General features: G+C 37.5%; 2 protein-coding genes across 2 annotated transcripts; one reads left to right on the forward strand and one right to left on the reverse strand.

Moving 5' to 3' along the window:
• Positions 1-1,800: 1,800 nt before the first annotated feature.
• Positions 1,801-13,112, forward strand: HSPA13 (heat shock protein family A (Hsp70) member 13). Its single transcript, XM_080801457.1, has 5 exons — positions 1,801-1,866; positions 3,456-3,796; positions 5,692-5,905; positions 7,696-7,863; positions 9,943-13,112. Exons 1-5 carry the CDS (start codon positions 1,842-1,844, stop codon positions 10,608-10,610), a joined length of 1,416 nt encoding a protein of 471 aa, XP_080657583.1. The 5' UTR covers positions 1,801-1,841; the 3' UTR covers positions 10,611-13,112.
• A 7,667-nt stretch (positions 13,113-20,779) lies between these two features.
• On the reverse strand, positions 20,780-112,792 carry LOC308351509 (multidrug resistance-associated protein 1-like; the record flags this gene model as incomplete). The annotated part of the gene is made up of 28 exons (XM_080817228.1): positions 20,780-21,901; positions 22,281-22,475; positions 23,402-23,568; positions 25,044-25,202; positions 27,689-27,832; positions 30,434-30,535; positions 32,084-32,210; positions 33,626-33,825; positions 36,912-37,067; positions 39,006-39,160; positions 48,038-48,257; positions 48,716-48,776; positions 56,192-56,267; positions 61,788-61,950; positions 63,489-63,656; positions 66,661-66,837; positions 70,848-70,974; positions 71,570-71,636; positions 71,730-71,814; positions 73,821-73,967; positions 75,578-75,715; positions 77,782-77,847; positions 80,296-80,550; positions 91,506-91,683; positions 99,208-99,350; positions 100,090-100,237; positions 107,333-107,394; positions 112,721-112,792. 28 exons carry the CDS (start codon positions 112,790-112,792, stop codon positions 21,775-21,777), a joined length of 3,885 nt encoding a protein of 1,294 aa, XP_080673354.1. The 3' UTR covers positions 20,780-21,774.
• Positions 112,793-143,726: the final 30,934 nt, after the last annotated feature.

Genomic DNA, 143,726 nt, shown 5'->3' on the forward strand with positions numbered 1-143,726 from the left:
AGAGGTAGAGGGAGAAGCAGAGGGAGAGGCAGAAGCAGACTCCCCACTGCAGACCAGGGAGCCCAAGGTGGGGAGAGGGGGTTCCATCCTACGACTCCAGGATCATGATTGGAGCCTGAACCAAGGGCAGATCTCAACTGACTGAACCACCCAGGCATCCCTAAAGAGTTTGAACTTCTCATTGGCTACTCCTATTGCTGGGCAAGGAGAAAAGTTTACTGGGGCAGTAAATTAAGCTTCTTCCTGCTGAGGATGCAAGGTATGGCTCTCCCCCCCCACCCCCCCACACCCCACACCCCCCCACCCCGCATGCAATTGACAACCCATGGTAGTCCTAGAGAGTTCCCCCTTCAAGGCTTCTCCTGCTCCATTTGAGATGATATTTCCTTTATTTTCACAGTATACACCATAATAAATTATGTTTGTGTTTACCTTCTGTCTCTCCTTCTGACTGTTACCAGTGGCTACCGCTATGTTCAAATGTTTGTTAATATGATCATTATACCTAATAATATTCATGACTTGAGTGTTTGAATTATGTGTTCTTCATAAATTATATTGAACGGTACTCACTATAGACCTACACACACTTTTCATAATTTACATTATGAAAGTTTTTTTTAAATGAACAAAAGCGGAGAGGTTATAATTAATCCCCATTAACTATACTTCAACTTCAATAACCATCAATATTTTCATACACATTTTAAAATCAGAAAGCCAGTAGTATGTATCCCAGCAGCATGACCTATTGTCAACAGGGATTGTTTGACTTACATCTAAAATGAGGAAACATATTTCAATTCTCCAGGATTATAGTTCTGGGGAACTTTAACAGCAATGACAGACAAAACACTCTCAAAAAGAACCATGAAGTACTACCAGTGACCAAGAAGAAAAAAAAGAAGGGTCTCTTACAGACTAGAATCTGAAAAACAAGTGTCCTGGATGGCCATCACATGCTGCAGGACTTGTCCATGAAAGCCATTCCTGCCAATTATGACTTAATTCCAGAGAAACTCAAGTATTTTGTTTTCGTTTCCGTTTACAACAGCCGACTTCAGTATTAGCAATTGAGAAAACGCGTCCCTGCTCTCTTGGATAAATGACATTCGCTGAAGATTGCTTGAACTCATTTATCCCAACACAAAATCAGCGGGCTGAGGATCATACTAGAAGTTAACAGGGCTGTCCCTCTGGCCTTCCTCTGCGCCCGCACTGCGGTAGGGGCTCTTGCAGGAAGGCTGGAGGCGTGTGGGGTGTTTAGAGGAACCCCATCCAGAATCTAGATCCCAGGCAAAGGAGCATTCTTTAAAAGGCAGGAGGAACGAAAGACAAAGGCTCGAACCTAGGCCTGGGATAGGAACACGGCTTAACAAAGCGAGCACCTAAGGCTCCTCACTCTCCCTACCTCGAACGGGGTGGGGGGGGCGGGGGTGGAGGGGGAGGAGGGGAAGGCCCGAACTACACTTCCCAGAATGCAAAGCAGTGGGGCGGTGCTAAAGAAATGGTGTGTTTTTACCTTAACGTGGCTCCAGGAGCTTCGGGTTTGATTATAAACTGCAGTCTCTCTTCTTGGCTCTCCTCAACCTCAGCCTAATTGGTTCCGTAGTAGTGGCGTGGGAGGGCGCTGAGACGTCACTGGCAGCGGTTGAATGGAGGCTCTCAGCCTCGCGTCCTGACGGTAAATGAAGTCCCATCTCTGGTCAGAGCTGTAGCTTCTCTAACTATGTTGGAGCAAGAGAACTACATTACCCAGTAAGCCTCGGGGCTGGGAGACGGCGTGGGGGCGGCACCTCACGTCTGGTACAGTCATCCCAAGCCTCTTCGGCGGGACTGTGATGGCTGGAGAGATGACGATCTTAGGTCAGTGACCAGGGTTTCCCTGTGGTTGTTGTGGTCACCGGGGCAGTTTGGGGAGGCCGGGATGGGCGTGGGTGGTTGTCACCTCCTGGATCCACTTGGCGCAGTGGGAAGGACTCCGGAAAGGTGACTTAAAGGCTGTTTTTGGTTCTTCGGGGCGCCGGATTGAGGGTCGCGTCCAGAAACGGTCTGGGCCAGAGTAGGCCATATAGGGCAGACGGCGACCCTCTGCGTACATCCCAGGGACATCGGGCCTGGGGAAGGGTTCTTTTTCGAAAGAACGTTGATTTTTGAATCGTTGGTTGAATTTGGGCCTTTGGGAGGCTGCAAGAACGTGCGTCTCCAGGACCCCTTTGTAGAGGAAGGGGGAGGAGCAGCACCGGCGGACTGAGCGGTAGACGCAGGGGATGCTGCATTTTGAGAGAGCCAGGCAGGCCTCTTGGAGGTATAGTCTGATGCACTCTCCGCCAATCTGGGTTAGTAATCAACCCTCCCCGAGCGACAAGATAATGAAATGTTTCTGACGTTTTCCACGTAGAAGCTAGAGGAAAGTGGGGTTGGCACTTGATTTCTTTCTTTTTTTTTTTTTTTTTTCTTTTGAGTTATGTGTTGATGAGGATGAGCTCACAATTAGTAAAACAGACTCCTGCCAATTGACGTTTTGGGTCGTATGTAACACGTATGGACATAGTCTCCTGAAACCAAATAACAGATTAGTTGTAAATTCGAAGTGGCATCTTCCTTCATCCCTAATGTTTACAATCTGCATGGCGTTTGTTCATATTTGTGTGTGTTTCTTTAAATCATTATTTGTTGAGCATCTGCTATGTCCTAGGAGCCATTCCTAGTGCAAGGGATACAACAGAGAATAAAACCTACCTTCAGGGAGCTTTATGTTGCATTTAGGTTTAGACATTTATGGTTCTCCTTCCCTAAATGTTAACTTCTGCGAGAAGTATTTACTTAATTCATATTTAAATACAGAAAAAGTTAATTGTGTTCTGTTGTAAAGTAGCAGTTTCATATTTAAACAACTTTCAAAATAATTTTCCCAATTTATCCAGTTCATCCTTTTGAAAGGAAAAAGAACTTTTGAGAGGATAAAAAGTTTTAGCCCTTCAATAACAGAGTTTTTGCTGTCGAAATTCTAACAATGGAGTTTCTTTTTAATAATGATAAAGCTGTCTATAAAGCTATGAGATCTAAATATTAATTGATCAAGAAATTGAATTATATCTATATTACATTTATTTAGTTTTTCGTAGAGATAAATGGCTTTTTCTGTCAGCATCAGCACAATTATTTATGTTTTTACTTTATCTTCACCCATAGGTGAAGTACACAGACAGACAATTACAGGGTTTTTTGTTTTTGTTTTGTTGGTTGTTCCTTCATTTTAACTGTATTATAGTCGTTTTGCATTATGAAAAACTTGATGTCTCAGAGAAGTGTTATCTATAGTACTATAAAAGAAAATTTTGAGAGTGCATTAGTCTTGTTTCAAAGAGTGATATTAAAGGGACTTTGCTATAGTAATTTAGCATATTGTACTAGTTTAATAAAACATATCTTTTAATTTGCCTGTATTTCAGGATCAGCTGTTTTGACTCTCCTGTTGGCTGGCTATTTGGCACAACAGTATTTACCGTTGCCTACTCCTAAAGTGATTGGCATTGACCTTGGTACCACCTACTGTTCTGTTGGGGTGTTTTTTCCTGGTACAGGAAAAGTAAAGGTCATTCCAGATGAAAATGGGCATATCAGTATACCCAGCATGGTGTCCTTTACTGACAGTGATGTATATGTGGGTTATGAAAGCTTAGAGCTGGCAGATTCAAATCCTCAGAACACAATATATGATGCCAAGAGATTCATAGGCAAGATTTTTACCCCAGAAGAGCTGGAGGCTGAAGTTGGCAGATACCCATTTAAGGTAAGTGATTAAGCTAAAAATCTATTGTAATTTTAGTTCAGCATACTGTTTCAATTGATGCCTTGGCCTCAAGTTACAAAACATTGTTTCAATTTACTTAATCTGCATGGAAGCTACATTATAACAGGCTGTCCTACAGCAGTTCCAGGATGAGTTAATTCATGGGCTTCACAGAGCTACTATGTTCTTGCTCTGCCATTTTCAGAATATCTTCTCTCAGAATACTGCTTAGCTCTTTCTTCACTATAGCAAGAAAGCCGATGAAACCCCATGAAATATGGTTGGATGGATGGATGATGGATGTCTGCTTGCCTGCCTGCTTAGCTATTCCGTTGTAGCAAGAAGGCTAATGAAGCCCCATGTACTATGGATGGATGGATGGATGGATGGATGGACAGATAGATAGATGGATGGCTAGACAGAGGGATAGATGCTCTCTGTGTTAGGATAATCATATTTATATACTTAAAAAGAGATCATAGAGGCATGCGATTTTATGACTTGTTTGAAACTCAGCAATATGACATGGTTCCTTAGAATGATATTTGGAGTTTTTAAAGTTTCTAAGTGTTGTGATTTCCGTTGTTTATGTTTCATGTGGGATCTGATAGGATAGTGTCTTTGGACCTTATTTTAATAGTATCTGTAGCTTGTTTTTATTTTTCCCTGATAGGTTGGTAGATGGTCAAGTTTTCATCATTGAAACCTAATTATGTAGTCTAGAATGATGGGGGTAAAATTCTTATAATTTCTTAGAAAACTAATTCCCTTTACCCTTGATATGAATAGTCTTCGGTGAAAGTAGGATAATATGTTTTAGAATTAACCTAGTTTTTTATTTTTATTTATTTATTTATTTATTTAAGATTTTATTCATTTATTTGACAGAGATCACAAGTAGACAGAGAGGCAGGCAGAGAGAGAAAAGGGAAGCAGGCTCCGTGCTGAGCAGGGAGCCCGATGCGGGGCTCGATCCCAGGACCCTGGGATCATGACCTGAGCCGAAGGCAGAGGCTTTAACCCACTGAGCCACCCAGGCGCCCCTAACCTAGTTTTTTAAATGCACAACCACATTAGCAGGGATAGTGACCTAATACATGTTTTCATGGAAATATAAATATAAGTGATATTTGATTCTTTTTTTTAATTTTTTAAATTTTTTAAATTTTTTTATTAACATATAATGTATTATTAGTCCCAGGGGTACAGGTCTGTGAATTGCCAGGTTTACACACTTCACAGCACTCACCAAAGCACATACCTTCCCCAATGTCCATAACCCCACCACCCTCTCCCTACCCACCTCCCCCTGACAGCCCTCAGTTTGTTTTGTGAAATTAAGAATCTCTTATGGTTTGTCTCCCTCCTGACCCCATCTTGTTTCATTTATTCTTTTCCTACCCCCCAAATCCCCCACGTTGCATCTCAACTTCCTCAAGTGATATTTGATTTTTGGATAAAAACATAGTGAAGTACTAAAATTATTCTTGTTAATATGCTCCAGAGCATTTTTTCAGGTATCTATTATTTTTGGAAACAAGTTAACTAAATAAAAAAGATCCTAAGTCAAATACATGATCCAGCAACTTTTATTCCTTATATATTTCATCTTTTTTTCTTTCATTCATTTAACATATATATTAAGAATCTTCTGTGTTGCCTTCATATGCTTGGTGGTGGATTATTTTTATTCTGCTGTTATTGTAGATTTCACTTTATGGATTTTTAAAGTATAGCTTTTAGTAACTTCTAAACTTAGTAAATGATAGATTACAAATAAATGACCTTGTAAAGTTTTTCTTGAGTAAGTCCAGTGTGTATGTATGTATTTAAGTATATGTATGATTTTACTTTTCTTTCTTCTTTTTTTTTTTTTTGGCAAATCCTATTCACAGGTTTTAAACAAAAATGGAATGGTTGAGTTTTCTGTGACAAGTAATGAGACCATCACCGTTTCCCCAGAATACGTTGGCTCTAGACTATTGTTGAAGTTAAAGGCAATGGCAGAGGAATATCTTGGAATGCCAGTTGCCAATGCTGTTATTTCTGTTCCAGCAGAATTCGATCTAAAACAGAGAAATTCAACAATTGAAGCTGCTAACCTTGCAGGTAATATCACCCTTGCTTGAGCTGTATTTTTCTCAAAATGTTCTTAGGTTGAAAATCTTCTGTAGTAAGGTGTATCGCTTTGAAAACCACCTAACTAGGCACATAACTAAACCCAAAGTGGGTGAATTAGGTGGACTTTGATATGTTTACAAACAAAAATTAAGAAAATTCTGTAGCGCAATGTAAGTTGCAACATACTATGACAATAGCCAGTCAGGTAGGCCTCTAACAAAGGCTGAGAACATGGGTGCGTGTTAGCAATGAGGAATTTTTTTTCTACAAACTTTCTTTAATGTTAAGATGACTGAAATATTTTTTTGAAAATCTGAGGTAGGAGAGAAGTCATTTGAAACCATTCATTAAATATTGAGTGCCTTGGTAAATGAAACAAATCTCTGTTCTCACGGAACTTATATTGCACTGGAGGGAAACAGAAAGTCTGTATTAAAGATAAGTATATTCTGGGGTTTCCCGGTCTTAGCATTATTGACATTTTGGACTAGATAACTCTGTGTTGTGGGCAACTGTCCTGTACATTATAGGTCAGTTAGTGCACCCCTAACCTCTGCTCATTAGGTGCTAGCAGCCCTCTCCTCTCCAAGTAGGGACAACCTTTTTTCTTCAAATGCTGTCAGATATTCCATGAGGGGCAAAATTGCCCCGGTTGAAAACCCTGATAGAACCTATATCAGAAAGTAACATGCTATGGAAGAAAAAAAGAACAGAACAGGAAGAGGATTGCTGGTGGTAATCAGGAAATGGGGGAACTTGCAGGTTTTAGAGTGGTCGGGTAGGCCTCATTGAGAAAGTGACGTTTAAGCATATTTGAAGGAGATGAGGTTGTTAGCCAAGCTGATGCATAGGGGAAGGATGTTGCAGGGGAGAGAATAGTCAGTGTAGCAGCCGTAAAATGGGAATTTGCTAGTGCTTATGAAGATGGGAAGTCGGTCAGTGTGACCAGAGCGGAGTGAGCGATGAAGTCAGAGAGCTAAGGGAAAAGGTATGAAAGGTTTTTAAATAAATTCTTCAGAATTGGAATAGTTTTTTATGGCTCCTGATACATAAATGCATATTACTTTCCAAACCACTCATGGCATTTGGCAGTTGGTTAAAGTAGGAAGTTTGTGCAAGGAAATCTGATCTTTTCTGCCTAAACTTTCACTGTTTCGCATTACCTTCAAGATCAGATTTGCTGTATATTTCAGATTTACATTTGAGGGTCTTAAATTTTAAGTACTTTTTTAAGAGTCATTGTACCAATTGGAACACTATATGGTCTGTGGTGTGAGTGGGAGGGGTAGAGAGGAATAAATCTACATCTAAAATTTTTTTATAATCTCTTCTGTTTACTTACCTGCTTTTTTTCAAAGTCACTTTAAAAGAAGAGCACAGTAAGCTTATTTCATTTCCACAGCAATTTATTATAGTGCATAATGATTAAAGTTTTATTACTCTTATATTCCCAAGTAAAATAATGAAAATTAAAAGGGGCTAGGATTTTTTAAATTAAATATTAAATAATACAGAACATAATGATATATTCCACTAAATCTGGGCTTTTCTTTTCTTATATTACTAATTTTTAAGATGATTTTAATGATTCCATTTAGAGCAACCAATATTTATCATTCCCATTTCACTATTTTTGATGGGTTTGTGACTGCTCACGTTGTTACTCAGTGGAGTCCATGTTGCATAAAACACACTAACATGGTATGAGGTTGAGTGGGAAGGAATTTTGATAATGCTGTCCTCTGATGACTTGTTCTTCCTTCCAACCAATCTTACAGGACTGAAGATCTTGAGGGTAATAAATGAACCCACAGCGGCCGCTATGGCCTATGGCCTCCACAAGGCTGATGTCTTTCATGTCTTGGTGATAGATTTGGGCGGAGGAACTCTAGATGTGTCATTGCTGAATAAACAAGGAGGAATGTTTCTAACCCGAGCAATGTCTGGTAAGAAAAATACATGGAGACTGAAAGAGGTTCAGACAGTGCTTTCCTTATTAGCACACCTAATGTGTTGTGTTGATTTTAAAACTTTTTTCAGGGGGCAGCTGGTTGGCTCAGTTGGTCAAGCGTCCAACTCTTGGTTTAGACTCAGGACACGATCGCAGGATTGTGAGATCGAGCCCCCGCATGAGGCTCTGCATTTGGTGTGGATTTGCTTTACCCCTCTGTTTTCCCCTTGCTTGCACGTGCGTACACTTGCTCTCTCCAGAACAAATCAATAGAAATAAAAAACAAATTTTTTTTCACTATACTTGGACTTCATTTTGGTAGTCTGTATATGTGATTTTATAACCACCATTTATATATATAATAACAACAAAAAGTGAAGTCTAAAAAAAAAATGACTGAGCACCCTATCAAGCAAGTAAATACATTGCCAGTTGCGGCTCACTGAGCCAGTAGGACTTCATGGCTGTGGTGAAGGGAACAAAGCGAGAAAAATCCTTTAAGTATTTACCCTAAAGATACAAATATAGTGATCTGAGGGGGCACGTGCACCCAAATGTTTATAGCAGCAATGTCCACAATAGCCAAACTATGGAGAGAACCTAGATGTCCATCAACAAATGAATGGATAAAGAAGATGTGGTATATATACACAATGGAATACTATGCAGCCATCAAGAGAAACGAAATCTTGCCATTTGCAGCAATGTGGATGGAACTAGAGGGTATTATGCTGAGTGAAATAAGTCAATCAGAGAAAGACAATTATCATATAATCTCTCCGATATGAGGAATTTGAGTGGCAGGGCAGGGGATCATGGGGGAGTAGGGAAGGAAAAAATGAAACAAAATGGGATCAGGAGGGAGACAAACCATAAGAGACTCTTAATCTCACAAAACAAACTGAGGGTTGTTGTGGGGTGGGGGGAGGGTTAGGTTGGCTGGGTTATGGACATTGGGGAAGGTATGTGCAATGGTGAGTGCTGTGAAATGTGTAAGCCTGATGGTTCACAGACCTGTACTCCTGGGGCAAATAATACATTTTATGTTAATGAAAAAATGAAAAAAGAAAAATCCCTTAAAATGAAGAGTGATCAGTTTATTTCATTTGATAACATGTTTTACAAAATATGTTTAGAAAATCTAATAATAGTGTTCTCTAGGAAATTATAGGATTTTGTATTCTAAATCTTTTAAGGTTTTGTGGTTTTGTTTTTTTTTTTTTTTTTTTAATTTCAAGAATGGAGGCTGTTTGAAAAGTGAAGCTATAAGTTACAGGTTGTCTAACTTTAGCATTTTTCTTTTTCCTACCTGGGCTCTTTAGAACCAAGTTCAATGCCAGGGATTTGTATTAACATTAATCTTTTGCTTTTAAATCTCTCTCTCTCTTTTTTTTTAAATTTTAGCTCTTAAGCAAGCAAAAGGATTGAAAGAAAAAGATAAAATGGCTGCTGTTACTTTTTAATTGTAAAGACTTTTTTTCTCTTGAGAGTAATAACATTCAGTGTTTTTAAATTGCTATTAAAAGCTAATCTTCCAGGGAACCTGGGTGGCTCAGTGGGTTAAAGCCTCTGCTTTCGGCTCAGGTCATGATCCCAGGGTCCTGGGATCGAGCCCCGCATCGGGCTCTCTGCTCAGCAGGGAGCCTGCTTCCTCCTCTCTCTCTCTCTCTCTCTCTCTCTCTCTCTCTCGGCCTGCCTCTCTGCCTACTTGTGATCTGTCTGTCAAATAAATTAAAAAAAAAAAATCTTAAAAAAAAAAAAAGCTAATCTTCCATCAACTTTTATCTTCGGAAAAATTATTTGATATCATTTAGTGATATTTCCTTTTTTATTAAAAATTTTTAACCAGGTATCCACTGTTTTTAAATAATATACATTAGAGTTAAAATTATTTTAATCCAATTATTTTACATCAGTCTTTGTGTGAATAAAATCCAAATAGTTAAGTATGTTAAGCAAGAGATTTGTTATTCCTAGTATATTGTTTTCATACATACTACACAGACATATATATATATACATGTACACATACAAATACGTAAGTATAACATATGCCTTTTTATTTCTAACTTAGGAAACAATAAACTTGGAGGACAGGACTTCAATCAAAGACTTCTTCAGTATTTATATAAACAGATCTATCAAACATATGGCTTTCTACCCTCTAGGAAAGAGGAAATTCACAGATTCAGACAAGCTGTGGAAATGGTCAAATTAAATCTGACTCTTCATCAGTCTGCTCAGTTGTCAGTATTACTAACAGTGGAGGAAAAGGACAAGAAGGAGCCTCAGAGTAGTGACACTGACCTGCCAAAGGACAGATTTTCTCCCATTGATGGCCACCATGTGAACAGTGTGGTTGGAGCTGGACTTTCTGAAAAGAAAAGTGGAGAAAGTCAGGTGTTATTTGAAACAGAAATATCACGGAAGCTCTTTGACACCCTTAATGAAGATCTCTTCCAGAAAATACTTGTACCCATTCAGCAAGTATTAAAAGAAGGCCACCTGGAGAAGACTGAGATCGATGAGGTGGTTTTGGTTGGGGGTTCTACTCGTATTCCTCGAATCCGTCAAGTCATTCAGGAGTTCTTTGGAAAGGATCCCAACACTTCTGTAGACCCTGACCTGGCAGTGGTGACAGGAGTGGCTATCCAAGCAGGGATTGATGGGGGCTCCTGGCCTCTCCAAGTCAGTGCTTTAGAAATTCCCAATAAGCATTTACAAAAGACCAACTTCAACTGAATTCTGGAGGGATGATTATTTGTGATTGTCTGATGAGTGCTTCCTCTTCATCAGACCACCTCCTCCAATAAAGAAAAGTCTCTAAAATACTCACAAATTTACCTGAAAGGTAGCGTTTAGATACACAGAATTTTACATAACATTTGGTTTTAGGATTAAATGTGACCAGATTGAGCCTACGTGATTTTGGAGAGATCTCATTCCAAGAAATACTTTTCACATGATAGAGTTGAAGTAAAACTGTTGCAGGAACATGGGTGGTTTTGTTTTCTGGATTCTATAAGTAGATAACCACATGCACTTAAAATGACATTCCGTAAACATTGCCTAGTGCCAATATTATGATTCCCAGTTCTTACTAAATTGTATTAGCAGGAGCTGGTAATTGATTTACTTGGATATCACATGCAACTATTAGTTTGAACTATACTTGAAGGACAGTATTGGTGTCAGGTTTTTACATTGGCTTACATTAGCAGTATTAGGAATATAAGCTGCATATATAGTGTTCAGTAACTGCCATATTATGTAATAAATTTACTTTCACAAATTCCATTACGTGTCCTATTTACATAACCTGCATTCTTCAGGTTTTTAAATTATTTATTGTATCAACTTTCTTTCTAAAATAGCTACAGATTCATTCAGGTGTTTCAATACCAGACAGTAAATGTAACCAATGTATATTCCAGTTCTTTGGTTGCCATCATCATCATTCTCTGCTTGGATTTCCATGATTCTGCCTGATTAAACACAGTTGGGAATTATTTATTTCATTTTACACATGTCTTAATGTCACAATAAAGCCATCATTACTATCTCTTCTTTGTTACCCAAGACCTTTGCAGACATTGGTAAGTACCAGTAATTAGCCACAGTATTTATGTTTTTGTTTCTTTGTTTATTTTCAGTAAGCCCGGGAGCATGTAGCTTGCATTTGAACTATCCAATCATACTTGATTCAGTTTTTACTGAGATTTTTTTCCGTATATTAGTTTTGAATGAGGAAAACATGCTCACTTGTAAAATATTTATTGTTTCCCACTATCGTTTCACAGTAGTCACAGTTGGACTGTTTTTAGCCTTAAGGTTAGTATGTGATACGAGTAAAAAAAAAAAAATTAAACATTGAAAGTAATGGGGCAATATAATGTGGAGGGCAATGTGGAGAAATTTCTACAAATCAGCATTTGTAGCAGTTTTGTTTTGATTTTGTTTCCTTTTAGAAATGCTACAGGGACCAAGAAAGAAAATGTAGCAAGTAGTTATATTTCTGTGATGCCCAAAGTTGAAGGGTTGTTTTTTTTTTTCTTTTTCCTTAATACATGCATGCTTCATACTAATATTCAAAGATTATACTCTGGTCAACATGTTTGTTAATGTAAAAAGTATGTCTGCTTTATCTGTTGTTGAATTTAAAGGTTATTCAATTTCCAATCACCGAAAAAGAGAACTAAGCAGACATTTCAGCAACATGGAACATTTCAGCTTCTCATAGTAAAAAGCTTAATGTTAATATTTTTTGCAGATCTAAAAAAAAAAATCGTAAGCGATGAGATTGCTGTTAAAACACAATTTCAATCACATAGTTTTGTGTACAGATTGTCTAGTAAGTAGATAGAAAAGTAAAAAATGTTTGTTGACATATTTTATTTTAGAACTAATGGAGAAATGCCAAAGACGAATCCTTCACTGCATTATGAAAATATTCAAGTGTTCTCTTGGACTTGATATGAATCTTTAATAGATTTTAAAATTGGAAAAGATCTTTTTGCTTAGGTCTTAAGAGAAAAGTGTTCAATCTATCAAAATCTCCACATAGATTATCAGCTTTAACCTAAAGCATTTTAACATTTTTTAAAAAAATCTTGACTCTCTCAAATACATGAGATAGTTCAGGAAGATCTGTTACCACTTTTTAGTGGAAACAATTTGCAAAACAGGGCAGCTAATCTCATACTAATGTTAGAATTTAAATAATTTGATCGTGTCCAAAAAAGAGAATGGCAGTGCTGGAATTGGGGGGCAAGAGTTTAGCATATTCTCTAGTATAGTTACGCCTTTAAAAATACAAAGCAATGCCTATCTTCAATCATATTTTAGGGGCCTCTGTATAAATGGTCTTGAAATCAATGTAGTTTATTTATTTAAAAGATCAAAGTGCATCCCAAAAGGGATCATTTATGCCTAATAATCTTGACATTTTTCGTAAAACAGTATGTTTTGGCTGTACATGTAACTAGTGTTTTTTGAAGTGCATTAACTTTTTAAATATTAACTGTTGTATGAGTAGAATATGTGAATGAGTAATTTATTTTGTATCAGGAATGTTTCGGTACTGTGTTTTCACTCCAACCACTGACTTAACAGATGCTACTGTGTATAACATGTACTGAAATTTGTATAGTTATTGTGCATAACAGATTGTGCCTCCTAAATTTGTGTGTGTACAGGTAATTCACATTTGAATGTAAATAAATACCACTTTGCAGTTTGTTTTTTAAACTGTGTACTTTCTTCTCCATGCACTACTAGGCCAGAGTACATTTTTGAGGTTTATAAGTGAAAAGGGAAGCAGGGCCAGCTGATGTGATGCTCATGGCACGTGAGCTCTGTGGCTCTTGCCCTCTCCCCTGCATCCTGATGCTGGGGTTGCTTATGTCCTTTTCCACTTATTTTCCTAATTTAGAGGTGACAGTTCCTGTACCATAGAAGCAGCAGTTCCAGAATTCTGAATACCAATTCATGACCTTTGACTATAATGGAACAAAGACCTAAATTAATCTATAGTTAGAGAATAATCTTACATAATAGACTACTGTAATCCTTTGGTGGATTCAGTAATACTTCATCATTTTCTAATAAAGTTTGTCTTCTTTTTTGGATAAAAACTATATATACATATTTTATCTATTTAAGGAAATTCATTTGATTAATGTAGTCTTTTCAGATGAGCCCTTGAAGATAGCAGACTTGACTTTCCAATTGTTCCTGTGATTCCTTCATGGTTTTTCTATCCACCATTGCTGAGGGACTCAAATGAGGAAATACAGTGACACTCCCGTATTTAGTTTATTTAACCAACAAAAACACAGTACCCCACTGAGATAGGCAGCCTACAGAGTAGCTTCCAATGACCCCTATTTTCTGGTATTCATCTTCTTTTGTGATCTTCCCTTGAATGTGCGCAAGATTGGAGGACTCCCTGCTAATGATGGGAGGTAGGTACATGGAGGTGAATAAGCTCCCCAGCAGACAGCACCAACTTCCGGCTGTGAGAGTCTTCTCAAAAGCGAGCCCTCTCTTCCTTAGATAACGCGGCCACAGTTGAAATTCAGGTATAATCTCATGAGAGATTTAAACCAGAATAGTCCAACTAAGTGGATTCCTGACACAAGAAAATTATATTTTTTTAGTTTTAAGCCATTGAGTTTTGGATTAATTTGTTGTTCCGCAATAGATAATAGAGTACTACGTACCAGTACAGTACAGTACAGTAGTACCAGTACTGCTCTAAATGTTTAATGATAGGGGCACCTGGGTGGCTCAGTGGGTTAAGTGTTTGCCTTTGGCTCAGGTCATAATCCTAGGGTCCTGGGATCAAGTCCTGTGTTGGGCTCCCTGCTCAGTGGGGAGTCTGCTTCTGCCCCTCTCCCTGCCACTCACTCTCTCTCAAATAAGTAAATAAATAAAAATCTTTAAAAAAAATGTTTTAGTGATGACCACTTAAGTTTTGTTCCAGCAAACCAATGAGTAGGTACCATTATCCCCATTTTCAGATAGGGAAATTAAGGCACAGGTGTGTCAAGAAATTTCCCTAGGATTGATGATACAGCTAGTAAGTGGCACAGAGTCAGGATTCAAATCCAATCCATGCTCAAATGCAGTACTGTGCTGCTTTATCCATCACATAGTAAAACCCCATAGTATTGATTTTATTCAGTTACTTAACTACTGGATGGTATCCATGAAAGACTTCTTATTTAGCAGATGATAGTAAAATTAAAGATTTTGATAATGCTATTTAATCCTTTATACTTCTGACTAAATCACTGGTTTTTGAGAGCATCTAGAGCAAAGAAAGTACTTGATACTACAAATAGCTGTGGTAGAAAGATAAAGAAATAAGCAAATAAGTTCAGTGACTCGCCAATTTATGTGGGATTGTAAGAAAACGCCACAATAAAATAGGTTATTATTTTACCTATGACTCTCAAGCCCCTGATTCTATAGTTCTCAAGTTTCTGCAAGTTACTGAAAACTTTCCTGAAGTATGAAAGAAAATAAATTTGCCTTGGTAAAGCATTTATTTACTTTGTAATAGGAATTAATAGACATTAAGTAAAAAAAAAATTTTTAAATTGACATTATTTGGATGTTAAAGCAGGACCAAATGCTGTTTTACACCTTATTGAATTAATTATCATCTGGCTTACCTAAAAAATCTCCTTGTAACTTTATTAATGTATGTATATCACATAAACACACATACATTTCTCCTGTTAAAGAGTTCATCCATTCACCTTAAATCATCTAATGTGGCCTATATAGTATTGGAAATTGGGAATTGGATCTCAGTTAGTACTTGTAATAACTGCTCTTCCTCTGTCTTCCACTTTGCTAAACTAAAGTTATTTTGCTGAGATTAGTTCTGGCTGAAAAAGAATTTGTGGCAGAAAGTAGTTGTGGCAGAACCTGCCAAAGGCTATATTGCAGTATCTTTCTTACCAAAGATAGAAACGTGTTTAAAGCAGCAACACCCACTGCTTTAAAACCTGTTTCCCATCTTCCTTTGCAGCTAGGGGTGGCTAGTGATACGATTCTGACCACTGAGATGTAAGCATAAATCCCTAGGTAGAAACCCCACAGGCTTTTTTTTTTTCTTTTAAGTTTACACATTTGTGCTATTAAATGTTTTGTTCCTCACCATTCCTTTCTTCTTGCAATGCAGACAAAAGCAATGGGTTTTTCCAACTACCAACCAAGATGGGCTATGGATGATGTTTGAGCAAAAGATAGAAGCAGCCTGGTGGTATTATCGAACCACACTGGCCAACTTTGTCCTCTCTACCTTGAGACTTCTTTCTACTTAAGAACAATAAACCCCACAAGGGGTGCCTGGCTGGCTCAGTTGGTAGAGCATACAACTCTTGATCTCAAGGCTGTGAGTTTGAGCCCCACGTTAGGCACAGAAATTACTTTAAAAAATTAAAAATAAAAATAAATAAACCCCTTAGTTGTTTACCCTTCTTTCTTTGTTTTCCTTCTTTTCTTTCTTCAGCTTTTAAACTTATGACCATAACTGCGTGGCTAAACATTTGGTCCAAGTGTCATTTGTTGGACTTCTGGTTTTGGCCAATATGGAATAAGGAGTAACTCATTTGACTAAATAATCAGACAAAATATATGAAACAACAGGACTTTGTGCACATCATGGTCAACATTAATTCATATCCATTACCTCTGTAAATCATTGATATGGTAGTACAGGGAAAACAGATGGCTGTTCTGTAATACCTGGAGATTGTTACACAAAGGTTGAGAACCGAGAGCCAAAAGCAAATGTTCAGAGGGAATTAGTGGCGACTGAAGTGTTATCAATACATATACCTAGTTCCTATTTGTGCTCTACTGTCACTCATACCAAATCATTTATTCCAGCCTTACTCTCCGATCACCACATTACATTTTCTACTACACGTGTTGGCAAGAAACCAAAGATCATTCATAAGTATATTAATGAGTTATATTTTTTAAGCATGAATTCAAAAATCAAACCTATATCACTTCCCTTGGTGCACACAAAACAATGCATATGTGTTATTTTCATTCTAAACATTGTGGAGCAAATATTTTTCAAATCTTTCAGATTTTTAAATAAATATCACAAATATTACTCACTTATGACCTATTTTTACATTTTACTCCTATGTCTGTCCATTTTCATTTTGTTCTTTGTGCCAGGAGATAAAACAAGATGGCTACCTTTGATCACCTATGTGACTAACTCTGTGTTCCGACTGCTCAGTGTATGAATAACAAGTGGGCAACTCTGGGTACCTCATCAGCAACCATCAAGAGAAGCCAGTCAGCCTTTTCCCAGTTCATACCTATTACCTTATTAATTTAGCCACAGAGCAGCCACATGAATTACCTAAATACTCTTCATCTCTGTAAGCACATTTAGAGAAATGTAGCTTACAGTAGAGCGGTAAGTCTTGATTTCCATATTCTACAGATGGCCCACTCGCTTGCAAAATGACAGCTAGCAGAATATGAATCAGGAAAGCTAGAAGGAACTCGATCTGTCCTGATTGCTCCCTTCTCAAGTGACATAATATAATAACCCCACAAAAACAGGATATCATATTGTGTAGCACGGGGGACTGTATCTTATTTTAATCTCCAGTTATCCCAAGTTGCTGTGTATAGAGTAGACTTTCATAAACATTGGTTTGATTTTGCCCTTTTTATTCACTTAACGTGTGTTCCATGATGTGGGTTTGTAAATATGAGACTACAACCCCAAGGAGACTGTTGATATTTAAATAATAGCTAACATGTTACTGAGTGTTTTCTACATGCCAGACACTGTCCTAAGTGTTACATGTTATGTGATTTAATTTTCAAAAACTATAGGAGGTAGATAAAATTGTTACTCCCAAGTAAGCCCAGAGAAGTAAGTTAAATTGCCCCAGGTGACACAACCGGAAAGTGGTGGGAGTGGGATTTAACTCAGGCACTCTGTCCCAAGATCCTGAAATCTTTTTAACTACTCACTATATTTTCTTATTTTATTTTTCTTGGTTATTTTTCCTAAAAGGAGGTCCCTACAGATCAGTTATAACTATTTGTGTGTATTAAAATACAGCATTATGTCTTCTTTTTAAAAAATATTTTATTTTTTAATAAGAGAGAACAAGTAGAGGAAGCAACAGAAGGAGAGAGAGAAGCAGGCTTTCCACTGAGCACAATGCAGAGCTCGATCCCACGACCCTGGGATCATGACCAAAGGCAGATGCTTAACGGACTGAGCCACCCAGATGCCCCAGCATATGTCTTCTTAATACTGTTTGGTATCAAAAAAAGTATATGAAATTTAATTTAAAAGTATATAAAATTGCCATTATTAAACCATTTTGACCTACAAAATGGCTATTTCATATGGTTCAAACTAATGATATATTTGTAAAAGCAGCCTGCCCCCCAAATTTTAATTTCATTTGCTATGCTTACAAAGCTATTGGTTTAAAATCTTTCTCCCCCACTTTCAACCACCAGACTCTTTAACTAGTTCTCCCAAGAATGAGACATTTAATTGGAACTGGAAAAGACATCAATTTTCTCACCATGTAGACCTGGATTCCACATACTATTGGCCAATTTCCCCTTGAAATCTTGTTTTTGACAAAATGGGGTAGATAAAATTACCTTTCTTATATTCTTTTTTTTTTTTAAGACTTTTCTTATATTCTTTAGTGAAGACTGAAGTAATAAAAGGTCCCAATGCCTTGCACATTACTTAGCATATGATATGCTTTCAATAATAAATATCCTCATTATCCTTTAAAGAATTAAACTTAATCCTGCTTAGGATTTTCCTTCTATCAGCTAAGGTAAATATTTCTACATATTGAAATTATAATCATTACTTTCTTAATATATTTTATAGTTAAAATCTTTAAACAAATCAGACAATCATTGGATAAAGGTGTTTTTTTAAAATAAAATTCAAATTACCTCTCTGTAATCCAGTCACATTGAGAACCCTGCTCTTTGCTTGCAGTGTGGTCTTCAGTGACTGAATAAGCTTGGTGAATATAACTGAAATGAAAATGTAATATTAATTTCTTAAAATATGGCAAAATTATCTTTGAGTACTTTGGGCTTAGTCTTTGTTTTTGTTTTTATTTAAATTCCACTTAGTTAACATATAGTGTAATATTGGTTTCAGGAGTAGAATTTAATGATTCATCACTTATATATAACATTTTTTATATTTATTTTATTTTTGCTTTCTTTTTCTCTTAAGTACACTATATATTTTACATATATCTGTACATATGTTATATATATGTTATACATACTTTGTTACACATATATCTGTATATGTGTATATAAAACCGCAAATATCCTAAATATACAGCTTGATGAATTTTCACGAACTGAACCATTACTCAGGCCCTGATCAAGAAACAGAACTTAACCGTTATCCCAGAAGCCCATATTGTGTACCCCTTCAATCTTTACCCCTCTCTCCTTACCAAGAATAGCCAGTATCCTGACTTCTAATAGTACTTAGACTAGTTTTCCTTTTTTAAAAACTTTTGTATAAACAGAATTACAGAATCACATACTAATATTCTTTTGTTGTTGGCCTCTTTAACCCAAAATACTTGTGAGATTCATCCCTGCTGTTTGTTGTCTGTCGCTGTGCACTCATTCTCATAGCCATACAGAGTTCCACTGTGTGACTCCACCGTAATTTATCCAGGCTACTGCTGACTTCCCATTAGATTTTTTTGAATTACAGAGGGTTTAAAAAAATAATAAAAAGTAATAAATTATGGAGGGTCTCTGGTTGATTTACTACGGGTGTAAAGAGATTAAAACAAAATATTTTACAAAGAAATATCTAGATCCCTTTTTTTTTAAAGTATACTTAACATGCAGTGTTGTATTAATTTCAAGTGTACAGTAAAATCATTCAATAATGCGCTATATGACTCAGGGCTCAACAAAGTAAGTGTACTCTTAATTCTCTTCACCTATTTTAGCCATCCCCCCACTCATCTTCCCTCTGGCAACCACCAGTTTGTTTTCTCTATTGGAGTCCGTTTTTTTTTTTTTTTCTTTAAATTTCTCTTCTCATCTTTATTTCTTCACGTCTACATATGAGTGAAATCATATGGTTTTAGTCTTTTCTGACTTCTTTCACTTAGCATTATACTCTCTACATCCAACCATGTTGTTGCACATGGCAGAGTCTCATTTTTTTAAGGCTAGGTGATATTCCATTATATAAATTTTCTTTATTCATTCATCTATCAATGGACACTTGGGTTGCTTCTATATCTAGGCTATTGATAATGAAAACACTGGAAGAATATACGCTACAATAAACATTGGGGTTCATATATCTTTTCAAATTAGCATTTTTCAGTTTTTTGAGTAAATACCTAGTAGCATAATTATTGGATGATATGGTAATTCTATTTTTAATTTTTCAAGGAAACTCCATTCTGTTTTCCACAGTGGCTGTACCAATTTGCATTCCCCCAACAATGCATAAGGTTCCTTTTTCTCCACATGCTTGCCAACACTCATTATTTCCTTTCTTTTTGATGTTAACCATTCTGACAGATGTGAAGTGATATCACACTGCAGTATTGATTTGCATTTCCCTGATGAAGAGTGATGTGGAGCCTCTTTTCATGTATCTGTTGGTCACGTCTATGTCCTTTTCGGGAAAATGTCTATTCAGGTCTTCTGCCCCTTTTTAATTGGATTACTTGATTTGAGTGTTGAGTTGTAAAAGTTCTTTATATATCTTGGGTATTAATTCTTATGAAATATATCATTTGCAAATATCTTCTCCCATTTGGTAGGTTGCTTTGTCTACTCATTTATGGTTTCCTTCACTGTGCAGAGGCTTTTTATTTTGGTACAGTCCCAATAGTTCATTTTTGCTTTTGTTTCCCTGTCTGAGGAGACACATCCAGAAAAATACTGGTAGGCCAGTGTCAAAGAAATGACTCTCTTTTCTTCCAGGAGTTTTATGGTTTCAGGTCTCTCCTTTAGACATTTTTAAAAATCCATTTAGAGTTTATTTTTGTGCATAGTGTAAGAAAGTTTCATTCTTTTGTAGGTAGCTGTCTGATTTTCCCAGCACCATTTGCTGGGAGTCTAGATCTCTTTCTTAATGGAATTCAACAGATATTTATTCATTGTTCACTGAGTACAAAACATGTTGATGGGCACTTCAGAGATTGTAAAGACAGGATAACACTTCTAGTGGCTTACATCCTAATGAGAGGAGGTTTTAGATAATATAGTGTTTTATAACTTAAGGCAACTTTTCATAAATACCTGTGGAGAATGAAGCTAGGTTGTACATGGTTGTGCATAGAAGGAGAAAAGGTAAATAAAAGAAACAGTTGATAGGTCTTCAAGAACACGTTAAAATATTTTATTAAAATCATCTTAGATGGAAAATACCATTAAAATTTGAATACTTCAAATCTGAAGGGCAATTCAAGAAATAATATTGCTTCTATTACAATAAAACTACTAAGTTAAAAAGTCCTTCAAAACATGATTAGTATTACAAGTAAACAATCTTCTTGTGAATGTATACTATCTGATACCGAAGTCACTGAGGTTAAATCCAGCCAAAAAAATAATGCTGCATAGAAAGTACTGTTTTTACTCAAAATCAGTAGTAACAAATATTATAACATATTATTTTAAAATAAAGTACACCGTAAAATACAGTTAATGTATAATTACTATTTCTAAAAAGTGACTGAATAACTCCTAATATTTTTTCTGTGATTCCCCATCATTTTATACACTGTACAGCAGCTCAACACACATCACATCTGTCTATAAACACCTGTATTATGTTACTCGAAAATGCCAAGTCATTAATTCTTCAAACATTGCTTGGGTATCAACTAGATGAAAATGACTATGCTAGAAACCCAACATATAAAGATGACTGACATTGAGTACTTGCCTTCAAGTAGCTTTAGCGGGAAGACAGACTAAAATAATTAAAACAGAGTATGGTCCCTGCCATGACACCAGTAGGCACACGGGGTTGGTGAGACTACAGAACGGGACAGCTAGATCAGATCAGAGAGCAGGGAGGAAATCAAGGAACACTTCACAGAGAAGGTGACTCCTGAATGAAGTCAGAGACTTAAAGGATACGTGGCATGTAGCAGTTTGGGCAATGTGGAGAAGGCAGACAATCTGGAAGGCACGAGTGGAAGAGAGAAGGTTGGGTGCATCCCAGGATAGCTGGAACGCTGATGCTTTTTGGTACTTATGCCAACATGTAGCCAGGGGCCTGCCTTTGTGCAGTTCTCCCCATTGCTATTTTTAAAAATACTAATCTATTTTGTATTCAGTATATTCAATCTATAGCTAAAAGTATTTATTATTTTGTCACTGAGTCCTGTGTTATTCCAGCTTCGGCTAGCATTTCAAAGAAAAGTCCTTTCTGGCGTATCAAATTCTGTGGTGTTTCAAATTCTGTAATCCTTCCAGAGTCTAGAACAAGTACCCTGCAATGCGAAAAGAATCCAGTTAGGAACCCTTAGTCAATTTCCTGGTTTACCCCTTTCTGTTTTCTTGCTAATGTAAAATGTAGTTTACTGTGTGAGTTATGTCACTATCAAATACGGGTACCATTAAACTCAAGAAGTATATCCAGTTTTCGAAATATTTTTTTGGCATGAACGTATTCTTTTTTTTTTTTTTATGGCATGAACGTATTCTTTCAATTGTTTGAAAAATATGTTTCCTACTCTTAAGGAAAATTTTGTATCTCTCAGCATGGACACAATCCTTTATAAGTGGCAATTAGTATGTTTGGTATATTCAGTGGCTAACTCTGTAGAGATATATAGATATGTTTTATTTCTGAGAACAAGTAAAGCGTACCTATCTGAATCAAGGATAGAGTGCAGTCTATGAGCAATCGTCAGGATGGTACAGTCAGAGAACTCTTTCCTGATCGTGGTCTGCACCAAGGTATCAGTTTCAAAATCAATGGAGGCTGTTGCCTCATCCAAAATGAGGATTTTTGTTTTTCGAAGCAAAGCACGAGCAAGACAGACAAGTTGCCTTTGTCCAATGCTGTTAAAAAAAAAAAAAAAAAATTAAATAATTTTGACAGTGGACTTCATGGTTACATACTTTCTGTTCTGAAATTCCAATTATATCACTACTCCCTCTCTTTCTCAGCCACACATTCATTCATTCTTTTATTCAAGAAATACTTGTTTTGTGAAAAGAGACAGAAATCTCTACGCGGAGTTTACATTCTCGTGGGAGGACAGAAACAAAATAAACATGATACATGAGTAAAATGCACAGTGAGAAGAATTCAAGCACACAGAAGGGGAGGCATAGAGTGTGGGCCTGGGGTAGACTTGTTAGATGGGCCTGACAGAGAAACCCTCACTGGACTGAAGGCACCGCCTTTTAATTCAAGACCCTTTGGAAGGGGAGAGTGAGCCATGCAGATTTCCAGTGGAAACTTGTTCTTGGGAAAGGGAACAGCAGATGCCAAATCCCTGAGGCAGGCAAGAGCTGGCCTGGAATATTCATGGAACAGGAAGGAGGTCCATGTGGCAGAAAGAGTGAGGTAGGGAGAGCATCAGAGAGACCGAGGCATGCAGTGCAGCGCTTGAGCTCACTTTCCAGAGGCCTCTGATCATGGGAAAGGGGCTGTCATCAGGTATCAAGCAGATACGCAGGAAAAAGGAGCCCCAAACAACATTTTTAAGGAAGAAAGCTATGCAAATAGGAGTCTTTACAAAAGAAGAGTCTATGAAATAGTAACTTTTCATCCCAGATCGCTCCGCTTATCCCCTTTCTTTCCTTCACCAGTGGTTTCCCAGCCAGTGGTAACCATTATAGTCCTTGAGCAATCGTGTGCTTTGATCAGACCAAAGGCGATCCTTGGTGACTCAGGAGTGACTTTCCTTTGATGCTAACTCAAAGTTTCTAGGGAGCCTTGGAATGTGTAAGTTGGCCAAGCTTTGCTCTTAGCAGCTTACCTGAGGTTTTCACCTCCCTCTGAAATCTCATACAGCAGCTTCTTGGGAAGGGACTGCACAAAGTCCTTTAAGTGACACAGTTCCAGCACCTCCCACAGCTCGCTATCAGAATACTTGTCTAGGGGATCCAGGTTCATTTGAAGGGTACCAGAAAATAAAACAGGATCCTAGAGAATAAAATCGTCACCAGTAATCTTACTTTCACATGAGGCACAAGCACATTAAAAAAAAAAATCAGATTCAGAAAGTAAAGAAAAAACGAAATGATCAAACCTAAATAGTTACAAAATTCATTTTATATTGAACAAAAAAGCAGAAGAGAATCAGGATAAGCTGTAAATGAGATTAAATCATTATAAATTTCATCATCTTTCTCCTCATTAACAATGTCAACATCAGCCACAATAATAATGATGATGATGATAACTGCCATTTAGTCAAAGATACAGAATAAATGCAAACTACAGTATGGATGTAATATTATCAATCAGCATACCAAATCAAAAAGATGGAAGTCATTATCCCCATTTCACAGAGACTAAGCTGGAGGGTCCAAAGAGCTCTTGTTGAAAGCCACACAGATGGTGAGTGGTTGAGCAGAATTTGAACAGGACAAGTCACACTCTTTCCAATATACCAACATGCCTGGTGAAACTGTACCTTACTACCCTGTATTTATTTATAAGAAAGGAATGACTAATATCTCTTTTCTTCATTAAATGTTTTTCTCTGCCTGAATTCCCTTCAAATTTGCTTTTGAAGTAAATTCATGAATACGAGTATATGTCTAAACAATATGAAAAAGAGATTGTACTTTAAGATTTTTATTAGAAGGTAATACAAAGACATCCCATAAATACTCAGCTTAAATCTCTCAAACTCAACTGAATAACTCATCTTTGACTGTAGATGCATGTTCTTTAGCCAATTTGCATATTTGTTAATGATCAAGTTCCTTTGATGCCACAGACAGACAAATCAAAGGACTTAAAAAATGATCTAACTGAAATATTGTTCTTTTCATCTTTTTAAATGTTTTTAAACTTCAAATCAAAGAGACAAAATTTTATACTCACTCTACCAATTAGGCAAAAGCCTCAGTAATTTTTTTTAAGATTTAAAAAAAAATTTTGTTTATTTGACAGAGATCACAAGTAGGCAGAGAGGCAGGCAGAGAGAAAGAGGGGGAAGCAGGCTCCCTGCTGAGCAGAGAACCCAATGCAGGGCCCCATCCCAGGACCCTGGGATCATGACCTGAGCTGAAGGCAGAGGCTTAAACCCACTGAGCCACCCAGGCGCCCCAGTAATTTTTTTTCTTCCAAAAAATAGCAGTGCATTTCAGACTGATCTCTTCATTCAAATTGTATTATTTGCATTTACTATTATGAAGGAAACTTGTAAAGCAACATACCAGTTTTTCAAATGGATAAATGCTTTTAGGAAGAATATTTTAGAGTAAGAGTGTTTAATAAGATTCAGTTATGTAGTGATTTTTCACTTGGAAGGAACACACTTTTAAAAAGAAGAAGAAGAAGAAGAAGTAGGAGAAGGAGAAGGAGAAGAAGAAGAAGAAAAAAAAAGAAGGAGAAGAAGATCACCTAAAGGGAGTTAAAAGAAAATCTACTGACAAAATAGGCTTTACCTGTGGAATAATATTAAGTCTGCCCCGAAGGTCATGAAGTCCAATAGTTGATATGTCAATACCATCGATAATAATTTTGCCTCCTGATCTTTCCACAATTCTAAACAGACAATTTGAAAGTGTTGATTTGCCTGCTCCAGTCCGTCCCACAATTCCAATCTGTAATGAAATGATCATAAACAGTTTGCACTGTGCTTTTGGTAAGGGACTGGGGCCTTTTTGCACCGACAAGTACATTAGGTGTTGGCTCAGCAGGATTTAATTTTGCCTAACAGAGTAACACTGCCTGACATGGAAGATGTAATGTGACTTCTAAGGCACAGTCTTTACCCAAATACTCATTACTCACTGGAAAAGCCCAGGGTAATGTGTAGGTTTTCTCTACCTTTGAGTAATTTAATAACCACCTAACTAGAGCACGCCAGCAGTCGCAGGAAGAGCAGACAACCCCTGAACCATCCTGGGACTAGCTATTCAGAGTGCGGCCAAACATGACTCTGATAACGGGGTAGTTTTCTTGGGACTTTCAAAATGAGGCTTCTCTACCCGCCTTCTGCAGATAAAACAAACTAACAAACAACAAAGGGGACAGAAACACTTAGCCAGAAGGATAGAAAATCCAAAGGAATGCTTGCAGATTTCCTTGGTGTATCAAAACAACTCTGGCGTTAGAACTACTGAGGATGCCTATGGGTAACATCTGAGGATCTTGGATTCCTGGACAAGATAATCAACTTGACATAAACATCAAGTGATTGCACACGGTCCTTTCACCACGAGGACTAAAGCAATCCCTAGAGGGGCCCCTGGGTGTCTCGGTTAGATAAATGTCTGCCTTTGGCTCAGGTCATGATCCCAGGGTCCTGGGATCGAGCCCCATATTGGGCTCCCTGCTCAGCGGGGAGCCTGCCTCTCCTTCTCCCTCTGCCTGCTGCTCTGCCTGCTTGTGCTCTCTTCTCTGTGTCAAATAAATAAATAAAATCTTAAAAAATAAGTAAATAAAGCAATCCCTTTCGGTGTTGATTTGTATCTTGGTTTTAATGGAAACATTAAGCCAAGAAAACATTAAGGAGGTTGGTTTGTCCTGATGAAAGATCATAAATCTTAAACCTGACACACTATACTAGAAATATCAGATTCTGTTGAATTAATTGGGATCATCAAAATTCTACAATGACTTCCTTTGTTCCAAAGACATTTTTTGTTCTTGATGTTCCTGCAGTGGACATGGTTTAGACAGTTAGAAAAAGAGATGTTTGGGGTTATAAAAGTCAGGTGTCTGAGAAAGAAAAAGTGGGACATTACTGTCAATATTTTTCTTCATTTTTTACTTTTTTTCACTTATAAAATCTTTCTAAGGAAATAATTTTTTTCATAAAACATTTCAAAAAATGCAGGAAAAACTATAGTAGTAGAAATTATTTATAATCCTGTCACCTGAAGAGAACCACGATTTATGTTTTACAACTGTTTTCTAGGATTTTTGCTAATGTAGTCTACCCATTTGCTTTTTTAAAAAAGAAAACTGGTATACTATCAACAGTTTTGTATATAGTTTTTATTAACCAAATTACATCTCAAGTATTTTCCCTTTTCACTAATAATCCCGGAAAACATGGTGTCAAGGACTACATACATATTCTCTCCTATGGATTTGCTGTCTTTTGGGTAACTTAATTTTACTGTCTTATTATTGCTCTTTATATAATAGAAGGAAGTAAAAATAAAGTATACTACTGGGTATATGTCCAAAGGGAACGAAATTAGAAATCTGCACTCCCGTGTTCATATTCACAATATGCAGGATATGGAAACAACCAAAGTGTCTGTCCATAGAACATATAATGAAAAAGCGTGTATGTGTATACACACACACACACACACACACACAGGAATAATTCAGCCATAAAAAGGATGGAAATCCTGCCATTTGTGCCAACACAGATGAACCTGGTGGACATTATGCTAAGTGGAATAAGCCAGAGGGAGAAAGACAAATGCTGTACGATCTTCCTTATATTTGGAATCTAAAAAAGCCAAACCCATAGTACCACAGAGTAAACAGTGGTTACCAGGGACTGATGGTAGGGAAAAATGGGAAGATATAGGTCAAAGGGCACGAATTCTCAGATGAATAAGAAGAATGTGTTCTGGGGATCTACAGTGAGGTGACTACAGTTAATAGTTCTGTATTGTACACTTGAAATTTGCTAAGATAGTAGATCTTAGGTGTTCCTACCACATCCAAAAAATCAAAACAAAACAAAAACCTTATAACTATGTGAGGTGATGGATGTGTTAATTGATTGTGATAATCATTACTCTCTCTATATATGTATATATATCCCACCATCACGTTGTATACTTTAAATATATACAATATTTACTTGTTAATTATAACTCAATAAAGCTGAAGAAAGTATGCTTAAATTATGTTTCATAATATAGTATGCACAATTTAAAAACACCTTTTGTTTTTAAAGAGGAAAAACTTGTTCTGTATATACCAACGACATGAGTTTATTACTTTTATATGAAATTTGAACAAAGACCATCTTATATTCAATACCATATCATAGTTAGACCTTAACAATAAATGAATTCAGTCAAAAGGGAAAGTGAAACTTATAAAATATATATGGTACCTTCTCTTCACCATGAGTCTGGAAAGTGATATCTTTTAATGCTAAACCAAGATCATCTCGGTATCGAGCCTGGTAATTAATAAATTCCACTATCCCTTTCTCGGGCCATTGTGATGGAGGCCTTTTAGACATAATCCAGGGTGCCTTAAAACAAAGAAATATTATAATAATCACAAAAAAATACCTTTCCCTCCAAAAAATAATCTTGCATATAAATAAAAGTGATAGAAAACATTTGTGGATATTATGATCTCCTGAAAACAGTTTTAAATATTACCAATACAAAACTTCTCATGTAGTTACAAGAAAAGCTTAGAAATAAGTTTTTGGGGACGTCTGGGTGGCTCAGTTGGTTGGGCGTCTGCCTTCAGCTCAGGTCATGATCCTGGAGTCCCAGGATCAAGTCCCATGTCAGGCTCCCTCCTCAGTGAGGAATCTGCTTCTCCCACTGACCCTTCCCCCTCCTGCACTCTCTGATTCTCTCTCAAATAAGTAAATAAAATCTTTAAAATTAAAAAAAAATTAAAAGAAAGTTTGTGGAGGTAACAAGGCTTCCCATCTCCTATACAGTTATTAAGAAGAATCTTCTAGGGGCATCTGCGTGGCTCAGTTGGTTAAGCAGCTGCCTTCGGCTCAGGTCATGATCCCAGGGTCCTGGGATGGAGCCCTGCATTGGGTTCCCTGCTCAGCGGGGTGTCTGCTTCTCCCTCTCTCACTCCCCCTGCTTATGTTCCCTTTCTCTCTCTGTCAAATAAATAAATAAAATCTCTTAAAAAAAAAAAAAAAAAGGAAGAATTTTCTAACTACGAAGTCGCTGAAGGTAACCTGTTTAAAATTTTAGCTGAGAAGAGGACCGTTTGTCATTCATTCATTGCCCAAATACTATTTCCTATGCTAGTCAGTACTTTAGCTGATGGGATTCATCCATGAGCAGAACAGATACAAATTCTTGTCCTTACAGAGCATACAGGATGCCAGAGAGAGAAAGAACCATACAGCATATGTAGAATGTTAGATAGTGATAAAGCTTCAGAAGATGGCGGTGTAATTTTAAGTAGGGTGGATAGAGAAGTCTTGGTTGGGCAGGATATGGGAACAAGCTCTGTGGATACGGGCTGAAGCGCTTTCCAGGCAGACAACTAACTACACATGCTGAGGGCCTGAGACAGGGGCCTGCCTGAGACACCGGAGGAACAGCTGGAGGCAAACAGTGTGGTGTTTGGGCAGCGAGAGGAAGCATGAGGCGGGGTGATCACTGGTGTCAGAAGATGGATCAGGTCAAGTGATGACTGACAGGAGACGACTGGTGATCTTGACAAAGGCAGGTTCAGTGGAGTGGTGGGATTTAAAGCCTGTTTGGCCAGAGTCCAAAATAAAATGAGAGACATATAGGCAATTCCAGAGAATTCTTCTGTAAAACAGTGCAGAGAAATGGGGTTCCAGAAAGATAAACAGAACTATCTGAACAACTGGCTTCTTCCACATTAAAGCTTTTGTAACAATATTTGTCACACCTGCATCAAATTACATAAAGATGATTTTTTTAAATGTGTGGGTGTATATTTTTTTAATATGAAAAGAATATATATTATAAATTTATACATACATAAACAAGAAGTTTATATACAAAAGTATATATACAAAAAATTAGAAGGTATATAAAATAATAAAGTTATATAGCGGTCATCACATGGCAATAGATTGAGAAAACAATGTTGATAATTGGAGGTGGTGAAGGTAGGTTAATCTTCCATGAAATTTGTGTGAAAAAGGAAGGTAAGACCTGGGGAAGAATCTAGGGAGAGATTCAAAATTTAAGGAAGAGTTGGAAGATGCAGATAATATTTTAGCATGTTTATAGGTTGAGAGAGGCAAGGGGGTCAGGGTGCTGAGATGTAGAAATGAAAGGAAGTGGTTAATGGAGCAACGTCTGACAGAAGACATGAACAGATATTACCAAAAATATAAGAGGAAACTCTGGTTTTTCTTTGAAGGAGGGACACCTCTTCCTGAGAGTCATGAGCAGAAGAGGAACATTTCATGATTTAGATACCTTTATAGGTAGTTTGAAGAAGATACAGAAATTCAAGTCAACTTTAACATCGGCCTTGTTAATTCGTGGAACTGGGAGGCAGAAGTAACCCAGATGAGTAACATGCAAGTAACTCAAATATTATACTCCGTCAATAGTGTAATCCTTCTCCTTTCTAATTATAATTAATTAAAAGGAACAAAACAGACTGATTTATTCTCCTCTTCCTTTCCAACCACAGAGATGTTAATGATGAGTAAATGGAACATAAAGTATAAACAATAAAAATGTAGTTAATTTAAAAATTGCACAGACTTCCATTATGAGATGACTATACTAAGACACTTTTCACAATGTAAAATCCTCACAAAGTTATAATCGTAGGTTGCATATTTTACTCTACTTTGGTAGAGGACAAATCATTGCGCCTTCTAAGAACAGGCACTCATATTTAATCTCTACAATATAACATATCTTACAATTTGTATACTACTGCAATTTAGTTAACTGGTATTTTTTCTATTTTAGTGATATATAAAATAATGGTGTATTTAACAGTAGACTGGGTTTTAATTTCATTGAAATGCTGAGTATTACAACATGAATTTGGAAAAGCAGATTGTGTTTAAAACTTATTTTTTTGAATGTCAATTTAAGGTGCATTAAAATATCTTAATCCTGCATCTACTTATTGGTTATTTGGGACTGCTTACCTCTTTATCCATATTTTCATATTCACAAACTCTTTCAATGGAAACTGCATTGGTTTCAATTTCACAAGCTTTCCTCACCCAAAAATTCAGAGATTGAGTAATCTGGAGGAAAAAAACCCAAGCTTCATGAATGGTTCTTTAGTCTTTTACATAATATGAATAATACTTTATAAAGTTTCACTTTCCATCATTTTCATATATTTTATCTCTTCTGATTATTCAACAACCTTAGAAGTAAGCATATTTACACATAAACACACAAGTGTTTAAGTATATTAAAATCATTCATATCATACATAATGGTTTTTTGGCAGAAGAAATAGTTCAGCATATGTTGAAGGAGTCCCTACTTGGGTGTAAGGAAGGATGAATATTGATGGATCTGTTTCAAGAAATGTACACCCCGGAGTGCCTCAGTGGCTCAGTTGGTTAAGCATCTGCTTTAGGCTCAGGTCACGATCCTGGAGTCCCAGAATCAAGTCCCGCATGGGACTCCCCGCTCAGCATGGAGTCTGCTTCTCTCTCCGATTTTCCCCCCTCTTGTGCTTTCTCTCTTCCATTCTTTCTCTCTCAAATAAATAAATAAAATATATAAAAAAGAAAGAAAGAAAGAAATGTACACTCTGTGAGAAAAAAGTTGTGCACAGTATTACCTTTGGCATTCCTCACTATCTTTCATCGGAAGGAGGATTCTCCTAAGTTTTGACCACTCTTGTCTCCCCCTTTTCTTTCTTTCTTTCTTTTATTAACTCTACTTTCTTCTCAGCATACCTACAAATATAGGTTGTAATCCAAGCCTAACTCTAAAAGTCAAAAAACTCTGCCAATTCAGTGTTTTCTCAAATTTGGTGCCAAATAATCTGATGGCCAACCTGACTTGAAAACTAATATGGGGCTCTTTAAAGTCTTTATTTAACCCACTTAGGGAAAAATACCCACATATTTCACTGCAGAACAAGTAGTCTGATTATGGGGTTCTGCCCTAGACCTTGATTATGGTATATATATCATATTTCCTTTCTACAAGCCCAAGTTCTGAATTCTGAAATGCAACTTGCCTTAAGCATTTTGGATAAGGGATGAAGGGTAAGTACTCAAATCATCTAGACTTATTATTTAAATAATGTATAAGTATCTTTAGTAGTTTAGGGAATATTCTATTTACAAAGAGGGCATGACCACACTGATACAACTAGTGCTTTTCAGTGTAATACAAAAAGGGGTTACCAGGGAAAAACTTATAAGCATAGAAGAAGCAGAGCATATGTTCTCCCCAGAGTCTGTACTATCTCCTTGGTTAGGCTGGGCAAACTGGAAGCACGGGCCACGGCGGAGAGAGGACTACCATGGTCACATTCTATAAATCTATAAGGCTAGGAGAACGGGAAACTTCTAGGTAACTACACCTAGGCGTTTAGGTATAGGAAACGCCACCCCAGGCATTTCCGAGACTTCTAGCACTCTGTCTGTTCTTTTTGTGAGCTAACTTGGAATTGCTGAGCCAGATTCCTGCTACAGAGGAAGAAATGAGCCTCCAGGGCCTCTCACTACTTAGCTAATACGATCTATAATTCAGACAGGCAAGGGAGAAGAGAGTTTAATTAACTGGATTATAAACATATCATATACCACAAAGTCATTATTACTCACATTTAGGGCATAGGATATGGACAAACCAACTATTGCTGAATCTATAGACTTGCCAGCCAGCACAGCGAGCAGGGCTGCAAAGAATACCATTAAGTTGCCAAGGAATTCCAGTCTGACAGACAGCCACCTGTGATAATGGAAAATATTCCTCAGCTGAGATCCAAAGGTTTTAGTACACTTGGTATGAAATCTCTCCTGGGACATGAAAATGTAAACATCAATAGCTGCTTCCTTTTTTCCTCACTTACTTAGAACTCAATCAAAACAGGATCATTGCAGTGATGAAAGACTAAAGGATTCCTCTGCATTAAAACACACTTTACTTTTGCAGAACTTTGCTTTAAAACTTAAACAGAATTAAAAGTCAAAAAAGAACACCAGCTACACTACATCATATTTTAAAATCCTCTCAGAAAATCAATCACCTTTTGGATTACATGCCCTTTTTTACATGATAAAATTAGTCTCCAAGAGTTAAAAATGTGCCTAGGTACCATTTAATATTTCATTTTTCTCCTTTATGTGAAATGATAAATTTAAAATATAAATTATTGTATGCAAATAAAATATATTCTACAAATATAAAATACAACACAGAGTCATATTATTAGTAATTCTAATAGCATCCTATATAACCTTTAAAAACTTGGGACTTGGGGGACGCCTGGGTGGCTCAGTTGGTTAAGCAGCTGCCTTCGGCTCAGGTCATGATCCCAGCGTCCTGGGATCGAGTCCCACATCAGGCTCCTTGCTCGGCAGGGAGCCTGCTTCTCCCTCTGCCTCTGCCTGCCACTCTGTCTACTTGTGCTCACTCTCGCTTCTCTCTCTCTCCGACAAATAAATAAATAAATAAATAAAAACCTTTAAAAAAATAAATTAAAAAAAACAAAAAACAAAAAAAACTTGGGACTTGGGGCGCCTGGGTAGCTCAGTAGGTTAAGCCTCCAACTCTTGGTTTCGGCTCAGGTCATGATCTTGTGGGTCATGGGATCGAGCCATGCTCAGTGGGGAGTCTGCTTGAAGATTTTCACCTTCTGCCCCTTTCTTTGCTTGCTGTCTTTATCTCTCTCTCTCTCTCTTTCTCATATAAATAAATCTTAAAAAACAAACAAACAAACAAAAAGGCGCCTGGGTGGCTAGGTGTGTTGGGCCTCTGCCTTCAGCTCAGGTCATGATCTCAGTGTCTTGGGATCGAGGCCCACATTGGGCTCTCTGTTCAGCAGGGAGTCTGCTTCCCTCTCTCTGCCTGCCTCTCTGCCTACTTGCGATTTCTCTCTCTGTCAAATAAATAAATAAAATCTTAAAAAAAAAAAAAAAAAAAGCTTGGGACCTTATTTTCATGTAAAGTAGTATGTACTTTTCATTTGAGTATAAATAGATTCACTTAAATGTGTATTAAATATTAGAAATATGTAAGGCTTTCTTCTTTTTTAATATAATCTGATGAAATGCCATTACAAAACCCTCTTTCTGTTGAAAAGTTAGTGCATAAGACATCTAAAAAGAGACTGGTCTTGAACTAGGTATACTGATATGACTTACCTGTTTGAAATTACGTTATTGTAGAAGCAGACCAAGTTCTCGTTCACTACCTCTTTATTTTGCTGGATGAACCTCTGTTCATGTCCAAATGCCCGGATAGTGGACACCCCTGATAAGGTCTCACTAAAGTGTGAAATGATGGGAGAGCGAGAAGCTCCTGCCAACCGTCGAATCTGCCGAGAACTCGCCACGTAGTATCTCTAACCCAAAGACAGAAACAGGCAGTTGGAAAGATGTAGCAGAAAGTGCTTCAATGGTTTGCCAATGGCAAGACACTTGAGTGACCCCAAAAAGTGAAGTTCAAGTTTTAACTCCAGTACCTGTGAATGTGGCCTTATGTGGAAATGGAATCTTTGCAGCTGTCATTAAGGACCTCAAGATGAGATTACCCTGGACTTAGGGTGGGCCCTAAATCCAGTGCTGGCTGTCCTTGTAGGAGACAGAAAAAGAAAGACAAAGACACAGGGAGAAAGCCATGTGAAGATGAGATTGGAGGAATGTACACATTAGCCAAGGAAAATACCAAGGACTGCTGCCAGCTGCAGTTAGGAGAGAAGCATGAAACCAATGTTCCCTCAAAGGATCCAGAAAAGAACCAACCCTACCTATACCTTGATTTTGGACTGTTATCTCCCAGAACTGTGAAAGAATAAAATTCCTGTTGTTTGAAGCTACCAAATTTGTTACCAGAGCCTTAAGAAACTACTATACCCTAACAGTAGAAAGCCCCAATTCTGGCCAGCATGGCTAGAACAGCATTGGGCAAATCTCCACTTTGATAATCCTTTCAAACAACCATTACTGAGGACCTACTACAGAAGCAGCTCTGTGTCACAGGTTGGCAATGTGACTAGGGCATTAACCCATTAAACGGAGGAAGTCAACCAACTGTACCAACAACAGTATTTTTGTACCTAAATATCATCATGAGAAAATTTTGTTGTTGTTGTTGATGAGAAAATCCTACCAGTGCAGCCACGCAAGTATTACTGGCTACTTCTCCTCTAACTTGGTTGAGTCTGGTTGAGATGAGTGGAGACTGGAGAGCTGGAGGGAGAATGCCCTAGGTTAAAAGGACCATCATTCACCAGCCCCAGATAATTGCTACAAACTAGAAACGCAAATCAAGAGTTGCCACATCCTGCAATTTTTTTCAAGGAAATCTTTGGATCTGGAGTTTTACATAAAATCCCTGATTAAAACGTCCTCATTCTGGTAAAAACCTTGAGCAAGCTGAGCAAAAACCTCTGAAACTACCTGTCAAGCTGCAGCCTACGAGCTCTACTCTATGCAAGTGTCCTGGAGAACACAGAAGACTGTGGCATTCTGGGACTTCAAGGGGACTTAAGAGATTGTCATAAAGAAATTTTGATTCTGGGCCTCATCCTGATAGATTCTTTATTTCCTCCCAGTTTTATAAAAATATGATTAACAACAACAGTACACACACACAGATACACACATACAGACATTGTAAAATGTGACTTTTCTTAAAGAGATACGGGGTGCCTGGGTGGCTCAGTGGGTTAAACCTCTGCCTTCAGCACAGGTCATGATCTCAGGATCCTGGGATCGAGTTCCGCATTGGGCTCTCTGCTCAGCAGGAAGCCTGCTTCCCCCTCTCTGTCTGCCTGCCTCTCTGCCTACTTGTGATCTCCCTGTCAAATAAATAAATAAAATCTTTAAAAAAAAATAAAGAGGTACAATTAGAGATTCTGATTCAATAGGTCTGGGGTATGGTCCACAGATCCAGGGACCATCCTTTGAGTAGCACTGATATAAAGCAAACCTCCTATTTTATAGGGGGAAGCAAGGAAGCCTGGAAACACAAGTGATGTGCCAAGCATAGGAGTCAGAAAAGGAACTAGAATTTGAGTCTCCTGAATTCATATTCAGGGCTCACTCTATACAGTGTCCCTAATAAGATATGGTTTCCAGACTCATTTCCACTCCTGGTCATCCTATTCTAATTTACCAACCACAAGACCATCACATACATTTTCATTTGTGATACAAGGGTTTTTTTTTTTTTTTTAAGCAGATATAATTGATTCTCAATACCATCCCTCATATTCTAGATTTTTTTCTTTTAGCTCTAAGACATAGTGTCTTCCCTGGAGGACTTATAATCTCATTGGCAAGACAATTTGTGGTCTTAAAAAAAATAGCCTGTAATACTAGTGGTATAATAAATCCATAATATCTGGATGAGTCTGAGCTCTTTGCACTATTTTGGTAAAGAATAGTTCACACAGAAATGAAATATGACCTAGGCCATGAAGGGTAAGTAAGATCCAGTCAGGCAGAGAGAATAGGGAAAACATAGGAAGTAGGAGGAATAATAATAGCATAGGTGTAGAAATGAGAACATGATTAACATTCTGGTTTGGGAAGATTAAACTCCAATATGAATTTTAAAAACTTGAGTTTTGGGAAAGCGTTGAACTACAAGAACCACATCCTTTTCTGTAAAGAGCCTCAAAATACTTTTGTTTTTAAATTAAATATGTGTTAAGAAATTTCCTTTTACACTGTAGCCTCCCGGTGATATAACCTTGGAATGTGGTTGACCGCATTTTGATTGGAATATAAAGATATGTATCACGAGAGATCTATTTAGTCCTTCTAGGAGTCCTCTGCTGATATTGGGGATAACGGGACAAGAAGGCAGTTACCGGTTTCTCTTTTGGATTTACAGGAAAACTTACTTTCTGCTAAAATGTAAATACAAGATAGATTCTGTGGTGGCCCTAAAAAGGCACAATTCCATTCTGCTGCAGCAGGGGCCACAGCTGACTGACAGCCCAGCCGCTGCCCCTCTGGGTCCACTACTCTATGAGCATGGAGGCCATGTTTCCCACAGGTGGCTTCCAGGCGATGACTGAGTATGGCAGGGATGCCATAAAGCACCCTTATGGGTGCATAAAGCAGGCCCATTTCAGGGACACGTGGGACACTCCAAGGCGTGACATTGATTGTAGACTTCCCATTCATGCAATAAATCTTTCATGGAACTGTCCTGTAATCCAAGATTTTTCCTACCCAATCCTTTTCTCTCCCTCACAAGAATCAGACCTGCATCCCTGTCGGAGGACTCACGCAGCCTTCTGCGGCTCACTCTCCTTTATCTTCTACAGGCATTCCCCAGGAACTCTCTGCTATACGGAGTTCTTTCTTGGAATCTGCTTTTTGGAGAACATGAACTAATGGGCCGTCGAAGTGGGTCTGAACCTGTATCTGACTGTGAACTTATGTTATTAATACACATAAAAATCCATGTACTTACCTGTATAGTGAGATAGAGGAACATCAAGGGAATAACCCCAAGAATGAAGAGTGGTAAAGCTCCCCCAATGACCAAAACTGTTCCAATAACATCCAGCGTGCAGTTCACCCAGGTCCGCAAGTAGTAATGGAAACGTATATCAATTATAAACATGTCCTGAAAAAATTGGTATCAGGTCACTATATTTTTAACTTTTCATGATTTAAAATGAGGAAAAGAAGAAATATATCATTCAATGTAAAAATTTAAAAAAAAATTACTCAGATGTGACAATCTGATGATTGAATAAGTCTAACTACATGGTCTTTTTCCTCCCCAACCTACCCTCGTATATTTTTCCCTTGTGGTCAGTTGTAAAGTTAACAAGATGTTAACTATTCTAGCAACAAGATGCCTACGGTCAAGCAATTTGGATTTCCCAATGAAAACTACGCAGCACTTAGTATATATGCCTAATGTCAGACTCTGCTTAAAAAAATTTTAAAAAATGGAGTCCAAACCCCAGTAACTGGGTGTTCAGGAGCACTGGCCTAACCACTATTTACTACTCTGTAAAATACTAGTGAGCCATTCTTAACCACTGAGAACATGTTCAGTGGTCTTTCGGATAGCTGGATCCTGTCAACATTCCAAGAGGCAGAAAAACAAAATAATCTCATCTGCAAAGTTAGAAACTGAAAGATGGAAGTGGAGAATGAGCGAAAGAAAAACATAGGGAGGTCATGCATCAATTCACAAATAACTTAAGCAAATCTATGTTGTCAAATCTATGGCATAAGGTATGACCTAAGAAATTCCAGGGAGTAGGAAGATACCCAACATAGAGGCATGGACAACTACTCAGTTCATGACAAAATGGACACAAAGAGTGGAGATGGAATTTTATTAATCTCAGTCTTGCTTTGGGATTTCTCTGTTTATCTCATATTCCGAATAGTGTAAGAGCATCATAGCCATATGAAGTTTCCTGCCTGTCTTTAGAACACATCTTCCCATATTCTCACCTGTTTAAGACCCAAGCATTTGACATGTTACTGTATAAAAGTGACATATTTTCATTAGGGTCCCAGACAAATGTCCACTGAGAGATAAAAATGCTAGAGATCAAGTTTTTCCATACATTTTCCAAAACAGTGTGTACATTGGTATGACAAGCAAGATTTACTATTCCACCACACATTTATTATGTTAGGTACTTTCATTTAGATCTTCATGTTTTATTCTCACTTCCTCCCATATACACACCAAAAATCGTTTACATGTACACACAATATACTGGCATATTTTATGGTTGTGGGCCTGTATTATCTTATTCAGGAACCACTAGCAATATGTGTCTACTAAGTGAGCACTTGAAATGTGGTGACTGCAAACCGCGATGTGCCATAAATAATACAAATCAGTTTTTGAAGACTGTGTAGAAATAAAGAATGTGAAATATTTAGTTAATAATTTTAAACAACTTTAAGCAAGTTTGAAATGTTTCGGACATTCTCTGTTAAAATATATTATTATAATTATTTCCAGCTCTCTCTTTTTACTTATTTATTGCAACCATCAGAAAGTTTAAAATTACTTATGTGGCTTGCATTCTATTTCTTTTGGAAAGTGTAATTTTAAGTGTTTGATAGAAAACGAGGAGGAAAACCCTGTAGGTAAGCAGAGACACTCTGGGAAGGCCCACCTATGCCCCATTCACCATAAGTGAGTTGACAGTTTTCTTAAAAGCAGAAGGCTTAAAATCCAGTTATCGTCATATAGACTTCTATTTTCTTTACTTTCTCACCCCAAACCAGTGATTCTCAAGCTGAATGTATGTAAGAACTGGAGTTGTAGGCACCAGAGCACATATGCTTTTTGGATACTTTCAGCCATTTTCAGGGGTTATTTTGATTACGTGTATGAGATGTGGTACTGCTGTACATCAATTATAAATGTCCCAAGAATTAGAAATAAAATAACAAGGAAATCTATACTACACATAACCCATCTTTTCAGGATGATATATGTATTTTTTATAAATACTATTACAAGGTCCTAAATACGGGTCATCGTTTTCAGGTATGCTGTTCAATAAGGTGTGGCTTTACTGACCTTGGTGAAGCGGTTGATGATCTGTCCTATGGGATTGGTTTCAAAAAACCTGAGCGGGAGGTGCAGCACATTATCTAGTAGTTGAGTATGCAAAGTTCGAGAGGCAGCCAGGGATCCTCTGGTGAGTATATAGGCTCCAGAGCAGACAAAGAGACCTAAACACAAAATGTTGCCAGGGGTATGTTAACCTCTTAAAGGAATTTTGTACCTTAACTCTGAAAAAGTTGCTTATCATAGTATCTTTTAAATGGAAAACTCAAAGAGCAAACTTAATAATGTATAATTGTGGACCACACCAAGTACAGATATACACAGTGCATTGATAATAAATATACACTCCGATGGGTTGCCATCTCACCAAAGAAAGGCTCTCCTTATTCACGGGCACAGATTCTAGAGAATGCACAAAACATAACAGGACAACCAGGTTCACAGAATACTAGTAACCTATTAATTTTGTGATGTCCTATGGGACAATATGGTATTCACTGGTGCTGCTAGCCAAATAATTATAGCTCTCCTAGCTTCTAGGTCCATGACAGAATTGTTCTTTCTAGCCTCCTTGTGATTTATGGGACCTTATAAAGAGTTCTGAGCAAGTTGAAGGAGAAATAACACATAATAACTGGTTACAGCAATTAATTGCTAATATCAGAACTTCTAAAGTTTACTAACTTTGTACGGTGCCTGCCAATATTTATAATGGTGGATGGATTGCTTCTTCAACTTGGGTCCCAAGAATAAGGATAAACCTTTTATTATTAATTAATTAATTAATTTACTTATTTATTTTGGTCTGTTAAGCTACTAAGATTTGGTTGGTGGAAGGGCTGTTCTTGCAACAACTTGAAAAGGCAGACATATAAATAATAAACATATAGCTGTATTGGAAGAGGTTGGAAATAGTCATCAGCACCTATTGATTCTATAACAACATAACTATTGTTACATGCATTTGACAAGCTATGACAGGAAAAAGACCAGTTCATAAAAGAGCTATCCATGTGTGAGAAGAAATGAAAGGACAAAAAGTTCTCAAATTGGAGAACTTGTAGGGCTGGAAGACACGCTTTGTTACAGTGATTGGTCAAAGATGGATATGTGATTCAAATTGTTTCAAGAAGAGTAACTTCTGGATTTCTATGGAAGGAAGTTCTTTGAGAGAGAACATTTCCAACACCATGCGAAGCCTGATAATTAAGCTAATGCAGAGCTGATAAATAAAGAGTAATGAACACTTCATCTGAGCACAGGGACGGAATGCATATACAGACCCATGCCTGGACTTTTTAGTTTGGGGAGTCAATAAGTTTCCATGGTACTTAAGCTAGTTTGCTCTGAATCATAGGGGATCCACAATTGCTCCATGGCTTCTAATACAGAAAATTGTTAATAAAAGTGTATTTCCAATATGGTTCTCATTTCTTTGTTAAGTATGTGTAAAACAAAACAATGACAGTTGACCCCGACCATCTTAAATTATTTCAGCTAATTGTTTTATATTTTAAATATCACATGCTGCTGTTAAATGATTTCTTAGCTTTAAATATTTTCTATTTTTTTCCTACCTCACTCTCCCCAAACTTCCTTTTTCCCTTTTCAATAACAGGTTGTCACCCTCTTTCTTCAAATAAACATTCAATATTTATATTGCCACTAAGCATACATTATGCATGAAGTTCACCACTCTTTCCCGTATTCTTAGTTTCCTATGCAACAAGCACTAATTTATTCCCAAACACTTCAATAGTCAGCGGATCTCTTCTGAATATATTCAAACTCATCAGATATTCTATTATTTCCTTCATCCTATGTAGCCCCCTTCTCTTAGCAACACACACTACTCTCTTGGATCCCTCTTTCTTTCTCTAAACTGGAATGGTTGCAAGATCAGACACTTGTATTCCTCAGTTATGGGAAATGTTAAATATTATGAATTTGATCATTTTCACTTGCATTTTCTGACTTATGTGAGTGTTGAACTTCCTGGATTATTCCTCTAATTTTCTTATTTATCACTTTTTATCTCTTTTCGACGTTATACATCTGGGATAATTTCTTCTAGTTTATCTTCTCACACGTGTACAATCCTTTTACGTCCTTTAAATGTTTCAAGAATTTTTGGTCTACGATTGAACTTATTTCATCACATTTTTGCATTTGCTTTGTGAATATAATATTTTGAATCTCTGAAGACACCAATTTGACATTTTAAGCTTCTCTTTCAAATAAGATTATTTTATTTCTGGGCTCCATTGCTTTTTTGTTACCTCTTATTTATACTGTTGGTTTGATTAAAATGCAAGACCATCCATCATTGTCAGTGTCAACATATGAGATAAACATATGGTTAATTAACAGAGGGACCTGGTATGGCTTCCTTCTGCTATTGAACACTTTAATTTCCCCCAACATTGTTTCCCTCTGAATGGAAGGGATTGCTTCAAATTCCACAGGAGTGGGCAGATGTGACACAGAGAGTCAGACTACTGGGATCCAGACATGGAGGCTGGAGCTTTTCCGAAAGCCATTTAAGGAGGATTTCTTCTATGCATGCCACACACACTAGGAACCCTAATTTCCTCTTAGATATCAGCTTTCAAGTTTTCACTGTATTGCCACAATGCCAGTTGGTGTGCACATGATGGTGGTGATGATTGCAGGAAGGACTGATGGGCCAGAAGAACAACGGTCTAGTGAATTATTTTGGTTATTTCCATGCAACTTAATCCTACTCTTTACCAGTGACCATGAATTTAGTGTTTCTCTCCTACTCAAATGAACATCTCCCTCTTGTGTTACAGCTTCTCCCCTATACATTTGTGGCTGCAGGTTCTTCTACCCTTGATTGACTATCAGTTTGATTGTTTATGTAGAATTTTATCACCCAGAAATCTTCTCAAGTCTTTCCTTTTATATTTATTCACTGTCATCTCATTGGAATCTTGTGAGGTAAGTAAAGTAGATGATCCAGTCACTCATCTTAAACTAGAAGCAGCCGTGTACTCATTAAACATTGTACTTTGAAAATAAGATGCCTATATTGTATACATTGAATTGGAGAAAGAAGGTTCCTAACAATGAGGCATAAAACATAATAGATTGGGGATGTTTAGAGTGTCCTAAAGATTCCAAGGAGAATAGCTGGGACTTCAGAAAAAAATGTGCAGAACTATTTCTTGTTTAGAAAATGAGGTCAGATTTTTACTACTGTTACAAAGTATAGCTCTAACATTGGGCTTTGAATTCCAGTCTCTTTTAGAATGATGCTTTCCATATTATTCACAGTAGGTCTGTGGTATTAACATGCGACAAACAATGTTGCTTATGCTTTAAAGCACTCCTGCCCTTTTTATTTTGTGAGCTATAATGATGTAAGTGAATATAGCCTGCCCTTCATTGCACAAGATTCTGTAAGATGCAGCTGTGGTCTACTGAAAAAAAAAACAGAAATTACATATTTTCATTTCTTAGGCTTACCCACTTACAGAAAACTTATAATGGGATCTAATAAATAAGTCCTCAGAAAATGTTAAACTTTAATGCAAAAAAAAAAAGAAAGAAAAATTAGGGAGGATTCTTTTTATTAATTAATTAATTAATTTGTTTATTTATTTTTACCAACGCAAGGCTTGAACTCATGACTCTGAGATAAAAAACTGAGCTGAGATCAAGAGTTGGAAGCTTAACTGACTGCCACCCAGGCACCCTGAGAAGATTCATATTTTAATTATTGAAGACCACTCTACACAAAAAGCCAATCAAGAAAAAATCATTTTGATTAGACTGCATAATCTGTTGCCTCATTCCAAAATATTTCCTATATCTACTGATAGCTAATTTTTTCCCCTTCTGATAGTTAATCAAAACAAGAGAATCTCTTCAACAAATGGTGTTGGGAAAACCGGACAGCAACATGAAGAAGAATGAACCCAGACCACTTTTCTTATACCGTACACAAAAATAAATTCTAAATAGATGAAAGACCTAAACTTAAGACTTGAAGCCATAAAAATCCTAGAGGAGAACACAGGCAGTAACCTTTTTGACATCAACCATAGCAACTTCTTGCTATATATGTCTCATGAGGCAAGGGAAACAAAAGCAAAAACAAACTATTGGGATTTCTTCAAAATCAAAAGCCTCTTCACAGTGAAGGAAACAATCAACAAAATGAAAAGGCAACCTATGGAATGGGAAATGGTATTTGCAAGTGACATACCTAATAAAGGGTTAATATCCAAAACATATGAAGAACTTATAAAATTCAACATCCAAAAAACAAATAACCCAATTTAAAAATGGGTGGAAGACACAAATAGATATTTTTCCAAAGAAGACAGATGGCCAAGAGACATATGAAAAGATACTCAACATCACTCATCATCAGGGAAATAAAACTCAAAACTACAATTAAGATATCACCTCATGGGGCGCCTGAGTGGCCCAGTGGGTTAAGCCTCTGCCTTCGGCTCAGGTCATGATCCCAGGGTCCTGGGATTGAGCCCCGCATCTGGCTGTCTGCTTGGTGGGGAGCCTGCTTCCCACCCTCCCCACCTGCCTCTCTGCCTACTTGTGATCTCTGTCAAATAAATAAATTTTTAAAAAAATCTTTAAAAAGATATCACCTCACACCTGCCAGAATGGTTAAAATTAACAATACTAGAAACAACAGGTGTTGGGAAGGATGTGGAGAAAAGGAATCCTCTTTCACTGTTATGGGAATCCAGTGTGGTACGGCCACTCTGGAAAACAACATGGATATTCCTCAAAAAGTTAAAAACAGAACGACCCTATGATGGAGGAATTGCATTAGTAAGTATTTACCCAAAGAATACCAAAATACTAATTTGAAGGGATATAAGCACCCTGCTGTTCATAGCACCATCACCTACAATAGCCAAATGTCCATCCACTGATGAATGGATAAAGAAGCTGTGGTGTACACACACACACACACACACAGAAATAATAGCCATAAAAAAGAATGAAATCTTGCCATTTGCAATGACATGGATGGAGCTAGAGAGTATTATGCTAAGCAAAATAAGCGAGAGAAAGACAAATACCATATGATTTCTCTCATATGTGGAATTTAAGAACAAAACAGATGAATATAGAGAAAAAACAAAGAGAAACAGAAAACAGACTCATAACTGTAGAGAACAAAGTGGGAATTACTAGAAGGGAGCTAGGCGGGGGGAATGGGTTAAATAAGTGATGGGGATTAAGGAGGGCACTTGTGATGAGCACTGCGTGTTGTATATAAGTGATGAATCACTGAATTTTACACCTGAAACTAATGTCACACTTTACATTAACAAACTGGAATTTAAATAAAAAATTGAAAAAGATTAAAAAAAGATATATGGCAAATCAAAAAAAATGTGTACCTTAAACCAATATCACACTGTATGTTAACTAACTGGAATTTAAATAAAAAGTCTAAAAATTCTGATAAAAATATAAGACTTTTTACAGGTAAAACTGTGAACAGTAAACTTACATACCTTGGCTAGTGTAGGAAATGATATTTGCTCACTTAAAATACTCTTCAAAGTATACTGAATTTCCCCTAAAGTTCTTACATGAGCTCTTGAACTGGTATGCGTTTTTACACAGTCTCTTTTGCTGCTCAGAATTCCAGATGGCTGTATCTATTCTTTCCTCAATGAGCTGCAAATTGGAAGCCAATAATCTTGACTCTCACTGATTCAAAACCAAACACATTGTATCTTTCATAGTACAGATATTCCCTACATCTCATTTTAGTCATTAAAAACATCTTTTTCCCCAATGAGTATTGTTAACAGAATGGCAAAATAAACATAACTCTGTCTCATGATATTTGCATACTTTTGATGGAGACACTTCTAAGCAATACAATGGCCACACAATAAAGATGAGAAAAGAGGAGAGAAGCAAAGCCCTAAGTTTCATACTTTTTATTTTATCTTCATTTTTTTTTTTACCAAATTCATGTATCTCTTTGTGTTTTCCCTTATGAATATCCTTAGATAGCATGACTTCCATTTATTTTTTTTCTTTTTTGAATTCTCCCTGAATATCATTCCCCCTCAAGGTACCTTTTTTTCCTCTTATAAACACACACAAAATCTGTACTTAAAAATCTTCTCTATATTTGTATTGTACTTTTGAATATCCTTTTTTTTTTTCCTTTCAAATCACCTAACATCTTTGAAGGACAATACATATCTACTCCTTAATTATCAATTGTTAAACTACCTACAATCTGTATTCTCTTCCTATCTCTTTCTTGATAATGTATCCTTGACTACAATCCTGGGTCTTTTCTCAATTTTCTTTCTTCTTAACATTTCTGCAGCATTTCAGAATCACTAAGAACTTCTTTGAAGCACTCCTTTTCCTCCTTTCCTTTTTTTTTTTTTTTTTTTTGGCTTTTGTTACATCACATTTTTCACTTGGAAGGCACTGTGTCATCATTTAGAGTTTTCCAAAATATACTCTATGGAAAACAAGTTGCTCAAGATATTAACGGACAACACAAGAAAAAACACGTTTTCTATGGTCAAATGATTTGAGAAACATTGGGTTAGATAGAACTAAACAGGTCAGTTTGCTGAAGAATATCTCAAAACTTTTAGTGAAAGGAAAGAAAGATTTCAGATGCACAGAAAAATACAGTTCTCAGTTTTCCAGACCTACTGGAGTACAGACCCTATACTTATAGAGCCTCTCTACTGCTTCATGTAAAACTCTTTGGGAAATGTTAATTTAGTGGTTAAGAATAATTTGGGGACACATGGATTCAAATCCTCGTTCTGAAACCTTTTATTTGCAAGACTTTGTGCATAGTATTCATTTCTTCTAGCGTTAAATAATACCTAACATTTACTGCACTCTTGCTATGTGCTCAGCACTTTTCTGTAAACTCTATACATATTAGTTAATTAATCACTAGAACAATATTTAGGTAGAAATTATCTACATTCTATAAATGGTAAAACTAAAAAAGTTTTAAGTAACATGCCCAAGCTCAAGGAGTCCCTCATTAGAATGTATGTTAAATGAATTGATAAATTAGTCTAAACCATATGAAATTACCATTTTTGTGCATCATAAAATTTCATGTATCTAACCTCTATAACTAAAATGCTTTGGGTTTCCAGGAACAGAGCAAGCCTTCACATTATTGTGTTTTTGTGTCTTTTTGCGTTTTTTGTGTTTGTTTATCTGTTGATCAGGAACTTATCTCTGCTCAAATTCTCTGAAGCCAGTCCTCTAACTGGCTGTACACGCGCATTCCCCAATTCACCCTTGTAGCTCTTAATCCTCATTCATAGTGATCATATCTGCTCTATGGCTCATTTGTTATCTCTGTAAGAATGACTCAACATCTTCGAAGAACCACAGAGCTATAGACAGAGTGTTAGAGGTTGGAGGAAATGTAGAAATTATTTAATCTAAGCCCTCCATTTACAAATAAACGAAATCTGCTTCCCAAACTTCCAGATATGCATTTAAATTTGCCTACTGGGAGAAAAAAAAGTAGAAAAATGTATCTACACTTTCTATTTAATGTGTCCAAAATTGGATTCACTGTTGAACTGAGTTGAAGTCAGTTGAATTCCCTGCCCCACCTATTAAGACTTCCCCCTGGTTTCCTTATTTTTGCATTCATCATTCCCCAGTTACCCAAAATGAACTTCAAAACCATGAGTGAGGCCCTCTTCTTAGCTTCAGATCACCCATTCTTACATATGTTTTCACTACAAGGTGTTTCCTATCCATCCCTTTTCTCCAACTGCATTGCCATTCTCTGACCATTCATTAGTTTGTTCATTTATTTTCCTTCATTCTTTATTCATTCAATCCTATTCCATTCCCTACTCATTGCTGAGCACTGGACTAGATGCCTTGGGTGACATGGTGATAGATCAAAGAAGAGACCTTTCTATATTAGATTATCACCTATCCAAACTTACACCTAGAAGATACCTGATTACTCTTTCCACAGCAATCCCAAATTCTCCCTCATCTCTGATTTAATGCCTCCAATAAAAATCCATCATTCTTCTTCATCACTGCTAATTCATTCTTAGTTTGAAAAATTACTCTAGTTCACCTCTTTTCCCTCAAATCTCAGTTTTCCACTTGCCTTTCCAACTATCATGTCCGACAGGTCTCCAAACTACCTTCCCACCTCTAATTCCCCTACTCCCCTACCAATAACCTGAAGACCACTCAAATTGGCACCCTCACTCATGCTTATAGTCCCCTTTCTCTCTTCTCCCTGTCTTTATTCATACCATTCTCTCTGCATCTGTCACCTCTCCTTTTCTGTGATTTCAGTCTCACAAAATTCAAATCATTCTTTTAGTGATACCTCAGATGATAATGATTCCTTGGAAATTATCTTAACCCCAATATGGCTTTTTCCTGCTTTGTGTCCTTGCACATTTTCTTTTATTACTTTTATAGCACTTATTGCTTGCCATGTGGTTTTAGATTTTATTTACAATGTAAGTTTGTGACTGATTCACTTACTGATCTTCGTATCAATCACAAGTCTCACACATTCAGTGAATAGCCATGTGGTCAGGAAAAACCTTTCCAAATACTTTATGTCAAGAATAGAGTGGGCCGTGGTGCCTGGGTGGCTCAGTTGTTAAGCAGCTGCCTTCAGCTCAGGTCATGATCCTGGGGTCCTGGGATAGAGCCCCACATTGAGCTCCTGCTCCACTCTCCCACTCCCTCCCCCACTCCCCCTACTTGTGTTCCTGCTCTCACTGTCTCTCTCTCTCTGTCAAATAAATAAAATCTTTAAAAAAAGAAAAAAAGAATAAAGAGAGGACCATATAGCAGACACACATAAGTTTTGGTTTACTTTCTCAAATATGATCAATTAAAAACATATGCATTTGAATTATCTCAAAATATTTGAAAATATGGTATAGGTTTTATTTGAAATAAAATTGTGCCATATGCTTGCATTTAAATAAATTAGGTCAGAAAGAGAAAAAAAGAAGCCCCTGGACTTATTTTTTTACCTTGCATCAGTCCCAATAATCCATAGATGTTAAGTTTATTGCTTCTTATTTGCTTCCATTCTGTGAACTCATTCATGTGTTTTGCTTCTTTTACCCAGGCGCTAAGCCATAGGTTCTGTGCAACACCCACCAAATTCTGCCCAAGGTAAGCAGCCACACTCAGCCACACCCAGAGCCAGCCAAAGGCTTGGAGGTACTTCAGAATGATTGAGAACTTCACCTAAAGGCAAAATTAATATAAAATTAGGTTACTGTACTTAAAAGTCACACAAGGTAGATTTAAATCCTACGTGACATTTCTTAAGCTTTGTGATCTTGGTCAAGTTACGAACTCCTCTAACTCCCAGATTACTCATCTGTAAATTGGAATTTTAACAGCAGTCACCTTATAAGTACATGTAAAGTGTCCAGCATAGTCATGAGCACTTAAAAATGAAGCATGTTCAAATAATATTGGTAACTATCATTAGTAAATAAGAATATAGATATCTAAGTAACATGTAATCCTAATTAAACACCACTATAATAAACCAACAGTTCCATTTAATGTAATTTCTTCAAACTATTTTATAGCAACCCTCCTCAAATGAAAAATATATGATATTTATTGATAATGCAATATAATTTTTTATATTTGTGTGGTTAATAACAAATAATACTAGGAATTCTGGTGCTTACCCCACCAATAGGGATCTTTTCTTTTTTCACTGAGAACTGTTTTCCTTGATCCAATGAGGGCCTAATAAAGCAAGACAATGTATATTTTGTAGTTTTCAGAGCAAGCACTTTTTTAAAAGTTATACATTATCAACCATTTTACTGCATATTCTTCTGCCCCGGTAACACTGTACCTTTAATCTTTTCAAATGGAAATTGTTTATTCTCCGATATCCCATATATTTTAAAGTCAGAACATATAGTCTGATTTTTTACTGCTTCTTCTAGATAATTATCTTTGAGTCAATTCCCTAGGTTATTTAAGCTAATGCTACCCGACTGTACCATACTCTACGTCTTCTCATCTACTTGCCTCCTAGTCTATCAAGATTAGCATCAAGGGGCACCTGGCTAGCCCAGTCAGTAGAGCAGGCAACTCTTGATCTCAGAGTTGTGAGTTTGAGCTCCAAAGTGGGCAGGGAGCCTACTGAAAAAATAAATAAATAAAATAAAATAAAATTTTATTTATTTATTTATTTTTAATGGGGCTCCTAGATAGCTCAGTTCGTTGAGCATCTGACTCTTGATTTTGGCTCCGTTCATGATCTCAGGGCCACGGACTCAAGCCCCACAGTGGGCTCTGTGCTCAGTGCAGAGTCTGCTTGTCCCTCTCCCTCTGTTCCTCCCCCAGCTCATGCACTCTTTATTTCTCTCTCTAAAATAAATAAACAAACAAGCAAATAAATAATAAGACTGGCATCGGGCTCATCGTCCCACTTTGTTCTGCCACCCTCCTGGGTGATGTCACAGTCTACACAGACAGCTTATTAAACTCAATGTCTTTTCAATCTAATGACCTTCATACTTCCGGGTCCTTCATCTGCATTGTGCTTTGACCATCAACTGTCAGGACTTCAAGCCATGAATCTTAATACCAGGAGCTAACCCACCTCGGAAAACCCAACTTTAAACGTTTCAATCTCTGGCCATAACCCCTTCTATTTCTAAATTATACATTCAATAACTCTCACTACATTTGGTTTTAGTTCCATCTAGACTTTCAGCTCCTAAATCCTTGTTCTCCTAGGATGATTGATGGTTCTGGTTCCCAGATATTCCTGATTTTAGCACTGACTATCCAATATTCCAGGAAAATCTCAGTCCCAGACAAACCTATTACCTCTTTCTTTTGCCTTCATTATCCAGCCTGTACTCCATAATTATAGTATTATCGAAACTGCGCTAATATTCTGAACTCTCAGGCTCTGCTTTCTTTCCATTAAACCTCCATGTTAGAACATGTCGGTCTTCATCACACTTGCTTCAAAAAATCATGCAGCTCTGTAAATGGGTTCCACCATGAATTAACATCTTCCCTCTACCTGGGCTCTCAACAGTGCCTAGAAATTCTTGCATGAGTCTCAGAAGGGGCCCCACATCCTACTTGATGGAGAAAGTAAGGGCAGACAGGAAAGTCAGCCACCAAATCTCTACATTTATATGCATCTCTACGTAGCCTTTTCTAATTCTCTTCTATAGAAAACAAAGGAAGTTCTTTCCTCATATCTAAGAATAACCATATGAACTGAATATGGACTGAATATGAATATGGACTGAATATGAATATGAATATGGACTGAATATGAACCATATGGACTGAATCCCATTCTGTCCCATTTCCTCAAAACACATTTATTAACTATAGTGTTTCCACACTGTCCTGTGAAGGAGTCACTTGATGGTACTTGTTAGAAATACAGGTTATATGATTTCCCCCACTAGAAACCTGCCTTTCAAACAAATGATCCAAGGGCTTCTCATCTTAAGGCAAATCTAAGAAACCCTGAGTTGTTCCCAATTTTTTCTAACCTTCACCTTCTCCTCCCTACACCTACTCCTTCCCATCACCCCATAGAGAACAACAAATTCTTCTCATCTTAAAACTATTACCATCACCACAAAAATGGTAACTACTCTCAACTCTGTGTCCCTAGTCAGTTGCTATCCTACTTCTTGCCTTCCTTTTATAGCCAAACATTTTTCTGCTAAACAACTCTGTCTCCTTCAACTTTCTGGCTAGAAGTGTTTCCTTCAATGGTGTCCTGATGAAATGAGTAAAACACTTATTGTTATATCCATGGGATACCTTAAAAAGTATTTCAGTTTAATTCTTCATGACATTTAAAATCATTGACCACTCCCTTGTTAAAGGAACGTTCCCTTTAATTCTCCACCGTGCATTTGTATTTTCTTACACCTTTCTAGCCCTTTGTGAGTTTCTCTTTAGGCTCCTTTCTCTGTCTTCTCCTTAACGTTTACATTTCCTCAGGCTCAGTTCTAGTCATTACAGTCAATCCTTGAACAACACAGGCTTGAACTGCGCAGGTCAACTTACATGCAGATTTTTTTCAATAAATATACATACGGTACTGTAAATGTATTTTCTTTCCTTTTTGATTTTCTTTCTTCTTCTTTTTTTTCATTCTTTTTTCAAAGATTTTATTTATTTATTTGACAGACAGATCACAAGTAGACAGAGCAGCAGGAAGAGAGAGAGGGGGAAGCAGGCTCCCTGCTGAGCAGAGAGCCCAATGTGGGGCTCCATCCCAGGACCCTGGGATCATAACCTGAGTCGAAGGCAGAGGCTTAACCCACTGAGCCACCCAGGCGCCCCTCCTCTTTGATTTTCTTAATAAGATTCTCTTTTCTCTAGCTCACTTAACTATAAGCATCCAGTATATAATACACGTAACATGTAAAATACACGTTAATTGACTGTTTGCTATCAATAAGGCTTCGGGTCAACTACGGCTATTAGTAGCTAAGCTTTTGCAAAGTCAAAAGTTATACTCAGATTTCCAGCTACGTGGGGAATTGATGCCCTAAACCCTCACACTGTTGAAGCGCCAACTCTATTTCCTTTATATGCGCCACACTCTTCTGAGTAATCTCATTCACTCAGTTTCAGTGACCTTCTTCTTCATGGGTGACTCCCAGATTGATTGCTCTAGTCCATACCTCTCCCTTGAGTTCCAGATCTATACAGTAAAATGCTTACCTCATTTCTTTGCTGTTTATCTCTATACCACCCTAAACTGAACTAGATATTTCCCTACCTCCTTTAAAGCTTTCCCTGGCTTTGTAAAGGGCCACAAACACTTCCTCTGTCTCAATCTTGGCACCTTTCTAACCAATCACCAGGTATGTGTCAATTCCTCTAGAACTGTACTATTGGAAAAACATTTGGAAAATACCTAACAGGATGAAGAAAAGTAATGCCAAAGGAGATGGGAAAAAAAGATACTTGGGAGTACTGCCGTAGTCTTTTCTCTACATGTGTGTAGTATCATAATACACATGTTCTAAAACCATTCTTTAACTTTTAAACAATTTTGTATATGGTCTTTGTAACCCAGCATGCAATGAACTTAAAATATTATTCTATAACTGCATTATATTTTTCATTTTACTATATTAAGATTTATTTAACAAACTCAGTAGTTATACTGGCTATAGATTTTCCCCACTTTTTTGCTATAAGTGTCATTCTTTTTACACATCTCTCATCGTCCCTTGAAGGGACACAGAAGCATGTGGTACGTTAAGTTTTAAGTCATTTGATATACCTAGATCAAAGTGACCTCTGGAAATACTGAACTGAGTTTAATTTCCTCCATTTCTCCATGTTTTCCATTTTATTTACCAGAATAGGAAAGGCTTTATTTGATCACTCCAGTGGCTCTTCCCTTTCTATCTCTGGCACTAGTGTCAAGAAACATTCTGTGGGAGGTTGCAATACATGGCCTTTGTAGAATCAGCTTCACCATCAGGAAAAGATACACTATTTAACAGACACTTTCATTGGAACAGCTCCTGGTATATGATTTGGGTTAATTACTGTCATCATCCTTCAAGCCCTTGGCATGGCTTCTGTTTGGATAAGCAAATTCAGCATTGGTGTCAAGCCAAAAAATTAATTCTTAATGTAGTTGGATATAAAACGCTATGAAACCCAACTGTTAAAAGGGAATTAAAGCATCCTAATTAGACACAACTAACAAAGACAAAGAATTTATTGGACACTATACAGGAGGGCATTGCTTTTGCAAACTATAATGTTATTTATTCTTTTTCCACAAAAACACTGCATTTGGTTCTGGAAACTTTGTAGTGAATAACAGGTTCCATCTGAATTTTAAAAGAGCAAATTATTTTATGCTAGTAGAGAAGTTTTAAAAATGAGTCTTGTGTTGTCCTTCAGAAACCCTCAGGAAAGTTGGCACAATACCCGTCTGCATATTTTTGTATAAAAGATATAAAATTAACATACTGAAACCATTATCCCTGAACTGAGCATGCAGTTGCAAAGTATGGAATATGTATGGGAGGATTAAAGTGATTAAAAGAGTCTGACATGAAAGACAGAAGGGGGCAGTCTAGATACTGAAATCACAATCCTGATTCACTTTATTCAAGGAAGATATTAATAAAAATGTTAAAAAATAAAATAATTAATGTGTACCATATAAATTTAAACCAGGAAGTGAGAAGTAAAATGTAGAAACAGTTCATATTATTGTAGTCCCTATTATAGAACTGAACGAATGTGTCATAAAGTAATTCTAAGTCTTATTTCAGACATTTATTTAGTCCAACTGCCTTGTCACCCTTTTCCTGATAGGCAGTTAGCCACTTTCCCCATGAACTACCTAACTCTTCCATGAAGAAGACTCACTGCATTCTATCTTTCAGTACATCCCATTGTAGAACGTCTCTAACATCCCATTGTAGAGAGTCTCTAACTGCCGTAAAATTCCTGCCTGTGTGTATCTTCCTGTCCCTTGTCTATCTTAAGGCTGCGCGAGGTGGAAACTGGACAATTCCAAAAAATAGAAAGTTAGGTTAAAAAGTCAGGAAAGTTTTCTAGATGTAATATTATCTTACCAAACAGTGAAGCAGATAAAAAAATGACAGCTAGGGGCGCCTGGGTGGCTCAGTGGGTTAAGCCTCTGCCTTCGGCTCGGGTCATGGTCTCAGGGTCCTGGGATCGAGCCCCACATCGGGCTCTCTGCTCAGCAGAGAGCCTGCTTCCCCCTCTCTCTCTGCCTGCCTCTCCGCCTACTTGTGATTTCTGTCTGTCAAATAAATAAAAAATATTTAAAAAAAAATGAAAGCTAGAATGAGAAGTAGCACAGAAAATAATAAACCAGGAAATACATAGGAAGTAGCCAAACATGCACATATTTTGGAAAAAATAGGTCTCTGGTCTCTCAAACACAAGATAAAAAATGATTTAAATACTCTGATGACAAATAAGAAAAGATGAGCATGGGGGAATTCATGGACCTCCAATCAACATTTTTATAGCAGTTATTAAAGAGTAAGCTTGAAGCTTGTTGTGTTGACAAGAATGTAACATATTGGAATGGAGGCGATCTCCCCAGCGTACTCCTCATTGGAGAAGGAAGTTTCAGAATGCTGGCTTCAGTCTAAGCCTCCACAACTTAAGAAATGTTTAGAAATCAATTCTGTAAATAAATTTTTATAGGGATTGGGATTCCTGTTTCAAGAAGAAACTTCCCAAAAGTGATTCACAAAAACTTCAAGGGGTTCAATTTAGGTATTATGACTGACAATGATTTTATAAATAAGGACAACTGATTTATTATAGAGAGAAGGGTATGATTAAGTTAACAACAATACTTACTGATTTTTTAAGTTTTAAGATTTTTAACAACTTACATATTGACGGCATGGTGAAACTATACATAAGTGAAAATTCTCCTAATGATCAGAGATGTGTAGATCCTATAGCGCACAAATTTCAAAGTCTGTTTCAATGCTTCTAGATACACTTCTCTGGGGAATCCTTAAAAACTGATACTCATTTAAATGAAAGGCATTGTCATAATGGTAAAAAAAAAAAAAAAGTAGAATAAATAATGGATCAAAAGACCCTTGAGTGTTCTTTCAGAATTCAGTTACTTATTCATCCATTCAACAATTATTTGCTGAACATCAGCTTATATGTTATAATAACATATAACACAGCTTTTTATCTAGTGTTTAGTTGAAACTTGTTATTTAGGTAGCAATAAAGCAACGAACAAATGGACAAAAATTTAGGCTGCTATAAAGCTTAAAACCGGAAGTAAAAGATAAAATAAAAGGAAATAATTTTTGCAGTATACTGAAAATTAGTAAGAATTATAGGGAAAAAAAATAAACCTGGAAGGAGTTGGGAAGTATTGTGATAAAATAGAGTGGCTAAAATAAGGAATTTTGAAACACTGAAAAGAAATAAAATAAAATAAAATGAAAAAGAAAAGAATAAAATAAATAATAATAAAAAACTTAAAAAAAAAAAAAAACCAGAGTGGCTAAACCCAAAGTCTTCATTGATAAGGTAATATTTGAGCAAAGACCTGCAAAAGGTGGGTGAGCAAGTCCTATGGGTCTCTGGGAGAATGATTTAGTTGATCTGTTGACTCAACTGAATCTGATGTAGAGGCAAAACTCAAACCAGCAGCATCCACATCATCCACACATCCTTAGGAATATCCACTCTTTTCAAAATAAATAAATAAATTCAAGGTCCATTTTTTAATTCAAGGTCCAATCTACAAAATTCTGAGCCAATGGATCTCTAAGTGCCTGCTTCATTATAATCCACCCCAATTCTCCATTTTAGCAATTCTGATGGTGGCTGCTCCCTGTAATTCTGGCACCAACTTCTTAATTAGTTTATTCCTACTATTTTTCTTTCCTTCAGTCTCCTATTTGCAATGACTGGTGGGAATATTGAGGCAAGTAACAGATTAGGGTAATTTGTTTTAATTACTGTTCACTGTAATCACTTTTGAAAAAAAGAAGTATAATATAACAAAATACAATCAGGGTCCATGTTTTATTCTTTTTATTTCTCTCACTTTCTTCCATCTTCCTTTTACTTCCTCCCTCCCTCCTTCCCTTCATACCTTCTCCCCCACTTCCTCCTTCACTTCCTCCCTTCCTCACTTCTTTCTTTCCTTTCTCTTGCTTCATTTAACAGATTCTTCGATTCCTACACCTAGTCCCTATTTCTAGGTCACATATCCTGGCCTGATAACTATACCAGTCCATTGTAGAATTCTCATGTCTAAAGCTTAGTTTCACATTCACATCAGCAGTGGGTACAAATGTTATGAGTTGGGGATAGTGTGCACATGCAAACACAGGCGCACGCACGCACACACACACACAATTCTGCTGCTACAATTTGTCTAGAAGTTAATGAGAGTCTAATGAGCATGTATTTCCCAAAATAAATCACATCCATCTCTCTTAAAACCTTAGGGGCATCCATCTAACTGAGAGTTTAAAATTTGGAGACCACTAAGTACATTTTGTAGCCATTGTAATGTGTAGATCCTTTATAAAGGGAGCATTTTAAACACTAAAAGGATTGTAATTAATTATTTGTAATCCCATTGAGCCTCGTATTATCCTAATACTCACCTATCATTTTGCTCCAAGATTTGGTCTTTCAGTATAGTTCTGGAGTTGATTACACTGACTCGCTTTAAAGCATGAGCTGGAGAGGAAGATGGTGAGTGCTTTTATATACATATAGGCAAACAATGCATAAAATAGATGATGAATGATTAAATCAGTTGGGGAAATTTTGGGGTTCTGGATCCACAGGTATACAGGGAGCCCTCTCATTTTTCCCATTATTTTCCCTTCACCTGAAGTATCTTCTAACAGCTTCTAAAACTAAGATTTCATAATGAAAAAGCCTACAGAAATTCTTTTTTTGGACATTAGAGAGGAGTGCTAACTTGTTTTGGACTTCCACAAAAGGGCTAGGTATTTGCCCAAGAGAAACATGACTCTAGTCTTTAAAAGAAAAATACAATTTAATGAAGCCTTATAGACAATTGTGATTATTATGAAGATTACTACTGAAACACAATGGTAAATTCCCCAAATCTCTGTCATTTTCTTTCTAATGTCACTGATACTAATAACAGATTCCTATGTGGAAGATACTATATTCCAGAGATAAAAAGACTGAGACACAGAGAAGTTAAGCAGGTCACCCAAACCAAGGTCTCACATCTAGAACTACAAGACTGAGGTTCAAGTTACTGCTTGTGAATCTGATGGGAAACATCTTAGAGCTTGGCTGAGTTTTGTCTTTTTTTACAGTAGAATACTTAAACTCCTTGAATTTTAGACTTCTCATCTTTAAAAACAAAGGAACTGTTCTTGGGAACTTCTACAATCTCATATATGAATTCTGTTTTTTCTTATTTCTAGAAAACGTGGTATTCCATGTCTCACAGAATGAAAATTTGATCTGGAGCTATTTCAGCCCCTCCTGCCTAAGGCATGTTTTCATTTCTATAGTTTATAATAATAATTTTAAAATTTATATATTTACAATTTATAGAGTGCTTTTATATACATTACATAATTTGAGTACCAAATGAGCTTATAAAATAAAGAAAATAGTTAAGCTTCTCCATATTTTGCAAGGGAAAAATAAAACTCAGGGTAAGTGACTTGCCTGAAACCAACAGTCATTAAAGAGACAGTGAAAGGGAGAGAGACAAAGACAGAACAAACAAGAGTGAGCTAAGACACACACTCCTTCCTGTCTCTTCACGCCAAGTCAATGTACTTGTTCTACATGCTTGATACAAAGTTTAAGAATTTGGCTGGCCTCTGGCATGAAACAGAGGTAGTATTGGATTCAAAGTCTGCCACTTACAATCTGTCTTAACTTGTGCAAGATATCTGATCTCTGTAAAATCAGGACCATGTGGTCTCAGGAGGTTTCTGGGAGGATTAAGTAAAGGCAAAAGTTGTGAATATATTGACTTACTATCCATGACATCCTAGCTATCACCAGGATTATTAGTGTGGGTAAGAAGTAGCCTAGACTAAATCTATTGATACGTAAATTTATTATCAGCCCTCATATCTTTTTCATTGACCTTTCTTCTCACCTCTGATTGATTCTCTAATATAATATTCCCTTAAGTTGAGATTTGTAGACTTTCCAAGCTGGATGGAGTCTTTGAGACCTGATGTATCCAAACCCAAATTATACTATAAAAACTACTTTTTTCTAAGTTATCTGTTACTAGCCCTAATAGTGAAGGTGAGGATGAGAGGAAAAGAAGTAAAAGTGGCTAAGTCATAAGCAGTTTTGAGGGCAAGGGAATGATAAAAATGTGCATTGTGCAATGCCACATCAGCCACCAGGAGAAAAAAAGACTTAGTTCAGTCCCATTTTTCATAAATGGGAAGAACCAGAGTTGTTAAGTCATCCTATGAAGACTCACATAGTTATTCAGAATCAGAACTAGAGCCTGGGGCAACGTAAACTTGGCCCAGAGTTTTTTCCCACAAGATGGTGCTTCCTGTTTCTCCACTCTGGTGTCACCTGAGTTAACACGAATTTTAAAATGGAAGGATTGTGTAACTTTTATAAGTATTCTTGAACAGACTCAAGATCAAAGAAGATAAAATATATCAATGATAGATCACAGGGTGTTTTAGAAGTGGGGATCACACCTCTCAAATTCTACTCCCTGTCCAGGGAATCCTTTTCTTCTAAATCCCAACAAAAATGCTCTCAGATATAATTTGAGTTTTCCCTACTACATACACAATAAGGAAAAGAAATGCTGCATAGAAACAGGCCTGTGTCTCACATAGGTGGGTCACAGGGCAAGAATATAAATGAAGGCCCCACATACCATATTCCTAATTATTTAACAGTAACAGATGGAACCAGCCAATAAGTTCTATTGCTTATCCTGACCAACACAGCTTCCCAACCATCTGAATGCTAAGGTCTACGTAAGAGTGTTTGGAACCCCAAGAGCTCCTTGGAAACATGACAGTCCTAGGCTAGGTGGTCCCGGTTAAGGCCCTTGTCCCCTTCCCTCCCACCCTGACCTCATCCCGCACTATGTCTATGGACACCTCAGCCCATGTGTCCCGGCTTTGTTCCCCTTAACCCACCCCTCCAAGAAAAAAAATTCCTCGGGTCAAAGAGTGGCAAATGCCAGTAGATTAGCCAGCCTTTGGGAAGATAGGACTGAGGAGCAAGTTTATGTCATTTGGGCAGAGAATTCTGGAATCCCAAAATACCTGGAATGCTCAAAAAGTAGAAGTTTGGAAGGGGACCCTGATAGGCACAAATCCCTGGGCTCTTGACTACAGAGCCAGCTAAGAAAGGCCAGAACAGGGACTCTCTAAAGCACACACTAAGTACTGAGTCATGTTGGTCCAGGTCTAAGGGCAGTATTGTAAGAACTTCATCCTGGGGGCGTGTAGGTAGCTCAGTCAGTAAAGCGTCTGACTCTTGATCTCAGCTCACATCAGGATCTCAGGGTTGTGAGATGGAGAGCCCTGTGTAGGTCTCTGGGCTCCAGGCTCTGGGCTCAGTGCAGACTCAACTTGTCCCTCTCTCTCTGCCCCTCCTCCTCCCCCTGCCCGGCTTGTGTTCATGAACATTCTCCCATTCGTAAATAAATAAATAAATAAATAAATGGTTAAAAAAAAAGAAAAAAAAGAACCTGACACTGAATGTAACCTGGTTTGAAGTTATTGTTTAGTGAGGTGCTTTATATCATGAAAATCTCCTTTTGCCTTGCTCTGTGTGGCCCCTTAAGGGATTACACTATACACGGCTGACCTTTTACAAATACCTAACATCTAGTATCGACATGTGTAATTTTATGGTTGCTTTTAAAAGACCTTTACATTTTTTTTATTTAGCATCCAAAAAATCAAAATCCCAGAAATCTTATTTTTCAAAAATATATTATATTTTTAGTATAAAAATTATCTCTACTCATCACCTTCCTGAATTTTAACAGAGAAGACACAATAGTGAAGTCATTAGGAAAAAAACAGTTCAATTTGCATTTTTCTAAATCAGGCAAATTTCTGATAGAGGGAATAACATCTGTTAATGTCAGCCCAACTTCAAGAATAATACTGCTTTCCAGGCAACCTGAGTGGCTCAGTGGGTTAAAGCCTCTGCTTTCGGCTCAGGTCATGATCCCAGGGTCCTGGGATTGAGTCCCGCATCGGGCTCTCTGCTCAGCAGGGAGCCCGCTTTCTCCTCTCTCTCTGCCTGCCTCTCTGCCTGCTTGGGATCTCTGTCTGTCAAATAAATAAATAAATAAATAAAATATTTAAAAAAAGAAAAAAAAATACTGCTTTCCATTCGTTACCATAGAGGACTCATGTACGTAAGCAGGTATATAGAAATAAAAGAATGCATGATACTTGTTTTCAAAACTGGGGTTTTAAACAAGAGCAAATTCCACAACTTTCAAAGACACACTGTTTATATTTTATGGTAAATTAAATATTGAACATAAAACTTACTCATTGCCTGTTTTTTGAGCTACATTCTCCAAAGTAATGCAACTTGTATTTCATGTGACCTTTAAAATAAATGGCTACATGAAAAAGACCCTGGCTCATAGCATTCCAAATCATCCCATTAACTCCTGAGCAGACATACTTCCAGCAGATTCACTTGTTCAACAGCTACTGAGGACCGGTAATGTGCCTAGCATGAGATTACCTAAGTGCTGAGAATACAGAAAAATGACAGACCACATTTTCATCCTAGGAGACGCTCACAGTCATCTCTTTCTTATATATACTGTAAGCACAAATTATTACTTAGTCTGGCCAAGAACGCAAGAGAACATTTCCAAAATTGCTAGCCATTAAGAGAAGAGAAGGTGTTTCTTTTATTAAGAATGACCATAGCAATCTAATGATGCATCAGAAATTTCTGAATGCATCTACAAACAGAATATTTGAATTTGAGAAAGGAATAAAGACAAGATAAAGACAAGAAATATAAAAAATAGTAGTATAAAACTAAAGTGGATTAGTTTATGTCCAAAAGAGAAACATATCAACAAAAGCACTTTGTTTTTTTGATTTCACGATACTCAAATAATGAACTGTACAGATTCCATTATAAACTGGTTTCGTATTTTCATGACTTTTATAACTAGGTACAGTGTAAAGTGATCAGTGGATATGAGTTCATATAGGAAATACTGAGATACAGCTCTATATTTCTTCTGTTATCCTGGAATTATGAAGTAGTTAATTGATTTTATAGTCATTTCTCAATGGTATTCTGGGAAGTTATAGGACAAGGATTATAGAGGTCTATCTGAGAAAGCATCTGCATTTGGAAAAAAAGATGATGCATATAACACTTTCTTTTATTTCATTTCATTTCATTTTTGACAGAGAAAGACAGCAAGAGAGCACCAACAGGAGAAGCAGCAGAGAGAGAGGGAGAAGCAGACTCTCTGCTGAGCAGGGAGCCCAAAGCAATGCAGGGCTTGATCCCAAGACTCTGGGATCATGACCTGAGCCAAAGGCAGACGCTTAACTGACTGAGCCACCCAGGTGCCGTTATGCTTTCAAAGATGGGAAATAACTGACCTTTAGAATATTAAGCTAATACTTGACTTTAAACATCCCTGTGTCTTAATTCGGTAAGGATCAAACTATTTACATAAACATTTATAATCTTAATTTAAAATGGTGGGAGTAGGAGTATAGTAGCAAAAATTAGTAAGTAAACTCAATTGTTATCTCATAAAAGTTAGACAAGTATCATTCCCCTTTGTCTTTCCTCAGATTCCTTTTCTGTTTGTTCATTTCTCCTCCTCAGCATGCAACAATGTTTAAAATATTTATTACTTACTTGACATGGATTTATGCTCCCTGTTCTTAATTTTAAAGAAAGTAGAATATTTAGGACCATTATATTCTAGACCCGCTGTAGAGCTTATAAATCATCTAATCTCTCATTTCATAAATGAACAAACAGATCTTGGGGCATAACGTTTTGCTTAAAAAATCGTAAAGGAGCTTATTTTTTAGCTGATGTGTTTCCACGTATGTTTCTTTTCTAGAGAAAGGAAGGTGCCAGCTCCTGACTTAAGCGGAATGAATGAAGAAAAATGCATTGTAAGAAATCACACAATTAATGGGCTTTCAGAATGGCTAGGCATACTGCGTCATAGGCTTATTTTTCACTGTGTCTTACCTTTTTCTTGTTCACTAAAGGCCTGAAGCAAATTTGTGAGGTTTCTGGTTTTAGACAGCAGCTCGTGGTACGTTCCCATGTGTGCAACTCTGCCACTCTCCATTACAACAATCAGATCCATCTGTGGCAGAAGTGTGAGGTTGTGTGTCACTAAAACACGAGTCTGAAAAACAGAGTGTTTTATTCCTTGGGCTACCAAAAAAAAAAAAACAAAAAAAAAAAGGTAAAAATAATTTATTTTAAAGAAAGAGGTAGGGTTTTTTGTTTGTTTGTTTTTTACTAGTTCAGAGTGTAGAGTAGGTACCAGTTTAAGGCAGCATATGGATATTTTGCAATGAATGATTATATACTGTTAGACAAAAAGCAGACAAACAAACAAACAAAAGATTGCAAAGTGTTTTTACCATCTGGTTCAAGTATTCTTCATTCATTAAAAATGAATCAATTTCATAACAAATTTAAAAATTTCTCATCTGTTATTCGTGCTCACTTTTTAAAGGTCCTATAGCATCACAATAAAGTGTTTGATTCCAGTCATAATTCATGGTATTTCTTTTAAAGCCTTTCCATATTATTGTACACATTCACATAAAATTGAACCAGAAGTTTTTATCTTGGGCTCATTTTAATAAGTAAAGACATTTATCTATTATTTACTTAGATATATACTTTAACATTTTATGCATTTATTTAATGTTTGCCAGAGTGCCTTATATTAACAAATCTATAAATGCATACTATGAAGGAATGAGTATGGCTTTGTGGTCAGACAGACTTTTTAAAATCTCTGCTGTTCTTTTTTTTTTTTTAATTAAAGTACAGTTGCACACAATGGTACATTAGTTTCAGGGGTATAACATAGTGAGTCAACAATTCTACACGTTGTTAAAACCTCTGTTGTTCTTGGGGTGCCTGGGTGGCTCAGTGGGTTAAGCCACTGCCTTCGGCTCAGGTCATGGTCTCAGGGTCCTGGGATCGAGCCCCAGTCGGGCTCTCTGCTCAGCTGGGAGCCTGCTTCCTCCTCTCTCTCTCTGCTTGCCTCTCTGCCTGCTTGTGATCTGTCTGCCAAATAAATGAATGAAATCTTAAAAAACAAACAAACAAACAAAAACCTCTGTTGTTCTTAAGCTAAGCAACCTGTATCAAATCATTTTGAGCCTCAAGTTCCCTCATAGGTAAAACAGGAATAATGACAATACCTACTCAGAGACTTGCTATAAGAACTAAATGAACTAATTTAGTGTCAGACATGATATGCCCTCAGTAAATATTAGTTCCCTTCTTGGCCCTTTCATAAGAGAACTGAATCTTACTGCTATATTAATAATACCATAATTTTAAGTAAAAAAAAATCAGTAAAATAATACTTTTTTATGCAAGTACTATGTATGAAAATACCATTTTAAAAAATCAAGTAAACAAAAACCAATTCATTTTGACATACAAATCCCCCTAGAGTATGATATCAGTCTTTAAGGTAACAATCACATAAGTTATTGTCGGAGTAAACTTGGAAAAAGAAACTTCAAAAAATATTCATTAAAATTTATCTATAAAAAGATCAACATGACATCCCCTTTTTCATATGAAATATCACTACTTTACTTCAACAAATGAACAAAATGTTGGAATTTTAGGCACAATGGCATGCAGATTATGTTCCCCTTTCCCCCCAAAAGCGTTAAGTGACACCATGGCTACCTTGTTTTTCAAAATACCCGAGGACCCAATCACTTTCTCAAAAAGCTGCTTTCCAACATGAACGTCAACTGCAGCAAAGGGATCATCCAGGAGGTAGATGTCAGCCCCACTATACACAGCTCTGGCCAGACTTACTCGGTGCTTCTGGCCCCCACTTATATTCACACCCTAAATGGAGGAGGAAGAAACCAAGACCACAAATGTGTAAATCTGAAAGCACACACAGTGACATCCAATTTCTCTTCTGCATCATGGACAGAAAACAACTCAAGATTAACCCTCAAACCTTTCTTTATTAGAAAATCCAAAGGCCTAGCCCCCAACCACAATTTCCAAGTCCCACTAACTTGTGCAAATTAACAGCTATATACTTTCTCTTAACTGCTTGCTCTCAAAAGTAGATGCTAACAATTACGGAGAAAAGAATTTCCAATCCCCTAACTCTGAAAACTCATGCCTATGAAATATTAAATAAGACTTTTGGCTGCCAACCATATACTGACACCAGTGATCATTTTTAAATTGACACATGGAAAATGGAGAATAATAGCTAAATTGAGAATAATAGCTAAATTACCAAAGCAGTAATCACCATGTCCTTTTTTATTCTGTAAAAGATTAGTACAAGTCTTGTTGGCGAAAGTACAACTCTAAGAAGCAGGAATAAGGAATATACATCATTCCGTGTGAGAATTAAAGTTGACATGTACAGCCACATATAGAGAATTATGGGGCCAGGCCCAATTTACTTGATTTATTTTATATTTAGTGTTTACAGATCTAGCTTAAAAGCCCTCCTTACAGCATAGAACTTAGCCAGTTACCTCTAATTATAAAATGTTTTTTTTTTTTTTTTTTTTTTTTTTTGCTTTTCTTATCCTCCGCCTACTCAACAAATACCTCCTTTGTAGAACCATATTCTGGGTGCTACCCCAACACTTGGCATTCAAACATAAATGAAACTGAGCCTCTATCATGAGGAGGTCACAGTTTAGCAGGGGAGACAGGCATGAAAACACACATAAAGTAATTTGATACCTGTCCGTGTATGAATCTGTGTGTGTATGTGATTATAACAGCCCCAACTCATGGGTGTGTCATGAGCATCTAATAAGATGAATGTAAAATATTTACAACAAATCCAACATCAAGTACAGATCCAATCAACCTCGCTATTATCACCCAATCACTCCTCTCTCCAATGTACCCCCCACCTTGTCACTGCATATCCTGGGATTATGTAATCACCTTATTTAAAAACCGACAGTGCCCACATCTCATCTGCCATCGTCCATGAACAACAGCAAGTTCCTTAGTATAATACTCCTGCTCTTGTATAAACTCTTATTTCCGTACTGTCCCCACGTGACTGCAGCCTGCCAACCAGACTAGCAGACGCTAGTCTCCTCTGCTAGGGAGCCCAAACCCCCTCTTTTCAATTCCAAAGCTATTCAATCTAGGAAGTCCTCTCTGAAAGCAATCTTCCACCCAGTGTTCCAAGTAAACTGATTCGTTCCCTCCATCCCTGTCCTGGCGGTGCTCCATTTACTCATCCCATTGCCAGAAACGGCTATACACACATCAGTCTTCCTCACAAGACTACGAGCTAAATTCATCCTTGCACTCCCGGCACACAGACTGTATCTGACCATTAATAAATATTAATAAAGACAACCGATAATTTCGTTGGCAGAGATCCACTACACTGAAAAAAGCAGGGTGACAGCTCTCTTGCTCACCATTGTGTACCCCACAGCACAATAAAGGCATATAATACAGTAATAAATAATTGTGGTCAATTGAAGAATTCCAAAGGGAAAGATAAATGAAAGTGAAGAAAATTCTAAACAGCTGTAAGCAGACTGCCTTTTGAAATATTCAATTACATGTTTATTTTAAAGCATATCATCAGATTGGGAGATATTTAATAATATAAAGCAAAAGCTATAAATGGCAATAGTATTTATGCCTTATTAAATATATACTTTATATTTTGGAAATTTTTCTTCTTTAGATTCTTTTTAGTTACATACTATCAACTATTTCATATTATTAGAGATAGGCTTTATCAGCATAATATTCAATATATATTAACAAGTTTGAAGAAGTCACATTTCTGTGTAATTTTAGCTATGGTGCCATTTTTGCCTGCAGACAGTGAAGACACCAGAATAAAAACAGAGATATGGGGAAAAAATTAAATCTGTTTAATAACTTGAGGAAAGACATCTGCAAAGTAGCAGACGATGAGCGAAGCCAACGTAAATCTACTTAAAAGGTAAATTTCACCTCATTTCTAGATTTTTAAAATGTGCACTTGCTATAATTTTGTTCTCTATTTATCAATTTATATCAGAGGACTAGGAAACAACAGGGGGCCAAGGGTAAAAATGCCTAACAATGCTACGCTGACGCTCTTTTCAGAAATGCAAAGCACTTGGCAAGGATTATTTCCTCATCTTCACAGCACACATGAATCGCAGGCAGAGGCTGCTTTTGCATTCATGTTTAATTAATGGAGATTTTAGTCATGGGTCGGAGATAATCTCTGGGGGTTCATGCTTTGGCTCACGCTATCTTGTTTTGTTTTAACTCCAAAACACTGGGCAGCGTAATGACTATTCATTAATGCAATGAAAATAAAATAGAACAAAGACTATGGGAAACGAGATCCTCTTAAGCAAGAATGAGCCAACATGGAGAAGGCACAATGATGACAGCATCGTCCCTGAGCCTTTTTAGAACCTGGCCTCGGTGCCACCGCTGGAGACTGGGGCTCTGTTGCTGCTGTCCTATGCTTGACTTTGTGCACAAGAGACACAGAGAAACAAACAAACAAACAAACAAAAACAAAACTATCATTCACTTATTAGACAGTGAGCCAGCAACGAAAACAAAGTGCTGATGATCCAGTTGGTGGGCTCTCATTCCCCCGCATGGATCCTAACGACAGAATTTCCTGCTGATTTTAAATCTGTTTTCCAAATAGTCAATTATAGATAATTATTTGTCCTTAATATTGCCATCTCTTTCATAGGAATTCTGTAATGATTTTTTAAAAATTATAGTTGTGTGGCGCTCTCCAGGACCTCAGGAAAAAGACTATAAATATTTTATTAGCATGGCTGAATGGAGTTTTATTCCTGCATATGATAAATTATATTTTCCTTACTCTTTCTCCAATCTCAGTTTGATCTCCATTTGGTAACTGCTCCAAATCAGGAAGGAGAGCACAGGCTTCCAATACTCGCTCATAAAACTGCTTCTGCATGATGGAGCCAAAGAGAATGTTTTCTTGTAAAATGCAATTCTGAATCCAGGCCTGCTGGGCAACATAAGCCACAGAACCCTAAAAAAGGAAGAAATAAAAGAGATGCTCTTAACAAGGGAAAAGAAAAAGTTGCATGTACCACATTAGAGGAACATATTCAGTCCATGGTTTTGCTTTAACTTTAAACTGAATTTCTTTAAAAAAAACTAGGTGATTTCTTAAATGTAACTATATCCTCTTGACATTTTAATTTTATATATGCTTATTAGAGGCCTCTTCAAATGAGTTCCTTTGTGCTTATTTGTTTTCACTGTAGTTTCTATCAAAGTTCTCTGCCTCTGGTGGAGTTTTATGGAAGCAGAGGCTGAGTGTATTAGTCAGCTCCAGTCGCTGTAACAAGATACCACAGACTGGATTGCTTAAACAACAAAAATTTCTTTTCTCACAGTTCTGGAGATTGGAAGTCTGACAAGTTGTCGGCAAGGCTGGTTTCTTCTGAGGCCTATCTCCTTAGCTTGTAGATGACTGTCTTTTCTTGAGTCTTCACATGGCCCTCCCTCTGTGTGGGTATATATGTCTTAATTTCTTCTCCTCTTAAGAACATCAGCCATATTGGGTTAAGGCCCACCTTATTATATTTTAACTTAATTACCTCTTTAAAGACTCTATCTCCAAATACAGTCACATTCTTGGGATTAGGACTTTAACACATGAATTTGTGGGGAAACACAGTTCAGTACATAACCCTGAGCCCGGAGTGTGAGTTTTTTATTTGGGGGAAGGAAAAAGGTAGAAGGATTGGGTGGATAGAGAAGTCACACTGTGATCCAGATCCAACAAAGCCTTGACCAACCCTCTAGACAGATACAGAGTATTACCCATCAGAGCTGTTCCATGTTACTGTAAATTGGCCTGGCTTTCTGCCGTGTGGCCTCAGCCAGGCTGCTCTCATCAGGCCAACACTGAAGGAGCTGACTTGCTGCATGAACTCCCACGGCTAGGAGGCAAGCCCTTTCTAGATGGGGTATTTGGGTGGCACATCTCTATTTCCACATACTCACTGTTCCTAAGCTCATTTTCTGATGATTTTATAACTCCAATGATTCCTGAATATGTGACACTCTACGGTATAATATATCCTTTTAACTGACCCTTCTTTTCTTAGAAAGGACTTGCAGTATTTGAACTAGTCTTACCTTTCAGTCTGCCCCATGGACTCTATCTATACATTGATTTTAGAGAATTTATTTTGACTACTGTGCATTGTATAACAATATAAGACACTTAAAGTACTTTTTGACCTACAATCCTACGGATATGTATGTAACTATTAGCCTTTTGACTTCTCCAGGTACTTTAAAGATCAAAGATTAACTTTTAATTCTTTGTTGTGCACGTAAGACATGGAGTAGCTTTTGATCCCAAACAATATAATTCTGACCTGACTTGATTTTGAACACAAAAGTAATTGCTCTTGAATTGCCTTGCCTAGTGAATAACCTTTTATTAAAATAGTATTAAATCAATTCTCAAGTGATAGAGATTTTGAACACTTACGTATTTAGCAAGATAAGGGGAACAGAGGAAGAACACAGAAAAAAGACTGGAGAACAGGAAAAATGGTGCAAAATATAAAACAGAAACTAAATACTACATTGACAAGTACAGACTTGATGTGTTGGTACGAATGGAGCTGAAGAAGAGTTGATCCATTTTCACAGAGGTATAAATTTTTCCTTTAATTTTTAGAATAATTATTACTTCAATTTCATATACAAATGAAAAGGTGTTAAATGTGTTTTTGTTTCATTTTATTCTTAATAATGAAACCACAATAGAAGTTTTGCTAATTCAAAAACTGTCTTCCAATCTCTAATGTTCCATCATAGACTGAATACTGAAAACTGCATGAATGGTGCCTGGTGTGAACTTTTGATATTGAGAATGAGGAGACTGAAGGTTGAATGTTGTGATATGATATGCCTCCAAAAAATGCTCACATGAAACCCTGAAGAACAGAAAGATAAAACACGAAAGCACCTTGTAAATACTAAGTGTTAATGTTGTTGTTGTTGTTGTTGTTATTAAATTAGGGAGGATAAGAATGACAGTTATAAATTAAGGATTAAAAATGTTTTGAGGGGTGCCTGGGTGGCTCAATGGGTTAAGCATCTGACTCATGGTTTCGGCTCGGGTCATGATCTCCTGGTTGTGAGACTGAGCCCTGAGATGGTCTCTACACTGGGCAAGGAACCTGCTTAAGATCCTCAAGACTCTCTCTCTTCCTCTCCCTCTGTCTCTCCCCTGTCCTTCTCTCCCTCTCTTTAAAAAAAAAAAAAAAAAAAAAAAAATTGGGGGAAATAATTCAGAGTGTGACACCTCATATCCTGCCATTGCTCCAGACCAAAGAACTTCCTGAAGGATGAAACTGTCCATTATATTGACAGATAATATCCTCTCTCTTTCACAACTCTTCCTTAATATAAACAAAGGGTGTCCTCTCTGTCTTGTGACTAGTAACTGCATAGTTATGATTTTTTGCATCACTATGAACAGTTTCCTAATTTCAAACCCTCAAAGGTATCAGAAATAATCTTTAAATCTTACCATGAGAGCTTTAACAATCATAATAAAGATAACAATAACCATAAAAATTCACAGGGAGCTAGCTGACTCTGTGCCAAGAACCAGGCTAGGTTTTTGGACATTAATGCATTAGATGAAATCTAGAATTGATATTATTTTTATCTTGATCAATTCCTAATTATTTTTCAAGATCAAGTGAAAGGCTACCATATCTCTAATAATTTTTCTAACTCTTCAGTTTGTTTTTTTTTATATTTTGATTCATTTTTTATATCTGATTTAAAATTTATCATAATTGATTTTAGTATTCTCCTCACTAGACTATAAACTGTAAAGAGGAGGTATATCATGTTCATGCCTGTTTCCCTGGTACTAAGGCCAGCCACCTAGTATGTGTGTAATAACTGCTTGGTAAAAATAGCTGAAGGCACTCAATAAACGAAAATAAAGTCAATATGACAATCATATTTTTAAAGGATACTCTCTGGCCCAAGAGAAGTTACAGTCATCTTCAACTATAGACAAATGACTGACTGCAATCATCATGAAGAACAGAAGGTACAAAGACTGTACACTTAAGGTTAAAAAGTCATGTTATTCATTAAGTATAATCTTATCAGAAAAAGTCTCAGATACCATAGTTGATTCTAAAATAAGTAACAGTAACGCTAAGAGAGAAAAGAAAAAAGGACTAATCATTAGATGACTGGAAATCAGGAAAGATATAAGGATAAGAGGAAATACATATTATGAAGAAAAAATGATAGAGTTGGAGTTGATTCTTCCTAGAGAGAAAAACTGCAAAGAAACTGGTCTAACATCCATCGAACTCCTCCATCTTGTCAGAAATGAGGAGGGATTAGGTTAGTAGTTTACCTAAGAGCTAGTTAAATCTAAGGAAAAACTCAGTAGATGGTCTAGTGTTTCAAAAAAAACAACAGCTGATTAAGAACTTGTAGAATTCTTATTTCTATTCATTATTTTTTTATTCACTTTTAAGAATAGAACAAAAGGCTTGGAGTAGTCCTCTCTATAGTCCAAGGGCTGAAATTTAAAAGTATTTAAAAATAATATTATTAGTTTTCTGATTTTTTTTCTGGGTCAAAGATCCTACCCCTGAGCAACTATAAGACTTTTTAGAAATGTGGCTGTAATTACTTAGGCAACTTTGCAATGAATGATAATTAGAAACCAAATCAAATTAAAATATAAATCATATTAGTTTCTCTATAATTGGCTGCAATTCAGTTAATATCATCAAACAATTACCATAAGCATTCATACATGATTCACTAAAGTATTTGGAGGACAGAATGCTGTTACTAATCCATCCACAGCTAATCAATTTTTTGTGGAAATTGAGATGTTTGCTACAAACTAGAAATGCCCATTAAATACTTGCATCTTCAATTTGATTTGATAAATTCTTATTGACACTAACCATGTGCTGGCCATAGCCTATTACACTAGGAGATGTGGAATGAAAGCATTGTTGACTTTACCTTTCTTTGAACAACTCCTGTAAGTTTCTCCATTTCCCCCAGAATGGCAGAAAGCACAGATGATTTTCCAGATCCCACTTGCCCTACAACAGCCACTAAAGCTCCTTCTGGAATCTTTATGTTCAAGCTGCATGACAAGAAAAGGACAGAGATGATACAGGAAGTTCTTGTTACATTTTTAATGGTTTTTCCCAGATAAGTCAGAGCACTGAGGATCGTCCTTGAGATTGCTGCTATTCATATGATACTACATTATTCTATGAATACCCAACCTTCCAAAATACAAACAACAAATGCTGCAGTGGAAACAGAGGAAATGAATAGAAAACAGAGAGTTAAAAAAAAAATCCATAAAAATGGAAGGTATCTTGAGAGGTTTAAAAAGAACAACGACAACCTTGTAAATTTCAATTCAATATTGTCATCTTCTCTTTTAAAAATGCTAAGAAATGGGGCACCTGGGTGGCTCAGTGGGTTAAAGCCTCAGCCTTTGGCTCAGGTCATGATCTCAGGGTCCTAGGATCAAGGTCAGACTCTCTGCTCAGCAGGGAGCCTGCTTCCTCCTCTCTCTCTGCCTGCCTCTCTGCCTACTTGTGATCTCTGTCTGTCAAGTGAATAAATAAAATCTTTTTAAAAAATGCTAAGAAATAAAAATATGGAACACTACAGAATTCAATGCTAAAAAAATTTCTGTTTTTAATTTTTCCTAAACCATGACTTACTTTTTTAGTACTGGAATCCCTGTTTTATCCCAGGAGAAGGAAGCATTCGTAAAACCAATGGCATGATCTGAGAAGAAAAATAAATACAACGGTGCATTGTAGAGTCAATGATTTTCAACCTGGAAGTCAAATAAATATTGAATGCAGAGGAAATGCTGACCTCCTACATAGTTTGTTTCAATATTTTGAGGATGAAGCTCTTCAGTGTTGAGAAAGTCTTCCAAACGATCCAATGATACTCTTGTCTATCAAAATAAACACAGATGGAATTTATTTGGGGGTCAAGTAGAACTCCAATTAGAAAGACTTTCAGAATGATTAAAAATCTGTGATGCAAATTGAAGACAGTGATATAAATATTCAGCAAGCATAGCTTGAATTGTTCTAATGTTTATAAATAATTTCATTCCTGAAAATAAAGAATGGCTTCAAGAATCAAAGATCAAAACAGATGTCATTTATGCAGGAAGGTATGAGAAAAAGAAACAAAAATTCCTCCTTAACACTCTAGTAAAGACATAATAATTAATTAATAGTTATAGAAAGATTAGTTTTTTGTTTTTTTCATAAAGATTTTATTTATTTATTTGACAGACAGAGATCACAAGCAGGCAGAGAGGCAGGCAGAGAGAGAGCAGGAGGCAGGCTTCCTGCAAGCAGGGAGCCCAATGCGGGGCTCGGTCCCAGGACCCTGGGATCATGACCTGAGCCGAAGGCAGAGGCTTTAACCCACTGAGCCACCCAGGCGCCCCAAAAGATTAGTTTTTAAAAACAACATCAGAATTGTTGAATGAATTCAGCTTCTGAATATTAAACGATAGCTTTGGCAATAATAACACCGAGTTTCAGTAAAATAGCTACAAAAGTGCTTAGCTACAATTAGGATAAATAACATCAATTTTGTTTTCCTGAAACTGACTTACAAGAAATCTCTAGTGCATTTTTATTCACTCAATGCTAGAAGACATCTATTGTTAGTGGATAAGATGTAACTGGGCCATGGTTTGTTTACCAAGTGCATCATATTAGTATGCAGGGCTCATTCTCTTTCTTTCCTTTCCTTCTCTTTCTTTCTTTTGATAATTGCTCTCTGTATTTATTTAGTGAAGGCAGAAGTATACTGTTAGGAGTTGGAGAACACTTTGAGATACCAGACCTTTAGCTAGACTCTAATTTCAAAAGCAAAACAAAACTTATTCTAAGAATGGCATCTTTCTTCAGAGAAGAATGCTATGAAACAAGTGTTGTTACAGGCATCACATCAACAGTACTTCTATGCCCTCTGTTGGTCATTATTAGTAAAATGACAACAACAAAAAAGGTATCCTGTAAAAAAGGTGGATTATTTGGTATTCCCTATCTAATTAATTCTTTATTCAAATAATATACTATTATTACTACTATAATTTCAATATAATTAATACAATTTAATATCATTATTACTATTATAGTTACCATGAAGTAACTATAAGTTACTCTTTATTCAAATAATATAAAAGTTTTAAAGGCAAAGTCCTTAATCAAAGAGCTGGTTCTAATAAGCCAAGCTTCACTTTGTTTATGAACTCAGACTTAAGAAAAAGGATCAGTGGGGGACACCCAGGCAATCCAAACCAGACGTTCAAAAAATTTAACAGAAAATAGCAAGACAGAAGATTCAAGGAACTCACTTCTTCACATTCCCTGTGGTTTTAGCAGCTTTCTACTCATTATAGTATTCAAAGCGTCTCCAGAGACTGGAGATTACAATGAAGGTAGGCTGAACCAAATACCTCATACAGGGTTGGTTGGCAGACTGGTATTAGCCAGGCACTCGTCTCCCTGCTTTATTTTCAGTGCAGAGGAAATGCTGCTAAACCCTGAGAAAACATTCATGTCCAGTTCCATGCAAAGCACCTCACTAAAAATTTTTCAACTGAAAACAAAATGAGCCTTTTGATGGCACAGCATCTGACATCAGTCTTAAAAAGCTAAACAATAGAAACGAACACTTAGCAAAGAAAACAATATCCTATATTGAAATACTTAAAAGTCATTTTGATAGAAGAAAAGCATAGGCAAAGAAGACATGTCTCCTTCCATTCTTTAATATTTTCTATTATTCATTAATTCAGGGAGATTAATTTTGAAAGCAGTGTGAAACTACCACAAAAAGCAAAATAAATAATGAAAGAAAGAAAGAGAGAAAATGTGCAAAACCATAGGCTCCAGTAGATGAATGATTCTTAGTTTAAGCATATTTTGGATATACCTGGACTACAGCTGAGATCACCATTGGTAAATCAAACAAAGGAAGCCTCAAAATATTAAACAAAGACATAGATGTAAACACTTTGGTGGCTGTTAAAATGTTTCCTTCATCCAATAAGAAATAGATGCCAAATGTTGCCAGGGACACCTGAAAAATAGAGACATGTTCCTTCCTTCAATTACTCAATGCTAAGAACAGGATGAGTTAAGGTTCCAAAAATAGGGGAAAAAAATTAAAACCTGTTTTATTGTTGTTTACCAAAATTCAATGCCATTCGGTATGATTGCTGAAGAATATAAAATAAACGTTCGGTACACTAAGATACACAGATCATATAATTGTATATCTTAGACCATGGCATCCTTGGGACTATGCAGTCCAGCTCCCTTCTGTAAGACAGTTCTTACTAGAGTCACCACTCCCATTTAAATTGTATACTACTGGAAGTCTGGGTGGCTCAGTTGGTTAGGCATCTGCCTTCAGCTCAGGTCATGATTCTGGGGTCCTGGGATCAAGTCCTGCCTCAGGCTTCTTGCTCAGTGGAGGGTCTGCTTCTTCCTCTGCCTTTCACTTCCCTTACTTGACCTCTCTCTCTCTGACAAATAAATTTAAAAATAAAATAAAATGTATACTAATTGACCTTTTTTCCAAGATGGAGTATTACATGAATTTATTTTCCAGTGGTGTGTGTATACATTCTGATTCATATGTAGTGATTATACTTTCTGTGAGTCATAAAATTAACTGAAGAAAGTATGAATAAGTTATGGCCCATACCATTTATATTTATTCTTCTAAGTTTTATTTAGAAAAGGCAGAAAAGTTCATATATGCATGAGAATATATTGACTATCGCGTACCTAAGACTTATCTTAAGCAAATGCTTCTTGGACATTTTTACACCAAAGAATTCCAAATGTAAATATTGCTTTTATTTTTATAATACCAACATATATTTTTAAATCAAAAATAACAGTATTTTAACTTACCAACAAAAGAGACATATGGAATTCCTCCTGACTCTCTGACCATCGGGAATGGTAACTTTAATGGAATCTGATGCTTCAGTTCTACGTGATTTCATTACCCTTTAGCTTTCACTCATTGCTTTATACCTCAAGGCAATTTATATTCTAGTTTACATAGCATGGGACTCCTAATGTGTACATGGTATGATAGAGAATGGCCTCCGTTCCTATCAATTTGCCTCCAAATACTAATTCTATAACTTTGAGGATGCATCCCAAACTAGAATGGACTTCCATTTCCTATTGTGAAATGAGAAAAGTGAGGCCTTATCATTGCAAGAATGAAATAAGGCAATCTCTATAACTTATCTGACATGCAGGAGTAACATTCAATAAATGTTAATTCTCTTCCCAACTCCAGAGTGTGTTGGGTCTTGCTTAAAAGGGATTAATCACACAAATCAAGACATTTTAGAGCTGAAACGAAACTCTGGAATGCAGGTTATATTGTTTAAAAATAGAATAGCATATGTTTGAGCTGTGAGACATTTACAAAGAAGTAAAATTTTATCATTTGTAAAAAACACAGACCAATGAGAAGGCACGTATTTCCCCCTTCTTTAAAACTTCCATTCCCTAATCTACATCAATCAATGACTGCATTTCTTTAAAATTTTATTTCAAATACAGGAGATTTCACTTTGGACACCTTAATTCCAGGTAACTTGGAGGTGAATCTACAAATCGAATTTGAAAATCAAAATGGGAAATATATTTATATACACTCACCAAGAATGGAATGCAAGTTAATGTCAGCATAGAAAATACAGCAAGATACCCAGCTGATTTTTGTACTTCTAATTCCTGTTCTCGAATTTCAGTAATCTTCTTTTGATAGGAAGGTTCCCATGCATAAAGCTTGAGAATCTGTAAAGGAGTCAGATAATGACTATTTGATAATCAATATCATAGAAGAAATAAAAACATGCATACATGCAAATATACACAGCCTATCCCCCCCACATGCACAATTGTGAAAGTTAAAAAAAAAAAAAAAAAGCTGATAAACTCATAAAGTAAAATGCCCCTATTTTTAGCTGAGTCAAAATATTTTCTTGAATTGTGATTTTTTGGGGGAGGTAGTGGCTGGAAGAAGAAAATCACCATCTCTCTCTAGCCTTAGGTCCGTCTTACCCACCTATAGCTTATTCTTGAGTCAGACTTTGGCAACATCCCAGCTCTTGGCATAAGCTCCATAGCACATTCTCTTTAGCTTAATCTTGGTCCTTTTCCTGCTGGTCCAACTCTCACTTCAATCCACTCCTCATTTCTTAATAGCTATGCTCTTCTCCCTGGACTCCCAGTTTCTTGGAAACTGACGGCATGGGACTTGAAGCCATTTTTCAGAAAGATGACTGGTGTTTTAAGATTGTAAATTGGAATATAAATATTTTATTTTCTGTTTCTCTGGATAACCCTAAAAATCTCTCACTGGCACTGTGAACTTAAACATGACATTTAATTGCACAGAAACTTAGGTTTCCTTGTTTGAAAAATGAGAATGAGAAATTATTTTCTTGGGGTTTATAAGAATTATATGAGGAAACTTGTATCTTATGTAGTATATAAGTATATACACATATACTTATATCTATAAGTAGAGTGTATGATCCATAGAAAATGTTCACTAAATGGGAGCTACCATCATTATCAGAGAGAGACCATGGTATCTGTTATCCTTACCCCAGGGATGCTGACCGCCCACACCTTTAAACTATGCTATACTTTCAACTTGCCTATACTTTGTCCTCTACCGGTATTCTTGTGTAGTCACTGCTGGGATTGCAATTTCAAATTTTAGACTTTGCTCAGATCTTCAGGAGATGTTCTTTATTTTATCTACACTGTCCTAGTCTTACTAATAATATAAATTTCCTTTTAAGAATATCAATATTGAAAACCTATACACATACACTGCTATAGTTTTTATGAATACAGGGGTTATCAGTTAACCCACTGAGAGGTCCAAGATGCATTTGGATCACATTACTTTGGGAGTGTCTGACCTTAATCACATAATCTCAGTTATTCGATAATTTAATCTGAATTAAATTTCAGAGCTACTTAAGGCTATTCTTAATTTCAGATAAATAAATGAATATCAGTCTCTTTTCAAGGTATCTTTTATCTAACAATGTCTTTCACTTTAGTAATTTTCAATGTTGTGAATGTTCTACATGGCACAATACAGCATAATTTTTATTGATTCCTAAAGCGAATCAATGTGTACATATCATGGGCATATCCTATTTTTACAATGATAGATGCACCAGACAGAGGAAATTTCCTATGAAATTATCAATTCTAGAAGAAAATTCCATGTGGGCTTTGTAAATTTTGCCCTTTAGAAAAATCTGTTAAGGCATAAACCAGGTGCAACAGGATTTGAAATTCTGTCTATCCATCCATCTGAAAGTTCATGAGGTTGGCTTCACTGTTTTATCATAGAGAAAATATTAATGGCATGGGGCGTAGCTTTCTTATGGAACAAATAATTTGTAACATACCTTTTGCAGAATAACATTTGTTTGATCATTTCTATTCCACATAAAAGAACCTGAATGACATGTCATCATTTCCCCCATATAAATCTGCCTTCACACTGAAGATGACATTATTGCCACTCTTGCCTGCTTCATTCCATCTCTTTTACCCAATTCCTTCGAACAAGTCATTTTTTGTATCTTTTGGGGTATTTGTGTTCAGTTGTTGGGTGAGAAACAAAAAGAAAACACCTGCATTTTGTTTGATTTTATTTAAATACTATTTAGTAATAAGAATTCCTATACATCTGAAATCTGAAATACTCTGCCAATAATTTTATATATAACTATATAATTACTTTGATATTAAGAATGATAAAAAATTCATTTATTGGCTAACATTGCTATATTCTAAACAGTGAAATTAAAGTCATATTCCTTGTATATTACCTTAATTCCATGTAAGATTTCATTGAGTAGTTTTATCTGTTTATCTTTGTTCTTCGTTTGACTTTTCTATTTAAGGGGAATAAAATGATAGCATATTTGAAAAGGTTGCTAATAATTTAACTTACATGGCCACAGCTATTTTAAAAATACAGTCTATTTTTTCCATTTTATATAGTATTTACTTGAAAATCATCTTAAAATATTAATATATTATTCTACTGATAATGTTAAAAATTAGTTATAAATAGATATTTTAAAACCTAAAAGTAGTCAGCAGTAGATATAAGCAAGGTGTACATTTCAAAAAATAGCACAAAATATAGTATTAATTTAGATGTAATTTAAAATTGAATAATAAAATGATATCCATTTTCTATTAAAATGGGATAAAATTCTCCAAACTCTATCAACTATTTACATATATAATACATATATATCACAATAGAAGTATCACAGGAATAAAAATAAAGGTCTGTATATTGTACATACACTATCTTGAGTATTAATACTTGTGATTAAAATGTGTATTTTCAGACTCCTGGGTGGCTCAGTCAGTTTAACATCTGCCTTTGGTTCAGGTCATGATCCCAGGGTCCTGGAATCAAGTCCCACATTGGGCTCCTTGCTCAGCAGGGAGCCTGCTTCTCCCTCTGCCTTCACCCTCTCTCTCTCTCTCTCACACAAGTAAATAAAAAAATGTCTTTTAAAAAAATGTGTATTTTCAAATACTGGCTCTTTTTTGGCAACGCCTATGTAATTACTGTATATTTATTCAAATATTTAACATTTATATTATTATATCCTTATTATTGCTTGGATGTTGCTTCTTAAGGGTTTCTTCTAATAATACTGTCACAATTATGGTATAAATAATCATAAGTACAATATTTGTATATCTAACAAAGTACACATTTACACATTAATATCCGTAATATTGTTTGCACGATTAAAGGCCTATTTCCTGCTTAGCATATTTGCACATAATATTGCAGTCTCTTTGAAAGTTTTAGGGCTCTACATTAAGGTCCCCCAAATCTATTTCTAGTCCTAAATATCTGAACTTAAATTATTTAAAATATAAAATTTTTTAAAAAGCTAGCTTAAAAGTATTTATTAAAATTATAAACAAGCTTGTTATTCTAAACACTAGTGTGTCAGCGATTCATAATTACTTCATAGTTACATGGTATTTTCTGGTTCTCATCTTTAAAGACTAGTCATCTTTTTGGTAATTATTTGGTAATTAATCTGAATTTTAAAAATTCAGCAAAATATAAAAGAAGGTGTAAATCCTCATCACCTCAACATATTAAGGTAATAAGTGAAAAATCTCCCCTCCATCTATTCTACTTTATAGGTAACCTTTATTTATTTATTTATTTATTTATTTATTTATTTAAATGTAGGCTCCATGCTGAATTCATGACCCTGAGATCAAGGTCTGAGCTGAGGTCAAGAGCTGGCGACCTAACCAACTGAGCCACCCAGGCGCCCCTATAGGTAACTATTCTTCAATGACTGCTTTATCTTTAGATTCTTTCTATGCATATACAAAATCATTTATATCTATATAACTTCATTTATGCATCTCTATCATACCCACATGCATTGGCTTATTCACATTTTAAAAACTGGATTAAGGATAGTTATATACCTATGTGCATAATATACACATATACATACATACATGTGTTTCTTTCTTTTTTCCCCTAATATCTGATTGACATATTTCCATGTCCTTATATAGATATTATTCATCTTTGATCCACTTAAAATAATAAGTGCCATAAGCAATACAGCTGCTCCTGTGTCATTACTTGAACACATGAGACCATTTGTCTCTCTCCTGATGGCGTGTGTGGCTTTCCAGGGCAGTGAACTGTGTCCTGTTTCTCCATTCCTACAGTACAGCACTGTGCACACTGTCTGGCACATGGCAGGTAAGATGAACGACTGAATGTAAAGGAAGAATATTCAAATGAATTCAGTTAAGCACTTACTATCTCCTTGCTGTACGCGGTCACTCCTGGATCACTATAGGCCATTCTTTAGACACAATGAGCATACGCTCACCCCCAGGCTGTGTGTACATCATTTCTTCTGCTTAGTAAATCTTTTTCTCAGATACCCACATGGATTCCTCCTTTACCCTGCTGATATATCATTTCCTTCCTGAGGACTTTACTGCCCCTGTATGTGAAATGGCGCTCTTTGTTACTCTATCACCCTAGTCTAAGTTGTGTTTCTTTGTATACAAATTAACACCAGGCATTATCTTCTTGATTTATTTCTTAATGCCTGTCTCCTCTAATGAAAGCAGGAACTGATCAGCTCTCCTCACGGCTATACTTTGCACAGGACAGATATCCAATCAATACGGGCTGAATGAATGAATGAATGATAAATCTGGATTATTTCCACAGGTACAGAATTAACTAGTTGGTTATTGTCAACTCTAGTCAGAAAATTCAGGTTCTGTTGGACATATGTCAAAGGAGGCCATCTTTTTCTTACCTTTAGCTTTTTGACTCTAGTTGCAACTAAAGCATTTACTGGTATAACAAACACAAGGACCGCCACCCCTGCTAACACAGCTGGACCCAGCTCTTGCCAAAGAAGCGATATGGCCATCAGGATCTGAAAAGGGGCTGACCAGAGGAGACTGAGGTTTGCTGTCAAGTCCATGAGTTGCTGGGCATCTGCTGACATCAAGTTAGTAATTTCCCCAGTTGAAAACCTCTTTCGAGAAACATTAGACAGAAGTAGCGCCTGAGAAAAGAGAGGCAAAATATGTAAAGAGTTCTGTAAATGATGGGGCATCTTTATCGCCAAACGATGGTAACTTTTAATGTCAATTTTCAATACATTTAGGAAAATCTACAAGATTATTTATGTGTTAGGATTATGAAACACTGAAACTTTTTAAAATGTTTTTAGATGAAGAAGATAGAATTACTGATCAAAACACGTAGTTCTAAATTTCACTGCATATATGTAGAGAGTAACATTTGGATTCCCAAGCAAATATATTCACCAAAACCCCTCCACAACTTGTCAATTACAAAATTGCAATCTAGTCTAGGGGTGCCTAGCTGGCTCAGTCAGAAGAGCATGTGACTCCTGATTTCCAGCTCATGAATTCAAGCCCCATATTAGGCATAGAACTCACTAAAACAAAACAAAACAAAACAAAGAAATCTATTCTAGATTTCTGGCATTGAGGATCCCCTCCATTTGCTGTCACCCCTATAATGCTAAACCATCTAAATTTCATCAGTACAAAGTACATAAATGATTCAATAATTATCAAATGAATGCTGATGAATAGTACATGCTTGAAACTAGAAAGTTTAAGGATGACACTGTCCCAGTTCTCAAGAAGATTATAATTCAGTTGTGGAGTCCACTCCCCGCCACCCACATATACCTCCTACACAGGATGGTCGTAAGCATAAAAATAGTTAAGAAGGGCCATGGGAATTTGGAGAGAGAAAAATACTGGAAAGCCTTCTTGGAGCAGATGGAGATACATCTTTTCTTCCAGAGCCCAATTCTCACTTTCTATGCACATTATTTTAATATTTGTATATTGAATTCAATATTCCCAAGCTTAATTATCGGTAACTCTTACTAAAGTTGATCTTAGAAATTCATTTATTAAATTCTCCACCCATTTAAAATTCCCAGTGAAATGCATAAGTAAATTGTCAAAGTGGTCAAGAATTGGTATGTGTACTGGAAGCCAGGCAAAAGTCCATTCATATGCCAAGAATTTTAAGGAATTTCCACTACATTGATTTAAAGAGACAGAACAGAGAGGTGGAACTAACAAGAGTAAATGAGATACAGGAGGCACTCAAAGTCTGTTTTTTCAATAAATGAATAAGACAAAGCCTCCCCAAAAAAGGCCCATGTGGAAAATAAGTAGTCAGGGTCTTCAGTGGACCTCTTCTGACATTCCCAAACTCAAAGCAGGAGGGCTTCATGCAAAGGGGGAGGCCACGGGGCCCACTGGAGGGACAGCTCAGTCCTGAGACGTTCACAAGGTGCCAGGATCCCCCAAGCTCTACGGGCTACTTCAGTGTCCAATCCTCATTTACATTTCTACACAGTGCATTGGAAACATTTCTGTTACTGATTAGTAAGAGGGGGCAGTTGTGCTGATGATACAAGAGAATGACCACTACAGACACAAGTGAGAAAAAAGGAAAAATACTAGTCAGTATGACAGTCAAGCTTTAGCCATGTCTCCTCCAAAGGTAGCTCTTTACTCCTGATTCGTAACTGACCACCTAATGCAGCCAAGTGAAACAACGGAAATCCAAGCACTGGAACTCTCATTTCATTAAGTCTCTAACATTTCTCCAAAGATGTCCACTATTCTCTAATAAAATCCACCAGCAACTTAAAATTATAAATAAATATATTTTCTCTCATCCTTCTAGAAGGAAAAGATAAATAGTATTTAGTATTCATAAAAATACTAGCAGATTGAAGAGTTCAAAGTAGCTAAATTAGCCAAGGAATCAAATGAATGACCTCCTATTGGAAAAAACATATCACAAGAAACATAAATATATGGCTATCTCTTCGTAATCTTTATAATGGAAAAACATGATATCCATTAAAAATGAGTAAGAACAGAAAAATTACTTCAAATTGAAAGCATAAATGTCAAATTAAAAAAAAATGTAACAGAGGCACCAAAAATCCAAATGGATATTACAACAAATGGAATTCCTTTTTTTTTTTTTTAAAGATTTTATTTATCCATTTGACAGAGAGAGATCACAAGTAGGCAGAGAGAGAGAGAGGAGGAAGCAGGCTCCCTGCCGAGCAGAGAGCCCGATGCGGGACTCGATCTGAGGACCCTGGGACCATGACCCGAGCTGAAGGCAGAGGCTTAACCCACTGAGCCACCCAGGCACCCAACAAATGGAATTCTTAAACTATGAGTAGATATGTCAAAAACTTTCCCCAGAAATTAGAGACAACATATTTTTAAAAATGAAATGATTTTTTTTTGTAATAATAGATAACATTTCTTGGGTGTTTACTTTGAAATTCCAGTACCCATGCCAAGTTTTTTTTTTTTTATTTTTATTTCTTTTCAGCATAACAGTATTCATTGTTTTTGTACCACACCCAATGCTCCATGCAATATGTGCCCTCCTTAATACCCACCACCTGGCTCCCCCAACCTCCCACCCCCTGCCCCTTCTAAACCCTCAGGTTGTTTCTCAGAGTCCGTAGTCTCTCATAGTTCACCTCCCCTTCCAATTTCCCTCAACTCCCTTCCCCTCTCCATCGCCCCATGTCCTCCATGTTATTTGTTATGCTCTACAAATAAGTGAAACCATATGATAATTGACTCTCTCTACTTGACTTATTTCACTCAGTATAATCTCTTCCAGTCCCGTCCATGTTGCTACAAAAGTTGGGTATTCATCCTTTCTGATGGAGGCATAATACTCCATAGTGTATATGGACCACATCTTCCTTATCCATTTGTCCATTGAAGGGCATCTTGGTTCTTTCCACAGTTTGGCGACCATGGCCATTGCTGCTATAAACATTGGGGTACAGATGGCCCTTCTTTTCACTACTTCTGTATTTTGGGGGTAAATACCCCATAGTGCAATTGCAGAATCATAGGGAAGCTCTATTTTTAATTTCTTGAGGAATCTCCACACCGTTCTCCAAAGTGGCTGCACCAACTTGCATTCCCACCAACAGTGTAAGAGGGTTCCCCTTTCTCCACATCCTCTCTAACACGTGTTTCCTGTCTTGCTAATTTTGGCCATTCTAACCGGTGTAAGATGGTATCTCAATGTGGTTTTAAAATAAAACTGGCAGCATCATGTTACCTGATTTCAAGCTTTACTGCAAAGCTGTGATCACCAAGACAGCATGGTACTGGCATAAAAACAGAGACATAGACCAGTGGAACAGAGTAGAGAGCCCAGATATGGACCCTCAACTCTATGGTCAAATAATCTTCGACAAAGCAGGAAAAAATATCCAGTGGAAAAAAGACAGTCTCTTCAATAAATGGTGCTGGGAAAATTGGACAGCTATATGTAGAAGAATGAAACTCGACCATTCTCTTACACCATACACAAAGATAAACTCGAAATGGATAAAAGACCTCAACATGAGACAGGAATCCATCAGAATCCTAGAGGAGAACATAGGCAGTAACCTCTTCGATATCACCCACAGCAACTTCTTTCAAGATATGTCTCCAAAGGCAAAGGAAACAAAAGCGAAAATGAACTTTTGGAACTTCAACAAGATCAAAAGCTTCTGCACAGCAAAGGAAACAGTCAACAAAACAAAGAGGCAACCCACGGAATGGGAGAAGATATTTGCAAATGACAGTACTGACAAAAGGTTGATATCCAGGATCTATAAAGAACTTCTCAAACTCAACACACACAAAACAGATAATCATATCAAAAAATGGGCAGAAGATATGAACAGACACTTCTCCAATGAAGACATACAAATGGCTATCAGACACATGAAAAAATGTTCATCATCACTAGCCATTAGGGAGATTCAAATGAAATGATTTTTTAAAAACACTTAAGGCACAGAGAAATTTCAAAATCACACACATACACACAAGATATAAATATATACACATTTATGTATACGGTATATAAACATATTATATTCATACAAATATTAATATATTTACACTTATATTTCTTTATAAATTCAGAGTAATGAATAACGTAACTTCTAGAGTGGAATGCCTGGGTTCTAGGGCCAGCTACTCTGTTTCATATCTCTTTGACTGTGGGTAAGTCACTCATTGTTCTGAGTTTAAGTTTCCTTATATTATATGTACACACACACACACACACACACACACTCAATCATTATATCTACAGTGACCTCTGTATCTACAACTGATTGTATATGTTTCTATGCGCTAATAGTGCTTAAAACAGAGTACAACATATACATATGTTAATATGTGTTTATTATATATGTATTATAAATGTTTACTACATCTGTATATTATACATACAGATAACAAAAAATACACACATATATTACACACATAAAACACAACACATAACACAATTTACAAGCAAAGAATAAGAGGAAATAATTTTAAAAAAATAGAAATCTTGGGCACCTGGGTGGCTCAGTGGGTTAAGCCTCTGCCTTCAGCTCAGGTCATGATCTCAGGGTCCTGGGATCGAGCCCCACATCGGGCTCTCTGCTCAGCAGGGAGCCTGTTTCCTCCTCTCTCTCTGCCTACTTGTGATCTCTCTCTCAAATAAAAAAATAAATAAAATCTTAAAAAAAAAAAAGTAGAAATCTCTCTAAATGAAGGAAAGATTTTAAACCAAAAGCAGTCAGAAAATAGCAGTCTAATTAAAAAACAGTATACCTCCTCTTACCCTGGTGAAATCTGTAAATTTTATAATGTTAAAATTATCCTTAAAAAGAAATACTTACAAGCACCCAAACACAGAAAAATCAAAACATGACCCATTATCCTAAAATGGTGGGATAATAGGTAGGGGTTGGCAAGCACTTTGCTATGTACTGAGTGAACCATATGTATTATGAGTGAAGATGGGGATAGCAAGGTGGAAAGAAAAATAGCAGAAAAATTGAAAATAGTAGGAAAAAAGTTTAAAATATATACGAAAGTTTCTGTTATGCATTTATTTAAATTTATGCTTATATATAAGAATAAATGTACTTAAAAACAAAATCAAATAGATTATTTTTTTAAGATTTCATTTATTTAGGGGCGCCTGGGTGGCTCAGTGGGTTAAAGCCTCTGCCTTTGGCTCAGGTCATGATCCCAGAGTCCTGGGATCGAGCCCAGCATCAGGCTCTCTGCTCAGCAGGAAGCCTGCTTCCTCCTCTCTCTCTCTGCCTGCCTCTCTGCCTACTTGTGATCTCTATCTGTTAAATAAATAAATAAAATCTTTAAAAAAAAAAAAAGATTTCATTTATTTGAGAGAGAGAGAGAGCACGTCAGCATGCGCACGCTAAGAACCTAAGCAGGGGGTGGGGCAGAGGGAGAAGTAGACCCCCCGCTGAGCAGGAAGCAGGATCAGGACCTGAGCAAAGGCCAGCCCTTACAGGACGGTGCCACCCAGGCATGCCCTCAAACAGATTAAATACAAAAAAAAGAATCATAAAGAAATCATATAACGATGTATTTTCTCAATATGTTTTATCATGATATATTATGAAGCACTGGGTATTATATGTAAACAATGAATCTTGGAACACTACATCAAAAACTAATGATGTACTGTATGGTAACTAACATAATAAAAAATTAAAAAATGAAGTAAATAATAGATTACAAAACAGTGTATTACAAATATATATGTATGCAGGTAAAATAAATGTTAAGAGAAAAATACACCGATGTTTATCTTTGCAATCTAGAATTCTGAATCTTTCCTATTTTATGTATTACACATATTTTCTGCAATATACAAGAGAAAATTTGCCTTAAAAATTAATTGTTTTCAAAATATTAAGGAAAAGACTAAAGAGCACTATATAACTGGATTTTGTTCTGCATGGCATTTTTAACATCAAGAGCACTGATTTCTCTTTCAATATTTTTGACTGCCAAATAAACTTTTACCTTTCTGTAAGGGACAAAATTCACAAGCCATGAAGGGGAATTTTAGTTACTGCTTATTGCTAAATTATACAATCTAAACTGCCTCTTTGTTATATGAAACAATTTGGAAGAATATTGTAATATGACAGCACAATTATACTGGATGATGCAACATGTTCTAGAATTGTCTGGTAAAAAGTATTTAAAGAGATAAAAGAGAGAAAGCCAGACTGAGGTAAAGAGAAAATCAACGGTAAAATCTAAAACCATATAAAAAGTTGGGAGTTTATAAATACTCTTCAATCAAAATGATAATTAACCAATTTTCATTTACAATTACATTTTAATCATAATCACTTTCACAAAACTCTGTTATTTTTAAATTCCATCCAATTTTGAGATCTTTTCTACAATATTTTCTTTACCTAGTCTACACACACACACACACACACACAGCACAACTATGTGATTTATCACTTCCTGAAATTTCATTGATTTCATTTGTTGAATTATACTCTAACAAGACCCAGATGAACCAGATAAGGCTCCAGCCTCAAAAACTTCTCTTGATTGGAAATATTGTGATTATCCCTGCACTCAATTCACTAACATCTCACTTTATCATCTGATGATGAAGTTTGTTTGCAATTTCACATTCTCCCTCTTGTATATTTGCTCCTTTCTAGACTCACTGCCATGGTCCTGGTTCATATCTTTTTTTCCAGAACTACTGGTTCTAAGGTACTCCTTATTTCCAATCCTCTCTAATTTCATTAGTTTCTCCTGTTCATCCATCTGCCCTATGACTCAAATGAGTCCCAATTTCCTCTAGAATTAAAGTCCGTTCTTACAATGTATCTTTCAAGTTTCTGAAAAAAGAGCTGCAGTCCCTTCTGTTTTACCGTCCTACCCCTCCCCACCATCCCACTCATAAAAATATTATCTCTCGCTAAATTAATCTACTCATCGTTTTCTGAGCAAGCCACGTATTCATCTGTGTACTCCCTCCCACAACATATTCCCAACGGTAGTCTTTGCCTCGTGCAACTCACCCTTCTGAATTAAACCATGCAATACTATGGAATATTAACCATGACAATTTCCTAGCTATAAGTCATCGAAATCACATAATTTGGAGCTGGAAGGGTCCTAAAAATTCCTCACCCAGTGATTCTAAACCAACAGTTACTACACTTCTAAAGAGATATGGTATACCTAAAGGTGGATCTTCATAACATTTATAGGAACTCATTCTTCTTCAGTTTTTTTGTTTTGTTTTGTTTTGTTTTTGACAGAGACAGACAGAGAACACAAGCAGGGCGAGCGGCAGGGGAAGAGGAAGAAGCAGGTTTTCCACTGAGCAGGGAGTCTGATGCGGGGTTCGATCCCAGGACCCTGGGATCATGATCTGAGCCGAAGGCAGATGCTTAACCAACTGAGCCACCCAGGCGCCCCTCTTCTTCAGTTCTTCTGTATGCAAAAAAGTATGCCAGGATTCTCTTTTTGACACTAAGTGCAAGATTTAGATTCTGCTTCTCCTCTTTCTGACTACATTTAAGTGTTTTAATTTTTTAATTTTTAATTTTAATTTTTATTTATTATTTTTTTAATTGTACTAAATTTTGTTAATTTTCTTGCATTTTATAATTATCACAATTAAGGTTAAGAACAAATCTTTAAACTACACATATAGACAGTGTAGACACTGCACTATTGTCCAATAATGGTGGCCACTAGCTATGTGTTGCTATTAAATGTAATTAAAATTAAAAATTCACTTCCTTATGAGCCACAGTTCAAGGGCTCAACAATATGTGGCTAGTGGCTGCCAAACTGGGTAGTGTGCCTGTATTACTTTTGTTTAGTTAAAAAAATGTTTTAGAAGTCAGGAAGTTTTTATTGTATTTTGGTTATTTTACTTTATTTCATTTTTTTTTTGAGATACCTCCTTCAACATAAAACAATACTTTGGTCTCTAACTCAAAGTTATTCTCTCTGTCAGAATCCCATGTTCCAAATCTCTCCTGTTTTTCCTCCCCCACCTTTTTAAAAAATTGTGATATATTTAATTGACATATATTAGTTTCATGTGTGTAACAAAATTATTTGGTATTTGATACACTGCAAAATGATCACAAGTCTAGCTACCTTCATCACCACATATAGTTACAAGAATTTTATTTTTTGTGATTAGAACTTTTAAGATCTATTCTCTTAGCAGCTTTCAAATACACAATACGGTATTTTTTTTAAGGATTTTATTTATTTATTTGAGAGAGAGAGCAAGCACAAGCATGGGGAGAGGCAGAGGGAGAAAGAAAGGGAGAAGTAGACTCCCTGCTGAGCAGGGAGCCTGATGTGGGGCTCAATCCCAGGACCCCCTGATCATGGCCTGAGCTGAAGGCAGTGGCTTAACTGACTGGGCCACCCAAGTGCCCATCACAATATACTATTATTACTATAATTGCCATGCTGCATGACAGATCCTCATGACATTTATTTTTTAACTACAAGTTTTGTACCTTCTGATCACCTTAACCCATTTTTAAAATCACAAAGATTATACTGGACAGTGTTTGGTGGAAGAATGCCCCTAGACTGCCCATATTAAACCCAGGACTAACTGATGCTGCTTTTGAAGCATATCCTGTTTCTTAGTCCTCAAGAATTGTCATGGGGCCTGCACCTGTGAGCTAAGGGGTAACAAAATCTGAGCTTTGAGACTCATGAACTCTTAAAGTGATCAAGTGGAATGGGGCCCATGTTTTTCCCACAAACCTTAAAAATGATATTCCTTGAACTTTATTCTAAACCAGCAGCAGTCATGTGGATGGACAGAGAATAAGAAAGTCCTAACATTTCCCTTCCTCACCAAGAAAAGGATCTGAGACCATGTTTACCCAACTCTAATAGCAAGTCCCTAATGATGTAGAGCCAATGTCAGATTAATATGGGTCCTCTGGTGCCACTACAAGAGCCATTTTGGATACTGAAGGTATCTAAATATGCTAAAAGTCAGAATTCTACAACCTGTAAGGAGAATGGAAATCTGGGACGCCTAGGTGGCTCAGTCGGTTACTCGGCTGCCTTCCGCTCAGGTCATGATCCCAGTGTCCTGGGATCGAGTCCCACATCAGGCTACCTGCTTGGTGGGAGCCTCCTTCTCACTCAGCCTCTGCCTGCCACTCTGCCTGCCTGTGCGCGCTCTCTCTCTCTCTCTCTCTCTCACTCCCTGAGACAAATAAATAAATAAAATCTTAAAAAAGGGGGGGGGGAGGGAATGGAAATCTAACTACCCTAATTAGTTAGCCTCCTTCTCACTCAGCCTCTGCCTGCCACTCTGCCTGCCTGTGCGCTCTCTCTCTCTCTCTCTCTCTCACTCCCTGAGACAAATAAATAAATAAAATCTTAAAAAAAAGGGGGGGAATGGAAATCTAACCACCCTAATTAGTTCCACAGAGACAGACTCTCTGGAAAGCCGATGTAGGATACAACACTTAGAAAAAAGGCGAGCCTTACATCACTGCCACGTGCACGTGCCATCTCAGTGCCTCAGTACAGGTTATAACAACACAGTTATGACTTCTGCTACTTGTTGGATGGACTTGGCATTAAATTGTAATGCACACACCAAGCCCTACTGAGCTGGCTTGATTGCTGCACTCCTTTGATCTTGAGTGCTCTTTGTTCTTAAACCATCTCTAAGGAATTGGTGGTTTCCTCCTTGTAGTCAGGGTTACCTCTTCCGTTATTATCTCCAGGGTCTCTCTACCCTTGAAATAGACTCACCTACAATGCTTGATTGTCTTTTTTTTTTTTTTGACAGCTTGTTCTAATTTCTACTTCAGTCCACTCTTCTATATTTGTATATCCACCCAAATCCTGTTTCCAAACTCCAATGCTGTAATCACTGAATGAAATCCTGTTCCATATAGACTATAGATCAAAAACAAGTGTTAAGATTTAAACTGATTCCTAGACTCTTTGATATCCTTCCTCCATATTAGGATTTCTCAGAATTTACAGCTTCTAAAATTATGACCCTAACAGAATGTACCTGCATTTGGGCTAAGGCCATTCCTTACCCCCATTTTGGCCCAATATGGCCAAATGGCCTATAAGCTTCATGCCCAGCTCAGCCCAAATTATAATACTTCCGTCTGCTAATACAAATTCTACACCTTTCCCAAAGACCATATGAAGGCTTCTTTTCTATGTGAAACCTTCTTTAACTCCACACAATCTTTGTAGATTTCCTGCTTATCTGACCTCTTATAAAACCTGTATTTAGTTCCACATATTAATATGTATGCTAATGATTCCCCCCAATTTCTTGAAGGCAGTTATTCATTTACTCAGTCATCCAACTTTTATAAAATACATTAAAGTCACTCTCCCAGATAATAAAGTACAACAGGTAAATAGGTTTTTATTCCAAATCTTAAGGAGCCCACAATTTGCAGAAGAGTACAGAGTAAGAACGCAAAATACACTTGATTGACTAATCCAGGTGATAACTATGGGAAGGAAGAAACTCTTTAATTATTTATAACTATGAAGCCTAGTAAAAGGCTCTGAATGGTAAAGAGGTGGTACTTAAAATTGCATTTTCAAGAAAGAACAAATTAAACTTCAGCATGATCACAGGTGTAAGGATCAGCCAGGTTTTTCTGGAGGTGAGTGGGTACAGAGGCAGAGCCTAGAATGAAAGAGAAGCAGATAATGATCGTATAGAGAAAGATGGCTTTGCTGCATGAGAAAGCAAGTAGAGCCAGCAGAGGAAGAACAAAGAAGTAGTATGCAGAATCAAAACGATCATGAAAAGAAGAAACTTTACTGATACATAAACACAGACAACCATGAAAACATTCAGCACCTTCACTTTGGGAGGAGGAGCTGGTGACACAACAGTGGACAGGGCTCACCAGAAGTTGCAGGGGCAGTAAGGACTATAGAGAAATTAATACAACCAACATGGATGACTCAAAGTTCTTTTAAAGCAAAACAAACGTACATGCAAAGGCCCCCTAGGAAGCTTTTAATACTCTCCTATGTTAAAGTATGCAAGGAAAGAATCCATTTAGAAATGGAGAATTCCTTAATTTTTTACCTTTTTGTAGATGAGTCCAATTACGGCTGTCTTAATTTTTGCTGAAGTGAGCATGTTAAAACGTTGGTATTGCTGAAGGACCAAGGTTTGCAAAAAGACTACAAGAAAAAGTGCCAAAGCGTAACCATAGCCACTCCATCCAAAACCTGGGCGATGTTCACAGAAAATGATCATTTGCCTGGATGTCATACAGAAATTGAGAGAGGGGAAGAAAGGTTAAACATCGGAGGTAGTTAAATGCTTATGTTACACACACTCACATGTTTACCTGCTCTTTTTCTCTTCTTGCCAAGTTGGCCTCTTCTCTCCCCTCTTTATTTTTAATCCAAGTATTATATAATAAAGTAAACGGAATCAACAGTTACTTTCAGAGGCTTTTGAGTACGAGGTTAATCTCTAGTTTTCTTATGGTAATCTCACCAATGAACTGTTCTGGCCTAACTTCATCGTACAAATTGAGACACAAAGACCGTTAAAGATTCTTTTTTTTTTTATCATTATCATGAATTTTGTTAAATATAGGGAAACATGACAATTAGAATGTTAAGTAGTGAATCTCTCAGCATGGCACACAGTTTTTTCCAAAGTCCTGAATTTTATCTCACCTCTTATTACTTTTGTCCATATCCAGTTTCTCTCTACTCTATCTTCCCACATTTCCTCTTAAGTCTGGTGACAGCATGGTCATGATGATCACAGTCAATGCTGGGGTAGAGCCAGATAGTGGGGATGGTTCTAAGCATAGCTCTCTTGGTTGCTTATTGTCCTTCAACTGTAAACACTGGTTACAACTCCAAACGCCTCATATCATAGTTAATAACATTATATAGGTGCTCTCAACTTTTAAAAACTGTATCCGTGTGACTAATAATACAAATTTTAAAAGCCTACATATACTCTATGTCATGGTGCAAACAACTTGGATATATTCTCTCAGATACTACAGATTAATATGTCATTTATTTTGCAGCCTCAATTCTTGGTTGACTTAGGTGGTTTCTGTTATTTTATAAGTAAAATGTATAATAATGTTTTAGAAATGTGTATGTATATATATATATATATTTTTTTTTTTACTCTGAGTTCTGGAAATGCAGAAATGTACTTGTTATTGTAAATAGCCATTTTGAATTAACTTAAGGTTATAATCCGAAGGAAGTGACATATGATTAGGTAGAGTACACCTAAATTTTTTTAAGAACATTGACTTAAAAACTCATTCTTTGTGTGAGTTTATGTTTTTAAAGTTTATATTTTAAAAAATAAAAAATTAATGTCTAAGCCTTAATCTATTTTATTTGCAGTTTGGTCAATTTATGGGTAAAAAATTAAAAGCAATTTGTGCTTCCTGAATTGCTTTATAAACCAAGAACTTCAAAAGATTAACTTTATTGGAATTGTACTTTGCAATCAAATATATACTAATGTTTCTAAAGTTACTATTAAAACCTCTAGTCACTGAAAATTATTTAGAGCATTGCGTATTAAGTTAGACCACAGCCAACAGGAAGTTCTGTATTTCTGAGTGGATTTCTATCAGATGCCATCCACTGGAACACCAAATTATTTTTACAAGAATAACTTACTGGGGTGCCTGGGTGGCTCAGTGGGTTAAACCCTCTGCCTTGGGCTCAGGTCATGATCCCAGGATCCTGGGATCGAGCCCCGTGTGGGGCTCTCTGCTCGGCAGGGAGCCTGCTTCCCCCAGCCCCCGCCTTGCCTACTTGCAATCTCTGTCTGTCAAATAAATAAATAAAAATCTTAAAAAAAAAAAAAAAAGAGTAACTTACTAAATGTCTTTTTGGTCTACGAATTAAATTTCCTGAAAGAGGTGCACTATTCTTATTGTGGGTGCATTTACCAATTAGACTTTTTTCCTTTCTCATAAAATCAAACAACTAAATGACTGTCAACAGGTACCATAGTGGTTCTACACATATAAATCAGGAAGTATTAAAAATAATCTATGATCAAGACACAGTGAATACCATAAAACCAAATTCATCAGATATGAATGCTCACTGGTTTGACTAATATTACAATAAAATTCACAGAAAGGGGGAAAAAGAGTAAGCATAACCATCAACAAGAAACATTTCTTCTAATAGTAAGTTAATGAAGGTATTATTTTTATATATTTTTTAAAAATTTATTTTTATTTTTATTTATTTATTTGACAGACAGAGATCGCAAGTAGGCAGAAAGGCAGCGGGGGTGGGGAGTGGCAGGGGGAAGCAGGCTCCCTGCTGAGCAGAGAGCCTGATGCAGGGCTTGATCCCAGGACCTGAGATCATGACCTGAGCCAAAGGAAGAGGCTTAACCCACTGAGTCACCCACATGCCCCTATTTTTATATGTTTATTATACATGTGAGTCATGATAACATGACAATGTATCCTCATACTTAAAGACAGTAGCCTCTAATAATTTCCCTTGTCAAAAGAAAAAATCTATGTCTCAAAATTAGCTTATAAAATTAGCTCCCCCAGGCTTAGATTATGATCATATAAAGTCATAAAATTATTTTTTGTTCCAAGTTTTTATTTAAATCCTAGTTAACATATAGTTAAACCCATAAAATTCTTTCTGATCATTTATTCCTCAATGTGAAAATATTAAAGCTATTTAGCTACTCTAGAATGAGAATCTCTTGAAAACGTGTGTGACTTTAGATAAGCCCATATATTCAGTATTCAATTCAGGAAAAGTATTTGAGTTCTATGTGCCAGGCTCTGTGCTAGGCAGTAAGAACACAGAAATTGAGTAACACAGAATCCTTTACCAGGAGGAGGTCATAGTCTAGGCAGGGAGAAAGATAACATCAACCACCTCATTTCAATGCAATACTGACATAACTGTTTTGCAAGTATGGTCAAGCTAGTGTGTTATAAAGTGTGTCACAAAATTAGGGAGAACATTCTTTACCCCTAGACAAGGACCTAGTGATTATTTAGCATCCTGTAGACTGCAAATATTTGGAGAAAATAGAGACACTGAATTGCCATGAACTATGCTATTTTAGAAAACAGTCACCACAGGGAGATCTAGAATGAGTTTTTTGAGCAGTAGTCACTGAAATCTAGGAATCAGAGCATGACTAAAAATGGCTGGGAATCTCTTGCTACTCCTCCCACTCAGAAGTCAAACCTAACTATTCTAAGTCTCTTCTCCTTCCGCCTGGACTGATCCAGGGGCCTGCTTGACCAAAATAATGTGGCACAAGTGACATCCTGGGGTTTCCAAGGCTAGGTCATAAAAAGACTAGTCGGAGCCTCTTGGCATGTTCAGTCAGAAAAAAATCCAGCTGCTATGTAAGGATTTCAACTGCTCTGAGACTTCTGTGCTCAAGCTAACCATTTGGAGAGGCTTGGAGAGAAAGACAGAGTTGGAGATAGGGCCACTTCTAGCCATCTTAGCCCAGGCATCAGTATGCACGCTAAGAAGCCATCCTGGATATTCCAGCACCAGCACACATAATAAAGAACCAAGACAACCCCACTGACAGCCAAAACCAAGGCCCCCAACATATATCTCTACTTGAGCTTCTACAGCTATCGGCAGCCGAGCTAATCAGCTAAGGCCCCCGTCATGGTGGATCAAAGAAAAGCCATCCCTCTCTGAAGTTCAGATCCATAAAATCATGCCTGTGTCTATAGCTTAGTGGTTATCATGTTTGCCTCACAGACACTGGTGAACATAATAAAACGATCATTGTTTTATGCCACTAAATTTTGACAATCTTAATACTACAGCAATAGATCACCAGAAGAGGGCAGGAGAGGAAGATGCTGGTCAATACATTTCTGAGAGACAGATTTCTGGCCACAGATGAGAGAACTCTACGGCAACTCTTTAAAAATAGCTGTAATATACAAAGGTGAGTGGCAGAGGCAGGGGAAGAAGAGGTATGTTACCTTGCCTGGCAGGGGTTTTAATCCAGGAGACATTTGGCTTATATCTCCATAGACAAGGGGGCCAAACAGACCTTGGGGTAAAAAGGAAAGGGGTGAAAGAAGCAATTTTCTGACAACAAAGAAACACCTTCTTGCCTTAGATTCCCTGACACCATGCTCCTTTGGTTCTCCTCTCTTTGCACTAAACACTCCTTCTCACTGTCCTTTGATGGATCTCCCCATCGTCACTAACTCCACACATTGGAATAACCGGTCATTTGTCTATAGATGTCTTTACTTCTCCTTATCCGTGCTAAGGGGGGGTCTCATCGAGAAAAGTGGTTCAACCTACCCAGTATAATTTGGAACAACTCCCCAATTTGTTACTCCAGCCAATATTTTTCTTAACTCCAAGCTTATGTAGATAATTCCTCAATCTTTCTGGATTGGCTAGATGGCCATCAGGGATCCCCAAGGCCACTCCCTAGTTAAATGACTCATTAGAAGGACTTGTAACAGTCAGCATCTAGTCATACTAATGACTATGATTATTTCATTAAAGGATATAAAAAAAAATCAAAAGCAAAGAGAAAAGGTACATGGGTCCCGGAGAAAACAGACACAAGCTTCCCAAAGTCCTCTCTCAGTAGGGTCACACAAAACACACTTAATTATCCCAGCAACTAGTTGTGGTAGCATAGATGAAGTATTATGTACCAGATAAGCTCATTAGAGATTCAGCATCCAAGGCTGAATATATGCCAAAGTTCCAAACCTCTAGAAGGAAAGTAGGCATTCAGAATGAACTATATTGATTGTTGAGTCGTTTGGACATATTGAGCTGCTCTAAACAGTTCTGGCAGTAGGACCTCTCCTGATATGCAGGTTCTAGTTGCCAGCCAAAAGTCACCCCTAGAAGGCGCCCAAAGGATAGCAGTCAGGCCTTCCAAAGGACAGCAGTCTGTCAGTTCATTCTGTCTTGCAAAATGGCTAATATGTTTCCAGATTTAGCAAGTCTAGGACAGCCGCTTCCTACTCTACTCCTTCCGGAGCTTCTACATCTCAGTAAATGGTGCCTCATATACCTTGTGACTTCAAAAAAAACTCTGAAGGCATCCTTGATTCCTCTCCTCTCTCAACCTACAGTCAATCCATTAATGCACTATGTTGACTCTACCTTTAAAAGAGCCAGAATCTGTATTTTCTAGAGTTGGATACAAACACAAATAAATATACACCAAGCTGTGACTTGCTCTTTCTTTTAGTTAGCATATTACTGCTTTTGAGAATTGTACTTCAAAAACTGTACAGACATTTTATTCCCATTCTGCATCAAATTTTGTATCAGTTTTTTATAAAGAACACATTTTATAAAGAACATTTAAAAGATCATTCTGATAACATTGAAATTAGACAAGTCGAATTTTCAGGAAGAATATACTGAAACAATGGCAGAAGATAAATATATCTGATTTCTATCTCTAAGAATTGTAGGAAAGCAGAGCAGCTGTACCCTATCTCTCTTCACTGCCAGATGCCTGTGTGATTTTCCACTAACAATTCTAGTATAAATACGGCTAAATGAATTACCTTCTAATATAAATAAACGTAGGTCATAACACCAGATTGCATGCCATATGTTATTTTTTAAATAAAAGAAATATATGGATTCTGTAAACTTGGCGCTTGACATTTCCATTAATTTCTTTTTTACTCTTGAGGAGCCTTGAAATTAATGACTAACTCCTACACATAAAGGTTAAATGCTTATTAAAGGGTTTGCTGGGCATCTCATGATAGCACTTATGATATTTGAAATCTCATTCTAATAAAATTTGGCGAAATTACCAAAAAAAAAAAAAAAGAGCCAGAATCTGACCACTTATTATCACCTTCATTGCCACAACCTAGTTGAGGCCCCACTGACCTTCACCTGGACTATCTCAGTCTTCCAGCTGGTGACACTTCTACTTTTCCTCCTCTTTACATTATTTTCCACACAGCAGCAGAGTGATCCTTATAAAAGTTTAAGTCTAATCATATCAAATCCTATTCAGAATCCTCCAAAGTTTTCCCTTCTAAAACAGAATAAAAGTCAATATCCCCATCATATTCCATAAGGCCCTTTAAAATCTTTCTCATGCCCAGACCTTCCCAACCTCAATCTATCACATTTCCTCCCAGCTACTTTCACCCACCTCCTGCGGGTCTTCAAACACACCAAGCGTGTACCTGCCTAGTGGTTTTGCCCTTCCTGTTCTTCCTGTTTGCAATGGGTACGGTCTCAGCTACTTCCCTAACTTCTTTTAGGACTTTTCTCAAATGTCACTTTATCAACAATGTCTTCCCTAACCTCCTTAAATTAAACAGCACTTCCATCTCCCCAGAGTGGCATTTCCTACCCCCTCCCTTGTTGTACTTTTTTTCCTTAGCACTGATTATTTCTTAATATCATTTATATTTATTCATCTGTTTACTATTTATCTCATCCCTGAAGGTCATCAGAGCAGGGACTCTTTGATTTTTGTCCACCCAAGGGTCTATCAAGAAGAGGGGTATGTAGTAGGTGCTCAATAAATATTTATCCAATTTATTTTATCCAATATTTATCCAATATTTATCATCTAGATATCATCTGGATATCACCTAGATTTTAAAGAACTAAGGATTAATTCTGTCTTCATGAATTAAACAGTTCTTAAAATAGTTCCACAGGTTTCTTACAGTGTAAGTACCTAATTATATAGTTCTCCCACAACTTGGGAATGTATTCAATATTAAAATATTATATAACTCAAAGGGGGTGAGGACAAGAAGAAACTAAAAGTTATCCATAAACAATCACCCAGATACACCTACCATAAATTTTTTGGTGTATGTCCTTCCAGTATTTTTTTTCTCTGAATATATAAATATGTATATACGCTTATAATATTTTACATGCTGACTTATAGCTTTCTATTTTGGCTTGTTAGGATATTCTGAACACTCTTCCATTTCTTGAAATATTATTTTAATGGCATTATATCTAATGACTAAAGAGGATATACCACAAAAAATTATCACAGATTAATTTTAAAAACGTTATGTTTCTGTCGTATAAAAGATAGGGCAATGTCTTCTTGACGAAGGTCCCACAGAGTCAAGGTCCCAATCTCATTGTCTGGCTGTAAATCCTTGCATATAGATACTAAAGAAATATCAAGGAAATTCTTCTAACAGTGTGTCTCTCTCTAGGTATATGTATGTGTATATAAACCCATACACATTTATATTTATTTATATATTATTACCCTGGCTGATAAAGTTCAACTCCCGAAAGGTCAAAGCTAAGAAAAATAGTGAGGGTATGTACATTTCATTTTCTAAATATATATTCAAGACAGGCTTCCCAGGTTTTAATAATAATTCCTGCATTTTCTATCTATGTGAACTTAAGCAAATTACTTAAACCTTTGTTTCTGCATCATGATAATGAGTGTAACAATATTTCCTGTCTCATAGGATTGTTGTAAAGACTGAATAGGTTAATTAATTAATTAATTAATACAAAGCTTTTAGAACAATACTTAGTATATGGTTGATTTCAGTAAACATTGACTGTATTACCATCATTCACATTTGCATTATAGCAAAGCTAACAGAATGTCCACATCCTAAATAAAATTTGTAATAAGGGCCTTCCCTACTCTTTTTTAATACAACTTTTAGAGTGGAACACTTGCTTATAATTTACCTGTGGGGAGATAAAAAAAAAAAAAAAGAAATACACAAACAAACAAACAAAAAAAACTCAAGACTACAACTTACTTCATTATGAGCGGGCTAGTGAAGGACAAAATATCAGCAAACACTTTGAATAAAGCAACTTGAATCAGGACAAACTTAAAGGTGTTCCACAATGCATAGACCAGAGATGGTTTCCTGGCATGTGTTTCTTTAGGAAAGGATGCCTACATAATGAAAGAGAGTGAGAAGCAATGAGAAAATTGGACAGAGCTAATAGAAGTAAAAAATGAAATATATATACAAACTAACCATAAAACTAGTAATATGCTCTAAGGATAATAAGGTAAGAAGAATGGGATAAATTCAGTTAAACGTGAAAATATGATCTATATCATTGGCATGGTATGTCTTCAGATCACTGATATTATTTACACCACGTGGTATAAACAGGCAAGAAAAACAGTCATACTTTTTACTTTTGTCAATGTTGAAACTGTTTTATTAATGTAATTAATATAAATATAGTGTTATCTTCACATTATATTTTATTTTTGAAAATTCTGAAAAGGACATGTATGTGTGTACGTATGACACTAGGCAGATATGGAGTACCTATCCATCCCTGCCCCATTAACTTTGATCTTGGTCACCATACCTGGACCAACAGATTTGAAGCCACAGGGAGATACAGAAACCATCTTTGCCACAACAGTTGAGCAAAAGATACTGGTGAAGAGCCAAAGATAACATATCAACACACTGTTCCTGATATTAAAGGGAGGGGTTGCTGAATAATTTGTTGAGAGAAATTAGTTGCAATAACCAACTCTGCTTATGAAAATGGGTTGTCACTTCACATATTTAGGGACTTTCTAAATTATTAATAATAATATCTCATGTTTGGAAAAAGGTCTTTCTAGTTTTAGGTAGTAATTAGGTACTTAGGATTTAATAATTAATTACCTTTACTCCTTGCCTCTCTTGAGTCCTTAAAACTTCCTTCCTCCATTGTTTTTCAAAGATGGGACACACAATATAGGAAGAATCACTTTCATGTAGCTCACAAAGGTCCTCTCTTTCCAAAGGTTTCTTATAGCCTAAAACAATTACTCTAAAAATGAAAAGAGTAAGGTAAACAATTCAGCAAAACTAATAATCAAGTTAAAAATAATTTTTGCATGCATTTATCTTATTCTTTGATGTATAAGTTATTTTTTAAAATCAGGATGCAATGACTAGATAGTATTGTGGGAAGTCATACAACATATCCTGCAGTTCAGTAATGTGCAATAATCATTTGTAGCTTTCAGAAGAATTACCTGGACATCCAATTATTCAGTGAAACACTACCTTCATTTACTCATCTCATACTGGAGGCACCTACTACTTTACCTCCCTTACTGAAATTTAAATAACTAACTTTCACAGTAAGGTGTTCACTTCAAAATCCCAGCTCCTCTGTCTTGTATCAGAGGAGAAATGGACCCGACCTCTGTATTTGCAACTCCTATTCCACTGGGACATTATATTCCCTTTTGCACTTGACTTTACAAATTGTCCAACTAGATGTGGAATACCTGGCTATGTCCCATAAACTTCAGCCTTGGCCATATTATCTTTCGCCAACAGAATACGAGCCAGTGTGACAGTGCTCTTAAGGTACCTTAAGAAGCATGTTAAGTTACTGCTAGCCTCAGTACCTCCACTCCCCGCCATTCAGTGAGCTTACCCCAGGGGACACTGAATAATTATGCAAGAACAATGGATCTAAATCAAGACTGTCCCAGGTAAACTATGAGGCATGGTCTAGTTACAGCACAAATACTGTTGTGGCAGACAGTAAGTTAGACTTACCTTACAGCCTTCCTTCCGTCCCATCATCATCTGACACATATTCAGTTGAAAATCTTTTGAACTCAGGGTAAGTCCTTATCTCAGCCACAGAGTCATAACTTATGATTGGTCTAATGTAGTCCTGGTAATCTCAGTACCTTTGGCTTGGCATTAATAATTTAACTCAGCTATGGTTAAGGATACCGAAACAAAAGTCTGCTGAGAACTTTCTTTTTCAAAAAGAAGCACAAAACTTCAAGAGGAGAAAATGTTTGCCTTCTTTTCCCTTTCCCTTCTCCTTCCTGCCTGCCCTGGAGGCATAATGCTCTGACAGAAATCATCTCTGCCACCCTGGTGAAAAGCCAAATAATAAGAAAGGGAGGTGGAAAGAGAGAAAAACTCTGGGCCCTTTACAACATAGTTCACCAGCTGGTTCCTAGCGTTCTGCCCAATAACAAGAAAATAAATACCTATTTGTTTCAGTTTTCTTTTCAGTTTATTATTTGGCTACTCTGTTGCCTGACATGTTCCTTGTTTTGTTTTTTTTTTTTTTCTTCTCAAAATTTTTTTTTAAAGATTTTATTTATTTATTTGACAGATAGAGATCACAAGTAGGCAGAGAGGTGGGCAGAGAGAGAGAGAGGAGGAAGCAGGTTCCCTGCTGAGCAGAGAGCCCGATGTGGGGCTCGATCCCAGGACTCTGGGATTGTGACTAGAGCTGAAGGCAGTGGCTTTAACCCACTGAGCCACCCAGGCGCCCCTCTTCTCAAATTTTTATTTAAATTCTAGTTAGTTAACATATAGTGTAATATTGGTTTCAGGAGTAGCATTTAGTTACTTAGTTAGTTTTAGCATTTAACATTTTAGCATTTAGTTACATTTAGTTAGCATTCATCACTTACACATAACACTCGGTACTCATCATAACAAGTGACCTCCTCAACACTCACCTCCCTCCATCAACCCTTGGTTTGTTCTCTGTCAAGAGTTTCTTATGGTTTGGTTCTCTCTTTCTCTCATTTTTTTTCCTTCCCATATGTTAATCTGTTTTGTTTCTTAAATTCTGCACATGAGTGAAATCATATGGTCTTGTATTTGCTTTTTCCTGACTGACTTATTTCACTTAGAGAGGATGCAGAGAAAGGGGGACCCTCTTACACTGTTGGTGGGAATGCCAACTGGTACAGCCACTCTGGAAAACAGTATGGAGGTTCTTCAAAAAGTTGAAAATAGAGCTACCCTAGGACCCAGAAACTGCACTACTAGGTATTTACCCAAAGGATACAAAAGCCAGACAAGTTCCTAAGTGATAGAGTTCAGATATGCTCAGTTATGAGCCTGGTGACACGACTTGCTCAGGAAGAAATTAAACCCATGTTTAAACCCAGGCCTTCTGACTCAATAGTTTCTGTTCTTTCCATTATGAAGTACATTATTAGTCCAAGAGACCATAACAAAGTATTATACTACTCCAAATTGGGATGGCTTTCACTGTCATTATTACTGAACCATCTCTATCAATTGACCCTGAGATGGATTTAGAACCTACAGTAACCAGAGTCTGCACTGGATTCAATTTCACTTTTATTATACTACATAATACCATATTACAATTCATATTTAACAAAAAGGTTTAAATGTAGTAAGAAAGGAGCTTCAGTAATCATGTTTCTGTTGGCTCAAATACCCTGGATGTTTTCCTACAGTGCACTTTCAAAAACATATTAAGCAATAAACTACTTTTATGTCATATTAAGTGTTTCTATCCCATTCCACAAAATAAATATTCATTTTCAAAATAAGATTGCATTGATTTTCACAAAAGCATTTTTAATAATGTTTACTGCCTCAGCATTTTGAGTTAGAACAGTGCAAAACTCAGCGGTTTTGGTTCATGGGGGCTAAGTGACCCCTGGCTTTCATGCTGAGTCTCCAAATAATGCAGCATCGAAAAGTGACACTTGGACTGAATTGATTGTGATGCACGTGGTTCAGTTGTTTAACTACCGTGACTTCCCTTTTCCCAGGTGTGTGCTCCTTCCTCCTCTCTTGGCTCTCTTTTGGTACATTTAAATAATCTTATCACCCTGGCTCGTCTTTCTATCACACAGAAGCATCCAGGAAAAGAGGAAGGAGTGTGTCTTTAAAGCAAATGATGAGACAGCTTTTTGGGAAGAAACAAGGACCAACAGCTGACCCTCCCAATAAGGGGATTGTAGCGTGCATAAACTATTCATAAACTGCGGACCTGTCTCATAAGCATGTATCTTGTATTTTTTAGACTGATACTTCTTTTCAAAGGTCATTCAGTTAAATTAATTTGATCCTCGCAGCTCTCTAAAGCAGGCGGAGCCGTATTAATTTCCCATTATTACAGGCCGTTAAACACCAGGAACTCCAGGGACTGGCCAGGTTTTTAAATGTGAAATAAACCAGTGCTTTCAATTCTGTGATCTTAGAGAGAATTTCGAGCATAGTCAACATAAATGAGTGTGAGTAAGCATCTCATCCAACTGATGTTAAGAGCAGTAAACCAGTACCAGTTTGCTAGGAAGATGAGATGAAATGTAAATTTTGTAGATGGGTAATACTGGAAAACTTGGAAAATAAAGATATATATGTAGTTGTATTATCAATTTCATTATCATTAATCAGTTGTTGTTTTTTTAAAGCAGTGACTGTGTTATGGGAAAAGGCAAAGGTCAGTCTGTCCAAAACTTGTAAGACAGGACAAAGTCAGGTAATATATAAGTTTTATTAATATGTGAGGAAAGGGAGGACAAACTGAATAGTGTATCCCTGGTTAAAATAGTGATTCAACTGTGACCTATAAAAACTTTAACTAGATTTTTCCATGTATGTCAAGGGGATTATTCTATGACAATGATTATTATACACTGATGACAGATTATATTTGCTAATAAAGGCTTCATAATTATTTGATCATCAAAACTATCTAGACAGCTCCTGCCTTAGGAATTAAGGCTCATAAGCATATAATTCCCTAATTATTTGTATCATCTGAGCACATTTTAATTGAATTATTCATATAATTACAAGAGCTTGAATTTGGCCTAGGAAATAATTTCTGACTTTATTCTATAACTCAAAGAACAGATCTGAGAACACAATTAACCACTGTCTTCAAAGAGGCATTCTCTTAAACAATAGCTATATTTTAGCTGCAATTGTTTAATTACCAGATAAGAAATCAAATTAGATTCCTGCCAATGACAGTTCCAGATAGCAGCATGCTATAAAAATATTTCCTATCTAGTTCTGAGATGTTAAATCTAAACAGAAAAAAAAATGTGATATTCAACAATTACAGCTTACTGGTTTATTTGATTGATCTAAGATATGGACTTCAAGACACTGAGGTGTTATATCTTAAAATCTGCTAAGCCTTATCTTGCTTATTAATTTAATTTCAGCTCATATTTTATCCCTCCTAAAATGGTGTTTGTAGTAATTAAGATAAATTCATATAGTCTTTACAGTTTGATAAAGTTTTAAAAGTACATTCCCTTAAAATTAATTTTATTTGCATTATTTAAATTCCATGATATCCTGTGACTTAAAAATTATAGTCTAAAATTTTTAAAGCCAGAACAGACATCACTCTTCCTCTCAACATGAATGAAATATAATGCAGGTTTGGAAAATGTATTTATACATGCACAAATTTGAAAAATCAAAATCATTAAATTTAAATAGCTCACATTTACATAATTCCCACGTAACCATGCTTTTTTCTAGTGTGTAACTTAATGTAGCGTATTGATATAAAACTCTTGCCATCCTCTTTAAGTGACTCCTAGTTTTGCTTTAACTTGGAATTCTTATATTTCAACCCAATTATTTGCTTCTGCACAATTATTTGCTCACCAAGTATATCAGTTTTCTACTTAAACTGCTTTCATAAAAATCACCAACGAACTTTATTTACACTGCCAAATTCAATGAAGAATACTCAGTTCTTTTTAAAATCTACCTCTTTTCAGTATTGGGTGCTACTGACCACCTTATTTTCCTCCTGTTTCGACAGTTTCCTTAGCTTTCAAATACACTCTTTCCTTGGTCTGTCTCTTACACTCTGAATGCCTTTCCTTAGCTTCCTCGGTACTTACCCCTCCTTCCACCATTTGCATACTGAGGACTCTCAATGTTCTTTTTGCTCATCCCATTCAGTAGTCCCTCTCTTTCTGGATGACCTCATTCACACTCACAGCTTCAACTACTGACATACAGTCAATGATTCCCAAACCCATATCCTAGATCAAAAGCCTATATACCCAAACACCTATTAGATATTTTCACGAGGATGAGTCAGACATCTCCAGCTGAAGCTTCTCCAAACTGAACATACTGTTCTTCCACCACACCTGAATCAGGCAGTTATCTGAGCCAGAAACTGATCAAGGTTTTTCCCAGTTCTTCAATATCCTCATCTAATCAGCTCCAACTGTTCATGCGCTTTTGAATCTGGTCTTTTGAATCTGGTCGTTCCTCTGACCATAAGCCTAAATTTACAGCAATATTGAAGAACCTTCTAACCACCCTCTGTTTCCATTCTCACCTGGTACACATCATCCCCACACACCTGCAAAGGGGATTTTCTGAGGAGAGAACATGAATTACATGACACTCTGCTTGATCTCTTGCCCCACAGACACACCGTAGTGTAGTAGGGTCAGTCCATGCTTGTCTCTCTGGTTTGCATACAGTCTTTGCTCAACTTGGAATACCTCTTGGCTTACTCTCACACATTGTTACATGTTGGGTTCAAGCATTAATTTCTTGTAAAACATTCCTTAACTGTGCAAATGTGGTTAGATGGAATTCCTGAAAACTGTGTTTCTCTATTTATATTGCCTTTTGCTTTTTTGGGTAACTGACAACACACTTTTTAATCTTTCTAAATCTACTATGAATTCCTAGAATATAGAAACTAGGGCACCTAGCTCTGCATTTTTAAAGGTTAGCATAATGCACGGCATCCAGCCCACAATCAATCTTTTCTTTTTTTTTTTTTTTTTAAGAATTCATCTACTCTTGAGAACATATTTGTAGATCATACTGGGCAATTTTGTTTCTACCAACTGTAAAGCAAGGGGTATAAAGTTAAGATAATAAATTTGGTTTCACATATCATTACCTTTCTGTTATGGGGGAAAGAAATATATCTCTAAAGAAAGCTTCTGAATTTATAAAATTAGAAAACTCAATTCTTCTCTTTTACTTCTCTTTTACTATGATTTAATTCTGTGTTAAAGCCCTCATCACACATTGTAGATGAATTGTTCTGTGAGGTAAACCACAATATATGTCTTATAAAAATGACTGTGTATGTTTTATGTGTGTGTTTTTTTTTTAAGATTTTATTTATTTGACAGAGATCACAAGTAGGCAGAGAGGCAGGCAGAGAGAGAGGGGGAAGCAGGCTTTCCGCTGAGCAGAGAGCCCGACGCGGGACTTGATCCCAGGACCCTGAGATCATGACCTGAGCTGAAGGCAGAGGCTTAACCCACTGAGCCACCCAGACCCCCCTGTTTTATGTGTTTTAAGAGCAGTGTGTGTGTGTATGTATATGTGTATATCTACACATACATATGTATGTATGTATATATATATGGCAGCATTCCTAGTAAAAAGTAGACTATCAAAGTGAAAAGAAAAGCATGAAACATGGACTCAAAAACTGACTTCCAGCACCAAGTTGGTGTACTTCTTCTTGGGTATCAATGGACAAGTTAATTCCTCTTCCTAAGCTTCAATTTTCAATTTTCTCATATGTAAATGCCTATCTCATAAGACTTGGGGAAGAATTAAGTGAAATTATACATATATATATGTTGGATGTTAAAAAAAAATTCAAATTTCTGGGGCGCCTGGGTGGCCCAGTCAGTTAGGCACATGACTCTTGGTGTTGGCTCAGGTCATGATCTCAGGGTCGTGAGACATACCCTCCCCAGGAGCTCCCCACTCAGCATGGAGTCTGCTTGAGATTCTCTGCCTATCCCTCTCCTTCTGCCCCTCCCCCTGCTTGCTCATGTGCTCTCTCTTTGTCTCTCTCAAATAAATAAATAGAATCTTAAAAAAAAATTAGATTTCTCTCTTTCCATAGTGCTAACAGGGTTATAGATATTATACAGGGACAGACATATTGCAGGAGTATTAGCAATCTTATCTGTGGAACTACTTAGTATGTTATTATCTATTATTTCTCTGTAATAAAATGAGAAAAAAATTCTTTACAAAGTCATTTTATAAAAATGTTCACACTTAGATTAGAGAAACAACATTTAGGTGTCATTTTCCTTGGAATCTTCCTCAGGATGGTACGCTACAAACAAATTAGCAAAATTCCTACCTGCTAAACCAGGAATATGTCATCCTGCTGAAGAATGAAGCACTTTTCTCTGGGTTGCATTTCTAAAAAGAAAAATATAACAAGTAGTGCATGAAAAATATGCCTTTATTTTAAATTTGAAATATCTTTGTCAACAGGTAGAAAAGTAAACATGAAATAATTTCAACTACCAACAGTTGCAGGTATGTTGATATTATAATCCTTAAGGAATAAAATTACTAGAATGGTGGTTGGACTAGAGGCATTTTAAGTTTCTCCCAACACTATCATTATGACTCTGTTTACATAACAAGAAGCCATGTAGGAAAAAAAATCATTTCTGAAATTCTTACTTCTCATTCTCTCTCTCTTTCTATATATATATCTCCTTGAATTTCTATGACTGGTATATATGTATGTTTATGCATATGTATACATACATAATTTAGCATCTACATATAAGCTAAATTTAAAACATTTTAATCACTAAATTAAAGATAGTTTTGTCTCATTTTCTAAAAATATAAAAATAAGAGAGTACAATAGGCATTTGGTTCACTTCTGTGTGCTTAATTACATATTTTAGTATAAAGGTATAAATATACAAATGTTTATGTATCACAATTACATATTATTTGGGGAGTTTGTAACATTACCATAAAATTCTTTCTGTTCACCTGGTGAGTTCAACAAAAAGAAGGGCTTAAAAAGAAGGCCTCAAAAGTAATCATTTTGGGGCACCTGGGTGGCTCAGTGGGTTAAAGCCTCTGCCTTCGGCTCAGGTCATGATCCCAGGGTCCTGGGATCGAGCCCCGCGTTGGGCTCTCTGCTCGGCGGGGAGCCTGCTTCCCTTCCCCTCTCTCTGCCTGCCTCTCTGCCTACTTGTGATCTCTGTCTGTCAAATAAATAAATAAATAAATCTTAAAAAAAAAAAAAAGTAATCATTTTATATTTTTAGAGTCAGAACCAATGCCTATATTTTAAAAAGTAAGACTGATCACTACAGTAAAGTTCATTATTAGAAATCATTATTTTAGCACTGACCCTCTCTAATTCAGTTCTGATTTCATACATAAAGTATTAACTATGTTTTGAAAAATTCTTGTCCTAGAAGGAATGTGTACAACAAAATTCCATCCTATACAGCAAAATGTCCTGAGTAGGGAGGAGAAAACATTATTCACTCCATATCTGTTCCCTGAGTTACGGCAAATGATATACTATAAATCATTTACTCAATTGCTATCTGTCCTTGTATTATTGTTGCAAAGAGTAAATGCAATGACAGATGTAAAATCATCATCACTCCGGGGCCCCAAAGAACCGCTCACACATGTGAACTATAATGTCATCATCACTACTATTACCAAACACATTATTTGGAAAATAAGTGCACATATTGTGGGAAATGTTTTGAAAGTTCTTGAATTAACCCGCAAGTCACATTTTATTTCACAGGGAGTTGCCAATCTGATAACTTACCACCAATGCGAAGATCTGATTCACCCCCAAAACATGTGTATTTCTGTGGCAGACTGCAAATGGCTACAAATCCTAGCAGCTTTTACCATCAAGAGGTATAAACTCTATTCTCTACCCCCTGAACAATTTTTGATCATGAAAATGCCACGAGAGTGACATCAAGAGAGCTCCAATTCTAAGCCTCAGGGTTCTGTGCTCAGAACCCTGAGTGTCACCATGTGTCTGACCCCAAGCTGGCCTGCTAGAAGATGAGAGACCCCTCAGAAGAGACCTGAGGTGCTCACCTGACAGTCTGTCATCCTGGCTTGGAAAGAGCCAGACAACATGAGTAAATTAGTCCTAGACGATCCTGTCACCAGCCAGCTTTCCAGCGGACTATGGTGCCTAAAAGAGTTCAGCAGAGATCAGCCAAGCTGACCCAAACCAGGTCATGACCCAACTGATCCACAGACTCAGGAGCTAAGTTAAAAAAGTGGTTGTTTTCAGCACCACATCTAGCAAAGCTACGAGAGAGGGTTATCTTAATGGACCCAAACCTCAATACTTGACTTAACATTCCCTTTAGGCCCCTTTTCCCGTGTGAAAGCATCTCATAGGAGGCCCTTTGATAAATAGCCTCCTTAGATGTGGGCCAGGAATCTTACACTGAACTTATCACAATAAATTTCAAATTTACATCCCAGAAAAAAATTACAGTGGACAGGTAAAATATCTGGTGAAGGGAATACGCCTTATCAAGCACCAAGAATATACAAATGACTTTTCAATAAATACTGAATTCTTAGCATGGGTCTCACTGAGTTCATTATTGATATATTGCTACAGAGTAACTTCTATGTAGAAAAGCAAACAGGACAGTTCTAAGAGTATCTTTCAGTGTTCTAATGTACTCCCATCTTCTCCATTAAACATTTCTCAATCCTTCTAACTCACTATTCTCACTGTGACAGCACTTCTGGTCTGCAGATCTACCTGACCTCAAATGTTTCCCATTTCCCTTGTTACCCTGAGCCCGCTACAGGCCTTTGTTTTCTAAGCCCTTTTCTTTTCTGTTGTACTTATTTACCACTAAGTGTATAGCAGGAATCCCATAAATGCACCTTCACATTGCTGACTTAAGGACGATTTTCATTTGAATGGAGGTCCTATTATTTCTGGGTTTTGACAGAGGAGGAGCAGGAATTTTTGGTCATGAGACCACAGCATAGCCAGGGTCCAGGATTAGTGAAGTGTTTTGCTTTCAGTGTTCCTTGGGTTCAACCTTGAGATGTGGTCCCATAACGAAATGATTTGTGTGACTACTGCATTTAACAATAGCTCATAACCCCTAACTTCAGGAACTTCCTTTGTGGGCACTGGAACAGTGTTCTGGGATTGGTGGAGGAAGTTAGGGGAAGTAAAGGACAGCCTCATGGAGAAGGGAAAACATCCAGAAATCAAAAATGTATGTTTCTTAATCACTTATTATGTGCCAGATTCTGTACAAAGTATATTACCTCATTAAATACAACATGTCTTTGTGGGGTGACCGGGTGGCTGAGTCGGTGAAGCACTGCCTTTGGCTCGGGTCCTGGGATCAAGCCTCATCAGGCTCCCAGCTCAGTGGGGAGGCTGCTTCTCCCTTTGCCTCTCCCTCCTGCTCATGCCTGCTCCCTCTCTCTCTCTCTCTCAAATAAATAAAATCTTTTAAAATGTATATATAACATGTCTTCGTGGTGAAACTATTTTTGTCAACCCCATTTTACAGGAGAGGAAACGAAGGCCCAGAGTTTAAGAAACTTAAGGAAGTTTAAGAGACAGGATCTAATGCAGTTAGCCCATTCCATCTTCCAGTCATAATTCCACACTCTCAAATCTGTTACAGGCCTCTGCTACTTAGAGATACTGTTCCTCCTGTCCACATCCTTCTACTTCACTTCTGGCTAATTCTCACTTGTACTTTAATCCTATTTAAGATCCATTGCCTTTGGAAGGGGGGGGGAAGATTTATTGCCTTTGGTAATTCCTTTCCTCCCATCCCAGCCTTCAAGGCTTATATTCTTGTTCTGGGTTACCATAGCAATCTCAACATATTTCTCAGGGAGGATTTAAAGGCGCTCTTCAGAGCTGTCTTTACTGAATTTACCCTCACTCCTTCCTGACTATGGAACCTTTTGCTGACAGGCGCTTCTCTCCTGCTAGACTTTAGTTCTTCTGGAAGACAGAAAACTATATTTGATTTATCTTTATATTTTCACTTTTAGCCCAGAGCCTAGCTCATAATAAACATATTTTGCAGGGGAGTGAATGAATGGCCGCCCACCAATCACAAGTATTTATTAGTATTCTAATGATAGGTCACTGTGCCAGGGCTAGAAACTATCAGAAAGTCATGTTCTTAGCTTATAAGTAGGTGGGATTTCTGTCTGAGATCTATTATGTCAAAACATAAGGTCTCAGCAATGAAAGGTAATCATATAAGGTTTTCCATAGGCTTTGAAGCCATCAACTTTTTTTTTTTTTTTAATTTGGCATCACAGAGATACCAAAAAGAAAAAGCAATTAAAACTAGTATTTTCAGGGCGCCTGGGTGGCTCAGTGGGTTAAAGCCTCTGCCTTCGGCTCAGGTCATGATCTCAGGGTCTTGGCATCGAGCCCCGCATCCGGCTCTCTGCTCAGCAGGGAGCCTGCTTCTCCCTCTCTCTCTCTCTCTGCCTGCCTCTCTGCCTACTTGTGATCTCTGTCTGTCAAATAAATAAATAAATAAAATCTTTAAAAAATAAAATAAAACTAGTATTTTCAATCCTGTCTAAATGGATTCCTGGTCCACAAAGCTAGCCAGGTTGAATTAATAGTCAAGGACATAAATGATGTTGAAATCCTACAGGAAGAACTGACTGCAATTTGGGGTGAGAGATATGTTTGAGTTTTATAATTCTCCGCCCTACAAGTTTGTGATTCACTGCCTTTGGCCACCTCTGTATTTGTACCAATGATGTTAAACCCATTTCTTTGCTTAAGCCTGCCAAAAAAAAAAAAAAAAAGGAATACTGTCCTGGTGGAGCTCTTTCACATTTTCAAAGGATTTATTCAGTATCTATATTTTATAGACTTTACGTATAATTTGCTTTACTTTTAAAGACATTTATAGTTTCATTTTATACGTACTTAGAAGAATGCCGTCGTATTTATTTGAGACTTGGAGTCACTACCAAGAACCAGGATTAAAGCAAGCTCCCCTGAACCTGATTTTTTTTTTCCTTTTTAGAATTACAGAGCTACTTACGGGAGGGGCTATTTCTAAGGCTTTATCTCCTGGTGAAAAGCAAAGCAAGTGCAATTTTTGTTAGGGAAAGTGCTCCACCACACCGCTGCAGGGTTCGTCGCCCGGTACGACTGTCCTAGCACGTGACTTCCACTGCGAAAGAAGCACGTGTCATCACGAGGGCAGAGCAAGGCACAGTTAAGTGCCCGCAGTTTCTGGACTGCCCCGTCTAGTCTCCCAACACCCCTCAGCTAACACCTGTCGGTTATCGGTGTTACTGATGCCGCATCTCCCTGCGGTTCCGGGGGGTTCTGCCACTGCTCGGGCAGTGCCATCCCAACCTCTCCGCCTTCGGGGACGCCAGGTCCATTCATGCCCTCCTCACGTGCTCGTTTCTGGTGACGGGGCAGTTATTCCCCCCTTCAAAGATGCCCCTTTCTCCTCCAGCCGCCACCTTGACGGAGATCTGGACGGCTCCGATTTGACATCGTCCTGGGGGCCGGCGTCAGCTCTCACGACTGCGCGCCCGCGCGCGTCCGTCGGTCTCTGAGGGTGACGACTGCTGCGAAAACGCGGCTCGAAACCATCCGCGCCCCGGCCCGCGTCCGAACGGGCGGCCTCCCTCTCCCCACCCGCAGCGGCGAAGCGCGCCCGCCTCTCCCTCCAGGACCAATGAGCATTACCTGCGCCTCCGGCCCCGCGGGGACACGCTCGTAGCCGCTGCCGGCGCCCCACCTTCGCCGGCTGGAAAACATGGTGCGCGGGCGCCCGGCGCCGGGAGGCGGAGGGAGGTACCGAGGCGGGGGTCCGTCGCCGCGGCGCCCCGAAGTGGGGAGGACGCGCGCCCTCAGCCAAACCTAGTTGGCAGTCGCCCCGCCCCGAGCCGGCCCTTCCGGCGAGCGCGCCCTGGGCGAGGCTGGAGGCGGGCGGATCCGCGGGGGGCCGGGGCCGGGGGGGGGGGGGAGCAGGGGGAGGGTTGGGGGTGAGGGGTCGGGCAGAGAGGGGATGCGGGGAAGGGGAGGAATGTGCAGAGGCGGGACCTTCTGTGGAGTACGAAGATCTCTGCCTCTGGGGCAGTTTACCCTTGACTCCGTAGTTCTCCACGCCTCGATTTGCAGGACTGCTCTGTTAGGAAAATGTTTCTTTAGGATCGAAGCACAAAGTGCGCGTCTCCCTGATGTTTGTAAATAGCGTATTACAGCTGTCCCGGACAGAAAACTGTTAAGGACTACAGGTGGCAGTAGAACTTTATGTAGCGAATTTCATTGCGATGACTTTACAATTAGATACAAATGAAATACTTCCCTTAATATTAGCAAACCATAACAGTATATGAAATCTAAATTTTACTCTTCAAATTAATTAGAAAGCAACATAATAAATGAAAAACTAAGTAGTAACTAGAATCAGCAAAGGGCTAAACGAGAAACATGACACATAAAAGGGAATATGAATATTAAGGATGACGTTTGAGTTTTAATAACTCTTGACAAACCGTGAGCCTTGTACAAAGAAGTACTGATGTATACAATACTTTGAGGAAGATCTGCTGATCCCTGAGTTGTCGTTGGTCTGAAAATATTTTCGGTTAACTTAGAACCTGAAGCAACAAGGAGTAATTTATTTTTCTTTTTATGTTTAACTTTTTTAAGTAGTCTCCCCCTACCCCCACATGGGGTTTGAACTCCTGATCCTGAGATCAAGAGTGGCATGCAAGACTGAGCCAGCCAGGCATCCCAAGAGGGAGTAATTTTAGAAATTCTGAATAAGGAGATAAAGTTAAGACAATGTGATAATTTCACAAGGATGGGTAATTACGTTTCAGGACTAAGGAAGATTCTGTCTGCTTCTTGAAATTCATGTTAGAGGTACATGGAAAGAATTGAGATTTAGGATTGAAGAAAGTCTGTTTCCTGGAGAAAAAGGCCCAAAGATGGTACCTGGATGAAGTTTGGGCTTGCCCATAGAATGAGTCAAATTGTGAGGAACCAGACAACTTCCATGTAAGGATTAGACTAAATGACTCATCAGAAAATTAAAGTTCTGGGGGATGTTTAGAATACAGTTTATTTGGCTTTCTTCCTCTCTAGACCATATTGGTCTGGCCCTATGCAAAAAGGAAGTTGTAGATTTTAGTTTAAAACAAACGTGTCTGTAAAGAATTGAGGTTGCAGCTTGGGGTTTAGAAACTTTTTCTCACTTCTTCCAGAACTTTACACAAACTCCAGTGCAATCTGGGGACATTTCATATTCAGCAGCCGCAGCCTGAGAGGTCCCTTCTCCATCTGTACTTTTCAAATGCTCACTATGTGGATTCCATGTGGAAAATACAAGATCTTGTGGAGTTAAGTCCTTGCTTTTCAGATGCAAGGAAAGAAGGAACTTGGAACCTGTGCCTTGAAAGAGGAAACTAGGAAGAAGAGGCCTAAAAATAGCTCAGGCTTTAAATTCAACATGTGTTTCCCTTCCTCTTCTTGGAATCAGTCCCCTCAGAAAAGGCTGGTGTTCTGGCAACCGAAAGCAGACAGATTTCCACACAGACTCTGTATAGACACACAATTCACTAATCAGTGGGAGGAGATAGAGATCCCCAAGGTGATTTAGTAAAGGTGAGAGAGAGCTATCGGTGTATTGGGGAACTGGAATGATGAAGTCTCCACTCAAAGGAATTGGGGGAAAAATCTCTGGGAGCCCCCACAGAATTCCATTTTAAATTTGTCCATTTTGAAGGAGGCTCAAGGTAAGACTGTGCTAATGAGATGGAAGGCATGAGGGTTTTCAAGAAAGGAATGACCATTTTCATTGCCTCAATGAAAAAATAGTAAAATATTCAGATTGGCCTAGGCAACAGATAGTATAAAATAAAATGACCTTGACATAAGCAAAACACTGCTGCACAATTAGTATTCTATCACTGAATTCTCACACTAGCTGGATTGTGAAATAAATATTTCCTCCTCAGGGGGAAAAAAAAATCATGGAGAGATGGAATAAAAGGGCATTGGATTTAGTAATGGGTGGAGCATGTTTTATGTCACAGTTCCATTTTCTAGGTTCATTTTGAGAATTTTTTTAAAGACTTTATTTATTTATTTGATAGAGAGAGAGAGCACAAAAGCAGGGAGAGCAGCAGAAGGAGAGAGAGAAGCAGAGCCCAATGCAAGGCTCCACCCCAGGACCCTGGGATCATAACCTCAGCCAAAGGCAGACGCTTAACCGACTGAGCCACCCAGATGCGCCAATCTTGAGGATTCTTGTCCTCCCAGGGATTCTGTTCAACTTTACAAGCTCTGCAGGAGCTCAGGTTATCCTTTCTTATTGAGGGCTTCAAAGATCAGGGTCAGAACCTCTGAGGCTGATTAGAATAAGGCTGAAAGAAAGAGCTGCCTGTTTCCCATTGTTAGTGGAGCATACTGTTGTCACCATGGCAGAGAGGGGAGAATTCTTTTCCTCAAGGCAACTGTAGGTTGTGTTTCTATGGGGGGGTAGGGTCTGGTGTAGACATTATTTTCATTGTTCTTGTTAACCTTGGTATTAAAAATTGAATTAACAGGGGCGCCTGGGTGGCTCAGTGGGTTAAAGCCTCTGCCTTCAGCTCAGGTCATGATTCCAGGGTCCTGGGATCGAGTCCCGCGTCTGGCTCTCTGCTCAGCAGGGAGCCTGCTTCTCTTCCTCTCTCTCTGCCTGCCTCTCTGCCCATTTGTGATATCTGTCTGTCTAATCAATAAATAAAATTTAAAAAAAAATAAAAAAATTAAAAAATAAAAATTGAATTAACAGTACTCTGCAGTTCATGGCATACTACCATCATTTTGTGAAGCACCATTTTTCTTTTTTTTTTTTTTAAGATTTATTTATTTATTTATTTAATAGAGAAAAACACAGCAAGAGAGGGAACACAAGCAGGGGGAGTGGGAGAGGGAGAAGCAGGCTTCCTGCTGAGCAGGGAGCCCAATAAGGGCTTCATCCCAGGACCCTGGGACCATGACCTGAGCCGAAGGGAGACACCCAACGACTGAGCCACTCAGGCACCCCATGAAGCACCATTTTTATTTTATTTTGTTTTCTTTTTATTTTCCCACTGACTCGATTTCCAATCCCTTTATTACCCACCACAGGTCATTTATCTGGAGTGACATAAAGGTATACAAATGGCATTTTCCTAGAAGTCATTACAATACAATTCCTTCCCTCCCCCCCATATTTATTAATTTGTTATTTGTAGAGCATCTACTCATGTGAGGTCATGCAGTACTCACTACTGTTCCTGAATTCTCTGTGGTACTTTGTTCTATGCAAATACCACAATTTATAGGAACTTGAATGTGATTAAGCACATAGACTCTGAGGTTAAGACTTCAGGTTGAAGTTCAGCTCCACCATTTAACAGCAAGTCATTTAACTTCTCAGGGCTCACTTTCCCATCTATAAAATGAAAGTGATAGAGATGCCTTCTTCACGGATTTGTTGTGAGAACGACACAATTTAATCATGTAATAAGTAAAGCACTTAGAACAGCATGAGCACATGGTGAATATTGAATGAATTATTATGATGATTATGACTTATCTAGTCACTTAGTGAATGAGATGTAGGCTAAGTCCAACTCCTTGCTCCCATGGTCAGTGCTGTGAGGACTATCTCTGTGAGGACTAGTGTATGACTTTCTCCTAGATCTAACTCAAACTTTCTGGACTCAGGAACCCTTTACATTCTTCAAAATTACTCAGAATGTAACTAACTTTTGTGTATATGGAGTATCTTGATCGATATTCACTATATTAGAAATTAAAATGAGATTTTAAAATTATTTATTTATTTAAAGATAATAATAACCCCATTACATGTTTCATTAATGATAGATTATTTATGAAAAATAGCTATATTAAAGAATAAAATTTTTTTCTGAGAATACTGACATTGTTTTACATTTTAATGTCTGGTTTGGTAAAAGATGGTGGAAATCCCATACCTGCTTCTGCATCCAATCTATTACAATATATGCTTTTGATTGAAGTAGATGAAGAAAATTTGCCTTCCCACACATATGTGGTTAGAAGAGGTGGGTTAATTTGTTGCTTTTCAGGTAGTTCTGGGTATTTTTCCTAGCTATAACAACAAAACTATTAGTTTCTTAAAAGTTAGTTGCAGTGCAGAAGCTGAAACCCTATCAGTAAGCCTTTTGTGCTATATTCAAATTCATTGGTTTGTCTTGCATTTTTTTTTGTCTTGCATTTTGAATGAGCCCTTTATAACTGTATGATTTTGTAACATGATGTATTGGTTATTTGGTTATATTTGTTCCCTGAGTAATGACTATCTTCCAAATGTTGACACTTACCATTATGTAAAATCAAAAAAAGTTTATTGTTATCACCACCAATGTCATAAAAAAATTCCTCAAGTATTGGAAAGCTGTCAAGGTCATAATGCTGGATACTGGTAGTCTAAAAATGTAACTTTCTCTAAAAACCTTGAATTTTTCATTGGCAACAAACACTATCAGTTATATTCTTTGAAACGGCAGAATCGCTTTATTTTCTCTTGAGCAAATTCTGCCAGACATCCAAGTCTGAATAACCATAATTTGTCTTCCATCATTCTTTCATGTGAAAATGGTGTTCCATGAAATAGTGGCCAATCCTGCTTCAGTTCAAACTACTGTATAAGTGTTTTTCCTTGAAGCTACCCTCGTACTTTAGAATGCAGCAGAAGTGTTTTGGGGAACTTTGAGGTTCATCTCACAAAATACGAGACATACATACTCAAGGGTCAAGACTGAATATTAGTCCACATACACATTTTAACTTAGTGTGAATGCACAGCAGTAAAGAATGTGATGACTATTTGTACTTGGCTTTGCTGGATGGACTTGTTCTAAGGAGCCAGCAGTTTCACCCATGATTACTTTTATATCAGGCATCCAAATATTAACAAAGTGAGAAAGACAAGTGAAAAAGACTAGGTACTAACACTAGTTACATGTCTGTGGTCCATAGGAAGACTACCATCCAGGAACGTTCTGAAGAGAGTTTACATTAAATTTAAATGTAAATTTAGCCGCGCCTAGGTGGCTCAGTGGGTTAAGCATCTGCTCTCGGCTCAGGTCATGATTCCAGGGTCCTAGGATAGAGCCCCACATCAGGCTCCTGTTTGGTGGGGGGTCTGCTTCTCCCTCTGCTCCTCTCCCCTGCTACTGCTTTCTCTCTATCTTTCTCTCAAATACAAATTTTTTAAAAAATTTAAATGTAAATTTAAAATTTAATGTTAAATAATAGAATTCACCATTGATTCATATTCTATCCCAAGGAAATAAGCAGCAATGAAGTCAAGTAGTTCTTATTGATAAATATTTTCACTGAGTCATTATTTATGTATTTGGAACAAAGAAAAAGCAAATTACAACAGTAGGACAACCTTTGAGTTAATTATATATAAAACCACATAAGGCAATATTATGCCATGATAAAAAATGACATTTATGATAAAAGTTAGTATCTGAACATGCTAACTATAACTGTATAATTTTTAAAGGATATAACCTTCATAGATGACATCAACTATAAAATATATGTAATTAATTAAATTACCATAGTACAAAAATGTTAAATTATTTAAAATGTTAAATTAGGGCACCTGGGTGGCTCAGTTAGTTAAGTGACTGCCTTTGGCTCAGGTCATGATCCCAGAGTTCCGGGATCGAGTCCTGCTTTGGGCTCCCAGCTCCATGGGGAGTCCACTTCTCCCTCTGACCTTCTCCCCTCTCATGCTCTCTCTCACTCTCCCTGTCTCAAATAAATAAAGAAAATATTTAAAATGTTACATTATTTACTGTTTGCAAATAATCAGATGTTTATAGTGGTCCCCATTGGATGGTGAGATTATGAAAGATTTTTATTCTCTATATTTATAATTTTTTCACAATTCCCTATAGCAAACATGCATTAATTTTAAAAGTAGACAAAAATAAATGTAAAATGAGGGTGCTTTTGCCAATAGGCGATGTGTTTTTAAACAGGCACATAATTCTTCAACACAAGCTTTGCACCTCCACTGCTCATGTTTCCCCAGATGATTTATCCACATAGGAAAGGAGATGATTGAGGGCCGGTTTGAAAGCAGGGCTTGAGTGTGAGACCAGAGGCAGAGTCTCAGTCTGCATCTGCTAGCTGTGTGAAACTACGCAAATCACTTCGCTTCTTGTTTCTTAGCCTCAGTTTTTCAGCCTAATTTTTACCTTACAGAGCACCGGAAGTACGATATTAGAAGCTGAATTAGAAACCAGATTAACATGTTAGGCATAGGACCTAACACGCAGGTAAGCACTCAGTAAACATTGCAATCATACTACATTTAGAGCCATATCTAAAAAGTCTAAAGGTTAGGGCCCCGCTCAGATGGGAAACCAGAAATGTAAAGCAAGGCCAGTGAGCAGAATTTTGAGGCAGACTTTTCAGATCGGCTTCTCCACAGGAGAATAAGAGTGTTTCAAGGAATGAGTGGATTCACTCGACAAAGAAAACCGGTAAAATATTAAGACGCAAAAACTGAAAAGGCTTGTGACGGTCACTGTGGCTGTCCAGATTGGATAGAAACGTGATAGGCGGGGCGCCTGGGTGGCTTAGATGGTTGGGCGCCTGCCTTCAGCTCAAGTCATGATCTCCAGGTCCTGAGTGTAGCCCCGCATCAGGCTCCCAGCTGGTTCAGCGGGCAGCCTGCTTCTCTCTCTCTCTCTGCTTCTCCCCCTGTTTATGAGCTCTCTCTGTCCCGCTCTCTCAAACGATGAATAAATAAAGTCTTTAAAAAAAAGTGATAGGCAACCGGAGACGGAAACATCTCAAAGTATAAACCTTTGTGAGTTATATTTAAACAATCAGTCACCAGATCGATTCCAAATATGCCCTAGGAGGGATAGACGGAACAACTTTCCACTTGAGTCTGACAACAGACTGCTGCCTGTTAAGAGTGAACTTGGGGGCGCCTGGATGGCTCAGTGGGTTGAGCCTGTGCCTTAGGCTCAGGTCATGGTCTCAGCGTCCTGGGATCAAGTCCCGCATCAGGCTCTCCCCCTCTCTCTCTGCCTGCCTCTCTGCCTACTTGTGATTTCTCTCTGTGTGTGTGTCAAATAAATAAATCTTAAAAAAAAAAAAAAAAAAAGAATGAACTTGGTTTTCTTTTACATACATGGAAAAGCGTGTGCAGGTTCGTCGTTTGGAGTTTGTAGCTTTATTCTTGATTGAACATGGCTGCTGGTTTGTTTTTGTTTTTTCCTCCCCAGTAATAAGCATAAGCAAATTTCTTCAGAATTTCCATACTGATCACGATAGCATTTAGCAGCCAAAGGGCAGGTATTGATTTTGACAGGGAGAATCAAACATTTTTTAAGTTAGAATGCTTTGGTTTATTTCTGTTAAATATGCACAGGTTTTTCCTCTATGAAGCTCAGACCGAAGACCCTGACAGCATTGAGAAAATTGCCAACTTTTTAATCTCTGCCTTCTTCCCAAAATGACAGCCAATAGCAAAACGGAGTGAGAAGAACAAGTTGGTCTTCAAAACAAAAGAGCCAGTCATTTGACCAGCAACATGAGTTAATTCGAGAACAGCAGAGGAATTGCAATTAGGAAGAAGCAGACGTTGGCAAACCAGAGGGAGGTCTGGAGAGCACAGGAGAGGGGCTTGCTTTCATTGGAGGAGGGAAGAAACTGGGAGGGGCTGCTCTGCGGAGTTTAGAGAAGTGACGGCTTCTCATTGGCTCAGTGTGGCAGTTTCTCATTGGCTGGGCTATTGATGGGCATAGAGAAATTCTTCCTTCTTGCTGGGTTTCTTCCAGTTGGGGAATGGGAGGTATGAGTTGTAGCGCGTGAGAGCGCCCCCTTCAGGACTTCCTGACTCCGTTTTAAACGTGGTTTGTTTTCTATATTTTTACAAATAATAGTCAAAAAAGCAAAGTCGCTTATTAATTCCATGTAGTAAAAGCAAGTGCAAGTTGCTCTGATTTCGACTGCATTACAAAAGCTGAAAGTCAACACCAGAGAAACTAAAAACAAAGCAATAGTAGAAAAGATCTCAAGTTTTGAAGGATTTATTCAAAATCCACCATGTCACAGAGGAGGAGAGGACAAAAGAGAGTTTAATGATTTTCCCACCATTACAGTTAGAGAGAAAACCAGAGCAAAGTATTCGATTTCCTTAAATCCAAGATTCTTTGTGTTTGCTTTTCCACTATACCAATATGCTACCTTTTCATTTTTCTTCAAAAACAAACAAACAAACAAACAAACAGTGATTTGCAAATGTGTGAGAGAAGCTACTAAGTCTGGTCATCTTCTGGTAACAACTTACTTGTGATCATTTTTGTTTGACCCCCTGAAGTTGTATGCACATCATTTAGCGAAAAGAAATTTCCAAATATTTTCCAGAGAATCTCTTCAGATCTTCACTGCTTTATTTAATCAATGTATTTAACAAACATTAAATGACTATTTCTATGTGCTAGGCATTCTGGTAGGTGCTGGAAATGTGGTGACCTATCCTTATCCTCATTGGATTATGTGTGAGAGACCAAGAAAAAACAAGAACACCAAGTAAATAAATAACTACAAAATTTATGGTACTATGAAGAAAATGAACAAGATGCAATACTAGAGAACAATGAATCAAGATATGGCTCACCTTCTAGTTAGTTGGGAAAGGCACACAGGTTAGAACGTAATGAACAAACTATAGCCAGTCACAAGAATAGCAGGAGGCAATCATTTTCAGGTAAGGAAATACTGTGGGCAGAAACCTAAACACTTTTTCTTTATGGGGTTTTTTTTCCATGCTTTTTATGATGCAAATTACTTGAAAGCATATAAAACACATAATCTGCCCACGACTCAGTATTGCTAAATATGCAGCTGAACTGTATTCTTTTTTTTGTTTTTTAAGATTTTATTTATTTGAAAGAGAGAGAGCACAAGTGGGGTTGGGGGGGAGGAGAGGGAGAGGGCGAAGCAGACACCCTGCCAAGCAGGGGCTGGATCCTAGGACCCAGGGATCATAAACAGAGCCGACGGCAAATAAACCAACTGAACCCCCAGGCACCCCCAGAATTGTATTCTTTATTTCTCTATCTTTCCCCATCATTACCTGAATCATTCTTTGGTTTCCAAAGAAACATATGTGGGGCAAAATCCACATTTATTTTTTTTAATGAATATTTATTGAGCCACATTACACATGTCTGTACATGTTTCTTTCTGTACATTCTGTGCATAATGCAAATCTATTATAGTAGATTTGAATAGTTTTGATCAAACTCACATAAGATGCTAGAACAGAGCCCTGAAGACTTTAAGCTCCAAGCTTAATAATAGCTAATATTTATGGCGCCTTTATTATGCCAGTTGGTATGCTTAGATTCCACTTAGAATCTAAAGAAGTCCGCACGACCAAATCCGTGACTTTTTGAGAAAATAAGTCACTTGAAAAGAGTCATCTGGCTGATAAACTAAGAATTGACCAGTAGCAGTTTTACCACCAAGCTCTTCAGAATAGAAAGTAACCATGCAGGGCGCCTGGGTGGCTCAGTGGGTTAAGCGACTGCCTTCGGCTCAGGTCATGATCCCAGAGTCCGGGGATTGAGTCCCACATCGGGCTCCCAGCTCCAAGGGGAGTCTGCTTCTCCCTCTGACTTCCCCTATCATGCTCTCTCTCACTGTCTCTCTCTCAAATAAATAAATAAAATCTTAAAAAAAAATAAAAAATTAAAAGAGGAAGTAAACTTACACTCTCTTGTGTTTGGGGGGACAGTGAACACACACATAAAGAAATCTTTTGATGTCAGATAGCGTGCTAGGGGGAGAAATACTGAGGGGAAGAAGCAAAAGACTATGAGTGATGTTGTAATTTATAGTGACAAGCAAAAGTCTCTCTGAAAAAGGATTTTAAGCAAAAACCTAAGGGAAAAGTCAAACAAGGAATTTGCTATCTGGCAAAATTCAAGGAAACTACGATGAAAATTGCAGAATGGATGTCAGCAGTTTGGAAGAAGCTGGGAAAGAGTGGGACACTTTTCAGAACGTCCACCGATCCCAATTCTTGATGGCACAGGGGGACAGTAGGGTGGGGACAAAGAGGACCACAGCAGCTCTGCTTGGAAGAGAGATTCATAAAAGTTGGATCTGAGTACAAGGAAGTTTTATAAATGTGTCAATTGATTTGGTTTACTTCTGTATATCATTTTCATGTAGGCATGGGAGTGATAAATAAAAACCTCTATCTAAAGCCTAAAAAAATTCTCTACATTCATATAATAGAAGACATATGCAAGGCAAGAAAACATTGTTTCATAGTTTAGTTGATGATATTGTTTTTCCTTAGTGGTCCATGAAATAATGGGAAATCCTAATCATTGACATCTTAGAGCCAATGAATTACAGTATTTACGGTATTGGGAACAGCAGATAGTGGAATTCAATAAAGGATAAAGATTGGCAAACAAGGCTCCTTATTTAAAAAAAAAAAATCTTTTCAAAATAAAGCTAATGTCTCTCAAGTACCTAGTAGTAGAAATGATAATATCACATGTGTTTAAAGGCTTAAAAAGAGGTCATGACAGGTTGTGCACGATTTCTGCCTCTTTCCTTGTGCCCCGCTTGGCCAATATTCTCTTAACTTAGAATCACCATCAATCTTTATCTATTAAAGAAAAGGTAGTGGTTATGACACAGGAAAGTAGTCATTATCTTCCCATTAACATTAACAAGATGAATCTGTGGGATAAGGATGAGCCATAGAAGCAAGAGTTTTATTAATTTGGCTTTTAAAAGGCGCATTAATGAATAGGAGAAGTCAAAAAAGCTTTAGATTCTTCCAAGACTACCAAAGTGATTATCTCGCCTTAATTGTAGTAGACCTTACAAAAATTTAGACATGGGTTCTCCCTCCAATGATTAGTTGTTAATTGGGAGTTAATTTAAGGATTGAAGAGAAAAAAATTTTTTATCGAATTTGGACAAAATGGAAGAGAAAATAAAAATATGTATTATTTAATACGTTATATTTCTTTCTTCTTAATAGCTAAAACTGTCTAATTTAAAGGTCACATTATTTTTAATTCAAATGTCAAATACACCTAAGTTCATATTTGAAATAATTATGCTTATAAATACATGAAGCAAATCACCTGAATGTATTATCTCACAGTTTTATGAATTGAACAAACACAAAAAAGATTTTTAAAAGAGCAAAGAAAAGAATCACCCAAATTCCATCGTCCTCTGATGGCCACTCTATATATGATTTCTTTTTATGTCCTAGTTCTTTCTATAAATACCATTACTGCGTTTAGTTGCAATTTTACCAGGATCACATTTATGTTCTTCCTTTTTGCTACCATGGTTTCCTTTTGCTGTATTTTCTACATAATTATTTTTTTAACTCCCTAATATTCTATTGCTAATGAGGTATAATTTCATTAACGCAGTAATGGTGATTCTTCAAATTTTAGATTATTTTCAAATTTTTACTGTCACAAAGGACTCTTTGTGCAGAAGAGGTCCCCATCCACTTCTTTTCATTACTTCCTTGAAGTGAGTTACCAAGAATTATTAGTTCAGGAGGTTTAAACATTTCCACGGCTCCGGTTAACTTTGGCAACATTATGCAAAAGTATATACTATGACTTATATTTTTCCACCTGGTTCTGCAACACTCCTCCAGCTCTGTGGATAACAATGGTCGTGACAGCAACACCACCACTAATGATATTTAATCTAGTTCAAAATATGCCAGGCACTATTCTAAGCACTTACATAGAATTGTAATGGAAAATTACAGATTTATATTCAAATGAACTTGTGTTTGATTCTTTACTCTTCTTCTAATGAGCTCAGTGACCTTGGGTAGGTTACTTAATCTCTTTGAGGTAAGTTTTCCCAGTCATGCTATGCAATTAGTACTTAAAAATCTTGCAGGATTTTTGAGAGAATTGGTTTTCTTAAGACTTGAATTTTTTTTAATCTACCCCTTTAATCTAACTGGCATTTATTTTTAATATGTTAAAATACATGAATATAATTCTTTTAAATATATTTTTCATTTATCACAGCATTGCTAATTAAATACTATCCCTTTTGCCGTGTTATATACTTCCTTGTATTCTAAATTATCGTGTATATTGTACCTACTTCTAAAATATCTATTCTTTTTCATTGATCTATTTTTTTTTTCATTGTTCAATTTTTATGGCAGCACAATAATACTTTAGTTACTATTGGATCAAAATATGTTTCATTCTTTGGTAGGCTATATGTTTTTTGGTTTTGCAAATTTATTTTTACCAGAAAATTTCTTTAGTTGTAAAATAAGTTTACGGGGTGAGATTGTATTAAGTGCATATGTTAAATGTCAGGAATATCGATATGTTTTCAATACAATCAAAGTGAAATTGTTGAAGTTTTGTTGCTAGGGTCTCAGTGTAACACAGGTGCAGCAATTTCCCTAAATGAGACTGTTGGGGATAGAAGAACCTTCTGGTGCTTTCATCCAAGTCACTTGAATAAACTTTTATAACTATAGCAGCTATATGATATGATTATGTGATTATAGTTTTAGAACTATATGATTGTAGCTATAGAATTAACTGAAATATATTAAATTGGATACCTCATTTGAAATATATAAGGTGTGCATTCCAAACTTTATTAGATTTAAGTATAAAATTTGAAAATATATTTAAATTATCAAGAATGTAAATATTGGTATAGTGAGCCAGCCTGTGCCATTTATAAAATAGAAGGAGGGAATTAATTCTGATTCCTGAATTAAATCTGGATTTAACTGAAATTCATTTAAACTTAATTATATATACTCTGTCAGGCTACTTAAATGAAAGATAATAACATTGCATTCTATAAAGAAATTTGATTTGCATAAAATATTCCAATAATAAATAAGGGCACAATTACCCTAAATGAGTGGTCCAAATTATACAGTAAAATTTTAATATTTTAGACACATGTTCTTGAAATTTATATTTGTTAAGTAATAGTGATAATATTATCAGCATTCATTTAGCGCTTCTTATATGCCAGACATGTACTGAGTGCTTTATTTGTACTCATGTTATCTCAGAGCCATTCTACAAAGAAGAAGCTATAACTACTTTCGTTTTATAGCTGGGGAAACTGAGGTGCAGAGTGAGTCTAAGAACCTTGCTCCAAATTGTACAGAAGTGTATGCACCCAGATTGTCTCCTGAGCCTTTGCTTCCAACCATTTTGCCTCAAACAATTAAATCCTTTTGTACACTATAACTTCAACTTTGTTGAGCAATTGCTTCTGATTATCTATAGCTTTGCAAATTTAAATTAAATCCCTTATAAAATCTCAGCTATTCATTTCAGGTGACGGGGGAATTCGTATAAAAGATCAAATAAAGCTTAACAAGTGTTCTTGTTCAGGATTAAACACTAACCGTAGAACAAAATGACATGCATGGTATGGATTAAAAATTGAGCACATCTCTCAAATGTGACTTTTCAATTAAAATATATGATATATGGCTATAAAGTACTGTCTTTATGCCCACACGCTTTGGATTTCATTTCAAGAATATTTTATGATTCTATAAAAACTATACCAGTAAGTCTATAAAGGCTAGAAGATATTGGTTTAACCTTTATTCTTTCTACACCCCAAGTAAAACAAGCAATTACAGGCAGCTTCTATATAGAGGCAGGAGGCTGGCTAGCTAGCATTTACAATTGCAAATGCAGACTTTACCTTTCCAAGGCAAAGGACAGCGAGTTTGCAGCGGGGAAAAAATCAAATCAAATCAAATCTTGGACTAGCCTGCAGGAGACCCCGAATCAACTATGCATGTTACTTGGGCGCCATCTGCTGGGCACTTTAAATAATGCTCCATTTGCTGCGAACTTGAGAATGCTGAGATAATGCAGGGAGAACTCCTGAATTCCAGATCGGCTCATGCCTTGTGTAGTAGCAATCCATGTTCTCTACCTAATCAGAATTAATTGCCCGTTCAGAACATTTACCTTCCTTTTTGCCTATTGATTTACAGGCCTGAGGAGCTCAACGTGGCCAGGTGGTAGGCTCAACTTCTCAACTTCCAATGTAATAGCACAAAATTACTGGGTCCCCTAGTGAAAGAATTACTCTACTGAGAACCAAGATTGCTAAGTTAGAAGCACAAATCCTGAGGGCCCTGAGGACAAAACCACTCAATGCTGCCATTGCCGTATGGAAGCAGCCACAGACAGGGTGTGGCTCGATTATTACAACAAGCATGTACTTAAAAAAAATAAGCAGCAAGCTGAATGTGGCCTATGGTTCATAATTTACGAACCCCTGATATATGTGACAGAAATATTTACAGTTTTTTTTAATTTTTATTTTTTAAAGATTTTATTTATTTATTTGACACAGAGAGAGACACACCCACAGGGAGAGAGGGAACACAAGCAGGGGGAGTGAGAGAGAGAGGAGCAGGCTTCCCGCTGAGCAGGGAGCCCAAGGCGGGGCTCAATCCTAGGACCCTGGGATCATGACCTGAGCTGAAGGCAGACATTTAACAACTGAGGTACCCAAGCACCCCAAAATCTTTATAATTTTTAATGACTTGTTTTATGACCCAGTTTAAGTTCAGCTTTCTTAACTGTTTAGTGTTCTTGTTGATGTGATGATAGACGGATCCAGAGGCAGATAGAGATAAATAGTCAAATAATGGAACTATCAGTTAAATTGATATCAATAGCTAACATGAATTATCAACATTTTGATATCAGTATCAATTAATTATAGTTGATAATTGCCTTGTTCAGCTTTTCTAAATCCTTGATTGATTTGTGTATGTGCTTCTTTATATTACGTATGAAAATGTAAAAAAATCTCCCAATATAATTGTGACTTTATTTCTCTTCGTATCTCTGGCAATGTTTTGCTTTATGTGTTTTGAGGATGATATTAGGTACGTACAATTTGAGATTTATATCAAACTAATTAATTGAACCTTTTACTATGTTCAGGTGCCCACTTTATCATGTGTAATAGTGTTTGCTTTAAAGTCCTTATTTCTTGGGGCGCCTGGGTGGCTCAATGGGTTAAGCCTCTGCCTTCAGCTCCGGTCATGATCTCAGGGTCCTGGGTTCGAGCCCTGCACTGGGCTCTCTGCTCAGTGGTGAGCCTGCTTCCCCCTGTCTCTCCGCCTGCCTCTCTGCCTACTTGTGATCTCTGTCTATCAAATAAATAAATAAATAAAATAAAGTCCCTATTTCCTGATATTATTACATTTACGCCAGGTTTTTTCATGTCTCCATGGTATATAATTTTCCATTCTATTACTTCCAATGTTTCAGTGTCCTTTCCCATTAGTTGGCTTATTGTAAATAGCAGGTAGGTGGGCTTTTAAAACAGTTGGTGTGAAAATGTCATTTATCTAGAGCTCTCATATTTCATATTATTATTAATGTATTTGGGTTTAAATATACCACCTTATTGTGTGTTTTCTTCTCCTTCTTCTTCTTCTTCCTTGTCCTGTGTTTCTTATTCAGTCTTCATGGCACCGCCCAAGGCCATGCACTCTGGGGTGGCCTACATTAAATGTAGTCTGATAGAGGTTGCGATATAAAGACCAGGCCATTTCAGTCCAAAACAGGATAGCTCTGATTATGATAGGACGCTCAATGTCTCCCTCTGCCCAGAACTGCTCACATCTCCCTCCATGGGTGTTGATCCCAAGGATACTCTCCTATAAACCTCCTGTACACTCAACTCCATCTCAAAATTTACTTCCTGGAGGATCCAAACTGTGACACATCCTTTAAAAAGTAGGACAGCCATATCAAAGGATTGTATAAAGCATGGGTAAATGTGAACGTGGAAAGCAGCTAAAATCAGTATAATATACACAAACCATTATCAAGCGAACGCAGAGGTGATGGAGACTGCCCTGACTCTGAGAGATACGTTCCAGAATCTCGGGGAACAGTTTTTGAAGGGAAGACACAGTAGAGATGATACATATTGAAGGGATCTGAGCAGAAGAGTCCAAGACGGGGCTAGATGTTGTTCTGATAAGAGAACAATACTTTCTGGGTGACACGATCCAGTTCAGCGAGGTGCAGTTGGGATAGATCTGTACAATCCCTGATTTTCACAGACTCGGAATTTACTGTGCATGCTTTATAAATCTATTCCACTGCAGGTGGCCTTTCAAAACAAGACTACTGTTGTTGTGGGGGTTTTTACTCCATCGGTGCCCACTGTTCTTGGTTACGGGCTTGGAAGAATGAAGAGGTAGACCAGAGGGGTGGGCAGCAAAGCAAGGTTTACCCAGCGATTGCAAAGTGATAGTGCCAGGCTCCCGAGAGGGGAGGGAACCAGAGAGGGTTGCCACCAGGTTTTTTAAGTCTAGGGGTTCTTACGGGCTTGTTCTCAGGCTGTTTTAGTCTAACCCTCCCTGAACCTATCATCCAATTAGGTTTTTAATCACCTATCTATCACTTGGGAAAGGGTAGAGGACTCTGTCCAAGGAGGTGTAAAATCTTTTTAAGGGTGGTTTCCTCTCAGGGTGGGGCCCCTTGTCCCGGGCTTCCCCCCGCCCCGCATCTGCCTGCTTTCCAATTACCCTTCATCAGTGTCAGGGGTGCCTGGGTGTCTCAGTCAGTTAAGTATCTGCCTTCTGCTCAGGTCCGTGGGATCAAGCCCTGTATCAGGCTCCCTATCCCTTTGTCCCCACCCCCCCAACTCTCCCCTCCACGTTCTCTTTCGTGCACTCTTTCTCTCTCAAATAAATAAATAAAATCTTAAAAAAAAAAAAAAAAAGGAAAAAAGCAAACAAGACTAGAATCTGGACCAGAAAGCAAGAGAAAACTAAAATGAAAGAAGCACTAAGGTTCTGCTCACTTAAGGAAAAGAATTATCCTCCAAGGTTAAATTCTCAGAAACTTCTGGAAACTCTTGAATTTAGCTGAAACCAATAGGGGGATAGCCCAGGAAAACTGCAGACTACAGTATGTAGCAGATGTGGGGGATACGTCTTTCACTATATGCTTCCCCCTCCCCCAGATGCCTGAGCATCTGAGTTCCCTGGCAGTTAAACACAGTGCCCCATAGCTCACAGCTTTCTCCCTGCAGGTCTCTTTCCTGATGTCTGCAGGTTCTCCATGGCCCTAGAAAGGCTGGCATGGGCAGCTGGTGTGCCAGGGCAACTCCTAACTGGTGGGGGATGGGAGTCCAAGGATAAATGGCCACACTCCCCACCCTCCAGTGGGATGACTCTGAATTTGGATGTTGTGACTTGTAATAAGAAATAAATGTTTGGTCTGCATCTCCATTTCTGGCACAGGGCTCCTAAAACCCTTGGATTTTCCTAAGAGATGAGAGGTTCAAAGGGGTCTCCTGTTAGGTTAATGAGGTCACATTTGGAATCCACCTGAAAATGGAAGGTGTTGAGAGATGACCTAACTAACCCTGTGATTTGAAGGTTGGACCTTCTAATACTATCTCCCTGACCTCCAAAGAGGAGGTGGGGCCGGAGGTTGAATCAGTGGCAGATGGCCAGTGATTTAGTCATCCATGCCCAGGTTCTGAAGCTAACATAAAAACCCAAAAGGATAGGCTCAGAGAGCTTCCAGATTGGTGAGCCCATGGAGTTCTGGGGAGAGTGATGTGTTCGGAGAGAGGTCATGGAGGCTCTGCCTGGTTTTCCCATACCTTGCCCTAGGCATCTCTATTTGGCTGTTCTTAGTATATATATATATATATATACATATATATATATATATATGTATATATATATATATGTGTGTGTGTGTGTGTGTGTGTGTGTGTGTGTGTATTTTTTTGAAAATAATTAACTGGTGCCCTAGTAAGTAAGACGTTTCTCTGAGTTCTGTGAGCAGCTCTAGCATATTAACTGAAGCAAGGAGGGAGCTGTTGGTATGGGATCCGGAGCCAGCTGGTCAGAAGCACGGACAATAACGCAGACTTGTGAGTGGCGTCTGAAGTGGTAGTATTGTAATTGGGGCCCAAGGGTGCAGGAACACCTGGCCATGGTGGTCTCAAATAAACCAGGTTCGGCTACTCGCCACTGACAAAATCCAAAGGCAGAGACGTGACTGCTGATGAAACAAGAAGAATTCATTTCAGTGAGGCCACCACTGGGAAGACAAAGGATTGATGTCTCAAAGACTGTCTCCAAATTCCTGAAAATACTTTCTAGGATTATGGAAGGAAAATGTGGGACAAAGGTCAGCAGGTATAGGCAGTGGGGCAGTAAAGGTTGGGTAGGTCTTAGGGTCAATCCTGTGGGGTCTTGGAGTCTGGGCAGTCGTTATTGCTGGAGGGGGTAGTTCAGGTTCCCATCAAAGGATGCTTCACCTGCCAGGTCTTTTGCCTAAATTAAGAGGTAAGCTGGAAAGAGGAACTTAATCATTAGAAAGTATAGGCTAAGGTCAAAATGGAGGTTGTTAAACTCCTCTTTGAGTCGTGGGACTGAGCCCTTACTCTCCATGCAGGCTTAGAGGATGAGTAATCAGGGTTGCAAGGGGGCAGCTGAGGTGATAAACTTCTGAATATTTGGGTGAGTACCAAAATAAGGAACTTCAAAAAACCTGGGAGCCTTGGCTATCGCCCTAGGGATTTTCTAAATTTTATAAGGCAGCAATCTCTGAATATCTCTCATAAAGGAAATGGGTACACAGATCAGCGTTTCCCTCCAGATGTGATAAAACACATCGCCATAATAAACCCTTGGATGGGAGCGCTCTCCGGTTGCTTTTATTGGATCTGGGAAACTTAGGGAGACTGTGAGGCAGAACCCAGATGTAGCCACCAAGGAAACCCGGCTCCATGACATGGAGAATTGCTCAGGCTGCTCCTGAGAAGAACACAAAACCATGAAATATTTAAATTTCCTTGGACTCTAACTTCAAATTTTTAGTGAGTTTTGGGACCTTCATTCACAAGGCAAGATTATTTGATTTCAGTTTTGAGACTTTAATTTCCTTTCATTTCTTTTAGGTTGTGAGGAGATAATTTTGTTAGCTAATTTCTCCCTGGGAACATGGTAAAGGATTATAGTAAAATAAAGAAATCTTATATTGGCATTTTATTACTGAGGCTTACATGCATTTTCCTGTTGGGGTGTCTTCCTGGCCTCACCACCTGTGGTCTGCGTTAGCTATCATGGCTGGACGTAATGGGAGTGCACGGTCAGAATTTGCTGTTTCAGTTTCAACTCCTTTATCCTAAGTGAAAAACAGAGCTTCCAATTCCAAGGTGAAAACACTAAGAAACGCAACAGAAAGCCGCAAACGGGTTTTCTAAGGGGGGCCTTTGAAAGAACAAAAGCAAGCTGGAAAGACCTGTGAACACTGCCTCCCAGTGTAGTCACTGACCTGTCTACACTGTCTCCCAGTGTAGACACGGACACAACCAAGCAATGAAAAGATTCATTCTGCAGAGCTGACATATGCTTCCAGGACTGTGGTCTCACGTGAGTCCAGGGCAGATGAGGAAGAAGAGACGTGCTAAATCTCTAGGACATTCACTTTTTACCAATATGTCCATGGATTAACAGTTTTTTTTTTTTTTTTCCAGTGAAGAACCCCATCCCTCCATAGGGTCAAGTGAATAAGATTTAGAATAAAAGCCCATGAAGAATTATTTTGGGGATATCCATGGAATGGAAACATGAGGTGAATGAATAACGCATTTCCCTCTAACATCGCTAGGATTTTCATTCTCTAACCCATTGGGTTTAACCCTTATGTCAATAGCTGATCGGGGACAGAATATTTCCTTTTAGAAGTGGAGACCAGCTCCTATCAGGGCAAACAGCTTCCAACTTCAACAGCCAGATCCTTCAATGCCCAGTACTGCTCTATTTCTAGATTTCCTCCTAGGCCATTAAGAAGCGGTTTATAGTTCCTCCCAACCAGCAGAACAGTAAAATCAAATGAACCCCAAACTGAGTTTCAGGGTGCCCCAAATTTGAGACATATGGCCCAGAATTCTAAAGGGATAGTTTTCTAAGGGAAGGCACCAAATATCACCTAGCGCTTTACAATATACTGACCTCCCTCTATTCTAACTATATTAACCTCTCTTTAGATACGTTAGGAATTTTGTAACATAAAACCGTTTTGATTAAATTCATTTCTCAAGCTCACAGCATTGGAATTAGTACTTGTATTGATGTATTAACAATATAGCTTTCTTTCTATCATAAAAATAAGAAAAATGAAATAAAATGAATTAAAATTTTAAAAAAATTAAAAAAAAATTTTTCTAAAGTAAACTTTGGATTCATGCAAAAAAAAAAAAAAAAGAGTTGGTAAAGTCATCAGTAGGTATGACACACCTTTCCAGAGCTACCAGGAGACACAGGCCCCAGGGCTGCTGCTCAAAGGAGGTGCTCACAGTGGATGGGGGTCACCCCATCTGGATGATCTTTCTGCAAATAACCCAACAGATCACACTCTTAGTCACACTTGGACCTTCTTTGGCTCAAGCTCTCTACAGACTCTGGGTCTAGAGTACTTTTATTGCTGCCCCACTATGAGGGGTAAATGTTTGGGCTATGCTTTTCTTTCTTTGAAGCTTCCTTATGGGTTTTTATCCCTTATTTTTGGCAAATAGATGTAAATACAGATACCTTTCTAGTAATTAGGAGAGTCTACTGGCATCCTGAGACTGTTTTATCTGACACTGTGAACCAGTCAACCCCTTAAAAGCTCCATGCTAATCTTTTCCTCAATAAAAAGTTGTGTGTACGTGTATGTCATCTAGAATCTTCTGTAATAGCTGAACTCTTCCTACTATTTAAGATTGTAAGATTGATTCAAATCCCAAATCCGTGTCTTATCAGGTATGCAGGGAGTTCCTCAAGATTTCTGGGAGTGCTATAGTCTTCTTTATCTTCAAATTCTTGCTTCCACTAAATTAATACAGATAATACATTGGCACTGCTGCACACCTTATTAACTCAAACACTGAAGTCGGTTTTCCTCATTTTCAACACACGTGCAGGTACACACCCACACAGAAGGTCTTTACAGGCCTAGTTGACTTTATTGATAATCTAGATGGATGACCCAGGTTGACATTGCTGTGAAGTAATCTGAAATTGTAAATAATTTGAAATTGAGTGTAAAATACTATCTCGTGGTGCTTTCCACCAAGAAAGGGTTCTGTCTCACTTTTTTTGGTCGTCTGTCTTCTCTCTTACTCTCCTTTCTATTTTTCTCAATATTCCTTCTTCACTCTCTCCCACACTATCCTATTCATTTCTATGCAGTGCTGGTATGCTTCCTAATTTCCCACGAAGCATCGCCCTCTAAGGGCGTCTCAAGGTATTCTAAACAAAGACTTACTGCCTAATCACTCCTGTCAGCTGTTCAGCTTAATTCATTTCCAACAGTTCACTTACAATAGATTAAGCCAGTTACCAGCACAATTTTTATATAACTGTATTTTGTAACTAATATAAGTTGTTGAGGAATTGATTATAAAGCCATTAAGTATTTTTCCACTTCTTTTGCAAGAACATGGTTTCTCTGAAAAGAAATGATCTCTCAATGAACAATCTACAATAAAAATATCTTCCGGGAAGTAATTCACTAGGCCACATATCAGCGTGATTCATCATGTTTTTGTGGAACAGAGGAAATCATTAAAATGAGAAGGTTTAAAGGAGCCCTAAGGAGGGTTTTGTTTTTTGTTTGTTTTGTTTAATGGCACTGGCAACTGGCTTTTACTACCCATATTACAACTCTCAGACACATGTAAGGTGTCACTTTTCTCTTTCCTATTTTTTATTACAAAAATGAATTTTGTAAGGGACTTCATGATCATTATATCCAATAGTAGCAAAGGGGATGATGAGTCAAAACACTAATGTTTTTGCATCAGTAAAACCATAGAGTAAGTAAAGTTGTCTGGTGAACACTTGCATGATCTGGCCATGTCCCTATGACATCACTGCACTCTGGAATCCCCAAAGAGTTGCCTTGTACTTGCTAAGAATTTTAACTTGCTTTCCTGCTGTGTCACATGGTAGCAATTTATCCCTTACAATCTAACTACACTAGTTAGATATTGGGTAAACCATTTTAGGAAATGAGATATCTTTCTCTTCTAATCATGTTTTCTACAGGGTAAGAAATATTAAAATTCATCCTTACACAGATAACTTGAATTGGAGAATTGTATCAATTATATGACTCACTGGATAAACATAACCAGAGATACGGAAAACTGTACATAGCTATAGCACATCCTTGACTTAATATTGAAAGCTATTAAATGGTGCCACCGTGATGAGTGTTTTCTCACTGATGTGGAACAGAGCCTTGCTTTTAAGTGTTCGTATGGAAAAAAATATCAGTCCATTTCCACGCACCCTCTTATGATTACAGACAGAACTCTTGCGATAAATATGATGAATTAGATTTGTTGGTAGTCCATAGGGAAAAATAATATTTACTAAATATTTATAAGGTGTCTAAGACAGTCTTAGTTGCATTTATCCTTCACATGTGAAATAGATCATTGTTTTCCACTTAGCATATGAATCAACTGAGAACAGAAATGGTACAAGTTTCATGGCCTATGTTTCTATATTTGATTTGGATTGGATATAGACTTCAGACATGCAGTTTCTTGAAGAAACGTTAAAGGATCTGTTATCCAGAGAATTTAGGACAACTGACATATGGCAATTTCTGAAAATGTCCTAAGAAACGGTATGTCAGTTAAAATGCATATGTTCTTGCAATCAAATTATTTACCAGTGCACACTGACTTAAGTATTAATAGACACTGATATTGTCAGATGAGTGCTAAGAAAAATCAATCTGCAACCCCATCTGCTTGATTCAAAAGCACTATGAAAGAATGTCCATCTAAAACAGAACCAGAGAATATAAAATGGAAAAATCTCATACATCTGCTTTCAGAGAAGCAAAACTTAAGGACTGAGAGATTGATTTCCCCCAAATACCAAATTTATATAAAATTGGTAATAATATTTGGATTTTTTTTAAATGATAGGGAAGTAATCAGGGATTGCTTCATACCGAATTTGGAAATTTTGGTTTATTTTCCAGAGTCTTTGAACAAAAAATGACCCAGGACGGGTTGGACTGACAAAGGAGCGGAACTGAACTTTGTCTGCATGACTGGACTAGTTTTGTCTGCTCTGCAAATTTGTGAGGCTGGTCTCCATTTGTTTAGATTTTATCAGACTCTAACTGAACTCTCCCCTCTTTATATCCCCTGCCCGTCAATATAGACCATCCCAAACCCTCAGTACATTTGCTTGCCTGTCCCAAATTATAATTTCTCTGTCATTCCCAAATAAACAATTTTTTTTGTTTTTTGTTTTTTGTTTTTTTAGGAGAGAGAGGGGTTGGATTTGGTGGCAGGGAGAGAACCTTAAGCAGGTTCCACACCCAGCACGGGACCCAACATGGGGCTCAATCCCACAACCCTGAGATCATGACCTGAGCCGAAATCGAGTAAACTCATCTTTTAAAAATGATTTCAAGGGGCACCTGGGTGGCTCAGTGGTTTAAGCCTCTGTCTTCGGCTCAGGTCATGGTCTCAGGGTCCTGGAATGGAGCCCCATGCCGGGCTCTCTGCTCAGCGGGGAGCCTGTTTTCCCCCCACCCCCCACCTGCCTCTCTGCCTTGTGATCTCTCTCTGTCAAATAAATAAATAAAATCTTTTAAAAAAAATTTCAAACTTGCCTCTTTATTTAGGTCGACGGTACTATTATCTTCCTCAGAAGCTATGGGGACAGAACAGATGAACTTGCTTTCATGATATGGGACTGCCATTAAGAGAACTAATGAGATTTTTACCACATATTTATTCTTTCTGTTTAAATTAATTGTGCCCATAGCACATATTTAAATGCTTTTCTTAGTAAAAGATAGAAATAGTGATAGAAAGTATCACTGGTTTGCATTTTCTTTCAGAATTATTTGAAAATAAAATGCATCTTACATATAGTATTTTTTCCCCACATGCTTGTGGGGTTTCCTTTTTACATTTCACAAATAAAAAGTAGTTGGTTAATGACCTCTTGTCTTTTTAAGAAAATAGTTATAATTAATTTGCCTCACTCAGCTCCCGACTGAAATAATTGATTCTCGAAGCAGAAGAGAAGAAAAACTCAAAAAGTCCACAGTAGTAAACTTGTCTGAATCATGGGAAATTTTCTGCCAGGCTGCTAGAAGTGAGAAGCCAGTCAGCCATTCTCTCTCCATCCCGGCCATTCCCTTCCAGTTTCAAAGCTTGGAAATTAACAAATAGAAAATTGACAGCTATGGGGGCGCCTGGGTGGCTCAGTGGGTTAAAGCCTCTGCCTTCGGCTCGGGTCGTGATCCCAGGGTTCTGGGATCGAGCCCCATATCGGGCTCTCTGCTCGGTGGGGGGCCTGCTTCCTCCTCTCTCTCTGCCTGCCTCTCTGTCTACTTGTGATCTCCGTCTGTCAGATAGATAAATAAAATCTCAAAAAAAGAGTATATAAAAATTAGAATTTATGAAAGTATAAGGTCTAATTCCATTGGTGAGAAAAAGTGCAAAAAAAAAAAATTGACAGCTATTCCTCTGTTGTTAATAGTAGATGCTAGTAGTAGATGATACTTTGTAATGTCAATATCAATATCTACATCCTACTTCAACTTCTTCTACACCTAATTAGATACCAAAATTCCCATAATACCAGTGGGATAGAACCAGGGACCACCCAAAATCAAGACTGGTGGTGGCAGCTTACTACCCTCTGCAAAAGCTCATGCTCACAAATTAAGCACTAGAAATAGGGATGGGGTCGGGAAACCCCTGCCCATGGTGCACACTGAGGGTTCTAGAGATCCACGTGCATTAATCTGTTCAGAATGTTAAAAGCCCAGGTGGTGAATATAGAAAAGGCTCATCTCATTCCTGCAGGACAGAAATAGATAGAAGCCTTCTAAGGAATGAAAAAGCTTATGAACTCAGCACATGCTCCTGAAACGGTATTCTGGATAAAGTCCCAACACAAGAATGGGAATTGCACCCAAGTTGGCACACAATGGACACAAACTCATTTCTTATTCCGTGTAATTTGGTAAACACTGCTTGAGGAGAGCTCTCATTTAAAAATGAGTACATTTTAAGAGAGGAAAATTATAATGTATGATAAAGCCACGGAGAAGAAGTTTTCAAAAAGTTTCCAAGGAGAAGAGGTAACTCCAAAAATTATTTACTTAAAGCAATGTAATAGTGAGCATGTTTATTTGCCTCGTGACACAAGAGATGTCCACATTAACTAAATATGCGGGGAGAACCACAAAGAAATTGCAGGTTGGCATGAAGGTGAATAAGACATGATGAAAAGGAAGGTGCATGAGAAAAAGAGGGATTTTATATATCCCATAAATGGGGAAAAAAGAGCCAAATTGGAAGAAGAGCAAAGCATTTCTCAGGTAAAATCAATAAGAATACCTTCACACCTTTAAATATCCTGTAACTGAGATGAAAATAACACCTTGAATATATCTACAGATTTAAAAAAAAGAAGAATGGTAAAGAGAAAAATCCTGAAGGTATAAAGAGGCAAAAACTAAATTTCTTACAAAGGATAAGAGAATAATCATACTGGCCTCAAAGTTCATCTTTGGAACTTTTCTCTTTTTACCCATATTCCTTGCCAATTTGCTTTTTGTCTTCTGTGAATCACTGGTTAATATTATCTTCTATTTTTAAAACTAAAAGATTTTAGCTCTACCACTGATTCATAAATGCTGGTTCTTCTTTTAAATCTCAAGCAATACAGAAGTATAAAAGAAGAAAAGATTTCATATCTCTCAGTCCTCATTAAAACTCCTCCGATCAAAGCTAGCCACTTTGAACTAATGCAGCAGGAGTATTAAAAGACTATCTTTCTGAATCTATGAATCTCTGGAAATTCATATAGTAAATAAATTCATTAATAATCAGCACTTTGTGCAAAGGTATCTGGCATAGTATTATCTATGATAGGGAAAAACAGTTCAAAGTCCTAATAGAGTCATCAAGCAATATTATGAAATGAGTTCTATAGCCTACATTAGTTCTATAATTAGTTCTATAGTTCTATAGCCTACATTAATTAGTTCTATAGCCTACATTAGCTCAAGGTTTAAAATGTGATTATATGAGCTCTTATAATCTCTATCTTCCTCACCTGTTAATGGAAAGACAGAAGTTGTTCAGTGAAGTGTAGAATTCTTGAAACTGAAATATGGAGAAGTTGCATTTCTTGGTGATGGGGCAAAAGTCTAACATATGAGCGTGAGAGTGAGTGTATGAGTATAAGAGTTGAGAAGCTTCTAGAAGAGTTCGGGGAACTAAGAGACCAATGCTTTGGAAGGATCTGCTGGGTGTACATTGACATCACTGAAATTTTGGTGCAAATTGTGTTAAAGACACTGTCAGTGAGCCAGGAGTTAGATTCAGGAAATGAGAAAAGGTAGTAAATGATGCAATGAAGAGGTATGGCAGGAGATATATTCGGAATGAGAGAAGAAGGAAGAATGATCTTGAAGTGGCAATGTCAGGGAAAGAGACAACGACCCCTCTTCCAGGCTGAGCAGTAAGGGGCCAATGCATGAAGTGAGGAGCCAGTCGCTCCTTGAGAAGGCTTCAAGGGAACCCGTGTCCTCAGAGGAGAATCTAGTTTTAGTTAGAGCAGACGGTATGGGAACTGGTTTGGGAGATAGGATTTTACTGTTGAAAGACTGAATTCTAAATGCACAGCAGGAAGGTTCAGGAATTGGGAAGGCATGGAATATGGGTAAAGAGGAGGATGTTCCCCAGATTTCTGGTCCCAGTAGTCTGGGAGATGAAGAATAACTTAATGTGCTTTTTGTAGCCACTGAAGAAAATCAAGATGAACACCATAATAAGACTGATCTTAATGGTCTCAGGGAAAATAATGATGGGAAAGCTGTGGGGAGAGAGAACGGTGAGGCTCTCACCAGAACGTCACAGAACTATGAAGCCTTCCTTTATTAGCACTGAGGAGACCTGAGGAAGAGACATCTTGTCAGTACACAGCCGTTCCTTTGGGTGGAATTTCAAAATAATCCAGTCTACTGAGGGATTTAGAACGCTGATTGAATCACAAAACAGCTATAGAATCCAGATTCTTATTTATATAATACCTCGTATTCTACACTATCTTAGATCTAGATTCTAATTTAATAGCTATTGGAAATATTGGGGCGCCTAAAACCACTTAGATGTTTGGAGTTAGAAAGCTTGAGAATAGGGGCGCCTTGGGTGGCTCAGTGGGTTAAGCCTCTGCCTTTGGTTCAGGTCATGGTCTCAGGGTCCTGGAATGGAGCACCATGTTGGGCTCTCTGCTCAGCGGGGAGCCTGCTTGCCCCCTCTCTCTCTGCCTGCCTCTCTGCCTACCTGTGATCTCTCTCTCTGTCAAATAAATAAATAAAATATTAAAAAAAAAAAGAAAGAAAGAGAGCTTGAGAATTACAACAAGTCTGCATCTGCATGACAGTCACTGAGAATAAACAGGATGGATTCAGAAAAAAGATGGGAGGAGACTACTTTGTCTCCCTGAATGAAATGTGAAGAAATAAAAGACGTTCCATGAGATGAACAGAGCTTTTGTAATCTTACTCCACATGAGAAGATTAAGATGGATATGAATCTTTTCTAGGTTGTGTGGCTTGCCCTGACCAGAGTTAGTTGTGAGGGACGAAGGCCAGGAGACAGCTTCATGGGTGGCCAGCTCAGAGAAGCCAAAAGTCAACACCAAGCAGAATATGAAAATTCTTACAACAGCTCTAAAGCGAGTGATTTCCCAAGACTCCTTAAGACTAGATTTTAAACGTATGTTTATGGATATAGCATACGATTAAATGGGGTTTTTATGGTTTAAATTAAATGAGCATTAAAAATTTTACAGATTAACTGTAAGGGTAAAGTTCTGTAATTTTACTCATTCTCTAACTGTAGGGAGGGAGAGGTGCCACAGAGATCTCAATTCCCCAGTTAACAGATCTGTTGCCAAAAGATTCAAGGCAGGTTGACTGCAGAAATGCATTTAAATTGTTCGGTGAGCATATGGAAAGTTATTTGCATTGGTTAATGGAACATGACAAAAAAAAATCAGCTCTTTCCTCTCCATCTCACTAGTATCTAAAAGCAAATAAAACCAATGTGATTGCATTAAAATTCTGAAAACTGGGCTTGGCAGAACTACTTTAGAAAGGGATGAAAAAATATCCCCCCCTCGCAAGCTCCATCTGAATTCCAAAGATATGAGAAGACAAGGAGTGACCAAAACACAACAATCTTTATTAATAAAGCTTGAGAGGAAAATGTAGAGTATTATATCTAAATAGTCCCCAATTATTGAACTCCAAAATTCAAAAAGCTTACAAACCCAGTAAAGGTGGTACTGGAAAAAATGTGTTGTATGGGGAACACATGATACCTGCACCCGAGGCCTCAAGTTCACCCCAAGAAGAACAAGGGAAATAGGAGTTCCTCTTTTTCTTATTAAAATGATACGAGGGCACCTGGGTGGCTCAGTGGTTTAAGCCTCTGCCTTTGGCTCAGGTCATGATCCCAGAGTCCTGGGATAGAGTACCGCATCGGGCTCTCTGCTTGGCAAGGAGCCTGCTTCCTCCTCTCTCTCTCTCTCTCTCTCTCTGCCTACTTGTGATATCTCTCTGTCAAATAAATAAATAAAATCTTTAAAAAAATAAAATAAAATAAAATGATACGAGTGCTTTCTCTCTGTGTCCCACCAGCGCAGACTGAGATGTCTCACACTGAAACGTCGTTCCTGTCACCTACGACAGTGCAATGAATGACCTCAAAGCGGCTAAAACCTAAGTGGCTAAAAATCAAAACATTTTAAGATATTTCATGATTCCGTGGGTCAGAGATTCCGTGGCTCAACTGGGAAGTTCTTCTTCCCCCTACGGTGTTCGCCAGAGTTATTTTGGTGGTGTTCAGCCGATGGGTCCAAAATGGATTCACTCACATGCCTGGACTTTGCAGGAATTGTAGGAAGGCTGGATTCAACTATGCTCTTTGCCCTCTCCGGGTATCTCAGGACCTCTCCACCGCCAAACTGCTTACAGGAAGATTCAAGACGCCAAAGGTGAGTATTCCAAGATACAGAAAGCGCAACAATTAGTCACTTAAGGCTTAGACCCAGAAACCAGCACTTAATCACTTTGTCCATATTCTCTGTGCCAAAGCATTCAGAGAGCCCATTCAGATTCAAAGGGAAGACACAAACACCCCCTAACTCAATGAGGAGAATGCCAAAGAACTTCTGGTCACCTTTATTGGGTGAGAATCTGCCTGCTCTCTGACTATACAGAAAACACGTTCAGCCCCTCCTGTGACCCCTGGGGTTCTCATGGTACATCATCAGGCTCAGGGGGTCATCTTCTAAATCAGGTCTGGGCAAGGGTGCGGTTCTTTGGCTTCTGGGGTGTGGTTCTTCTCTCTCTAATAAGCTGTAAACTAAAGAGAAATTTTTGGTTTTAAAGCTTTTTTTTAAATAAGATTTTATTTATTTATTTGAGAGAGCGAGGAAGCATGAGTGAGAGAGAGCACGAGCAGTGGGAGGTGGAGGGGCAGAGGGAGAGGGAGAAGCAGACTCCCTGCCGAACGGAGAGCCCAAAGTGGGGCTCGATCCCAGGATCAGGACCTGAGCCGAAAGCAGAGGCTTAACCAACTAAGCCACCCAGGCGCCCCTAAAGTTTTAAAGTTTTTCTAAGAGTGCGTGATGGGGAGCCAAAAATAAGTGAGGTAGGATCTCCAGTTCCAACAGGGAAAGAATCAGAGGCAAACCGGGGTTAGTAATTGTGAAATCCAAAATTGGGGACAGTTTGCTCCTGGGAATGATTCTCCTTGGTTCTTGGCACTGCCTTCTAAGTTCTTGGTTTTGCGTTTTGGGTTTTTATCTAGATGGGATAGCCAAGTTTTGCAACAAAGTGAGGTTCTTAGCTTGCTTCCTGCCCATAGTAAATTGGGAAAATCCAAAGACTTCTTTTTACTTTGTACTTTTGAAATTCATGACATTAAGCATAAACCACACACACACACACACACACACACACACACACACACACACACAGGGTTTTTTTTTCCCTTTTTCTTTCTTTCTTCTTTCTTTCTCTTTCTTTTTTTCTCTCTTCCTTCCTCCCTTCCTTCCTCCCTCCCTCTCTTTCTTTCTTTCTATTCCTCTCTTTCTCCCTCCCTCCTTCCCTCCCTCCCTCCCTCCCTTCCTTCCTTCCTTTCTTTCCTGAAACAGGCTCTTAAAGGAGAGACCTTGGGCCAAGAGCAACAGTAAGGAGGCTGTGGGGTAACATCTATATGATCCTGTAGAGCCCTAAGAAGGATGCGTTCAGTTTTTTTTGTGTGGTTTTGTTTTGCTTCATTTTTAAGGTCTCAGTAAGGGGATTTATGGAAGCTACACACTTGCAATCCTTACCCTGAATTTCTTGTAGTGTTCTAGATTTTATACATGCTAAAGCTATTTCTTTCTTTGAGAATCTTTTTCTGGGAATAGCTGAGGATGAAAACCAATTTTATTTTCAAACCTCAAATCCTCGGATCCTTTGTATTTCATCTAAATTCTTAAAATCCAAATGAAAATGGTACA

The sequence above is a fragment of the Martes martes genome (assembly GCF_963455335.1).
Source record: "Martes martes genome assembly, chromosome: 1".
NCBI classification, from domain to species: Eukaryota; Metazoa; Chordata; class Mammalia; order Carnivora; family Mustelidae; genus Martes; species Martes martes.

What these genes read in the sequence shown, in the direction of transcription:
- HSPA13 (XM_080801457.1), top strand. Translation starts at nt 1,842, where the DNA reads ATGGCTGGAGAGATGACGATCTTAG. An exon ending in TGGAGAGATGACGATCTTAG is followed by an intron (nt 1,867 to 3,455) that starts GTCAGTGACCAG and finishes CCTGTATTTCAG; the next exon opens with GATCAGCTGTTTTGACTCTC. An exon ending in TTGGCAGATACCCATTTAAG is followed by an intron (nt 3,797 to 5,691) that starts GTAAGTGATTAA and finishes TCCTATTCACAG; the next exon opens with GTTTTAAACAAAAATGGAAT.